This window comes from Cuculus canorus, chromosome 16, assembly GCF_017976375.1.
Source record: "Cuculus canorus isolate bCucCan1 chromosome 16, bCucCan1.pri, whole genome shotgun sequence".
NCBI lineage: Eukaryota > Metazoa > Chordata > Aves > Cuculiformes > Cuculidae > Cuculus > Cuculus canorus.
This window is the reverse complement of record NC_071416.1, coordinates 2,874,987-3,012,746: the sequence shown is the minus strand read 5'-3', so window position 1 is coordinate 3,012,746 and position 137,760 is coordinate 2,874,987. Positions and strand designations below refer to the sequence as shown.

The window sequence follows — 137,760 nt, the reverse complement described above, 5'->3', positions numbered from 1 at the left end:
CAGCAGTGGACTGGCTACTCCACTTAGTTTAGGCGTCCCTGCCACAGAGCTACAGGCTGCAGCACAAGCGCCAGTGCCCACGGCACACCCAACGGGTAGCAAAGGTCCCTGTGATCATCACTGGGCAGCAGGAAGGGTTTCTTCTCACATAGATGCTCTCCTCTGAATGACCAACTGCCACCAGGGTGATAGAACATTCACCTGGAAGACAAGCATCGATGGCTGAAATCCTTGCTCTAAGCCAAAGGGAAGGCTCTCCTGGGCTCTGTAACGAGGCTGTTCACCTTGCGGTTGGGTTCTCTGCTTTGGGTGCAAGAAATCCAAGTTTGAAATTCCCAGGCTTAGGCAGGCAAATGATGAGAGTTTGGGGGCTCTGCAAGATGCTCCAGCTGTGCTGCTTGCAGCCCAGTTCCCCTCTGGAAAAGTTTTAAGCAGCCTGACATCTGTTCCACTGCGAAACAGGACATTGGTTTCTACTCAGAAACATCTCTGGGATGAGAGAAGCATTTCAAGCCCGGACATAACATGAAGCAGTGAACATGAAACCCTCCAAGAGGTGGGGACTCCGTCAGCTCCCCCTTTGTCGGGAGGCAGCTGATCAGTAGGATCAGTTCCCTCCTCTCGCAGCTCCTCTGTGCAGCTCCAGGGCTGATGGGGGCACAGGTGAGTCCTTGCGTCATGGCAGAGTCCCCCAGGTGGAGGGTGGACCACAACGGCAGCACCAGGAGCCAGACGGTTCCTCACTGCCTGGTTTTCAGAGGAATCGGGAAGTAGACCTGGCATGCGGCAGGTGAGACTCAGTGGATGCACCAGAGGTGGAGCCTGGCAGGTCCTGCCGAGTGCAGGAGGAAAGCTGCAAATGAAGGGATGCAAGATGGACAGAGAGTCTGGTATCTCTGCAGCCCCAGGGTAGACCCCTCCTGCTCTCTTATTGCCAGGTATTCTCCTTCTCCTGCCCTCCAATGAACACGGCACCATGGGACCTGGATCCATAAGTCCCAGATCCTGCAGCCCCTATAGATAAGATCATTACTCTATTCTCTTCACGTGTTCAAGGGGACATTATTGGAAAAAGCCCCAGGCCTAACATTTCCAGGTCCTGCATGACAGCAAAGCTTGCTCTGGTGGTCCCACTCACAATGCAGTGCCACCATGTGGAGCATCAGGTCTTCCTGCTGTTTCACCACAAGCCGTCTCACACACAGGTGCAGGTTACAAGGATCTGGGATTGCTCTCTGGGTCACCACTGGGAAGAGGTGAGGAAGGTTATGGAACCCGTGCTTGCTGCACAGGAGTAATGAGCGTGGCAGAAGATGCTACATGCTCATGGGCGTGGTGCCCTGCTGATCCCCTCCTCATGGATGTCAGAGCCGACCTTGTCCAGATACTTGGCCAGGGACCGGTGTGGTGTCATGACCACTCTGGACCTCAGCTGTCATGGGATGCAGCAAATACACTGACTGGAGCTCTTCTCTTGAGCTGCACAGAAGATGTGTGAAGTTGAGACATCCTCAGTGAGATCTGGGAGGACTCAGATCCTTAAGGTCGTCTCCAGGCTTAACAATTTGGCCTATCTTTGAGTGACTAGGAGACCTTTCCTTTGTGACCTCAGGCTTTGAAAGGGTCTTGAAGATGTAATGGCCTGGTTTACCATCTCCAAGCATCCGTGTGGACGTGCGTTCTTCCCGCCCATCATGCCAACCCCTCGGCTCCTTGGGCACAGAGTCAGAAAAGTTGCTCCTATCATACAGTATCATGAGAGGCTGCTTCACACTGCAAAAGGGTGCTTATAGCAGGACGTGACGATCAGGAGAAGCAGTGCTGAAGGATGATTGGTTCACTGGCAAGGCCATGGCCGAGGATGTCTCCTCTCTCCACCTGCACAGTAGCAGCATGCAGCTCTGCCTTTAACACTCGTAAAATTAAAAGAGGCAGGATGTCAACTCAAGAGGACATCCAGAGGACCTACATAACGCTGTTATTTCCAGTTTAATTCCTTCCTGGACATGGCACTTGTGACATGGGCTCATAAGGACAGTGCGAGATATCCTTCTGAAAAAGACATGTGAAGAGCAGTCACATTTCCCTCATTTTGTCAAGGAGCACGCCGCAAGGATCACCTGTCAAAGGATGGAAACACAGCCGACGTGTCACACAATCCTTAGTTTGGGTTGGAAGAGACCTTAAAGCCCATCCAGTTCCACCCCCTGCCATGGGCAGGGAACACCTCCCACTGGATCTGGTTGCCCAAAACTTCATCCAACCTGGTGTTACAGTCAGCTCTGTCACACGCGGTGAGCTGCTGGCCTGGTCATCATTGGCTCATAAGTGCAAATAACATTTTAACCATTGACTTTACACCAACCAGCACGAAGCACAAATGAGTTCGCATCACCTGCTGTCTCTTCAGGTGAGTTTTGAAACAAATCCTGCAGAAAACAACTTAATAATTCGACAAATCAATACAGAATAGATTCAGGCATGTTTCTTTTCTAATCAATAAACATATATACAACACAAAAATACATTTGAAACGCATCATTCCCAAAAGGTGGCAACAAAATGGACTTAAGCTTTCATAGAATCCTAGAATGGTTTGGGTTGGAAGGGACTTTAAAGATCATCCAGTCCCACACCCTGCCATGGACAGGGACACCTCCCACTGGATCCGGTTGCTCCAAGCCCCATCCAACCTGGCCTGGAACCCCTCCAGGGATGGAGCAGCCACCACTGCTCTGGGAAACCTGGGCCAGGGCCTCCCCACCCTCACTGTGAAGAATTTCTTCCCCATGTCTAATCTAATTCTTCCCCCTTCAAATCTGAAACCATCCCTCCTCGTCCTATCCCTGCACTCCCTGATCCAGCTTTGCTGGAGCCCCCTTCAAATACTGGAAGCTGCTCTAAGGTCTCCCCGCAGCCTTCTCTTCTCCAGGCTGAACAACCCCAACTCTCTCAGCCTGTCCTCGTACAGGAGGTACTCCAGCCCTCAGATCATCTTTGTGGCCTCATCTGGACCCGTTCCAACCAACTAGAGCTTCTGCTCTTTGCTTTAATAACTTCAATGGAATGAAAAATTGGAAGTTTAAATTGAATTTATTTTTTAAAAAGGAAGCTGCAGGCAAGGCAGCTCTGGCTTCCCTCTGAGTTCTTCTGCACAGTAGGTTTCTAAGTAATACATATTGAGAACGCGGAGCTGCACAGCAGAAAATGTCCAGGCAGCAAGAAAGCAGGAGGTTCTGATTTTTGGGCAGCTGCTCTGGATGGGCTCCTGGCCCAGACACAACGAAGCCGACTGGCACCATGAAAATAAAACACATTGGCTGAACATTCCTGCTAAAGCTACAAGAAGAGTATTTCGGCAGTCCCCTCTCAGTGGGAAGAAGCTTAGATGAAAGGGTGTGTTCTCATATCTCCAGTTCCAAGAGAAACATAACCTGCATTTTCCATCTTTTCTTTGTGAACCGTAAGAGTAAAACCTAGTTGTAAACTAAACTTTAGGTTTTGGACCATATCTCTGAGCTAAGGGCCAAAATCTCTGCCTGAGGATCAAAGCTCCTCCTGCAGAAGCTGCTGCTTCTCCCCAAAGGACTGGCTGTCCCCGAATCCACCATCCCCACCCCACTCCAGTTCACAGAAGAGCCTTGTGTGACTCCACGACAGGTGACAAACTAATTCCCAGTCCCCCCTGCACCAGGTGGTGATTAACTCACACTGCTTTTTCCAAGCTGGATTAATTTTAACTGGTTAATTTTAAGCACGTATTGCATCCAGAGGATTTTCACATGGATTGTGGCTTAAATATGATGTCACTACTAAGTGAAAAATAGGTGGAAGGGCAGTGGTGGTGCAGGGAGGGCAGGACTGAGCTCTGCTCATAGCTTTGCTCAAGATCATAGAATCATAGAATCACCAGGTTGGAAAAGAGCTCTTGGATCATCGAGTCCAACCATTCCTATCTGCCACTAAACCATGTCCCTGAGCACCTCATCTACCCATCTTTTGAACCCCTCCAGGGATGGTACCTCCACCCCCTCCCTGGGCAGCCTCTGCCAGGGCCCCATGACCCTTGCTGTGAAAATGTTTTTTTCCTGCTATCCAGCCTGACCCTCCCCTGGCACAGCTTGAGGCCATTCCCCCTTGTCCTGTCCTCTGTTACTTGGGAGAAGATCCTGTACCCTCCTCTCCACACCCTCCTTTCAGGTAGTTGTAGAGAGCAATAAGGTCTCCCCTCAGCCTCTTCTTCTCCAGGTTAAACAACCCCAGTTCCCTCAGCCGCTCCTCATAAGACTTGTTCTCCAGCCCCTTCCTCAGCTTCATTGCTCTTCTCTGGACACTCTCCAGAGCCTCAACATCCTTCTTGTGATGAGGGGCCCAGAACTGAACACAGGATTCAAGGTGTGGCCTCACCAGTGCTGAGTACAGAGGGAGAATCACCTCCCTGGACCTGCTGGGCACACCATTTCTGATCCAAGCCAAGATGCCATTGGCCATCTTGGCCACCTGGGCCACTGCTGGCTCATGGTCAGTGCAGGGCTCTCACAAACTGCCAGGGCCCAGAGGACACCAATGGGTCTCACCAGCATCGCCCAATACATCCACCCCCACCCATTCCAACCCAGCCCGTGGTCTCTCCCCAAGCCGTGCTGGTCCCCAGCTCAGCTCCAGCTGAGGTTGGCTCCAACCACGAATATGAAGAACCATGGCTGTCAATTCCTTATTGGTTCCCTTTCCAAAGGGGTATCTGAAAGCAGAGAAACCAGAACGTGTTCTCGATTGCACTTTCACTGTCAGCAATAAATTAATTTTTTTTGCTTCTGATCAGTCCAAGCCCACAGGAGCGAAACCAACATTTCAAAGCAGAAACAGCGGAATGACATGTGAGCAGCTTTCCAAAATGAAACCTTAGGTTTATTATTCAATGAAAGTTTAATACTTGCAACCCCAGCACTGCATTTCAAAACCATCCAGAGTCTCCGTTATCCTGGGTAGCTGAATAAATCCTATGTTAAAGTACACGTAAGTAAATGATACCATATTTTAATTGCCATGCAACTTCACCCTAGTAATGATCAGAAATCTTCAGCTGCACTAATGGGAAGAGATAGCTCCCCCCGAGTGTCCTTCAAGCCATCTTATTTTAAATGTGGGACCTTACTTGGAAATCTGCTTACAGTCAGGATGAACAAATGTCTCTACAAAAGTCTGTTTTTTCCCATTGCTGAGACAGGAGCCAGGGAAACCATCCCAGAGAGAGATTTCTCTGATCCCAGCAGCAATCCTTTGGAAACAGCAGCTTTCCCACTTACGACCATCCTGAAAGAGGGCATTTTTGAGGTCTAATTCATAAAATATCTCCTGCACTGGTGCTGGGAGCTAATATTTGACTGCAGATCATAGAAAGTTAGAATGGTTTGGGTTGGAAGGGATCTCAAAGTCCATTCAGTTCTACCCCCTGCCATGGGCAGGGACACCTCCCACTGGATCCGGTTGCTCCAAGCCCCATCCAACCTGGTCTGGAACACCTCCAGGGATGGAGCAGCCACCACTGCTCTGGGCAACCTGGGCCAGGGCCTCCCCACCCTCACAGCAATCTCCCCTCTTGCAGCTGAAAAATGTTCCCCCTCATCCTATCCCTGCACTCCCTGATCCAGAGCCCCTCCCCCAGCTTTCCTGGAACCCCTTTCTGCGCTGGAATCTGCTCTTAGGTCCCCACAGCCTTCTCTTCTCCAGGCTGAACAACCCCAACTCTCTCAACCTGTCCTCACACAGGAGATGCTTCAGCCCTCGGATCATCTCCGTGGCCTCCTCTGCACTCTCTTCAACAGCCCCACGTCCTTTCTGTGCTCAGGACTCCAGAACTGTACACAGGGCTCCAGATGGGTCTCACAGAGCAGAGCAGAGGGGCAGAATCCCCTCCCTGGCCCTGCTGGTCCCACGGCTGTGGATGCAGCCCAGGACACAATTGGTTTCTGGGCTGTGAGTGCACATTGCCGGCTCATGTGGAGCTTCTCATTCCCCACACTCCGAGTCCTTCTCCTCGGGGCTGCTCTCCATCTCTGTCAAACTTGTTCCTTCCTCAAAGAATGAAATCAGGGGTGTTTGACAAAACCTCATTTCCTTGCACTGTCATGAACCACATTCTTTAGCATTGTCTAGCTCAGCCTCCCCCTGACTGCGGTTCCTAAACCTGCATTTCCTCCCAGAGCCTCCTTCAGCCAATAATTCTCTGAAAGTCTCTCAGCCATGATCCCATCACATTGTCCTAAATCATCTCCAGCCCCTTGTTTTTTTCCTATAATCCTTCTGCCTCCTTTTCTCTCTTTTCCTTGAGCGCATATCTTAGGTATGTGACGTACAACAACACTCAGCTGGAGCTTAAAAGAACTGAAGCGTTCCCTAAGCAGATCCAACCTTTTTTTTTTCCCTACATTCCATATGTGGAGAAAAAAAAGAGTGCATAAAACCCCTTTACCTTTCCTTGATGTTCCATGTTCTTCGCATTCTTCTCATCTATCTGCACTGGACAAATCTTGAGCAGAGCAACTGCCTGGTTTTCCCTTTCTAGATCTCTTTGATATCGGGGATACAGTGAGGGATGGAGCAGTGACACCACAGGGGTTTGGTTATCCTGACCCGTGCAAGGATATTGCCACCGGGATAGTTGTCGGATATCTGGCTGTGGATCAAGGTTCTTTACAAGCTCCCCATTGAGCTACTGCAAGAAATCCAGCCCACCATCCGCTGGCATTTTGGGAGCTACCTCTCCATGGCTGTAAAACGCTCACTGGACTCGAGCTCAGTGTAAATAAATGAACTGATAGTGTTGCTCACCATAGATCTTCTGAATTCCTTGGAGGTCATCTTGGGGCAGTTTGAAGTTGTGTGTTTCCATGTACTGGTAGAAGGGAGCCATGATAGCACTGGGATCGTTGGAGTGTTCCAGACCCAGCGCGTGTCCCAGCTCGTGGACTGCAACCAGAAAGAGATCGTTCCCTGTGGAAAGAAGGCAAAGCCAGGTTAGCCAACAGCAATGCCGCAATCCCAAGCCTCACTTCCTCATAAAGCATGAAGCAAATGCTTTGCTACCCGCTTGTCCAGCAGGTCCTGTTGCCAGGGACACCTCCTGGAGCAGGGGTTAATCCTGAAAGTCTATGCAGCTTCTACAGTCACTGTCACAGAATGAGCAGAAGCCCATGACCACCCACCACCACAAGCACCCCCAGACCGCGTACAACAGGCAGCTGCCTGGAGTGAAACGATGGAACGAAAGGAGCGAAGATTGAGATGAGATCTTAGGAAGAAATTGTTTACCGAGAGTGTGGCGAGGCCCTGGCCCAGGTTGCTCAGAGCCGTGGTGGCTGCCCCATCCCTGGAGGTGTTCCAGGGCAGGTTGGATGAGGCTTGGAACAACCAGATGCAGTGGGAGGTGTCCCTGCCCACCACTAAATCCTAGGGGAGATCTGGAGAGCACCTGACAAAGCAGAAGGAAGGACAGAGAAGGCCAGGGCTAACACCCACCGTAGCACGGGTAGTACCTGGGACAATCCCATCTCCTCTAGCACAGGTTCCCCAACATGCTTTTACTTTGCCGAGCTCCTGGCACTGCTCTGTCTGACAGAGGAGGTGAGTACAGGTAGCATTGTCCCACAGGAGGCAGAGCCACACAGGGAAAGGTTGGGTTGGATCCCAGTGGCAGGAGAAGGAAGGATGAAGGAGGAAAGAAGGGACAAGCTCTTGACAGGAAGAGAAAGGGCTGAGGAGCCCTGTCTAGTTCAGAAGCTGGTAGGAGTGTGAAGCAGGGGTACCTTCAACTCTACGTCACAGGCATACACTCCTCTTCAGTCCAATGGATCTGGGACCCTCGTCTCCTTGATCTAGGGTGGTCCCTGGATGTCCTACTCCGTGAGGGCACCTTGACATGGGAGGTGACACAGGCAATGCTGTGTGAGAAATGAAGACACAGCCAACAAGGACAGATGGAAGAGTCTCCCCATGTCAATAAAATGCCCAAGTCCTCAATTCTGCCCCAATCAGGCTTTTTTTTTTGGCAAGGCACAGACCAAGAGCACTTGCAGTCACGCACAGCAGAAGACAACTGGCAGTGGCAGCTCTGTGGCTGCTTTGCAGCACCTCCAAACAGTGGATCTCCATTCCCCACATCTCCAGACTGCGCCAATCTTAGAAGTAACAAAGCTCAGCTCTGGGTACACGGCTGAGCTCTCCTTGGGACAGGAGTTGCAACCATGATCCACATAGAACTCTCCACTTCCTAAAGACCTATTGCTTCACTGTTATCCATAAATACCTGACGACACAGGTCCAGAGCCCTGCAAGCCTTCAAGTGCTTTGCCAGCATCCCAAGATACCTAAAGTCAGTAACAAACAGTGCTCAACTGGTCACACACACCCCACCAAAATGGTTAAATTGTCTGAACGTTAAAGTTAGAGGGTCGAAACACTTCAATATGCAAGACATTAAAACAGACAAATGCATTTCAAGTGGATGTCCAAATATATTTGCTGAAATACAAATGTCAAAAAAATACATGGGCGAAAATTCAGCCATATATATACATACATAAAATTCCAGAATTTCTGTATTCAGGAAATCCAAATGGGGAATTACTTTATATCTTTTTCTCATCTGTTGCTGAAAATTCTGGTGTGTGCACAACAAGTCCAACATTACAGCAGTTTCAGAGCATTAAGCAGTTTCACGGTAAAGTTTGGAGGACTGATCACGCCTCATGGGTTTTCAAAGCTACCCAAGCCTAGAAGACGCACCCAGTTTGCAAAAGGGACTCAAAGACTCAAAGTCTTGTTGAAAATTCAATGGACTTACTCTCTTATATAACCTAAACGCTCATGAAAGCAGAATACTCATTGCTACCACAACTACTCACATGTGGAAGTCCATGGTAACAGCATTTTCACCATGGGCTGGGCCTGTGCAAAGTGCTTGGAGACCTTTTCCCTCAATTTGGAGGTATTTTCCTCCTTGCTGAAGTATCCAAAGACCACACAAGTCTACATATGAATTTTCACAATTGCCTCTACCTTTATCAGGAGCATAAGACCAGACGCTATCTTCATTTAAATTCATTTTAAAGAGCGTTCAATCCCTTGTTTCTGCCCAGAACAACCGCCAGCCCACTTTACAGCTGGCAAACAGCATCCCACAGACTCACAGAGTGGCTGAGGTTGGAAGGCACCTTTGGATGTTGTCTAGTCCAACCCCCAGCTCAAGCAAGGCAAAGTAAAGCAGGTTGTTCAGGACTATGTCCAGTCAGGTTTTGTATTTCAAGGTTCTTCTGTTGGGAAGCTCCCATACATTGCACTCCAGACGTGCTGAGCAGAAAGGATCATCTCCCTTGACCTGCTGGCAATACAGCCCTGGATGCTGTTGGCTTTCTGTACTGCAGGGACACTACTGACTCGTGTTCAACTTGGTGTCAACCAGGACCCCAGGTCCTTCTCTGCAGAACTGCTTTCCAGTCTGATGGCCACCAACAAAACCGAGGTTCAGGGCCTCCATTTCTCTTTGCTCAACGTCATGAGGTTCTCATAAGCCCATTTCTCCAGCTTTTCAAGGTCTCTATGAACAACGGCATCACTATTCAGTACACCAGCCAATCCTCCACATTTTGTATCATCTTCTGACTTGCTGAGGGTGCACTCCACTGCATCACTAAGGTCATTCACGAAGACGTTAAACAGTATTGACCTCTATAGTGACCCCTCTGACACATACTCTGAACTACAGCATCTTATGGTTACTGCAGCCAAGGACACTACTGATCTTCCCACTACCTACCAGCTCTTCCTTTTTAAGTGTCAGGTCCAGCAGATCACTTGTCTGTTGGTTCTTTGACCACCAGTGAGACAACTAGGAAGAGTTCGAGATGATCAGCATGCCCTGGAAGACGAAGACTCATAGCTGAAGAGGCATATCAACAACCACAGTGGTCAGGCCAACAAGCTCTTTCACTTTTGAAGAGAAAGGCACCTTTTCCTTACACCTGAAAATATGGACAACTGTGGAAAACAGCTGCTGTCTGGTTTTAAAACCCCGGTTTGACTGCCAGTGGTGTGCGAGCATGCAGAGAAAGTTTTGGCTAGGGAGCTCTGCTGCCTTGCTTCTGGAGATAAGAGACTTAGAAATGAACCTTCCGGTTCTAGCCAGCACAGAGGCCAATCACCACTGAGTGGAAAAGCTGTCCTCCTACAGGGGGATGCACTGTGAGGAGGCCAAGCTGGAGGAGCAATGTGCTGGGAGGTGGAGGCTGGAGCAGAGGAAGTGGACCTAAAGAGAGTTCCTAGGAAATTACTTCCACATAAGGTAGGACAAAAATCTTCTGCCTCTCAACAAATACGCTGGTTCTCAATCCTGTGGTTGTTTCTCATCTCAAAGCTTTTGCTGAAAGGCACTACAACAGTTCCCAGACGTAGTTCCCTCTCCTGCTCCCTGCCCTGGCCAAAGATTCCTCATCACTGTGTCCCCCTCATCCTTCTTTTCGTTCCAGCCTCCTCTCAGCCACATCCAGAGTTCTCTTCCTTCCAACACGCCCATGTCACCTGCCTTCTCCACCTGATGGATTCTACAAGAGGGTCCCAAGTCTGAAGGCAGCTACATCATTCTGAGGGCAAGTGGACAACATGCATTCCAGGGGAGCAGGACACAGGAGAAAAAAGCCTCGAGACCATTTTGTAAGCACACAGTACTCAAAACCCCAGCTCTGGATCCATTATCCAGGTCGGTTCATATCAATAATGGTGTTAAGCAAGAAGTTCCCTTTATTTTTATAAACGGAAGGGAGTTTCACAGCGTGGAAGAGAACACATCGTACGTTTTCTTTTCTGAGGGTGGGCTAGGATTTTCTCTGAAAAGAAAATATCAAGGTATAAAACTATTTCCTGACAGCATACTTCTCTCCTCCCACAGCCCCTCTCTTGGAGCTGACACAGCTCATGTGCTGTTACCCACCACGATCTGGAAACAGCCCACTCGGCTGACCCACAGGAGTCCTGAAAGGAGCCTTGGACCTCTCAAACCGTTTCTGTGGGATCTTGAACACAACGGTAAGGTCTCTGACCTCCACGTTCTCCACATTTCTTGTCCAAACAGCACTCATAACATCATCTGTCTTCTAGGAGCAAGATGCAGAAGGGAGAACTAATAGCCTAGCTCAACACTTAGCTACTCATACAGAAACAAGGTCAGACAATCAGATAAAGCTCCTTGATTTCACGTTCAACCTCCTCCTCCAAGACCATATAAAAAGAAAAACTTGTATTCCATGCATAGCAGCCACCTGGGTAAGACAGGAGGGTGAAGGAGGAAGAGAGCACCCCTGTTTGCATTTGCAGGGCAAGGTCCCAAGCACTGACTTTTGTACCATCAGTACAAAACAAACAGGTCTGGTCAGAGACCCACCTGAGCTTTCTCCTTCCTGATTCTCTGGAGGCACCCAAACACCCACCAATCAGCACCAGAAAGAAGATGAACCCTGTAAAACTGGGATTAATTTTTTAAGTAGGTTCATTGAGTGAAACAGTTTGACCTGTATGCTCGAACATAGAGGAACACAGTTAATTTAGCTTTAAAGTTGTGTTTTCTTTACCAAAACGATGTTATCACCGCAAAAAGTCAGAATTGAGTACACACCTATAACAATATAAATGCATCACCCACTACCATGATGCCAAACCAGGGGAATACACTCCTTATTTCACACCCGCTTAATAGCTCTGTGCTCCTCCTGCACACACCAGACAGAACACACAGCTTCAAACAGCCTTTTCAGCTGAACTCCCTTAATTCAAAGTAATCTAAGTGCTCAGAATAAACTTCCTGCTAGCTGATACATTCCCAGTCGGGCTAACTTACTTCGGATAAACTGCAATATAATATATATACACTATGATAGAGCATAACCTCATATATACTATAATATAATATACTACCTTTCCCTGCAAAGAAATGAATAGTTTTATTGCAACAACACAGAGAACATTGTAGTCACAAACTGATTTATGTACGATCTTCCTTCTAGTCATGTACTCCATCACTCATGCTTCTTGGATTTGCATCTTCAGCTGGACAAATGTCTGTTAAATCAGGTAACACATTTGGAGAAAGGTTTTCTTCGTGGAACTGCTAGGACACGCCTTCTGGCGCAATTTCCTTCATTTTAATTACAAAAATCCATATCAAAACCTTTTCTGCATTTAGCTATTAAGTACCCAGTTGCGGTAGGTCAGCAAAACAGCTCATTTCAAAGCCTGTCCATGTGAGGAACAGGTCCCAAGGTTACCGTTATGGCAATGGAGTGATGTTACCATCAGGATTTATCCCTGAGCACGACAGCTGGAGAGAGAGAGCTGTACGGAGTGTACGTGTCAAGCACCTTGCACAGTAGAGCGCAAATCCAGGACAGAGCTTCCAAGACAACAGAAATACAAACAATGTTGTGTATAACTAAGCATAGAAAAGCAACCGTGAGTCTCTGCTCTCTGTCACACCAGTTTTACACGTTACAAACTGTATCGCCGTGCTAACACGTCTATAGTTTGCACTTACTCAGACATCACTAAAAAGACGTATGAGGGTTAAATTCTGAAATTTTATTCAAGTAAGCTTGATTCAAGAATTCAGATCACTGGTTCTGACAATGGCATGCCTTGGATATTTACAGAAAAGATCGTGTGAACTGAACGTGCTTTAAATGCACTAAAATGATCCCTTCCACTCCAACAGCCATGCGAGGCAATTGTTTTCCAAGCACAACTTAAAGAAGCTTTAGGGCTACTCTAAGCTATGTCTTGGCTCTTGCACCTTCAGACCAGCAGGTGTGAACCATCAAACATAAGATATGATTTGTGTGTTCTCCTCTGTTCACCTCCACAACACGCTCGGCTCAAGCACAGCTTCTCAGTCTTCCGAGAGCCTGAAGAAGTGGCGATACTGCTCTTCCATTTGTTTGCATCAAATGAGATGTGGAAAACGGCTTTTCTATCTAAAAAGGAAGAAAACACATGTCAAAAAGAAATATAGGTTTCATTTCGTTCATAAGCTATTATCGCTGTAAAAATAGCCGTGAATATGATGCATCTTAAAGACTATAGAATGGTTTGGTTTGGAAAGGACCCTTAAAGCCCATCCAGTCCAAACCGAGCTCTTCAACCAGATCACATTGCTCAAGAGCCCCATCCAATCTGGCCTTGAATGCTTCCAGGGATGGGACATCAACCACCCCTCTGAGCAACCTGTGCTTCATGGAAATTCTTCACACTGTCTTCAAACGGTTTCACCAGAGAAGAAGAACAACTGATGGGCAGCCTTAACAGAAGATGTACCACAGCCACGTTACCAAAGAGATCAAGTGGCTGCGGAAGGACAAAGAACCGCATTGTGCTACCAACCCTCATGAAAGACAGGCAGTTTGCCTTATTGTCCTCAGAAGGCAGTGTGCCAACCAGGTCTGCTCGTTGGGTGACTGACCTGACCAGGGCTGCAAGCTGTGCTTTATCCAACACGGCACAGATGGCTCTACGAGGAGAGGCTCCTGTAGAAGGCCACGGAAAAAAGAGAAAATGTTTTTTTGGAACGGTGAGACCAGAACTGACCAAGTGACGTGGAGGGCAGAATGGGCAGCCCAAGAGAGGGGAAGTTGTGACTGCGTCAGGTGGCTCAGCAGCCCAACGCTCAATGCAACAAGAGTGTTCTGCTGACAAATCTTCCTCTATCTTTCACAAGTGTAGGCTGTAATTCAATAAGCAATTCAATACCAAAGAATTGCCAATGCCAAAATGGAAACCCATATTTGCCTCTATTAGCATATCATTCCCTAAACTGGGAGAACAGATGAAAAAGAAAATTACTCATGAAGACATGGAAAATGTAGATATGACTTTCATTCCATCAATCTTGAAAAGAATCAAGGAATCCTGGAATGGTTTGGGTTGGAAGGGACCTCGAAGCCCATCCAGTCCCACCTCCTGCCATGGGCAGGGATACCTCCCACTGGATCCGGTTACTCCAAGCCCCATCCAACCTGGCCTTGAACACCTCCAGGGATGGGGCAGCCACCACTGCTCTGGGCAACCTGGGCCAGGGCCTCCCCACCCTCACAGCAAAACATTTCTTCCTAAGATCTCATCTTAACCTCCCTTCTTTCAGCTGAAAACCCTTGCCCCTCATCCTATCTTTGCACTCCCTGATCCAGAGCCCCTCCCCAGCTTTCCTGGAGCCCTTTTCAGCAGCAGAAGCTGCTCTAAGGTCTCCCCGGAGCCTTCTCTTCTCGAGGCTGAACAGCCCCAACTCTCCCAGCCTGTCCTCGTACGGGCGGTGCTCCAGTCCTCTGTGGCCCTGAGAAGAAGCTATGCTGGTGCTGGTGGTTTTATTTTATAGAAGTATTTAAATATAGCAGGATCTACAGACAGAATTAAATACAGCTGTGGAACAATTGGAATGTAACTACCAATTTAAAAAAAAGGGGGGGATTTTGGAAGAGTTTGCAGCCTGGCCCAGTGTTTCAAACGGGCCCTGGCATGGGCAGAGTGCACACAAAGCTGTTTGTATTATTTGGAATTCTTTTTTGCCAGGCAGGTTGAAATCATATTTAGCTCCTGGTGCTGGCAAGAGAGAACGTGCTGTGCTGGAAGTGATGTGAGTGGCTCTTTGCCGCTAAGAGGGTGTTCTCCACCTCAGACAGGAGCCCTACTCTCTTTGTCCTTCCCGGACATAGAAAGTTCCTGATGGGGCTGGAAAGATTCAGCAGGACTGAGAAGCAAGAGATGTAAGAGACACTTCTCCTTCAAACTCGTATTCTTGGTGGACGTGGGGAAAGAAGGACATTCTAGTCAAACCATCTGCAAATCTTGTGTTCTTCTTCAGAAACAAGAAAGAATAAAAATGAGGTTTAAACGGCTCCCACATCTACCACTTGGTGGTGATGTCAAAATCCAAAATATCAGGTGCCATTCCACTGCTGATGCTGCAACTCAGTCACACGGAGCAGCACACTCTTTTCAAGAATCCCTCTATTTCTCATTTTCAATCTTCCTGAACACCTGTTATTTCACCCATCTCCCCTTCAGCAAGTGGGATGCAGTGAGTTTGTTAGAGATACTGCTGGGGTTTGGCTCACTTCATACCATTTCTTTCTGCTTTATAAAGGAAGGCAGCAAAAAGAGACTTCCTTGCTCACCTTGATTCTCACGACCTGCATTTTCTCTTCCTTTTAAATGAAAGGAGACTTCATTTTGATCCCTACTGGCTCCTTCCTATGAACCTCTGAGTATCTCATTCCCTGTGGGAAGGAGTAAAACATTTCACTTTGATTATACAGCAATCAACAGCATTCCAGATACCTACAGTTGGGTTCGTACTCCGTGTAGTGAAGAATTACTGACGAAAGCAATGGATAATAATTTTCTTTACGGAACACTGTGAACATCAGGTACATTTACAAATACATTGTCTTGAAAGTTAAATTTGCAGGTGATCCTTATTAATTAATTTCTGCTGGAATCATAGAATCACCAGGTTGGAAAAGACCTCTGAGATCACCGAGTCCAACTCGATGTCACTAAACCATATCCTTAAGTACCTCATCTACTTGTGTTTTAAACCCCTCCAGGGATGGTGCCTCCACCCCCTCCCTGGGCAGCCTCTGCCAGGGCCCCATGACCCTTGCTGCGAGTATTTTTTTCCTGACCCTCCCCTGGCGCAGCTTGAGGCCATTCCCCCTTGTCCTGTCCCCTGTCACTTGCGAGAAGAGCTCAGCACCCTCCTCTCTACACCCTCCTTTCAGGCCGCTGTAGGCAGCGATAAGGTCTCCCCTCAGCCTCCTCTTCTCCAGGCTAAATAATAAATTATAATAAACGCAATAACTTGCAGCATGAATACTGCAAAGCCTTCCAACCCCAACGGCACCAGCCCCACACTGCCCTGACACCACTTCTCTGTCTGTGTAATGACAGCATTATACAACAAAAGAAAGTGCTACTTACAGAGCTGCTGTCCAATAGCGAAGAAGACGACTCTGAAGACGGCATCTTCCAGGTGTGCTGGTGGGCATCCTCTCTTCACTCTCATCAAACATTTTAATGTGCAAGTTCTCTATTTATGGCCTTCTACGTTTGGACTGACATGACAGCGACGTAACCTCAAAGTGTTGCGGAGTTAAGCCGCCTGATTTGATTTTGCTTTGCCACGGCTGGCTCTGTCGAGACCACGTGTCTACGTGCTTGCTCCAATTTATTTTAACATCAGCAGATGATTTTCAGATGATTTTAGCAACTCTGGCTTGTGGAAACAAGCCTCTCTAAGCAGTGACAGGATGAAACCAGTGTTAGGTAGGTATGCTCTAGAGACTACATACTGATCATCTTGAGTTACAGAAGTACTGACCAACAGCACAATCAGCTGGAGGGAGGGATCACAAAAAGGGCTGATGGAATAAATGGACATTTTAATATAATTTATGCCCCACTTGACTTCCAACATCTCTATGAAAGTCTTGGATAACAGCTCTTCTGCGTCAAAGGACAAGTGAGTAACTTCAAAACAGCTCTGAAAAATATTGATGATCGTTTTCAACAATATCGTGTCAGAAGCCTGAAAAATAATAACGGATTCAAAATGCCATTTGTTAGAACAAAACTCTTTAGATGTGGAGATGTTTAGTACCTGAGAAATCAGAGAAAGAAAATTAAAAGGGTGTTTAACAGCCACACAGCACAAAGATTCTGTGTGTAATGCGTTGTGAGCACCCGCACCCTCTGTCAGGTCACTCACTGTATCGATACTCTGCACATGGTCTGTGCTGGCCTCAGCACTGCCACGGAAAAAAGAGGGAAAACAAGAGAGAAACGAGGCAGAAAGCAAGATAAAACTCAGAGGAAACTGGAATTAATCAAGGATAAAAGAGTACAAGTTCTGGCAATACACTGGGTGAAGGCACAGGGGTTAAGGGAAGCTGCGTTGAGTTTTTCAGCAAGCACGCGCTGCGCCTGACCGAGGCAGCTCAGGGGGTGCAGGAAGACAGGAGGGAGTCACCCTGGAAAAGCAGATACCAACACAAATCTTGCAGGGAAAAAAGCAACAACTGGATACTCTTCATTCCTCTTAGTCCCTCCCTCCACCCAAAATATCACCATTGTAGTCAAGCAAATCAAATAGGATAAAGAATGCTCAGCCAGCGATGTTTCCAAAGGGATTGGAAACGCTTGGAAGTCTTTCACAGTAAAAAGCTGCCTGACCACGTAAAAATAAAGCCAAACTCTCTTACACAGACGCCGCTTAATGCTGGCGGATCTGCTATAGAACGTATCCCAACATACACTCCATGTTTACAGGATTGATCGGGAATGCTTATAGGGACCTTGTACATACCTGCATTTAAAAAACAGTAACAACAAGAGACGGCACCTCAAAAGCATCAAATATCCAGCAAAAATACTGCCAGCTACTTTTTTATGCACCTCTCAGCATCACCAGTCCTCCCTCGTGAGGAATCTCAATAGGAAAAGATTCCTGGTTTTAAAAGGGAATTTGGTGATGGAAAAGAGAATTTATGAGCTGGACACCTTGTAACCGCCCAGAGCTGCGTGAGAAGTAACCGGTTCCAGTTGGGGTCTCACCAGAGCGGAGCAGAGGGGCTGAATCCCCTCCCTGGCCCTGCTGGTCCCACGGCTTTGGATGCAGCCCAGGACACGGTTGGTTTCTGGGCTGTGAGCGCATGTTGCCGGCTCATGTGGAGCTTCTCATCCCCAGCACCCCGAGTCCTTCTCCCGGCTGCTCGCAATCCAAGATCCTTGCTGAGCAGTCATGTTACTCAGCTTAGACAGTTTCTGCCTGTCCTGAAAAACCTGCTCAGGCTCCTGAACACACACGATGTCCAGGTGGTGGCTTAAGGAGTGCTTGCTCTGTCGTCCAGGTAGACACCCACTGAGACCATTCCTCATGCTGGAATCTCAAAACATGTCTGGCTCCTCTCCTTCGGCCAGCAGAACCCTTCCCAAAAGATGGTTCAGGCCCTTTTCCCCCCAGAACTTCTGCAGAAGCTCCTGCACTGATTTGACACTGAAAGCAACCCACAAGGTCTCACCTCCTGCACCAGCTCTGGCAGTGTCTTAAAGGCTGGAGCTCTTTCCAGTTGGCTTTTCTTCAGAAACCCTGAACAAGAAGCTTTCCAAAGCAGGCTCTTGAGGAACCCACTGGGGTCTACGGGGACACATTTGCTGTAATGGTTACAATATTGTTTTACTCGCTGTTAGCAAAGCATTTCTTGGCAACATCCAATGAGCAGTCACAGTGGTGATCCTACATCTCCAAAGAGAATCTGGTCCAGGTGTGAAGTTATACAGGGTAGGAGAGCACCAGGATACTGAGAAATGAACCCTCTGAACTGCAAAATGATCAAACTAACTTGATGTGAAGCCGAGTTACACCAGAGTTCCTACAGGAATAACTTGTCTGCTGGGGTTGTTTCCTGAAGAAGCTGCAATGCTTTCCCTCAGGCACTTTCCCACTTACAGTGGCACCAAACAAGCAGATGATGGTCTTGAAGCTCAACTCCGAACATGTTGAAAGCAAAAAATTGTGCTGATCCCTGACAGGGCATGGATACCTCAGTATCTACCTGGCTTTATCATTAAGAATGTTCTCTAAATGTCTTCCATAAACCAATCCTGCTCCACTTTTAGCCTTCTACTACTGCTGCTTCACTGCACTTCACCAGCATGGTGCCTGGCACACGTAAGCTTTGGAATGAAATCTGGATTGCACAGGAAGACCAACAGCAGACGTCACCGTTGGAGATGGAACAGCCCCAGCAGAGGCTGGAGACCCACCTACAGCAACAGCCACGGGTCGGTACTGCAGCGCGAGGGCTGTTGGCAGCAGCTCTAATAGACACAGGCACTGCTGTTGGCAGTGATGGGGACAGAACAAGTACTGTCCCTGCCGACAGAGGAATACAGCTATAGCTACACAGAGCTGCATCCACACAGCTGTAAAGCCAATATCTGCCCCAGGTCAGCAGACATCACGTATTTAGTGGTACGGTGTTGACAAAATGTGTAACAGCATCAGTCTTTTCCTTTTAAAAGGTCATGAAGATTTCCCTAGGATTATTAGCAACTCTATTTGCAATGTTAATCTGGATATTAGAATATATTTCCTGTAATTAACCTGGATTAAACATATTTAAGTTGCCAGAGGGGTGTAAGAGCAGCCATGTGTAATCATAGACTCCTAGAATAGTTCGGGATGGAAGGGATCTTAAAGCCCATCCAGTTCCAAGCCACTGCCATGGGCAGGGACACTCCCCTCTGGATCAGGGTGCTCAAAGCCTCATCCAAGCTGGCCTTGAACACCTCCAGCAGCCACAACTTCTCTGGTATTTAAATCGACTGAACTTACTTTCAGCCACTCAGGACTCCTTTTCAAACTGCTCTTGGAAATACACACACATGTCATTATTATTTTCATAAAAAGGCTAGGAAATGCTTGAGTTGACCAGTTAATAATGGATTTCATGCAGCACCCCTATGCTTGAGCCAAGCTTGTCAAGATACTGAGGCACCAAGGGAGAAAGATCAGAGCATGGCCAGGTCTGTTTGCCCTCCTTCAGGCACAAGCTTTGCTACCTGTGGTGAGCAACGTATGTCAGCAGCCATGAGTCTTGACATAAGTGGTTTAAAGCTTGCTTGGCTGTTTCTACAGCACATTTCAAGTACAAAAGGCCCAAGACTTGGAGAAAGTGGAGCAAAGTCCCCTTTGGTGTCCCTGCTGGTAATGCAAGCAACTGGGAGAACTGAGACTATCTGCATTGACTCATAACTCGGTGACCAAACGCCACCTCTGAGCGGACAAGAGCAGCCACGTGGCCTGTGAGCAGCTACACACGAGGTACTGCTAAAAGACAATGACTCCAAACAGTATCAGTTGCCTTCAAGTCCCCATACATTACAGTCTGACAAGCCAGAGCCCTTGCTGCTCAAAGCCTGGGATCAGCTAAAGGCCCAGAGCTTTCATTTCCACTAAGGAGTACGAGATAAGTCCCTGCAACCGTGGCCATGCCCGCTGCTCCTCACTGCGTGGCCACGTACATGACTTATCTCTACACGTAAAGCCACACTTCTCCTCTTTTCCAGTTGCATCCTGTTTGCCATAACACGTCTGATTTGCCTGGATCCTTCTCAATTCCAATACTCTGCTTCATCCTTAGAGTTCCTCCCATTCTCAGCTGAAAACTTCACAAGTGAATTCTGATTCAGGTTAATAAGGGCTCCTGCAGGAGTTCAGCCTCCAACATGGTTTTTCACATCCTCATCATAATATCACCTAAATTAGAATCATAGAATAGTTTGGATTGGAAGAACCTTAAAGCCTACCCGGTTCCACCCATGGAATCCAGTTTCCTGCCACAGGCAGGGACACGTCCCACTGGATCGGGCTGCTCAAAGCCCATCCAACCTGGCCTTAAAACACCTTTGGGGATGGGGCAGCCACAACTTCTCTGGGCAACCTGGGCCAGTGTCTCACCACTCTCGCATCGTGAAGAAATTCCTCCTTATGTCCAGTCTAAATCTGCCCCTCTCCAGTTCATCCCCATTGGACCTCATCCTATTACCACAAGCCTTGATGAACAGCCCCTCCCCAGCTTTCTTGTAGCCCCTTCAGGTACTGGAAGGTTGCTACAAGATCTCCTCGGAGCCTTCTCTTCTCCAGGCTGAACAACCCCAATTCTCTCAACTTGTCCTCGTGCAGGAGGCGCTCCAGCCCTCAGATCACCCTTGTAGCCTCCTCTGGACCCATTCCAACAGCTCCATATCCTTGAGGATTCCAGAACTGGACACAGTACTCCAGGTGAGGTCTCACAAGAGAGAAATAGAGGGGCAGAATCCCCTCCCTGGCCCTGCTGGCCACGCTGCTTTGGATGCAGCCCAGGACACGGTTTGGCCTTCTGGGCCAATTCATCTTCCTCAGTTTGCTTATGGGACTGTCAGAGAGGGGACACAATTCAGATGATAACTCAGCAATCATGAGTTGAAAATATCACTCAGCTAATGGAATTTTACGCATGAATGGAGTGGAATTGTAACTAATATCCAGGGGAAAGGAAACTTTGCATTCCCTTTGAAAGCCTGTGCAGGACCACTCTTCCCAGAAGAAGAAAACAGAAGTGTTGGTGCGCACGGCTCTCACCATGGCCTCAGACAACCAACAGCATCACAGCTACGGTGGCTATACAAGTAATTTTAAGGGACACACTAATGGTCATGCCATCCCCAAGGGGAAAAAGGTGTATAATAATAATCATGCAAAATAATGATGAGTATAAAACCCCCAACTAACTACCCACTAGCTGGGGTGATAAAATCCCCAACGAACCCCTGTGCGTTACCACAAGGTATCTTCACGAGACAGCAGCTTTGATCAACAAGGTATATCACGTTCTATGAGTACAAATCAGAGATGGCCGTTGTCATAGAAAGATTGATTCAAATCATCCTTCATGTTTTCTGACTGGAAAAGACTTCCTGTGGAACGTTTTGCTTTCACCCATACTATCTGAACCGCTACTGAAGACTCCGAAGCAGTTCGACTGGATCACCCAGTTGAATATTCTGAGGACGTGCGGTGCCAGTTTCAGCTCTGTCGACCAGGATTCACCTCTACAGTTGTTGCAAAGCTAAGAGAGCTTTGAGGCAGATTGCTCCAATTATCCCTTCTACTAATACACATTCTTGTCAGGAATGGTGCTGTTTTGTGGGTTGATGTAAAGATGCTGTGGTGACTTCATGGCTATTTTAAGTTTTCTATAACTATTGAATAGATGCTGAATGGACAAAACAGCTCCTTTTTTGCATATGAATAAATGAAAGCTTTGATACTGATCTACTCACAGGGTATTTTTATACTTCCACTGAAAGATTTCTTCAGTTCCAGCCTCAACACCCACATTGTCCCACAGTACATATCGTAAGGATAAGCAAGACCACGTCGGAAGAAATAATTCCTGTTGAAGAGGTAATACTGTCCTTTCTAATATGTTTTTTTTCCAATGAGAAAAGGCAGCGAGGTGATCACAGTACAGGAAACCTCTGACCAAGAATCATAAAATCATAGAGGTTGAAAAAGACCTCTAAGACTATTCCATCCAAACATGAGCCCAACAGCACCGTGCCAACTAAACCGTGCGCCCAAGTGTCACATCTGCACGTTTTTAGAACCCTTCCAAGTATGGGGACTCCACCACTGCCCTGGGCAGCTGGTTCCACTCCGTCAGTAAAGACATTTTCCTAATATCCAGTCTAAACCTCCCCTGGTGCAACTTCAGGCCGTTTCCTCTCATCCTACCCCTTATTACTTGGAAGAAGAGACCAGCACCAACCTTCTAACCGCAGAAAGAAACTTGCTAACAGCAGTTCAAGTAAAACACATCAGAGGTGAGAACCTGGAGCTAGTGAGAGTACAATGACAGGAAATAGTGAAACAGAAGGAAAAACCCTCCTAGAAAGGCCTGGATCACCCAGGATAGGATAGGACATAGGATCCCAGTGGATAGGATAGGACATTTTCACCTTTGCATACCAAGGCTAAGAACAGGCAAAACCAAACTCTTCACATTTAACACATCTTCAAGGCTCTCACTCCAGGCTTACCCCTTTCATCCTCAACACATGAAATTCCTTTCTATCATCAGTGTTCCCCTAGGTGGAGGGGACAGCTCTGACCCCACCATTCTCAACGCCCTCCCTGGACACTTATTTTTCTTAATGAGTTTTCAGGCAGCCCTGCCACCTTGTCTATGTGGAACGGTCATTTGAAAACAAACACACAATTGTCCTCCAGAATGGAAATCTCAACTCCTCCATCAGTTTGCACACTCGGAGTGCATCCCATTCCCTCAAATACCAATCACATGCACTTTGAGGACACTATTCGTGTTAGCCACTCAACGCACCAGAGCAGTACATGGTGTTTTGCGAAGAGATATATGGATACTGCATAAGAAATAGCCTTTATAAAAACAGAGACCCTCTACTCATTGTTTATGTTGCTCTTAACCACCACCTTAAAAACTACAGGAAAAAAATCTCCAAAAAGTGATAATCCATGTTAGAATGCCCTAACTAGTGGAAAATTTTCCCCAGAGCCATCCCTCCTGGTTTTTGAGCTGCTTCCCAACCTTGCTAAGCTTATCATCAGACGGAAATTTGTGTGGAAAAAAAGAGAAAAAATGAGTATTCTCAGAATCTCCCCTTCCACCTTCCTGAAGGACCTTCTGTCCCCGACACCTGCACCCCCAGGCCTCACACACGGGCTTACCTGGTGGCCGCTCCCAGCACATGAGCTACCCTAACAGCCCATAGCTGAGATCAAATAACTCCGAAGGCCAGGCTGAACTCACCCAGATCTCCGATAAAACCACAGAATCATAGAATCACCAGGTTGGAAAAGACCTTTGAGATTACTGAGTCCAACCGTACTTGTCCTCTACTAAGGCACATCCCTGATCACCTCATCTACCCGTCTTTCAAACACGCCCCAGGGATGGTGACTCCACCACCTCACTGGGCAGGCTCTGCCACAGCCTGAGAACCCTATTGGTGAAGAAATTTTTCCTGATGCCCAATCCAAACCTCCTGTAGCACAACTTGAGGCCATTCCCTCTCATCCTATCACCTCTCACTGAGGAAAAGAGACCAATATCCACCTCGCTCCAACCTCCTTTTAGACAGTTGACCATAGTGATGAGGTCTCCCCTCAGCCTCCTCTTCTCCAGGCTAAACAACCCCAGGTCCCTCAGCCGCTCCTCATAACCCTTTTTCTCCAGCCCCTTCCCCAGCTTTGTTGCTCTTCTCTGGACACACTCCAGGACTTTGATGTCTTTCTTGTAGTGAGGGGCCCAAACCAGCACCACACAACTGCTGCAAAAGCCGTCCTCACAAAGCAATCACTCAGTCTCCAGTTGTCAATCCTCATCCTCATGGGAAACCTATAAACCTTTTGCCAACCACAAACCCAGGAATAAAAATTCATCACATTTCAAGACAGCAAGAGCGCTCCCCCACCACACCATAACCTCCCACTCTCCCCACCCCATGCCTACAACCTCTCCCTGCCTACATCTGATCCAGTCATTTAAACGTGCCAGGAAACATCACTTCTCTTTCCCCGAGAAGACACGTATCTTCTCATTTCTGCCTTCCTACAAATTAGCCATCCCACACTGAACTTCCCAGCTCCGTTTCCTTTCATACATGATCTGATAGATGCCAGTTCAAAACTCTGAGGGATCTTCTCCACCTGCATTCCACTCCGAAAGCAAGCTGTTGCTTCTAGGTCAGGCTTGAAGCTGGCTTGCACACCCGAAAGCTGTTCTCCTTCTCAAACTACGCTGGTCTAATGAAAAACATTACCTCCACATGTCCTTAGCCATCATGCCCACAAAAATGCTGCTAAGGTTTCATACAGTGTAAAAGTCAATCCATATTTACATTTCCAGTGAATTTCCAAGACTCATAGAATGTTTCATAACGTGACTTTGAATCCCTCAGGGTTTAACCACATGTCCTTCCCAGCTCACCGAGAGTGTGGAAATTGGAGTTACATTTTATGAGGCCACTGTAAAATTCTGGTTTTCCAACTTAAAACTTTTTACAAGTCATCACTACCCTCAACGAAAGGTTTGAATATGATCAGAAAGTGCTCGTTGCTGTTAGTAAGGTAAAGCTTGAAAGACACAGGATCTCTTCATTGTTTAATACCACAAAACCACTTGTTCTCATCATCAGCCTCCTACACAAACCAACCAGCCCCAGCCTCTGACCAAAAGAATTATGACCACACTTGGACTGTGGGAGAACAAATATGGACCAAGATGACTTGAAAATGTTGTCACTCTCTCAGCTGTCTATTTGCCATTACAATTAACTCTAAGTGCCCTTGTTAAGTATTCCATGAGATACAGAGATCACATTTCAACACTCCCGTGTTCACCTTTTCCCTCCCAGAGCCATGGTCCAAATCTTGAGGGATGTAGAAAGCCAGCAGGCGCAAACCTTTGTTCACCCTCAACATTCATACGTGTGCACAGCAGCACACAGAGTCACAAACTTACTAATAAAATTATTTACCAATTTCAGATAGAATATAGGTTTTAAAAAACATGTGAACCATCATATGGGAGGCGGAAGCTCCACTAAACGAATACTTTCTAGTCGAAAGCCTGTCCGTGTATCTACAGTCAACTTGTCCTCGTTTTGATAAACAACCTGCGCTCTTACCATCGTGATTTGAGTTTCCCAGGGTCCATGGCTCATCTGAATCGAAGTGAGTATCTCCTCCTATTCCTGGTCCAGGAAAGTAAGCGTGAGCTAGGAATCCACCTTCTCCATCAAACGGAGAACTGTCTCCATGGAAACCAGAAGCAAAAAATATCATAATATCTGCCTCCTTTCTGTCATTTTTAATTTCATGGTAAGGGACTTCTTCAAAGGTAAGTGGTGTCACCCTCTGCCAAACATCGAACGCCTGACGAATGGCTCTCCTCGTATCGATCTCTCCAACCTTGGGGGTATAGTTGTGCACACTGCGTGGAAGAGAAAGAAGGGTTGTTCCAATGTGCTGAGTACATCCAAGGCTTCTTGTTATAATTCCAACACATAGACACATCTACACTCTCCACTTCCAAAGGGTCTTTATTTTTTGAGGGACACTGCTTTGTCCACACGAAGTTTGGCTGTTACAACTAAAGTTACCCACAAAACTACAGCCCTGACCTGAAGTCTACATTTATTAATAAGAGTCTTCCCAATACTTTGGTTAATCTTGCATCCCTTCCTAAAAACCTGACAACCTTCCAAATCCTAGCGTAGACAGCTAAGGAACTTAGTTTAAAAATGCAAATTACTTCAGATTTTGTCTGAAATCATCATTCCATAATGGAATCCAGTGTATGAAAAACCTGACTACTAGGATTCTTTATGAGAAACAAACCTTTTGGTCAACTATACAACCTTACCGACATGAGCAGCTTCACCCTTAACAGCACTCAGAATGCTTAAGAGCTCACAGGAGCAATGGATTTATCAGCTTTGTGCAACCCAGTCCATGACAGCAGCAGATGGTACAGAGTTTATGGCGGGAGGGTGGGAGTTTAACTGCATATAAGTTTCCTGTAATTGTAAACTTTACCTTAAAAAGTGCTGGGGTGGTTTTTTTTGTGAGCATACACAGACTCAAGACCTATTAAATTTGCCTTGGGGAATGTGAAATGTCTACATCATGGAAACAGCTTTCGGTCTTTACTGAATCTTGCTCAGAATATCAAGGCTGACAGATGAAAGACGCTGCATTCAGCGGCAAACCAAGATATCGAGTGCTAGAACAGCACACAACCAATAGCAGAACTGGAAAGCTAACAATGACAAGTTTGGCAATGGCTGAAGCCCTCTGCCAACCTGCTTCCCGTGGTTCCACACATCCATTGAAAGATGTTTTATTTCTATAATTACATTCCAGTTTTCCTTGAGGCCCAGAAAAGGTCAGAAGCAGAGTTGGTCTCTCAGATCTTCACAGACAGAAGGGGTCCCTTTACAATTTGAGTTCAAGGAATGATTACTGGTGGAAGCTCTGAACCAGTCCGCAGAGCTAGTCCCTCCTCTGAGTCTCTGCAGTCCCTCACTGTGACTTAAAGAACCCTCCTCCTTCCTTGGAGCTCTCAGCAGAAGCAACAAAGTGCCCTAGTCCTGATTCTCTCTCCCTTCACACCATCATATCTCCTCCAAGGCATTCTGGCACCTTCCCCATGCTGGTCACTCATAGTTCTACCTCTTCACAACAGATTTTCTTCCTGTCTTAGCCTTGCTCTCCCATATCTTCTCCTTAATGCCTCCATTCCTAATTTTCACTCCTCCGTAACCTCCTTTCCCTGTCCAAAAACATTTAAAAGGCTATACTTTCAAGCAGAGGGAGGTCATCTTATCTTGAAGTGACATTCTTGTCAGAACCTTCCATTAGCATCATTTGGGAATTACTTCTCAAAAGCTAAGGGCCCAAGTGACTCAAAACCCATCTCGGGGACACAATTATCACTTCACGACTCTCATCTGACACCCATAGTCCACTTCAGCACGTTGCCTCTGCAGCCCCAAGTCTGGACAAAAGCCAGGGTTCTACTAATAAGCAAAGGTAGAACTTCTGGAAAAATACTTACTCGGTCAAATGTTGCAAATCAATGGAGGGAGAAAACATCACGTCTCTAGAGAATGCTGCTCCTCTGCTTTAATGGTTTGTTAAAGACGATACATGATCTAAGGGCTACAGCCTTGGATTTCGAAGGGAACAAAGGAGCTTACTAGGATTTCCCTGTCAAAATTACAGGACTGATGGCTGGGATTTAGGTGTCTTCACTGATCCATTATTTCCTAAATGAGAATAGACTCTTCTGCTCCTCCAGTGCTCTGAAAGCACTCCCCTCCACCACATTCTAAGAACAAAAGCCTCAACCAGGCATTACAGGGAACATTTGGCTTTTAAAACTATTTACAGAATTTGCATACCAAACAGCACAGAACATTTTATTCCCCAAACAAAAAGGGGTTGGGAGGGGAGCGATACCTGTATGTGATGTGTTTCTGTCTCCACTTCTGCCCAGTTAGAGCATACCGCTTTTTCCTCCGGCTACGGCGTAGGTGGGGATGATCCGGGACTCCACATCGAGGCTTCTTCATCCACCTGGAAGGGAAGGAAGAAAAAGCAAGCTGACAAAGACTTTGGAAAAGAGATTCAAAAGAACTTGGGAGGTGACCGAAGGCCTCTGAGTGATGGCCAACGCAGACACCACAAAAGGCTCTGTCTTCCCTCTCTGGGGTTTACCCTCTCTGCGCAGAGCTGAACACCCCACCACTGCTGGCAATCCACACACAAAAAGAATCTAATTTTCCTTTTGGAAAACCAGACATCAGCTCAGGTAGCCTTTACACCTGACAAGAGCTTAATGATGATAATGATTATAATAATCACTAATAACATAATGATTATGATAATCATAATAATCATAATAACAAGAGAGACACAGATCAAAACTGTGGGGGCATTGGGATCAAACTGTCCTATCCCTTACTCTATCCCCTCTCCACCTGTTAAAGTGCGGTGCTGGTTAAAAGCCCTCCAATCCTCAACTCGCTAGATAAGATTGAACAAGTGCAAACACAACCCTTCCAGATAATGACTGAGGCTCTCACCTGTAACAACCAGAACAGGTCACTCCGATCTGTGGGTCACAGCCACCGAGTTCTCATAGGCTCTCCTATAACCCTTGACTCTTTTGATGTCACTCATGATGTAGGCAACTCTTGCCTTTATGGCCAAATGAATTGGAAGAGCAAAGGATGCTGGGAATCCATGCACTATTATTGCAGAAATCAGGTCTCCTCCCCTACTGCTTTTACCTCCAGCCTTAACAGACCTTTTGTTCATTTCTTGCACCACTTGGAGGGTGGTCAAACACTGGCGGAGGCTGCCCAGAGAAATGGTTGAGTCTCCATCCTCCAAGGTATCCAAAACCCAACTGGACATGGACCCAGGCAACCTGCTCTAGCTGTCCCTGTTTGAGCAGGCGGTTGGAGCCCATGACATTGGAATAGGTCCAGAGGAGGCCACGAAGATGATCTGAGGGCTGGAGCATCTCTGCTATGGGGACGAGGTGAGAAAGTTGGGGTTGTTCAGCCTGGAGAAGAGAAGGCTCCGGGGGGGGACCTTTGAGCAGCTTCCAGTCCTGAAAGGGACTACAGGAAAGCTGGGGAGGGACTTGTTACAAGGGCCTAGAACCATTCCATGATGACTGCACTGAAATGTCATGACTGCTCTGAAATTCACCAGCATCCGTGGTTTGTACATTTAGGAAGTGAACTACGTCACCTGCCTGGCTGCCTGGAGTGGGAGCAAAGTGTCTGCTTTTATTTAGAATCACAGAATGGTTTGGGTTGGAAGGGACCTCAAAGCCCATCCACTCTCACCCCCTGCCATGGGCAGGGACACCTCCCACTGGATCCAGTTACTCCAATTCCCATCCAACCTGGCCTGGAACACCTCCAGGGATGGGGCGGCCACCACTGCTCTGCCCAACCTGGGCCAGGGCCTCCACACCCTCATTGTGAAGAATTTCTTCCCAATGTCTAGGCTAAATCTTCCCCCTTCCAATTTAAAGCCATCCTCCCTCATCTTATCACTCCATCCTCTTGTAAGGACCCCCTCCCCAGCTTTCCTGGAGCCCCTTCAGGTACTGGAAGCCGCTAATCCAGCACGGCTCTTCCCCACTGACTCCATCTTACACCTCGCAGCACAGTAGCTCTTTCAGAAATCGGAAGCCAGATCTGTCTTGCCCACACAACTGCTGCCGCCTTCAAAGAAATGCGGTACATCTAAAGGTTTGCTTTCAGAAAAGCCACATTAATTCAATCTCAACACCTCAGGTGTTTCCGAGTGTCCTTTATTGTGTTCTTTTCCACTGCTTCTACCACTCTACTAGCGACGCCAGGCTGACTGTAGCCTGTATTCTCCCACGTATTTCCTGAGCATTTTTAATTCCAGTCGTGTGACCCAGCACAGAGTTTTTAGCATAACCTTACACAACCATAGTGAGAATTAGGTTTCCACCTCTTGAGTTTTATGAGGACCCCAGCGCTCTAAACAGCACCATCATCAGGCCCTGACTACGGTCTGAAAATGAACTTCTGTTTTATCTCATCCGCCCCGGGATCCGGATTAGTTTTGCAAAACAGACTTCCCTGCTGTGCTGAGAAATCTGAGCTAAGTATCAAGGGCCCCACTTCACACCAAGTTACTGTGTTCATATGAGGGTTGTTAAAATGCACAGACGTGGAGACCAAAAATCACCTACACCAGAAACTACTCACACTGGCAGATTAACAGACTACCGGCATAGCATCGTCATAATTCACACCGTGCACGTGGCTTGCTTCAGAACATGCTCATTTTAAGCATCAGAAGAAGCAGCCCTAAAGATAAAGAAGCACTTTTGTCCTCTAGAAGACAAACAGGTAAGAAGGAGGGCCACCAAAGCAACACCGATGCATAAGACATGTCCCCACGACTTTCCAGGGCTGCACTAGATGCACTGACACACCAGCAAGACATGGCCAAGCCCCTCACACCTCAAGGTGTTTCATGTAGGAACAGCAGCTGCTCCTTCCCAGCACCTGCCCTGTGCCGAGCCGGGGATCAGCCCCCACATGGATCAGTCTCATGCTATCAAAGCTCATTAGAACCCACCCAGACACTCAACCGAAAGTCAATTCCCTCAAAGACCGACAGATCCCCTGGCACTGTGCCAGCTGCATCACAACGGACACAGGGCAGGGCACGGGGCTGCTCCAGAGGCAAGCTGCAACACCGGCTCCCCAGGTGCTGAGAGCTTCTTGGAGCCAGAGCTTCCAAGGCATCAGCATTTTCCAAGACTAATGCTACTCACGCCTCCTTCAACCTCACCACACATCAGCCTCTCCGAACCCTCATATTCTACCCCCGTTTTTTCCAGAGCTGAGCTACACACTTTCTGAAACACAGCAAGTAGAACGCCCAACTACCTGGCTAGAGCCAGGCAGGATCCATGCTGTCAACAGCCCACGTTGATGTTCATCTGAATCGGTTCCTGACTCAGATGCTTCCCAGACACACGGGTCCTTGTCTACTCACATCAGCCAGGGTGCAACCCCAGCCATGGCTTCTTTTTCTCACGGGGCAGATCGATGGCAACATCATCACAGAGCTGTAGCTTGCTGCTGTTGAGCTTGAGCTGAGCTTTTCGCCAGCCACCCTCTATCCAAAGTTTGGATAACCCTTTCTGTGTTCCAGGGGATTTATAAACGCACACCATATCAGAAACAACCACAAAAGACAATTTGTTGAAGTTGGATTCAACAATTGTTGAAGTTGGATTCAGGTACTTTTACAGCAGATGCACCAGAAGGCTGTGCTGGATTGGTGGAGAGGAACCTCATGAAGTTCAATAAAGGCAAGTGAAGGGTTCTGTGCCAGGGGAGGAACAGCCCCCACACCAGCACAGGCTGGGGGCTGATCTGCTGGGAAGCAGCTCTGCGGAGAAGGACCTGGGCGTGCTGATAGACAAGAAGCTGACCATGACCGAGCTTTGGGCTCTCGTGGCCAAGGCCAAGGGTATCCTGGAGTGCATGGAGGAGACGGCGGGCAGCAGGGCAACGGGGGTTCTCCCCCTCCTCTACTCTCCCCTGTGGAGGCCCCATCTGGAGCTCAGCTGTGGGCTCCTCAGCTCAAGAAAGACAAGAAACAACTGGAGAGAGTCCAGTAGAGGCCATGGAGATGACAAGGGGACTGAAACATCTCTGTTATGGGGAACAGCTGAGAGACCTGGGTCTGTTCAGCCTGGAGAAAAGAAAGCTGAGAAGGGATCTTATCAGTACCTAACGGGTGGGGGTCAGGAGGATGGGGCCAAGCTCTTCTCAACGATGCCCAATGACAGGACAAGGGGCAACGGGCACAAATAAGAAGTTCCATCTGAACATGAGGCAAAGCCATCCTGTGAGGGTGCTGGAGCACTGGAACCGGCTGACCACGCAGGTGTGGAATCTCCTTCTCTGGAGAGATTCAACCATTCCTGGACGCATTCCTGTGCTGGAGGTGACCCTGTTTCAGCAGCGGGGTTGGACTGGATGAGCTCCAGAGGGCCTTTCCAACCCCTCCATGGATTCTGTGACTTATGGTTGCTTCCCCTCTCTCCTTATTTTTTTTTTTAAATGTGGACACCAATAACACCGGATCACAAACATTCGTCCTTGGCACTGTTTACACATAGACTATTGTGTTCGTCCAGCTGTTTGGCAAGCAGAAAACAGGTCATTTCCAAAAGCAGTGACATCCAGCACTTGTTCAGACGCAGCTGCCCTCCCCCCTCGGCTCCAAGCCCTCCCCAAGGCTCTCCTCCGCGGAGGAAGCCATCACTCCAGTCACCTACGCCTGAGCCAGTGGGAGCGCTGTCTTTAAACAGCTCTGTCGTGCATCCCACGGTGAGGGACCTACACAACGGCTCAAGACAAAGCAGAAGACACACTTCCAACACAAGTACAACTGTGTCTTGGCTCCCTCCAGGCCGTGTGACTGATGACAGCAAACACAACAGCTGCTGCTTTGTTAGGCACTAGTGTACCTTCTCTCCTGGCAACTCCCAGGACCGTGTCCTTGTGTAGCTGCTGAGCAAGGCTACAATTCATCCCACCAGCCGACACAAAGCTTCCTGCAGCACTGCCAACCGCAGGGTACAAGAAGGCCTTTGATGTCTTTTTTCCCCGCTCTCTGTCCAGGGAAGAACACATCCTCAACCTGCCACCTTCAGACACCCCTCTGCCCAACGGACCCATCCCACCTTCCTTTCAGGTACCAGTGAGCAACACCCCTAGTTGTTCCTTCCCATCTCCCACATGGCAGCTTTCACACACGTAGGTTCCATTCCTGAGGGAAACGACAAGCTGTGTGGGGAAGGAGCTGAAAATCTTTAGGTTTAGTGATGGAGTCACCATTCCCAGAGATATTTGATCCAAGGGCTGGAGCACCTCCTGTATGAGGGCAGGCTGAGAGAGTTGGGGTTGTTCAGCCTGGAGAAGAGAAGGCTGTGGGGAGACCTTAGAGCAGCTTCCAGGGCTGAAAGGGGCTCCAGGAAAGCTGGGGAGGGGCTCTGGATCAGGGAGTGCAGGGATAGGATGAGGGGGAATGGTTTTCAGCTGAAAGAGGGGAGATTGAGATGAGATTTTAGGAAGAAATGTTTTCCTGTAAGGGTGGGAAGGCCCTGGCCCAGGTTGCCCAGAGCAGTGGTGGCTGCCCCATCCCTGGAGGTGTTCCAGGCCAGGTTGGATGGGGTTGGAGCAACTGGATCCAGTGGGAGGGGTTGGGACTGGATGGGCTTTGAGGTCCATTCAATCCAAACCATTCTAGGATTCTGTGATTCTAACAGAGTTGAAATAACAGCTTAGCTGAAGCCTGAGTAACCTGGAGCTGTCGGAGCCAGCCTGCCTCGCCAGCTCTTCTCCTTTTGCTCAGCTTCCACAGCCAGGACTGAGGAAAGGACAACCCAACAAGGCCCAGCAGACGTGCCCCTCCAGCTCAAAACACAGGCTCACTGCTGACAGCAACTGGGACCTCTTTTTTCTTCCATGTAATTCCCAGGCAGGCACTCCTGGCCCACCCTGCCATACAAACTATGGACGTGCGGATTCAGGACAGAAGGAGGCGGGGGAACCAAACGTGCCAGCACAGAACACCCGTGTTTCACTGCAGCTGCGTGTTTGAGCCCTTAGAGACCAGAGTTTCAGAAGAGGGAACCACTGAGGTTTTTCACCCATCAGCTTTCAGGTGTTCATGCACCAATCAACCCCTGCCCACATATAAACCAAGTAAAACCTGGGCAACACCTTCCCTTCCTCCAGAAAAATCCTTTCAGTCACTCAAGCAGGGACTCCCACATGCAGTTTGCTCCCTTCCCGCCACCCACGGGGCAGCAGAAGCAGCTCCTGAACTTCCCCAACTAGCAGCTCGATATCAGAGTCTTTTCTACCCTAATTGCAACTCAGAAGCACGCGAGCTGCAAGCTGCTACACCCCATCGGCACCGACACCTCCTGGCTCTGCCACAGCGCTCGTACAAACTCTGGGATTAAAGACAAAGAGATCTCAGATGGAAAATCCCCACCTTTAAAAAGCATTTCATCTGCAACTCACTTGAAAGGCAAACAAACAGGATTTTCTCTGTCCCTCAACAGAGAACAAGAGGATTTTCCCGTGAGTGAAGGGAGAGAATGCTGCACTCACAGGAGAGGCCCTCCCAGTCCAGGATGATCCCCTCCTGCCTAATTCACTCATTTCTCCTCTTTCTCCCTTTTCGTGCAGTCTGCAAGGCTACACCCAAACCCCGTTGTTCTTCACACCATCCAGTCACTTCGTGCCCCCTTCTTTGGTGCTGTTGCGTCCCTTTTGGCAGCACAGTGCTGTAAGATCCAGGCAGAGCGCACCCCAAAAGGGGCTGCCAGGCAGTAAGGAAAGGCCCAGGACAATTCCCAGGCAGGGCGCAAGCAATACCTATAATTTGCGCTTTCTTTTTGCTCACCACGCGATGCCTCTTTCCCCAGAGAGCACTAGTAAGACCTCATCTTCTGCTGGAGCCACTGGGTGCTCCTCCAATCCGAACCACCAGCAGCCACGTTCGGCCAGGGCACAACATCCAGGCAACCTGACCGGAGGAGCGAGCCAGGCAGCAGCAACAAACACCGCTTCCACGCCACGACACTGCTTGCCGCGTCACCCTTCACGGTACACCCTGGAGAGCACAGCGAAGGCAACAGACTCAAAAAGGCAAAGTCCCTTCAGCCTAAGCGATTTAGACCAACGCTTCAGTGGTATCGAGGCACTGATAGCAAATAACACACGGTTTCTACGGCACAGAGCAGCTAACATCCAACAAATGATAACCACCAACAGCTAATAGTCGTGACTACTGTCATCAGATTACAACAACTCACTTTAACTCAGCACTATGGATCTCCACAAATAGCATCTATGGATATTCACAACTCCGAATAATGAAGAAATACATTAGAAGTCATTTCAGGAGTCATATTTTCACCTAAATCCAGACAGAGATGGAAATAAATGAAACCTTTGATGTTCTCCACTTTCAGAAGCTCACGGGATTCACGCTTTGCCTCTGCACCAGCAACGGGGATCCAGGTACAAAGCACGGCATTTAACAAGAGCTTCTCCTCACATTTGCAGGCAGAACTTTGGCGAAAAGAAAAGGTGGAGTTGTCCCCGTGTTTTCATTAGGGACACTTTGGCTGAGTCAAATTACCCCTTCTTCTTGTAGCTGGAATAATTACCCAGGTACCAGGACCATGCATTAAGAAAGGGAAAGACAAAATTAGCCTACATTAATCTTACTCAATAGTTGTCTGGTCCAAAACTCCTGTGACTGGGATCCCATAAAACTGTTGCATAGTGGCAACCGCGGACTGCACGGCTTTTCCCGACTGCAAGGCAGATGTTTGGCTGTCGGATGGAAGTAAGTAGCCGTAAGTTTTTAACCAACCCTGAAAAAGAAAGAAACAGGCGGTAAGATGCCATGGTGAAGTTTTCAACTTAAATCAGAACATTTCCTCCAAAGAAAAAGCGATGAACTAGCCCAAAACATTCAACCATCTCTTTTTTTTCATTAGGTTGGGCAATACATGACTCCTCGGATGGGGTGAAGACCCAACCTTGTATCACCTATTCTGACAAGACAATGCAGACCTGCCACCACCCTGACTGAGTAACTGGGGCAGACTTAGGTCTTCACCAGGAACGCCCAAGCTCTGTCCTTGTTCCAGAAACCTCCTGGGCAGCCTGTCACCTTGCACCATGAAATCTGTCAGCTCCCAGGGCAGCAGCACGCTGCCAATAACCCACCGTCCCCTCCTACTCCTGCCTCTGGAGGAGGATCACTCCAAGCACAGAGCCTCACAGGCCTGGGTTGTCCCTGCAAACACAGACCCAGGAGCACAGGAGCACTCCTTTGGAAAAAAGAAACCCAAATCAAACAAAAAAAAAACCACATTCGGTTTGCAGGGACTCTGGCGACAGACTTTTCCTCCCTCTACTAACAGCAGATACCTAACAAACTGTCAGACAAAGAAAAGAGCGACCTCTCCTCTAGGAGCTCTGTCCTTTTTCCCTGCCTCTCCTCAAACACATCCCTAGAAAAAAACACGGATCAATCTTGTAAAACACTAAGGACAGCATTTTCACCTGTTAATTCAGGGTTTCTTTTTCCTCCCCTCACTTCAACACCACTAGAAATAGGAATATTAAGCCAATGTTAACTGCAAATGCCAATAAAGGCTTGCTTTCATAAACCTTTCACCGTAACTGTTCCTGCCCACATCCCAGTGCTTCTTTCCTCTGGCCAATATCTGGATTCAATACTTAGACCGGGATTGCTATGAGCTCGATATATATCCCACAAGCTTTTCCCAGCCAGGACAATCCTTCTGCCCACAGGACATGGGAATCCTCTGCCTGCGCTGCTCTCACACAGAGGAGGGAGCAGGGGAAGAGAAGAGGCACATCTTCCCTTAACAGCAGTAGGAAAGGGGCTCAAGGCAGGAGGCAAAATCATCCCCTTTTCTCTGTGACAACAGAAAGATAGCGGAATCCACCAGGAAGAGAAAGGCCTCGCTTCCAAAGCAGGAGAGAAGGTGTAACGCAGCATCTGGGCCAGGCACACAGACCAACAAGGACCTGGCCAGTGGCTAAAGACAAAGCCAAACTGCGCTTAGCAAAGAGATCTCAGACAGAAAATCCCCACCTTTCAAAAGCATTTCATCTGCAACTCATTTAAAAAGCAAACAAACAGGATCTCCCCTTCAATGAAGAACAAATGGATCTGGGGAGTTGGAACTGGATGATCTTTAAGGCCCCTTCCAACCCAAATCACTCTATGATTCGATGAACGCTGCACTCACAGGAGAGGCCCTCCCAGTCCAGGACGATCCCCTCCTGCCTAATTCACTCATTTCACCTCTTTCTCCCTTTTCGTGCAGTCTGCAAGGCTACACCCAAACCCCGTTGTTCTTCACACCATCCATTCACTTAGTGCCCACTTCTTTGGTGCTGTTGCGTTCTTTTTGGCAGCACAGTGCCGTAACGGGAGAGATGAAGATCCAGGCAGAGCGCACCCCAAAAGGGGCTGCCAGGCAGTAAGGAAAGACCCAGGACAACTCCCAGACAGGGCGCAAGCAATACCTATTATTTGTGCTTTCTTTTTGCTCGCCACGTAATGCCTCTTTCCCCAGAGAGCACTAGTAAGACCTTATCTGCTTTCTGCTGGGCGATGCCCTCCTGCCTAGTTCACTCATTTCTTCTGTTTCTCCCTTTTCACAGAATCACAGAATCACAAGGTTGGAAAGGACCCATTGGATCATCGAGTCCATTCCTAACACTCCCTAAACCATGTCCCTAAGCACTTCATCCACCCGTTCCTTAAACACCTCCAGGGAAGGCGACTCGACCACCTCCCTGGGCAGCCTCTGCCAGTGCCCAATGACTCTTACTGTGAAGAATTTTTTTCTGATATCCAACCTGAACCTCCCCTGACGGAGCTTCAGGCCATTCCCTCTTGTCCTGTCCCCTGTCCCTTGGGAGAAGAGCCCAGCTCCCTCCTCTCCACAACCTCCTTTCAGGCAGTTGTAGAGAGCAATAAGGTCTCCTCTCAGCCTCCTCTTCTCCAGGCTAAACAACCCCAGCTCTCTCAGCCGCTCCTCGTAAGACTTGTTCTCCAGCCCCTTCACCAGCTTCGTTGCTCTTCTCTGGACACGCTCCAGAGCCTCAACATCCTTCTTGTGGTGAGGGCCCAGAACTGAACACAGTATTCAAGGTGCGGTCTCACCAGTGCTGAGTACAGAGGGAGAATCACCTCCCTGGCCCTGCTGGTGACCCCATTTCTGATACAAGCCAAGATGCCGTTGGCCTTCTTGGCCACCTGGGCACACTGCTGGCTCACGTTCAGTCGGCTGTCAACCAGCACCCCCAGGTCCTTCTCCTCCGTGCAGCTCTCCAGCCATTCTTCCCCCAGTCTGTAGCACTGCATAGGGTTGTTGTGCCCCAAGTGCAGGACCCGGCATTTGGCCTTGTTAAACCTCATCCCATTGGTCTCAGCCCATTTTCCAGCCTGTTCAGATCCCTTTGCAGAGCCTCCCTACCCTCCAGCAGATCGACACCTCCTCCCAGCTTGGTGTCATCTGCAAACTTGCTGAGGGTGCACTCAATGCCTTCATCCAGGTCATTGATAAAGACATTGAACAGAGCTGGACCCAGTACCGAGCCCTGAGGAACTCCACTTGTGACCGACCTCCAGCTGGAGTTAACTCCATTGACCCCACTCTCTGGGCCCGGCCATCCAACTTTTCTTGCAGTCTGGAGGGCTACAACCAAATCCCTGTGTTCCTGGCGCTGTCTGGTTATTCTGTGCCTCCTTCTTTAGTGCTGCTGTGATTTGGTTTGGTAACACCTGACCCCGGGTATGCGGCTGAGGACCCACATTAACATCACTCAGCAATGCAGCCCTGCCAGTTATGAACGGCCACCACCCCAACTGAGTAACCAGGGCAGACTCAGGTCTTTGGAGCACCAGGAATGCCCAAGGAGCCTTGTCCTTGTTCCAGAGACCTCCTGGGCACCCTGTCACCTTGCATCATGAGATCTGTCAGCCCCCAGGGCAAGAAGGTAGCACCAGGGGAAGAACCAGGCAGAGCACATCCCAAAAGGAACTGGTAATGCAATAAGGAGCCAAGACATTCCCTTCCCAACCAACGCTGGAGCCTGGACTCCACCATCCTTGAGCAGAAGGGGCCCCCTCCCAACCGATCCATCCCCAAGGCTGCCCTCCCTCTCGCTCCCCTGGGCACGGGTGATGCGGCTCCTCCCGGGAGCAGCAGGGGAGGGTAGAGCCCCCCAGTCCACCCTGCGCGGGCAGAGCTGCTGCGGGACTGGGGGTGCGAGGATGCGGGGAGGAGGGCTGCGGGGCTGGGGGACTGCGAGGCTGTGGGGTGCTGGGTTGGGGGGTGCAGGGCTGGGGTCTGCGGGCTGCAGGGGTGAAGGGCTTGGGGACTGTAGGGTGCAAGGATGCAGGGATGCTGGGCTGAGGGGTGCAGGGGTGAAGGGCTGGGGAGCTGGGGGGTGTGGGGCTGGGGAACAGTGGGGTGCGAGGATGCAGGGATGTGGGGCTGTGGCTGTGGGGGTGCAGGGATGCAGAGGGGCAGGGCTGGGGAACTGCGGGGTGCAGGGATGTGGGGATGAAGGGTGCAGGGCGGGGGGGGTGGGTGGAAGGAAGGAATATGAGGCTGGGGGTCCAAGGCTGGAGTGTGGGGGCAAAGAACTGGGGAGGTGTGGGGTGCAGGGCTGAGGGAGCGCAAGGATGTAGGAGTGTGGGGCTGGGGAACAGCGGGGTGTAAGGATGCAGGGTGCAGGATGTGGGACTAGAGGGCTGGGGGTGCAAGGATGCAGGGATGCGGGACTGGAGGTTCAACGATGTGGGGTTTGGGGCTGAGCGGGTGCAGGGCTGGGGTACAGGGATGTGAGGCCAGGGATGCGAGGAGGATGCGGGGTGCAGGGATGCAGGGCTGAGGGGGCGCGTGGCTGTGGGGCTGGGGATGCAGGGGTATGGGGCTTGGGATGCAGGGTGCAGGATGTGGGGGTGCAGGGATGCAGGGCTGGGGATGCGGGGATGTGGGGTGCAGGATGCGGGTCTAGGGTGATGCAAGGATGGGGTGCAGGATGCAGGGATGTGGGGTGCAGGATGCAGGGTGCAGGATGTGGGGGTGCAGGGATGCAGAACTGGGGGGGTGCAGGGGTGCGGGATGCATGGATGTAGAGTGCAGGATACAAGCTGGGGATGTGGGGTGCAGGGTGTGGGGCTGGGGGGATGCAGGGAATCAGGGATGTGGGGTGCAGGGTGAACGATGCAGGATGTGGGGGTGCAGGGATGCAGGGCTGGGGATACGGGGATGTGGGATGAAGGGTGCGGGGCTGGGGGGGATGCAGAGGTGCGGGATGCAGGGTGCAGGACATGGGGTGCAGGGATGGGGAACTGAGGGTATGCAGGAGTGTGGGATGCAGGGTGCAGGACGTGGGGTGCAGGATGTAGGGTGCAGGAATGGGGAACTGGGGGGTGCAGGGGCACGGGATGCAGGGTGCAGGATGTGGGGATGCAGGATGCAGAGATGTGGGGTGCAGGGTGCAGGGATGGGGAACTGGGGGGTACAGGGTGCAGGGATGTGGGGTGCAGGGATGGGGAACTGTGGGGGTACAGGGGTGCGGGATGCAGGGTGCAGGATGTGCGGTGCAGGATGCAGAGATGTGGGGTGCAGGATACAGGGATGGGGAACTGGGGGGGTGCAGGCATGTGGGATGCAGGGTGCAGGACGTGGGGTGCAGGGTGCAGGCATGTGGGATGCAGGGTGCAGGACGTGGGGTGCAGGGTGCAGGGATGTGGGGTGCAGGGTGCAGGGATGGGGAACTGGGGGGTACGGGATGCAGGGTGCACGGATGTGGGGTGCAGGATGCAGGGATGTGGGGTGCAGGGATAGGGAACTGTGGGGGTGCAGGGGTGCGGGATGCAGGGTGCAGGACGTGGCGTGCAGGGTGCAGGAATGTGGGGTGCAGGGATGGGGAACTGGGGGGGTGCAGGGGTGCGGGATGCAGGGTGCAGGGATGTGGGGTGCAGGGTGCAGGGATGGGAAACTGGGGGGGTACAGGATGCAGGGTGCAGGGACGTGGCGTGCAGGGTGCAGGAATGTGGGGTGCAGGGATGGGGAACTGTGGGGGTACAGGGGTGCGGGATGCAGGGTGCAGGACGTGGGGTGCAGGGTGCAGGGATGGGGAATTGGGGGGGTACAGGATGCAGGGTGCAGGGATGTGGGGTGCAGGGATGGGGAACTGTGGGGGTGCAGGGGTGCGGGATGCAGGGTGCAGGACGTGGGGTGCAGGATGCAGGGATGGGGAATTGGGGGGGTACAGGATGCAGGGTGCAGGGATGTGGGGTGCAGGATGCAGGGATGTGGGGTGCAGGGATGGGGAACTGTGGGGGTGCAGGGGTGCGGGATGCAGGGTGCAGGACGCGGGGTGCAGGATGTGGGGCTGCGGGGTGCAGGGTGTCCCCGTACCCGTCCCGGGGCGGCGGCGGCGGCGGCGCGGAGCAGCGCGCAGAGCAGCGGCAGCAGCGAGCGCGCGGCCATGGCAGCGGCGGCCCCGGAACGGGAACCGCGGGGTCGGGGGCGGCTCCGGCGGCGCCGGGAGGGGCGGGGGGGGGGTGAGGGGGGGGGGTTGGGGGGGAACGGGGCGGGACCGCAGCACCGCCCGCTGCCACCGGAGGCGTTTGAGCTGATCCCCGGCCTGAAGCTGCCCCGGGGCAGCCGCTTCCTCTCACCCCGTCCTGGAAGCACAGAACCCACCTCCCCACAAACCCCTTCCAGGAGCTTTTCCAACGCTACTGAAATTGTGATTGAACAGTGAGGGAGGAAAATGAGTCTTACGAGGAGCGGCTGAGAGAGCTGGGGTTGTTCAGCCTGGAGAAGAGGAGGCTGAGGGGAGACCTTATTGCTCTCTACAACTGCCTGAAAGGAGGTTGTGGAGAGGAGGGAGCTGGGCTCTTCTCCCCAGTGACAGGGGACAGGACAGGGGGGAATGGCCTCAAGCTGTGCCAGGGGAGGGTCAGACTGGATAGCAGGAAAAAAAATTCACGGAAAGGGTCATGGGGCCCTGGCAGAGGCTGCCCAGGGAGGGGGTGGAGGCACCATCCCTGGAGGGGTTTAAGGGGTGGGTGGATGAGGTGCTGAGGGGCATGGGTTAGGGAGTGTTGGGAATGGTTGGACTCGATGATCCAGTGGGTCCCTTCCAACCTGGTGACTCTATGATTCTATGAAAAGTGGTTCCCTGTCTGGAGTGGTGATGTAAATGCTCCGTCTGCCATCCAGCCGTGGCCCAGGAGGGGTTGTCCATTCCCTGGCCCTGGAGCTGTGGTGGGTTGGGAGCTCTGGTTTATGGTGTTTGAATGCCAGAGGTCCAGGGCTCATCCTGCGAGGGGGAACGTGGTGCTGTGCAACCAGAGAACAAGTGTCTTGACAGGAATTCGGACTTCACAGCTGCTGTGGCTCCACTTGGTCATGACTGAACCCTTATTTAGGATTTGCCAGCTACAAATACTCATCCCTCGAGCTGGGCTTAAAATCACCGTATTGTTAGGGTTGGAAAAGACCTCTCAGCTCACCCGGTGCAACCGTCAGCCCAACCCCACTGTGCCGGCTAAACCCTGTTCCCAGGTGCCATGGCCACATGGTTTTTGAACCCCTCCAGGGATGGGAACCCCACCCCTGCCCTGAGCAGCCTCTGCCAGAGCTTCACCACTCATTCAAGTAGAGATGTTTTTCCTGATATCCAATCTAAACCTTCCCTGGCACAACCTGACGCTGTTGCCTCTTATATCATCCCGCGTTCCTTGGGAGCAGAGCCCAGCACCCACCTCCCCACAACCTCCTTTCAGGAGCTGCAGAGAGCGATGTGGTCTCCCCTCAGCCTCCTCCAGGCTAAATAGCCCCAGGGCCCTCAGCTGCTCCCACAACCCCTGTTCTCCAGACCCTTCCCCAGCTCTGTTCCCTTCTCCGGACGTGCTGCAGCCCTTCAAGGTCTTTCCTGGAGTGAGGGGCCCAAACCTGAACCCAGGATTTGAGGTGCGGCCTCACCAGTGCCAAGTGGAGCGGGATGATCCCTTCCCTGCTCCTGCTGCCCACCCCATGGCTGATCCAAGCCATGCAGCTGGTGGCCTCCTAGCCCACCTGGGCCACTGCTGGCTTGTGTTCAGCTGCTGTCACACAGCACCTCCAGGCCCTTTTCCCCCAGTAGCTTTCCGGCCGCTCTTCCCCAAGGCTGGAGCTACTTGGCACTTGCCCTTGTTGAACCCCCTTACAACTGACCTCAGCACACGGATCCAGCCCATCCAGGTCCCTCCACAGAGCCTTTCTGCCATCAAGCAGATCAACAGTCTTTCCTGATTTGGTGTCATTGACAACGTGACCGAGGGAGCGCTTGATCCCCTGGTCCAGATCACAGATAAAGATGTCGAACAAGACTGGCCCCGACACTGAGCCCTGGAGAACATCAGTTGTGACCGGCCACTAATTGGAATTAACTCTGTTCGCCAAAATTCTCTTGGCTCAGCCATCCAGGAGTTTGTTCACCCAGCAAAGGGCCGTGGTGATGGTGTGCACCCATGGGAGGGCCCCAGCTGCCGTCCGTCAAGGCTGTTCCGCAGGGGAGAGTGGGTGGCAGCCCCGCCGCGCTGCTGAGCCGTCGGGAGAGATGGACCCCTTCTCTGCCATCCTCTTCCCTCACAGCAGGGTGGTTCCCTGCTCCCAAGGGTCCCACTCCCTGCCAGGGCAGCCTTGTGTGGTCATGGCTGCAGCCTGCAGGTCCTTTGGAGATGCCTATGGAAGCCCATGCATGAGGCCAGTCCTGGGCAGCTGCTGCGGGAAAGGGGAGACGTGGGGCTGGTGGTCTGGGGGCCAACAGCCCTGCCCCACAGCCATCCCTGTCTGAGAGGAGGTGGCGTGGCACGGTTCTGGGCTGGGTGCTGTTCCAGAGGGACCTGGTGCTTCGTCGCCACATTTCCCTCCTTCCTTTCACTGCCAACAAAAAATCATAGAATCACAGAATGGTTGGGGTTGGAAGGGACCTCAAAACCCATCCAGTTCCAACTCCCATCCAGTTCTAACTTCCCATTGGATCCGGTTGCTCCAAGCCCCATCCAAACTGGCCTGGAACACCTCCAGGGATGGGGCAGCCACCACTGCTCTGGGCAGGCTGCACCAAGGGTTCCCCACCCTCACAGCAAAACATTTCTTCCTAAGATCTCATCTCAATCTCCCCTCTTTCATCTTAAAACCATTATCCCTCATCCTCTCCCTGCACACCCTGATGGGGAGCCCCTCTCCAGCTTTCCTGGAGCCCCTTTCAGCCTTGGAAGTTGCTCTAAGGTCTCCCGGGAGCCTTCTCTTCTCCAGGCTGAACAACCCCAACTCTCTCAGCCTGTCCTCATACAGGAGGTGCTCCAGCCCTTGGATCATCTCCATGGCCTCACCTCCCCATGTTTGCTCCAAGCCCCATCCAACCTGGCCTGGAACACCTCCAGGGGTGGTGCAGCCATGACTCCTCTAGGCAAGCTGTTCCACCACTCTCAAAGTAAAGATTTTCTTCCAAATATTTCATCTCAATCTTCCCTCTTTCAGCTGAAAACCCTTCCCCCTCATCCTCTCCCTACACTCCCTCATCAAGAGCCCCTCCCCGCCTTTCCTGGAGGCTCCACGCCGTCCCTGTGTCCTTTCCTCGCTGCGTCCCAGGGAGGTGGTCAGTGCTGCTGAGCTGGGTGTTGTGGTGAGGAAAGGACTGCCCGTCTGGGAGCTGAGATCGCACAGGGTGCTGGGGAGGGAATGGGCAGGAAGACCAAGTGCAAGCACTCAGATTCCTGAGGGAAGCCCTTCTCGCCCACCCTCCTCATGTGGCTGAAGCCGAGCGGTGGCCTGAGCTCATGGGAAGCTTCAGCACGCAGGGGTGCGTGTGCTTGTCCCAGCAACAGCGAGCCACAACCTGGTGTCTCCTTTCAGGAGAGGCAACACTTGGCCAAATTAAAGGATCCCCCAAATTGCTGGGAGCAATTGACACTTCTTGCCCTGCAAAGCATCTTCTGCAGCCTCAAAGCCCATCTTGCCCACCTCTACCCATGGGCAGGAAGATCTCCCTGGAACTGGGGTGATGCAGAAGAGTGAACACAGCTTCCAAACCTCCTCCCAACCTGAGCTGGGACTGGAAGGTGCCAAGCTGCCCAGGAGGGTCAGCGGTGGCATTGACTCCAGGGAGAACCCAGACATCGCTGCGGACAGTGTAGGAAGAGAGGTGCAGAGCCGCCAGGCAGTGAACACAGCCTGCACACCCTCCTGATTGCAAGACTTTGCTCCCAAGTGCCTCTTTGTTCCTACCGTCATTTAAACCACATCTGGAAATTTTCCCTGCAGTAACCTTTTTCATCTTCTTCCCTCCTTCTGTTGTGCTAAGACCTGATTTTACAGGGAGGTGAGAAGTAGCCAGCAGTTTTGTCTCATGCAGCTCCTGCCGAGTCAGGTGAGGGACAGGACCAGTTCTAGGCAGCCTGGTTTTCACATTTAGTGAAGGACAGTGTTGGTCTTCACTTTTCGATCCTTTTTGCAGGGCCCTTTCTCCTCGAGGCGAGCACAACGCTGCGTGTAGCAGAGCTGTGGTGGTGAAGGGGACCAGCGTGTCTCCAGGTGACCACATTTGTGGTAGTGTGGGACATCTCAGCTCCACCACACCCCACCGAGGGCTCCAGCCCACTGCTGCTCCTTTATAGCTCCCACAAAGATAAGCTGTAGCTGGGCTGCTGCTGCTGCAGGGCCGCTGAAGCACAGCCCAGCCCCATCACCCACAGGAACCCAGCCCTCAGGGAGGTGGTGGGAGAGAACCTGGGCTCAGGACCAGAGTTGAAATACTGCAAGGCTGGTCCTTAGCGAGAAGCAACCACTTTGCTGCTCCAGCTGCCAGGAGCAGAGGGACAACTGCTCTCACCTCTTCCCTGCCCGGTGCTGGGCTTCCAGCTGGGTTCTCACCATCTTCCTTCAGCGCTTAACCAACCTGCGTGCGCTCTGCTGGATCTGTCCCTTACACCAGCTCCTTCCTTAGCGCTCTGCTGGATCTGTCCCTTACACCAGCTCCTTCCTTGGACAGAAGATTCCCCGCAGGCACAGGATGCAAACAAGAGAATCAGCTGCAATAGAGCATCCAAACCCTTCCCTGGGGGCAGTGCAGAGGAGGCAGAGCCAGCTGAGGGGCAGGGATGCTCCAAGGCCGTCAGCCCCTCCCTTGGCTGGAAAGCAGCTTCCACTGAGCGCTCACGCAGGTTCCTGCACTGCTCGAGGGTCCCTTTCAAAGCTCAGGCTTTGCAAATCCTTCCATCCCCATTTTTTTCTTCCTAGATGAGGAAACTTGGTCCCAGGACAAGAGACTTGACTCTGTCACAGGCAGGGCAAGGATAACCATGTGCCCTACGTCACCGTCCCGTGGTCGGTCTTCTAAACTGAGCTTCCACCTCTGCCTCGGCCCTTTCTGCTGCAGCTGGGAATGACCAGCTCCAAAGCCGGCTACAATGCACCAGTGAACACTGGGAGCACGCACCGCTCTTACTGGATACTAAGAACGTTAACAAATGAGATGGAAACAGAGCGTTCCTACAAGACACGACTTGAATTTACGTTTATTTTATATATATATATTTATATATATACCTTTGTATAGATTAAACTGGGCGGGAGTTTATCATATACATTTTTTGTTTTTTTGGTATAATACATGAGAAACAGGAACAGGAACATAGCAAATATAAATCAGTACATTCCTGGAGCGAACTCTGCCACACCGAGACGGAAAAACTGCATGCAATGGGGAGACAGAGAGAAGGGAAATCAATTGTATTTAAAAAAAAACCAAACCAGAAACAGACAATCTAGGTACAACCGTCGACAGAGGAGCAGCACTTCATATAGCAAACCATATAAATTAAAAGTAAATTCCACTCTGACATCTACTATGCTTTAAAGTGCAACAAAGCCTGATTTATTTACCTACAGAATACAGGAAAGATTACCCCCTCTCCCCATTCCAAACTATCCCTAAAAAAACAACCCAAACAAACCAACCAATAAAATAAATGTAAAGGATATACATTGTCCACAGACCTATAGAGACGCCTACATCTACTCAGTAGCACCAAGAATCTGATATGGGTGTAATTAAAATCAATTAAAACTCGGGAGCAACGGTAACATTTGTTTGCTGCTTTTGTGGATTTCCTGCCCTTACGAGTGTCTCGGAGGAGAGGCGGCTCTCCCTGCGCTGACGGTGAAGGCGACAGTGTCCTGTCCTCCCTCCGCCCCCGGCCGGGCTTTCGGCAGCACGCTGGGAACACGCACACGCGGCACAGCGGGAGCAGCTGGAGGTGACACCGGGGGACGGGACGGCGAGGCCCCGCATGGGCGCAGGGGGTTGTCTGTACGTGTGCACACACGTGGGTGTGGAGAGAGCGGGGCTGATCTACACAGAGGTGAAGGCATCATAGAATCACAAGATGGTTTGCGTCAGAGGGGACCTTTAGATTCATCCAGTTCCAGCCCCCTGCAACGGGCAGGGACACCTCCCACTGGGTCAGGTTGCTCAAAGCCTCATCCAACCTGGCCTTGAACATGGGTTCAAGGATGGATGGGAACCAATGCACGCCACGAGCCTCTTCAGTGATGGGGTGATGGGAAGGGGAGGGAAGGGGGAAGGGAGAGGAAGTCAGCGCAGTCCCCCTCTCCTGAGCCTTGGGTTGCGTTGTCTTCCACAGCCGGAGGCCCGTGCGCCACAGTTCATCCGTCTCCGCATGCCACCTCTCAGCAGGCCTCAGTAGCCAAAGGTCTCCTGGGAAGCGTAGACCATATAGAGGAAACCATCCTCATCCTTCTCCTGCTCGTAGATCTCCGAGATGGGGGTAGAGACGCTCACCATGCTGTGCTGGTTCACCAGCAAGAAGAACGCCTGGGTAGGATTCAGCTGCAAGCGACGCCTGTGGGGGAAAGGACAGGAGGGCCTGAGTCATCCCAGGCGGGCAGGACGGGGACAGCAGGTTTCACCTCCCCCTGCAGTGCTGCTCCACAGGGCCAGGCCCAGGGCACTGGGACCTCCTCCCTCATGCACAGGACACCGTGCCTACAGTCCACCTCGGGGCTACAAGGTCTCCCAAGTTGGACTCCGCAAAACCCCTTCCACCTTAGCTGAGGGATAAAAGAAGGGGATCGAGACCCTCTCACCAGCTCATGGAGTGTCCCCCTGAGGGGGAGGCCACTGCCTTTCATCAGATCCCACATCCCTCAACCTCTCAGTGCAAGGATGTTGTGATTGCCATGTCTCCCTCCCCTGGCAGCTGTCTCTGCCCTTCCTCACCCACTGCTCTGTGTCCAGGGCCTGTGGGTGCAGATGGGTTCCCAGCTGGGGCCACCCCACTCACCGGATTATTTTGACCAGTTCACTCATGTTGACGTGGTCTGGGACGAGGAACTTGGTCTTGTCCAGCACTGGCAGCTGTTTCTCCCCTTTATAGCGCTCAATGATGACCTGGGGATGAAGGCAAGGGCAGGGTTAGTCACGCCTACAGCACCCCGGGCGCCAAACACAAATCCAGCCAGCACATATGGAAAGGCTGAGGCAGAGCCCCACTCCACGTCACCATCAGAGCAGTGACCATCGGGTTGCCTGCAGACAGCTCTTCAGGGGAGTCCTCGTTCTGCCTGAGGCAGGCAGTGGACAGCATCCGACAGAAGGGAACTAGAGCATCGCCTGCTCCGGCTGCCCAAGGAGCGGTAGGCATTAGCAGAACAGGCCTCCTCCCCTGCCATGCCAGAGATCCGGAAAAGGAGTGAAGAGTATTTCAACATCACTTTCAGATTGACCAAACCCACAAGTTTTGCTGACCTGAGCTAAGCACTGAACTCATGGTGCACAGCAAGAGATATTTTCCTTCCCTTTTGTGCCACAACTCTGGGCTCCTGCTGTGTGTGGACCTTTTACCTGAAGGGAGGGCCCTGCACACTGGGGCTGTGCCCCATTTTTCACTGAAAATGAGCAGGAACGGAGGCAAACGCCTCTAATTACCAGCCAGCTCACAAAGAAAAGCCTCTCAATTAGTTCAGGATTGGGCTGAGAAGGACAGCCTGGCTGTTAAAGCAGCAGCTGCCCTGAGCAGACAGAGGGCTGTCACCTAGAGCAGCTCCAAGAGTTCCTGTCTCCAACTGTTATTTGGAGAACTCAGCCATGGGAGCAGGTGGCCAATGGACAAAATGTTCTTGTCTACCTTTGGAGGGAAACGCAGGATCAAATGCTAATATTACATCCCTGTGGCCACAGGACTTGTATACAAAGCCACGTCGCTCCCGTATCCTCTCCCAAGATGCTGCCTCAGGTCAGGGTATTCCTCAGTGTGGGATACCTGCTCCTGCAGCAGGAACCCACCCCAGGCGGATGGGCAGAGCCTGGGCTCCCAGCCCCACTGCAGAGGGGCCCTGGCACCATTCACAGACTCAACCCTTGGCCTGGGGCCAATCTGAAGAGGTGGGAAGGGGTTTTGGTAGCGAATGGGCCAGAGCTGGCAGCCCAGCACAGGCAAGGCTGCCACCACCCCATGCCTGCAGGTCCAACCAGAAGCAAGGCTGAGAATGTAATCCCAGTGGGTGCATGCACAAAAAGGGAAACCTTAGAGCTGCCTCCAGTGCTGAAAGAGGCTCCAGGAAAGCTGGAGAGGGGCTCTCCATCAGGGTGTGCAGGGAGAGGACGAGGGAGAATGGTTTTAAGATGAAAGAGGGGAGATTGAGATGAGATCTTAGGAAGAAATGTTTTGCTCTGGTCCAGGCTGCCCAGAGCAGTGGTGGCTGCCCCATCCCTGGAGGTGTTCCAGGCCAGGTTGGATGGGGCTTGGAGCAACCGGATCCAGTGGGAGGTGTCCCTGCACATGGCAGGGGGTGGGACTGGATGGGCTTTGAGGTCCCTTCCAACTCAAACCACTCTGTGATTCTATGCAATATGTTTGTGTAACACACACACACCTGCACACACGATCACCCACAGAGACCAGCACAGACACGCAGAGCACTCACATAAACACAGCACCAACAGCCTCATCTGCCCCCCTTGGCTGGGCTGGGCAGAGCTCCTTTAGTGGGAATACATACAGAACCCCCCCATGCAGTCCAAAAGGTGCTCTGGTGTCGATGCAGCTTGAGTCGTGTCTGCCCTTGACACTGGTCTGCAGCTCCCTGGCACAGCCCTCGCAGGGGCCCAGACAAGGCTGTCCCTTCCTCCAAGTCCATAATTCGTGTTTCTGTTCACCACTGCGCCAGGACAGGGTACTGCTTGGGCTCCCTCCCCCGCCACTGCCTCTCTGTGCTCCTCTGCGGGTGTGCCGCAAGCTCCAATCACATAACCCAATAAAGACCTCTCTGCATGGCCCAAACACCCCCCCAGCCTTCCCAAACCCATCCCCAGCCTTCCCAAACGCAGCCCCAGCCTTCCCAAACGCATCCCCAGCCTTCCCAAACGCCTCCCCCAGCCTTCCCAAACGCAGCCCCAGCCTTCCCAAACCCATCCCCAGCCTTCCCAAACGCAGCCCCAGCCTTCCCAAACGCATCCCCAGCCTTCCCAAACGCCTCCTCCAGCCTTCCCAAACGCCTCCTCCAGCCTTCCCAAACGCCTCCCCCAGCCTTCCCAAACGCATCCCCAGCCTTCCCAAACGCCTCCCCAGCCTTCCCAAACACCGCCCAGCCTTCCCAAACGCCGCCCCAGCCTTCCCAAACGCATCCCCAGCCTTCCCAAACACCCCCCCAGCCTTCCCCAAAGCATCCCCAGCCTTCCCAAACGCATCCCCAGCCTTTCCAAACGCCCCCCCCCAGCCTTCCCTATGGGCACAAGAGGAGGTCTCCCCAGCCCACTCTCGGCAGCACAGCCTGTGACCTCGCTGAATTCCCCATCCCAGTGCTCTGGGATATGATTTGCTCCTGTTGCAGCCCAGCACAAGCTGTTCCCCGCGTTCAGCCTCCCCAGGGCTCACCGGAGCTTGCTTCCAGCAGGCAGCTGCTCCCACCAGGGCCCGGCTCAACGGGTTCTGGAAGGAGAGCTGTGCGGCCGGTGCAGGGGAGGGCAACGGGCAGCCGTGAGCTTGGTCTCTCCTCTAACAGGAGCATTTCCAAAGCATCTGCTGATGCTGCAGGTGGAGGGCGCAGCAAGAAGGCCCACGTAGGAGCCAGCGGCAGCTGGAGGCGACTTCCCAGCAGAGCCAAGCGTGAGCAGCGCCTCGCTGCCAACACAATCCTGTCTTTCTTGACACAGCGCTGCTTCCCACGGAAGCGCAGCCAGCTTTGAGGGGTGCACAGACAGCGAAGGAGCCTCTGGCACGAGGTAGATAGGGAAGCCCTCGGCTCCTGCCCATCTCCCTGTTCCATGCTCCACTGAGGGGTTCTGGGATGGGATTGCCCTGACTCCCCCGCCACCTCTGGCAGTCCGGGTTATCTGGTGCTTTGCCTCTGCTGGGTTCAGGCAAACTCACCACCAGCTCCGTCCCCAGACAGCACCCCCATGTCTATATGGCACAGCCCCTTCCCTCAGCCCCTGCTGGAATTACTCTCATGGAAACAGGAGAGAAATGCCTTTCCCTGGGCACAAAGCCAAGCCATGCATTCTGCAAATCCTCCTGACCCTCTGTCAAAGCAAAACAGGAGTTGCCCAAGGGCTCTGAGTGGAAACCGGAGACACAAGAAGAGGGCAGCAGCTGCGGCACAGTTTGCTGTGACTCCTGCCAGCATCGGGGTGTGACTCAGGCTATCTTCTCCCTAACTTACCCCCCCGCCAGGCTGTGGGCTCAAATCCCCTTTGGCTCATTCCAAGAGCCTCTCCAGGGAAGCCAGTCACTTGGGAAACCCAGCTCCTGCGTTTTACAGAGGACCCAGACCTGCCTGCGCAGCTCAGACCCACAGCCACCCCACACCACACTGCGTTTCACAGCACGAGGCCTTGCAGGCAGCCCGAGCACTGAACGCTGCCTGCAGTGACTCGTAGGAACTCTGTTGGGTAACAGAGAAGAGACACCATCAAATGCGGTGTCAGTGTCTAACGGGGACCAAGCCTTGAGAGGTACCAATGACACAGACACAGCTGCACCCCCTGAGGTCTTCAGCATCCTTCTCCCCTCCTGGTTCTTCCCACTGTTCCAGCAAACCCTGAGTGAAGCGCACCCTCCCTTGCCACATCCGTCAGCCACGACAGCAAAGCGGCTGCGCGTTCAGCCGAGTCCTTCACCCTCCCACAACGCTGGCACTCAGGACACCGGCAAGGACAACAAAGAGGTCCTGGAGCAGGGCTGGGAGGTCAGCTCTCTGCCATGGCTGAACCTCCCCACACACAGCTCCCCAGACAACCACCCCAGCGGTCCTGATGACACAAAAGTCATGTCCTGCAGCGCATGATGTTTGACCCCAACACAAAGAGCATTCCAGCCATGGAAGCTCTCCCACCCCATTTTAGGAATGCTGGTAAAACTCTGCACACGGATGCAGAGCTGTGGCTCCTTCTGTTCATTTTCCAGGCACCATGCCCTCATGTACAGGGACCCGACAGACGCACGCAGGCGTACTTTAGGTACAACCTATTTCTAGCCTGTCGCTATGGCCAGAGCCTTAAGGCGTCGTAACGACAACTGCTCTGCCACAACCCTGGAGAAATGAAGAGCCAGTCAAATGCCATAAAAAACACATTACTAGCAGTGGTCAACATATGTGTGGATGGCACGGCACACCGGGATTCATCGTGCTGAGAGGGGCGAGTCCTGCTTGGCTGCGCTGACAACACGTGGACATCACAGTGGTGGTAGGAGAGAGGGAAGGGAAAGAATTCCTTCTGCTAGAAGATGCTGGGTTCAGTTTTGGGCCCCTCACTCCAGGAAAGACACTGAGGGACTGGAGTACGTCCAGAAAAGGGAACAGAGCTGGGGAAGGGTCTGGAGAACAGAGGTTGTTGGAGCAGCTGAGGGTCCTGAGGCTGTTTAGCCTGGAGAAGAGGAGGCTGAGGGGAGACCTCATTGCTCTCTGCAGCTCCTGAAAGGAGGTTGTGGGGAGGTGGGTGCTGGGCTCTGCTCCCAAGGAATGCAGGATGGTATAAGAGGCACGAGCGTCAGGTTGTGCCAGGGGAGGTTTAGATTGGATATTGGGAAAAACATCTCTACTTGAATGAGTGGTGAAGCCCTGGAACCACCCACCCAGAGCAGTGGTGGACTCCCCATCCCTGGAGGGGTTAAAAAAACCCATGTGGCAGTGGCACTTGGGGCCATGGTTTAGCCGGCACGGTGGTGTTGGGCTGACGGCTGCACTGGATGAGCTGAAAGGTCTTTTTGAGCCTCAATGATTCTGTGATTCCATGTTGTGCTAAAATCTAAAGAGCGAGGCAGGAATGCACCACTGTGTGCCCAGAGCAGTTTGAGACATTAAGCCCTGAAGGCTCAACACTTATTGGAGACCTTATTACTCTCTACAACTACCTGAAAGGAGGTTGTGGAGAGGAGGGAGCTGGCCTCTTCTCCCAAGTGACAGAGGACAGGACAAGAGGGAATGGCCTGAAGCTCCGTCAGGGGAGGTTCAGGTTGGATATCAGAAAAAAATTCTTCACAGTAAGAGTCATTGGCTACTGGAACAGCTGCCCAGGGAGGTGGTCGAGTCACCTTCCCTGCAGGTGTTTAAGGAACGGGTGGATGAAGTGCTTAGGGACATGGTTTAGGGAGTGTTAGGAATGGTTGGACTCGATGATCCAATGGGTCCTTTCCAACCTTGTGATTCTGTGATTCTGTGATTCTGTGAACACTGAGGGACTGTGCGCAATTTTCAGACAAGGCTGATGTTCGGCCAACGCCAAGAGCAAGCTGAGGTAGGAACACCTCCCATGCTTTGGTCACAAATGCCACGGCATTGCAAATACTAACCTGAGTAAGCCCTGAGTATGTCACTTCTCTGAGTTCTCCATCTTTTCAGGAAGAGAAGCAAATACTCAGCCAGGACAGCAGAAGCACATTCACAGCCAAAGAGCAAGAAAGTGCATTAGGGCAGGAAGAAATGGAGGTAATTCACAAAGCCTCACCTGCCAGTGCTGGGAAAGCACAGAATGGGTGTGACCGTTTGGTTGTGCTTGAATTATCTTAACAGACCCTCTTTGCTTTCAACACAGCTTTCTCTGGGCAGATGAAGAGAAATCCTTACTAAGTCATCCAGGAAAACTCAGGTAGCTATGTCAACAACAACAAAGGCCATTTCAGGTTTTTTTTCCTGCTGCAGATTTGGAAGTAGATTTGAGATCAAATCAGTTCCGTGCCTCTAGGGCAGGCAGGAAGCTTAGCAGAAAGGCTGTATTCCGCACTGCTGGGAATGTGATCCGCTACTGAGTAGCCGGCACAAGGCTCTGGAGGCTTACGGAGAGCATCCTTTGCTGATTCCACGGAGCAAAGCTCAGCAACCTCCAATGCCAGCAGGTGGAGGTGATCCAGCAGCACAGAGGAGTCCTGAGAACCAAGTCCAATGCAGAACAGCTGGAATGAGAACTTACCGGGATTTTGTTTGGATGCTGCTCCCGGATCTGCTGTACCTCTTTACAACGATCCGCTGGAAAGAAAGTAAAGAAGTGAAGTTAGAAACATCAGGCTGTGCTAGTTCAGACAAAAACAAGGTAACCACCCTGCAAGCCACAACCTAACAAAGAGGAGGGCTGAAGCACCTCCCGTACGAGGACAGGCTGAGAGAGGGGAGGCCCTGGCCCAGGTTCCCCAGAGCAGTGGTGGTTGCCCCACCCCTGGAGGTGTTCCAGACCAGGTTGGATGGGCCTTGGAACAACTGGATCCAGTGGGAGGTGTCCCTGCCTATGGCAGGGGATGGAACTGTATGGGCTTTAAGGTTCCTTCCAATACAAATCCTTCTAGGATTCTATGATTATTTGGATTTAATGGGAAATTCGGTTTGGGTTTTATGACTGAAGATGTGGTTCGTGTTTCCTTTTCATCCTGACCAGTGTTCCAGAGCATCCAGAGTTGTCCTTGTGACAATTCTCCCCTGAGGTCCCAATCAGCAAAGAGCTACGCCAGAATCAGCAACTGCACATGATGCTGGTACAGCAGTGCCTCCTCGGGAATGCTGACACCGTGACAAGGAGCACCCAACCGGGCACCCAACCAGGAGCATACGCCCACTCTTCTGCAGAGCTCTGCTCCCACATGTTCCCCATGGACACGCTTCAGCAGGATAGAGCAGCTGGAAGGTTGGAGATCCATTTGTGGACAACACTTATCGGCAAAAGGACTTTGGGCAGCTTGGCTCAGACTTACTGAGCATTAACCGAGTCTGCGGAAAGCTGTGTGTCCTCATGGCTGGTTGGTTCTTCCAGCTTCAGTGTCCACCCTATCCTGCATCTCTCTCCACACTCAATGTGGAGAGATCACATCAAATGGCCGTGTGGATGGACTTCCCAGACACCATGCCTTTCCATGCACGGTCATAGAATCATTGAGGTTAGAAAAGACTTCTAAGCTCATCCAGCCCCACCATGCTTACTAAACCATGTCCCCAGGTGCCATGGCCACAAGGTTCTTGAAGCCCTCCAGGGATGGGGACTCCACCACTGCCCTGGGCAGCCAGTTTCAGTGCTTCACCACTCTGTCAGTAGAGAAATTTTTCCTAATACCCAATCTAAACCTCCCCTGGCGCAACTTGAGGCCCTTTCCTCTCATCTTGTCCCTCGTTCCTCAGAAGAAGATGCTGGGTCAACAGAACTATTGGCAGAAGAAGCCCCAACAAAGCAGGTGATTACAAGAGGGATTTGAGAAGCAACTCACCGAAGGCAAATTTGCAGCCTTTGCAGGGGATCATGGCTAGGAACGCGGATAATCCCAGAGCATCCCACTAGTCTAGGCTGCGTGCATGGAAGGGCAGTCACATGCCTGACACCCCTTCCTGCTCCCAGGAAGCATCACCAGCTCCAGCACAAGGCTGGAGGTGATCACCACTGAGGAGCCACAGCAGGATGCCCTCTGCCCATCGCACTAAAAAACCCACCACACAGAGAATAAAGAGGTGCCCCACCTACCCAGGAACTCAGAGACCTGCCCTGAAACCACAGCCCTTCGTCCCCCGAGGTGGGGGGGACCCACTGCTCTGCCTTGGCCAGGCTCCTTCCTGGTTGGAACTGGATGGGCTCTGAGGTCCCTTCCAATCCAAACCATTCCATGATTCATTCTATCAAGTTTCCAGGACGTCTAAAGCTCTGCTAAGGACCACGCTCAGTCCCATCGTAGCCTGAAAATCCAACTGAGCAGGCTTGGAAACCAGGAGAAGCTATCCTGCATCGAACCCTGCAACGAGGGCAATTTCTGTGTGCGTGACAGTTGAGGTGCTAGAGAGCTCTCACAAGAAAGAGGTGATGGTCACCCACACCCTTCTTAGCCTGGGGCGGGAGCTGGAAGTTGATCCTCTGTCTCATAAAAGCATCTTCAACACCACACACCAAGGGATGGTTATAAACACCACCTGTAATTTATTGTATAGGTCACAGGACTGAGAATAAAGCTGTTGGGCACTTCAGAGAGACACAGACAGAGCTGCCAGCACCTGTGGTGCCAGGTCACAGCAGACAGGATGCTTCCTCTGCCCAGTGACTACCAAAGCCTGCATGCTCGCATTTCAAACACCACAGCTCAGATTTTATGAGCCTTGTTCTCCTGACGTTCCCCCAAACTATCCCTGCGCTGAGGCCGAGACATTCCCCTGCTCTGCTGCACCCGGCCATCACGAGTAATAGAAGCATGGAATGGTTTGGGTTGGAAGGGACCTCAAAGCCCATCCAGTCCCACCCCCTGCCATGGGCAGGGACACCTCCCACTGGATCCAGTTGCTTCAAGCCCCATCCAACCTGGCCCGGAACACCTCCAGGGATAGGGCAGCTACCACTGCTCTGGGCACCCTGGGCCAGGGCCTCCCCACCCTCACAGCAAAACATTTCTTCCTAAGATCTCATCTCAATCTCCCCTCTTTCAGCTCAAAACCATCCCCCCACCATCCCATCCCTGCACTCCCTGATCCAGAGCCCCTCCCCAGCTTTCCTGGAGCTCCTTTCAGTACTGGAAGTTGCACTAAGGTCTCCCCGCAGCATTCTCTTCTCCAGGCTGAACAACCCCAACTCTGTCAGCCTGTCCTCACACAGGAGGTGCTCCAGCCCTCAGATCACCCCCATGGCCTCTTCCCGACTTGCTCCAACAGCTCCACGTCCTTCCTGTGCTCAGGACTCCAGAACTGGACGCAGGGCTCCAGGTGGGGTCTCACCAGAGCGGAGCAGAGGGGCAGAATCCCCTCCCTGACCCTGCTGGCCCCACTGCTGTGGACACAGCCCAGATGGCTGCCCCGTACAGTCCTCAGCCTACACGTAGTGAACCAGAGCTGCTCACACATTCCAGTCCCTACCCGCATTTTTTCCTCTGCCCTCTCCTCGCTGCAGGAGAAGTCAGACACCAGACTGGATTTCAGCAGCCTGGAGACTCCAGGCAAGAGGGGATGAAAGGGCTGCAGCCACTGCTGCTTAGAGGGAGCTGAGCGAGGATTAACGAACTGCACGCGAAGAGCACGGCCTCTGCTCCCAGGGGTGAGCTCCACACGGCTCCCACGCGGGAAAGCCGGTCTTCTCCCCAGGCTGCCAGAGCTCAAGATAGCAGCGAGATAAAAACACACACTTTTTATTGGTTCGTCCTAGTAAAATTTCACCGCTAGGGCCTATCAAAAGGCAGAGGTATTTTTGTAGCATCGCATGTGCCAGGAAAATTCCTCCAACTGCTGTTCCAACTGTTAAGAACCAGCAGCAAAGCTTGCAAATTGCCCCAAACACCAGAATCTCAGCTGTTTTCTGGACTGAAGTCCTTCCCAAGCTGTTCTCCCAAAGATGCAGGCACACAACCTATCCCATGGCAATGCAGGAGGAGACCGTTACGCCGGTTAAGGAGAACAGCAGAAAACATTAAACCAGACCTTCCAAGCGTTATCCCTTTTGATCCGCCATGCCCGCGAGCCCTCGCTCCGGGTCTCTGCTGTGCTGGGCGCTGTGCAGGCACAGAACAAAAGGACAGCTTGGAATGCACAAGAGCTTCACCAGACAGAAGGTACAGATGGTGGAACAGAAGGAAAACACATGGCAAGGTCTCAACAACAGCGCAGTTGCATAAGGGGCAGCATTTTTCAGGAGACACTGGACAAACACTGGTCAGGCGCCTGTGCTACCCCGGGGCAGTGGATGGACTCTCCAACCAGCCCTGCTCCCACGCCCAAGGAATGCTGTTAAGAAAACACCAATAAGAAAAAACCCCACCTGGAAACGTCACCAACTGGGAACCAGGTCAACAGCTGAAGCTCAGCAAGAGCCACAGGCAAGAAGCAAAGCCGGGAGTAGAAATTCAGGCATGAGCTACCGTCTCTCCCTGCGGTCCCACACCCCAGGGCTCCAGGGGAAGCTGCCCATGGCATGAAGGGAGTATGCAGAAAGCCCTGCCTGCCAGAAGACGCTCTGCCGGGCAGCCTGTGGGTGGATCTGCCTTGGATCTGAAGCGGATGCAAAAATGAACACGTTTCTTCAAGAAGCTGCTGTGGGCAGGCCCAGGGCAGAGGGTGAAGCACTAGAACCAGCTGCCCAGGGCAGCAGTGGAGTCCCCATCCCTGGAGGGGATAAAAAACCTTGTGGCTGTGGCACCTGGGGCCATGCTTTAGCAGACACAGTGGGATTGGGCTGACGGTTGGACTGGATGAGCTGAGAGATCTTTTCAACCTTAATGATTCTATGAGTCTACGAACGACCTCTGCTCTCCATGACATGTTCTGCAAGGAGAGAAGGAATTGGATGGTTTGAAATCAGGATATGTCTGGGACGAGCTGGCAACTGCTGAAGACACCGGCAAGTTTTGCAGGTCATTCCAGAGGAACATCAAGTATTTTTGTAATATCACACCACCCCAAGGCCAGACACCTCGAACCACCAGGAAACACCTCCCACATACGTGTCATAGCTCCCACAACAGCTGACCTGGCCTGTCCTTGCCCAACACCAGAGAGCTCATTCTCAGGCCAGCGGCACCACAGGAGGAGCAAGAGGAGACTCTTGCATCCAGGAAAGGATGTTCTGAACTTACTGTCTGATGGGAAATGTCTCTGAAACAGGGTGGAGGTTGCGATGCTCTGCTCTCACAGGAAGGAGTTAGCAACAGGACCTGCCTGCACAATTATCTGTTCCATTTTTACAGCTTCCTTACCAGATGTGTTACCTCTGGGAGGCTTTTTGAATGCCGGGCTGCTGGGCCAGTGCCTGCAGCAGGATCTCAGCACTCTTGTTCATTTCCATAAGTTCCCAACGTTTCTGGCTCCAGAGTGGAGTTTGAGAATGGATTTGAAAAGATAAACAGGAACCACCTTCATTTTTTTCACAGTTTCACAATGTAACTGAGTGTGACTGGGAAATTGTAAGGGGTTCAACGAGGCCAAGTGCCGGGTCCTGCACTGGGTCACAACAACGCCGTGCAGCTCCAGCCTTGGGGAAGAGCAGCTGGAAAGCTGCCTGGGGGAAAAGGCCCTGGGGTTGTTGGTCGACAGCAGCTGAACACGAGCCAGCAGTGGCCCAGGTGGGCAAGGAGGCCACCAGCCGCCTGGCTTGGATCAGCCATGGCGTGGGCAGCAGGAGCAGGGAAGGGATCATCCCGCTCCACTTGGCACTGGTGAGGCCGCACCTCAAATCCTGGGTTCAGGTTTGGGCCCCTCACTCCAGGAAAGACCTTGAAGGGCTGCAGCACGTCCAGAGAAGGGAACAGAGCTGGGGAAGGGTCTGGAGAACAGGGGTTGTGGGAGCGGCTGAGGGCCCTGGGGCTGTTTAGCCTGGAGAAGAGGAGGCTGAGGGAAGACCACATCGCTCTCTGCAGCTCCTGAAAGGAGGTTGTGGGGAGGTGGGTGCTGGGCTCTGCTCCCAAGGAACGCAGAATGGTATAAGAGGCAACAGCGTCAGGTTGTGCCAGGGGAGGTTTAGATTGGATATCAGGAAAAACATCTCTACTTGAATGAGTGGTGAAGCTCTGGCAGAGGCTGCTCAGGGCAGGGGTGGGGTTCCCATCCCTGGAGGGGTTCAAAAACCATGTGGCCATGGCACCTGGGAACAGGGTTTAGCCGGCACAGTGGGGTTGGGCTGACGGTTGCACCGGGTGAGCTGAGAGGTCTTTTCCAACCCTAACAATACGGTGATTTTAAGCCCGGCTCCAGGGATGAGTATTTGTAGCTGGCAAATCCTAAATAAGGGTTCAGTCATGACCAAGTGGAGCCACAGCAGCTGTGAAGTCCGAATTCCTGTCAAGACACTTGTTCTCTGCTTGCACAGCACCACGTTCCCCCTCGCAGGATGAGCCCTGGACCCCTGACATTCAAACACCATAAACCAGAGCTCCCAACCCACCACAGCTCCAGGGCCAGGGAATGGACAACCCCTCCTGGGCCACGGCTGGATGGCAGACAGAGCATTTACATCACCACTCCAGACAGGGAACCACTTTTCCCCCCCTCAATGTTTAATTACATTTTCAGTAGCCTTGGGAAAAGAACAGCACATTCCCTCGGACAAGCCGTCGTGAGGCTGTCCCCTGCACGAGCTCCCCCCAAGCTTTTCCCTGACCTTCTCCTCCACACCCGTCACAATGACAAACTTCCAAGGCAGCAATAAAGCACTCAGATTTCTCAGAATTGCTCAGAACACTCCAAACGGCTCCGATAAAGACCTGGCACCCCTGCCAGAACTGCATTTTAGCAGAGAACACCATGCACGCGCAGGCACACAGAGACTTTGCACAGCCCGGACCACTGCTGTTTGTGCACAAACACGCCTGGGCACGTACAGATCCTCATGGTCCATTGAAGGAGACGTGCCAGACGCACGAGGCTTGGACTTACACCTTCGTTTTCTCTCACTGCCTATTCCCAAACTGCCTTCTGAAGACAACAGGCAGCAAGCAGCAGCATGACTGCTATCGGAGCTCTTTGCAGACCGCAGAACATCACACAAGTGGGGTGACACTCCAGGAGACCTCTGGAGGGACTGTCCTGACCACTGTCCCCACTGGGAGCGGCCAAGGAAGGAGCACAGCAGCCAAAGGAGATGACTTGGCTGTGGCTCAGGGCCACAGGATGACAGAGGCAGCAGAGCCCAGCAGTCCCACTGCTCCTGGCCCCATCAGCATCCTCCCTTCGGGCCCAAGGGGATATCATAGAATCATAGAATCACCAGGTTGGAAAAGACCTCCTGGATCATCAAGTCCAACCATTCCTATCTGCCACTAAACCATGTCCCTGAGCACCTCATCTACCCGTACCTTAAACCCTTCCAGGGATGGTGACTCCACCCCCTCCCTGGGCAGCCTCTGCCAGGGCCCCATGACCCTTGCTGTGAAAAATTTCTTCCTGCTATGCAGTCTGACCCTCCCCTGGCGCAGCTTGAGGCCATTCCCCCTTGTCCTGTCCCCTGACACTGGGGAGAAGAGCCCAGCACCCTCCTCTCTACACCCTCCTTCCAGGTAGTTTTAGAGAGCAATAAGGTCTCCCCTCAGCCTCCTCTTCTCCAGGCTAAACAACCCCGGGTCCCTCAGCTGCTCCTCATAAGTCTTGTTCTCCAGCCCCTCACCAGCTTCGTTGCTCTTCTCTGGACACACTCCAGAGCCTCAACATCTTTCTTGGAGCGAGGGGCCAGAACTGAACACAGGATTCGAGGTGTGGCCTCACCAGTGCCGAGTCCAGGGGCAGAATCACCTCCTGGACCTGCTGGCCACACCATTTCTGATCCAAGCCAAGATGCCATTGGCCTTCTTGGCCACCTGGGCCACTGCTGGCTCATGGTCAGTCACTGTCAATCAACACCCCCAGGTCCTTCTCCTCCAGACAGCTTTCCAGCCACTCTTCCCCTCGTCTGTAGCTGCACAGGGTTGTTCTGCCCCAAGGAGCCTCCATGAAGAAAGGACTGAGTAACAAGTAAAGGGCATACAAGCTTTATTATTCCTGGCTGCCAGTCTGGATTTTCTATTATATAAAAGAATAATAAAGAAATCAATATTTGTGGTCTGCGTGTCCAGCTGGCATTTGTTCTGGGTTTTTGTTCAGTCCTTCTGGCACCAGTGTTTTCTTCAACGCTGAGAATTAGCCACACATCAAATCATGTCCCAGAATGTCCTCAGTAATTAACACAGCCAGACACGTGCAGCTCAGCATCAACTGGCAACAGCGGCCACACCCCAAGGAATCCCAGCTCTCACAGCACCACTGCGGGAGCACGAGTACCCCAGCATGGCGCACGAGGACAAGCTGGCTCCAACCAACCTCAGATCAAGATCAAGATCAAGATCAAGATGCTTTTCTAAGCCACCAAGAAGCAAAACCGTTAGGAAAAGTCCAAGACAGTGCACCAAGCAATTTGCCCACTATTGGCCTTTCAACTGGCACAAGCACAGCTGGCTTACACGAGGTAAGCCCCCAGAGAAAGCAACACCTCGCTTCGAGAGCAGAGGGAATTCAGCTCCACACGCTGCCCTTATCTACCGCTGCCTCTCCTCTAAAGAGAAGTGGCTTTCCAAAACTCCCAGAGGAGTAAACCTGGGATGGGAATGTTCAGCCCGGAGAGGCTGAGATCACCCCTCTGCGTCTGTCACCCAGCCAAGGGGCTCCAGCTGACCAACAGGACACAGACCTATAAGTCCTACTGGGAATGCCTCATCCCGGCAGGATGCTGGGCACGAGGCCAGCTTAGGTCAGAGAGTCGGCCGGTCTACGTCTAAGGTCCATGTCCGTAACCACACCGCATTGGAAACAAAGCTTGAAGCCTGTTGGCAGCCACGCAGCAGCAGAGCAAACACTTGAAACCCACCACTTTGGGAGCAGTGGGAGGTGCAAGCGCTACCCAACACTCCGAAGGACTCTCGCGCTCTGTTTGGGAAGCGCAGTGGTGCCGTCAGGCTGCCGCACGCTTGCTGCAGCCAGGACAGCCTGTTCCTTCGACCACAGCTTTGTTCTGGGAATTGTTTTGGTCTCCTCCAAAGGAGGTGACTACGCAAAAGGCAGCTGCCTCTGCGTTGGCAGGCGGGTTCAGCAGAGAGCAGAGGGTTAGTCAGGCTGTATCCCAGGCACCCAAAGATGCTCTGCGGCGGATGTGCCGAGGACCAGCCGAGGCCACAAGATATCACCCTCTCACCACTAATGCACAGAGAAGCTGGCGCTTGGTGCCCTCAACACACCTTGGCTCAAAGCCCTGGCATTTCCCAGCCCGTTCCTTGTTCAAGTGCTCAATGATGAGCAGAAAAGCAAACGTTTTGTTCAGGATAGATCCAAGACAAACCCAAAGGAGTAGAAGAAACTCTCAGATAAAAAACTAATCTCAAAAATACAAGAAGGGGGAAAACATGCATTGAGGAAAGCAGAATCTTCAGACCAAGACCTCAACCAGCCACTTGCTGTGAAACTGGAGCCTGGGTGCCCTTTGTAAACAGCCAAGATTCCCGACTCTGCCTTTTCTCTGTTTTTTTGGAACCGTTCCACTTCTACAAAGTTTTGAAGCCTTAAAAATGAAGCCATTCTGAGGGTACAGTGTCACCCGTGATGTTTTCCACCAGCTCTTTCCAACTGCATTGTAAACAATCGCTTCCTGCTCCTGTTGTGTAATGATTCCAAGACAAAAACAAGCTGTATTTACTTTCTCCAACCCAGCAATTCCAGCCCTGACCGAAGCAACCGCATGAGCTGCCAGGCCTCCTCCTCCTCCTGGTTGAGGGCTGCAGCCCAGTCAGCTGAGAGAGCACAAGGGCAGAGGAAAACACTCCTAAACAAGGAGCACCCGCAGCTGCCAGCGCCAAACTCCCTCGCCACCTCCTTCCCCTCCTGGGCTATTTTAATCCTGCTTTCTTTCAACTACTCTGAGCCTCGGATTTTGTTTCCCTTCTGGCTCACACAAACTCTGACCAATCTGCAACAGCAAACTGGACTCCTCCTGACCATAAGAAGCTGTTTCTCACCAGCTGAACAGCAGGGTTCGATTTAGGATTTCCCCGCTTTTCACACGCAGCTCCGGGGGACGCGGCAGGGTCCCAAGCGAGCACCCCAGGGCACCCAGATTTCGCTTCACCCTTGTCTGTGCATGTTCGCTTGGCTCGGCCGCTAGGGCGGAGGAGGCTGGGTACACGTTCAAGGCCAGAAGAGTTGCACCAACAAATTACCAAATATTTACAGTTTCCAAGAGAGCAGTGAGGGCTTGGATTAGCAGAAAGCTCCAATTTTGAAACTCAGGTAGGAAACACGCCCTGACCTGTGTCTGGACAGCGACTGACACAAAGCGAGGCCGTGTTTGGCACAGATACACAGATTTCTATGCTCTTCAGGTGGTAAAACCCAACCAATCCCCGCCTCGGGATGACACCAGCCACACACACACACACCTTTCCCAGCACTAGCTGCAAAGGTCAGGAGAAGCAGCTGCTGCTACTTCACTTGATGTCACCACCAGGTCTGGGGACCAAAGCTGGTGCCTCCTACAGCCACTCCCGTGCATTCCCTGTCCCCCATGCCATTCCATGACCCCCCGTACACCTGACAGAGGGATTGGTGCGATGGTGGGGAAAGGTGTGACAGCAGAGACAGGAGGGACAGGTGTAACGGGAGGGATGGCAGGGACAATGGGGACGGTGTGACAGCGGGGACAGCAGGGCGGGTGCAATGGGGATGGGTGTGATGGGAGGGACGGGTGCAATGGTGGGGACAGGAGGGACTGTGGGGACGGGTGTGACAGTGGGGAAGATGGGTTGGGTGCAAAACGGGAGGGATGGCAGGGATGGGTACAATCGGAGGGATGGGTACAATGGTGGGGACAGGAGGGACGACGGGGATGGGAGTAACAGTAGAGATGGCAGGGATGGGGGCGAAGGGAAGGAAGGGATGGGGGCGATGAGGGCCATGGAAGAGCAGGGATGGGGGCGATGCGAGCGGTGGGAGGGCGAGGCCGGAGGGCAGGGCCGCAGGACGGAGCCGGGGCGAGGCGGGGCGGGGCGGCGCTCCGAGGCGCTGCAGCTCACCGAAGGTGCGGCGCTGCTTGAAGGGCCGGTCCGAGGGCATGGCGGCCGGGACGGGCCGGGACGGGACCGGCGGCTCCTCGGGCGGCGCGAGCTGCGGCGGCGGAGGCCGTGACGTCACGGGGGCGGGGGGCGATGGTCGATAGCGTGACGTCACCGGGGGCGGAGCGCGGAGGGGGCGGGTCTGCGGCGGGGCACGTGACGTCGGAGGGGCTCACAGGGGGAGGCGGGTTTTGAGTGAGGGGCGGGGCCTGAGAGCACGGCTGAGGCAGGGCGCGGGGCGTCTCGGGGGCGGGGCCTGGAGACGGGGTGGGGGGGCTGCTGCGGGCGCGCGTCACGTTACCGAAGGGCGGAGCCTATGAAGAGGCAGGGTCGGGGTCTGGAAATGCAGCGGGGTGTGAGTGACGTCCCAGAGGCGTGGCCTCAGCAAGGGGCGTGGCTTGGTCAGTGGGCGTGGTCTGTGTGTAGCTCCCCCCCCCTCGGCCCTGCCTCGGCCCAGCTGAAAACCATCCCCCCTCCCTGATGCAGAGCCCCTCCCCAGCTATCCTGGAGCTCCTTTCAGCACTGGAAGCTGCTCTAAGGTCTCCCCGCAGCTTTCTCTTCTCTCGGCTGAACAACTCCAACTCCCTCAGCCTGTCCTCGTACAGGTGCTCCAGTCCTCACATCATCTCCATATGGACTCCTCTGGCATCTCTCCAACAGCTCCATGTCCTTTCTGTGCTCAGGACTCCAGAACTGTACACAGGGCTCCAGGTGGGGTCTCACAGAGCGGAGTAGAGGGGCAGAGTCCCCTCCCTGGCCCTGCTGGTCCCACGGCTTTGGATGCAGCCCAGGACACGGTTGGTTTCTGGGCTGTGAGTGTATGTTTATGGCTCATGTGGAGCTTCTCATCCCCAGCACCCCAAGCCCTACTCCTCAGGGCAGCTCCCACTCCATTCTCCGCCCGGGCTGGGTTTGTGCTGGGATTGCCCCAATCCAGCTGCAGGACCTTGCCCTTCACCTGCTTGAACCCCAGGAGGTTCGCACAGCCCCAGCCTGCCCAGGTCCCCCTGGATCCATCCCTTCCCTCCAGCTCAGCGTTGGCCGCCCATGCACTGAGGGTGCAGGAAAATGCTCCAACATACCAGGCAAACACGAGAGCGCTGAACGTGGGCTCAGACAAAATCCTTGTGTAGAGAAAGCTACAGAGGAGTGAAAATAGTCTTAGGAAGCTTCATTTTTTTGAAGAAAAACCTCAATCATGAAAATGATTAAAATCTTCAGAAGGAAAACACGTAGGACAAACCCAGTCACTGCTGCCACTTTTTAATTCAACATTTGACTCTCCCAAAGAACTCCGTTAAACCAACAGAATGAGGCAGAACAAGAGGACAGGCAAGTGTCATATTTACAGCCATTCAAAAGCAACAGTGCAGAAGCGCATCTCAAACAGTGGTGAGAGAAGCATAGAAACACACAGAGAATAAACCTTCTAAGAATACTATTAGAGTTTTATTATATTATACTCTTAACTACTAAAAGAACCTGGTTTTTACTGCCAGATTCTAATTCACCAACTTTTCCTCAAAACAACTTGCGATACAAAAAAAAAAAAAGGTGACGCTTTTTCTGTTTGTAAACAACAAACCCACCCGCTTTTGGTTTTCCAGACGGTAGGGAAGTGGCACAGCAGAGTTAACGCTAACGCTCTATTCTTTACGGTTAAATTAAGAAAACAGTTGGTCAAAGGGGAAAAAAATCAGACCGCGTTAGTCAGTGTAGTCACTCAGTCGGGTTCTGGATGACGATCAGGAAATAGTCTTTATCTGGAGAAGGAAAAAAAAGAAATAATTTCCTCATTGATGATATTTGTTCACAGTGACACTGAATTCCAACCCTTTTTCCTATCTCGATGACACCCAGTGGGAACCAGAGTCCTGGTGTTCGTTCTCAATGAGCAAAATAGGCTTGGCAGGGCAGATCGCTGACTTTTATGAGTCTTACTGAGAAAGATGTCCCACTTTTAGGAACTGTGTGCTCCCAAGCAAGCTGAATTTAACTGAGAATGTGCATAGGAAATAACAGTAACCGGCACAGGCAATGATAGTCTCAATATAGGTGGTGCAGGTGGCGATTTCTCTCCTCTCGCAGGCAGACTGACGGGCTGCAGTTTTCCTGGAGCAAGGCCTACTCCTCTCTTGTCATCCTCCACATGGAAATTGCCGGCTGCCTTGGCACAAACCCTATGGCCTGCCTCGCAGCCAGGCCCTGCGGAGCAGCCCACTGCAACCACAGCCCCACTCTGCCTCTCCCTCAGCACAATCTCACCACGGAGCTGATGCAGCACAAAGGAAGAAAGCCAAGCTCCTGCCACAGGTGACCAGCACCCCATCTCACTGCTTCCTGTTTCATCATCTGATGAAACACGGGACATTCCCTGAAAAGAAGGCTGCTGCTGGATTCTGCGACTCCCAATTACAGCTACAATATGCTCTACTTCTTTTCTCTGGACAATCCATCAGATTGTTCTGCTTTCCCACATACATTTGCAGCGCTGAACTGAAATTCCTCTAAACATATTCCTTCTCAACTCCTGTGGGTTTATTCTGACAAACACAAAGCACACAAGGCTGCCACACACTCTCTAATGCTATTTAACACTTCCTACTTTGATCAGCATGAAATAAGGAAAGTGATTTCCCACATTCCAACACGAAAAAGCAAATTTAGGTCAACGATAAAAGCTTTCAACCCTGAAGAAAGCAAAACAGCTTCTTGGGAAAGAAGAAATTATGCAGCATGAATAAAAGCTGCTGGCAGAACTTTTCTCTCAGGCTGACAGCATCTATCGCATGAGAGAAGAATTCAGCTGGATCCGCTGCTGTCTGCTGTCAGCCCACTCACATTACCTGGTGCAACCATGATCTCATTCTTCTTGGAGCGGATCCGCAGGAAGGTGAGGTCATTCTGGGGATCGATGTCCCGCACGGTGCTCCGTGCCTTCATGATGAAGCTGTGCATGAGGCCCGCGTACTGAATGGTTGTGGAGTTGTCCATTGTGCTTTTGATTGGAATACCTGCAGGAATCAGGGAACAGCAAGCCTCGTTGACAAAGCTCCAGAACTAACTCCACCTTGGGCACCACCAGGTCCAGCCAGGGTGGATTTGTAAGCAGATGTGGTTGCGACACCAGGGATTAGCAGTGTTCTTTTCAAAGGCTTAAAAGGAGAACATGAACAGAAATAAGATGTGGAATGGCAAGATCTGGAAGCAGAGGTGTAGGCGAGAAGAACTGTTTACCTCTAGCAGCATCAGTGCTTTACTTTTTCTCATTTATATTGTTATTTATGAGATTTATAACTGGAAATAAATAATAATAATTATATTGGGGGGGAAGAGGAAATCATAGAATCACAGAATGGTTTGGGTTGGAAAGGAACTTAAAAGCCCAGCCAGTTCCAACCCCTGCCATGAGCAGGGACACCTCCCACTGGATCTGGTTGCTCCAAGCCCCATCCAACCTGGCCTGGAACACCTCCAGGGATGGGGCAGCCACCACTGCTCCGCCCAACCTGGGCCAGCGCCTCCGACTCTCACAGGAAAACATTTCTTCCTAAGATCTCCTCTCAATCTCCCCTCTTGCAGCCCAAAACCCTTGCCCCTCATCCTCTCCCTGCCCTCCCTGATCCAGAGCCCCTCCCCAGCTTCCCCGGAGCCCCTTTCTGCACTGGAAGCTGCTCTAAGGTCTCACAGCCTTCTCTCCTCCAGGCTGAACAGCTCCCACTCTCTCAGCCTGTCCTTGCATAGAGAATGTATGCTCATGTTTCAATCTTGTCCTCCTGACTGGAAACAGCTTTTTTGTTCAGAAATAACATCAGTTAGCTGCTCCTCCAGTATTCTAAGCTGGGATTGGTGTTGATACTGTGGGCCATCAGCCGCTGCATCACACAGGTATGAAGCTGAGGCGCCGGTGTTCAGCCACAAGATCTGAAGCAGCCCCGCGAGGTCCCTGGCTCGGTCCCTGTGCACCAGCCACGAGGACAGACACACCGACACTACCAGCAAGCGCTCTCCCCTCCCTCACATTCCTGCCACCCTTTAGATACATTATCCCACAAAGGGCCTGCCAAAATTCCACTCATGGATCAGAACAACTTGGCAGCTGAGTGCCAATACTAGTGTGGCAGAAACGCTGCTGCAGGTGCGTGTTCAAATAACCGCAGCTTCAGCCTGGAGAGCACAATCCAATATTCACTACTACAAGAAAGCCGTGAGCAGGAGCACAGCAGGGTCTGATGGTCAGAATATTCATGTAGAGCTACTATCCATCATCTCTCCCAAGGGTTATTCCTAGGAAATCCCCAGTTTAAATTGAGAATCACACAATTTTAAGAAGCAGAGCTGCTCACGGTGTATCTAGAGTTGGCTAAACAACCTGCTCTGCTGGGCCCTGCAGTGACTCCAAGAGGAGAGAACCACCTCAGGGGTCTCAGGAGAGCCGCTAAGGTGCTCAAGCCTGGGACATGCAGAGCAGTGAGATTTCAGGTGTTGTGAGAGCTTTCAGCGCTCCTAACAGAGGTTTGGAGAGAACACAGCCTCAAACGCTGGGTAACTCAAATAATTCTAAGCTTCTGCAATTTCTTTTATTTGATTTAATTCTTAAAACAAAGAATGTAAGCTTGCAGGAAACCAGAAATCGGAATCACAGAATCATGAGTGGTTTGGGATGGAAGGGACCTTAAAGACCATCTAGTTCCAACCCCCCCTGACATGGGTAGGGACACTTTCCACTGGATCAGGCTGCTCAAGGCCCATCCAACCTGGCCTTGAACACCTCCAGGGATGGGGCAGCCACAGCTTCTTCCCTGAGCAACCTGTGCCAGGGCCTCACCACCCTCAGCGTGAAGAATTTCTTCCTCATGTCTAAGTCTAAATCTTCTCCCTTCCAATTTATAGCCACTCCCTCCCATCCTATCACTCCAGGCCCTCATAAAAAGTCTCTCCCCAGCTTTCCCACAGCCCCATCAGGCACTGGAAGGCCGCTGTGCTCTCCTCTAGCCTAACTCGTAGCTCTGGCTACAGGAAAACCTTTGCCAAGGACCCACTGCAACCTAAACACAAGTGTTCCAGTGAGCAGCTCCGCAAGCACACGTTAGAATCGGTTACATCTCCACAAACCGCGATTGTCACAGCACCTTCAGAATTCACAACAATAATTCCTTGCACTCCTTTCTGGCTCTGAATTCGCTTCAGGGTTTCCTCCACCTCAGCCTGCAAACAGAGAGAGCACACATCAACAGAACATTCCAGCTGCCATTTGTTTTACTTGTGGGCCCCGGGTTTGGGTCCCTCCCTACAGGAAAGACATTGAGGGGCTGGAGCACATCCAGAGGAGGGAGCGGAGCTGGGAAGGGTCTGGAGAACAGGGGTTGTGGGAGCAGCTGAGGGTCCTGGGGCTGTTTAGCCTGGAGGAGGCTGAGGGGAGACCTCATCGCTCTCTGCAGCTCCTGAAAGGAGGTTGTGGGGAGGTGGGTGGTGGTCTTTCCTGAGTAACAAAGGATGGGACAAGACCACAACCTCTGTTCTCCAGCCTCTTTCCCAGCTCTGTTCCCTTCTCCGGATGTGCTCCAGCCCCTCGATGTCTTTCCTGGGGTGAGAGGCCCAAAACTGAACCCAGGATTCGAGGTGTGGCCTCACTAGCACCAAGTGCACTGGGGATTCCTTACAATTAGGTCATAGAATCATGGAACACGTTGGAAGGGACCTCAAAGCCCATCCAGTTCCAAACTCTGCCCTGGGCAGGCACACCTCCCACCGGGCAAACAAGTTTAGGTGGCACCGGCTCCACAGCCGCTGTCCTGAACCAGGTGAGTCCAGCCAGGAGCAGGCAGGGCTGGGGATAGGAGTGCAGGGAGGGGGAACAGGGGGCGCAGGGCAGGGGCCCATTGGGACTGAGGGGGTGTGGAATGGGGGTGCAGAGAATGGGGGTGCAGAGAATGGGGGCCCATTCAGACTGAGGTGTGGAATGGGGGTGCAGGAAATGGGGGTACAGGGGGGGAGCCCACCAGGACTGAGTTGGGGGTTGAATAGGGGTGCAGAGGGAAGGAATAGGAGTGCAGTGGGAGAATGGGTGTGGAGGGGGAGAGAATGGAGGTGCGGGGGGGAATGGGGGTGCAAGGAGGGGGAATGGGAGTTTAAGTGAGGGTGAAAGTGGATGCAAGGGAGAATGGGCGTGTGGGGGAAGAGGAATGGGGGTGTAGGGAAGGAAATGGGGTATGGGGGGAGAATGGGGGGCAAGGACGAGGAATGAAGGTGCAAGGGAAAGGAAATGGGAGTTTAAGTGGGGGTGAATGGAGGTGCATGGGGGAATAGGGGTGCAGGGTGGGAATGGGGTGCAAGGAGGAGAACAGGGGTGCAGGGGGGAGAACAGGGGTGCAAGGAGGAGAACAGGGGTGCAGGGGGGAGAACAGGGGTGCAAGGAGGGGGAATAGGGGTGGAAAAGGGGGGAGTGGGGGTGCAGGGGGAAAGAGCCCCCGGGACCAAGCAGAATGGGGGAATAGGAGTGCAAGGGGGGAATGGGAGTGCAAGGGGGGAAACCCCTGTGACTAAGGGTGAATGAGGGTGCAAGGGGGGATAAGGGGGTGCAGGCAGAGAACAGGGGTGCAGGCAGGGAGCCCTGCCGGAACCACGGGGAGGGAGGGAATGGGGGTGTAGGAGGGGGGACCCCTGGGAACCAAGGTGAGGAGTGAAGCGGGGTGGGGCGGAAAGCAGGTGTAAGAGGGGGGAAGAATGGGGTGCAGGGAGGGAGAATAGGAGTTTAAGGAGGGGGTGAATGTGGGTGTGAGGGGGAATGGGGGTGCGGGGAGGTGGAATGGGGGTGCAGGGAGGTGGAATGGGGGGAATGGGGGTGCAGGGCGGGAATGGGGGTGCAAGGAGGGGTAATAGGGGGAAATGGGAGTGCAGGGCGGGAATGGGTGTGCAGGGAGGGGTAATAGGGGGAATGGAGGTGCAGGGCGAGAATGGGGGTGCAAGGAGGGTGTGGGGGAGGGTGAACGGGGGTGCGAGGAGGAATGGGAGTTTAAGGCGGGGTGAACGTGGGTGCAAGGGGTTAATAGGGGTGCAAGGGGGGGTGATGGGTGTACAAGGAGGGAATGGGGGTGCAGGGGGGAGAATGAGGGGGTAAGGAGGGAGAATGGGGGTGCGAGGGGGGAATGGGGGTGCGAGGGGGGAATGGGGGTGCGAGGGGAGGAGGAACAGGGGTGCAAGGAGAGAACGGGAGTGGAAACGGGTGGAATGGGAGTGCGAGGAGGAGGAATGGGAGTGCGGGGGGGTGTGAGGGTACAGGGGGCGAATGAAAGTTTAAAGGGAGGAGGAGTGGGGGTGCAAGAGGGGTCCGGGGGGCGGACAGGGGGTGCAAGGAGGGAATGAGGGCCGCTGCCCCCGCCCCGCTCACCCACCATGGCTACGCCGCTCCCTGCGCAGGCGCCGCCCGAGGGAGGGACTGAGGGGAGGGATCTGAGGGGAGGGATCTGAGGGGAGGGACTGAGGGGAGGGATCTGAGGGGAGGGATCTGAGAGGGATCTGGGAGGGACTGAGGGGAGGGATCTGAGGGGAGGGATCTGGGGGGAGGGATCTGAGGGGAGGGATCTGAGGGGAGGGATCTGAGAGGGATCTGAGAGGGATCTGGGAGGGACTGAGGGGAGGGATCTGGGACCCGGTCAGGGTCACCGCGGATGGATCAGGGGCTTGAAATCCATGGCGCCCCGCCTGGAACCCCTGCAGGGATGGGGCAGGTAACTCCTGCCTGTGACAGCGGAGCTTCATGGAATCACCAGTTTAGAAAAGACCTTTGAGATCATCAAGTCCAACCGTACCTGCCCACTACTAAACCAGATCCCTGAGCACCTCATCTGCACATCTTTTAAACCCCTCCGGGGATGGGGACTGAACACCTCCCTGGGCAGCCTCGGACAGGGCCTGACAATCCTTTCAGTGAGGACATTTTTCCTATGTCCAGTCTACACCTGCCCTGGCGCAGCTCGAGGCCATTCCCTCTCGACCTGTCCCTTGGGATCAGAGCGTGGCACGGGCCTGGCTGCACCCCCCTCTCAGCAGATAGCTCAGCCCACACCCTGCGCGGGGACACAACCTCCCATCAGATAATAAGTTCACCACAGGACAGTTTTAGTTTTGAATCATTTCCCCTGTCTGGAAACCCCCAGGTTTGCAGAGAGAAGTAAAACACGACCAAAGATCAGCATCACTGTCAAGTTTCTGCAGCCACTTCCACAATCCTTGTTCACCAGACCCTTCCCAGTTCCGTTCCCTTCTCCGGATGTGATCCAGCCCCTCAAGGTCTTCCCTGGAGTGAGGGGCCCACAACTGAACCCAGGGGGACGATCTGCTCCCTGCAGGCCACCCCACGGCTGATCCAAGCCAGGGAGAAGCGCCCAAGGAACATGGGGAGCTCCTCTAAAGGAGGAATCCCAGCAGCTGTGTCCCAGCTGAGCCCTGGCCGAGCAGCCACTGCGCCCCGGCACGCTCTGGGGGAACCGCAGGACGAGGTGGAAGCCACCGAGAGCTCAGAATGTCCAATCTCTTCACTCTCCTTGAAGGGGTTTGGGTGAACGCCATGACCAGAGCACCGCAGGCTGTGCAGCAGTGACAGTCCAGGAAAGAAGGGTTGGGGCACTGCCCTCTGCGTGAGCACAGGGATTTATTGCCCAGAGCTGTGTCGCAAAAAAAGCAAACAACAAGTCAGGAGCTTCCGGGTAAAAACTCAGGGCCAAGAAAGCGAAGGAAAGCCATGGCTGGTGTCTACCAGCAGCCTGACGGAGGAGAAGCGGTCTTCAGGCTCTGATCCAGAGCATTCAAGCAGCACCTTCTTGACAGGCGCCGGGGGTGGGATCTGTCACCTGGGGATCCCCGATACCTGTGCCCCCCCATGCCTGTGCCCCACATCTGTCTCCCCCCGAGTGCCTGTGACCCCCCAATGCCTGTGCCTCCCCAGTGCCCCTCTGTAACCCCACTGCCTCCCAAATGTCTGTGTCCCATGTGCCTGTGTCCTCCCTTGTGCTCCCTCGCTGCCCGTGACCCCCAGTACCAGTATCCCCCATACCCCTCTGCCTGTGCCCCCCCACCTGTGCCCCCTCAGTGCCTGTGTGCCCAGTGCCCCTCCACTGCCTGTGACCCCCAGTGCCTGTACTCCCCCAGTGCCCCCAATACCAGTGTCCCCCGTACCCCTCTGCCTGTGCCCCTCCTAACCTGTGCCCCCCGGCTGCCTGTGACTCCCAGTGCCTGCCCCCCGTGCCCCCCCACTACCTGTGCCCACCCAGTGCCCCCCAGTACCTGCACCCTTCCCTGTGCCCCCCCAATACCAGTGCCCCCCTAGCGTCCCTCAGTGCCTGCACCCTTTCTCATCCCCCTCACTACCTGTGCACCCCCAGTGCCCACCAGTACCTGTGCACTTCCCGTGCCCCCCACTGCCTGTGACCCCCCCCACCGTCGCCCAGTGCCTGCCCCTCCACTGCCTGCGACCCCCCAGCGCCCCCCAGTATCTGTCACCCCCTTCACCCCCAGCGCCTGTGACCCCCCAGTGCCTGCCCCCTCCCTCGTCTCCCCCCATCCCTGCCCCCCCAGCTCAGCCCCGCCCGGTAACCGGAATCTTCAGCCCTGGGCGGGGCGAACGGGCCCTGTGGTTGGAATGGGGCGGAGGGGACAGCGGCTGCGGGGTCCGCTGCCCCACGGCGAGCCCCGCCCCACCGGGAAGTCCCTGTTGCCCCACGGCGAGGCGTCCTGCTGCCCCACGGTGAGGTCTGCGCCCCTGCAGCTCCCCCTGCAGCCCCACAGCCAGCGCTACAGCGACCCCCAGCCCCACAGCGACCCCCACAGCCATCCCCCCCAGCTCCACAGCGACCCCCACCAGCTCCACGGCGACCCCCCCAGCCCCACAGCAATCCCCCCCAGCCCCACAGCGACCCCCACCAGCTCCACAGCGACGCCCCCAGCCCCACAGCAATCCCCCCCCAGCCCCACAGCGACCCCCCACAGCAATCCCCCCCAGCCCCACAGCAGTCCCCCCCAGCCCCACAGCGACGCCCCACAGCAATCCCCACCCCTCTAGACCCACAGCAACCCCCCCAGACCAACTGCAACCAGAGCAATCCCCCCTTCCACCCCCACTGCAACCTCCCTCCAGCCCCACAGTAATAACCCCCCAGCCCTACAGCGACCTCCCTCCAGCCCCATAGCAATCCCCCCAGCCATGCAGCGAGCCCCCACTCCCAGCCCCACAGCAACCCTCCCAGCCCCACAGCAAACAGAGCCACACTCCCTGGCCCCACAGCAACCCTCTGATCCTGCCCCATAGTGAGCACTCCTGCCCCATGGTCACGTCTCCTTCCAGTCCTCCCAGCCCTACAGCAACTCCTCCAGCCCCACAGTGACCCCTGACCCCACCACGACCCCCCAGCCCCATGGTGATCCCTCAGCCCCACCATGACATCCCAGCCTCACAGCAAGCCCACGAGCTCTACAATGAGCTTTCCTACCCCACGGCAGGGTCCCAGGCATCCCCTGCTGTGGGGAGCTCCTCTGCCCCATGGCAAGGGCACCTGTCATCCCTCTGCCCCATGGCAAGGGCACCTGTCATCCCTCTGACCCACCCTAGGCTTTTCTTACCCGGTGCCAAGGTCTCCTACCCCACCATGAACCCCAGGGTGAGGTCTTCTGCCTGTCCTGCCCTGCTTATTCACCCCACAGCAATCTCTCCTGCCCCACAGCAATCTTGTCAGCCCCACAGGAAGCTATTCTTCCTTGTGGCAAAGTCTCCTGCCCCACGGTGAGCTGCCTCCGGCTGTTCTGCTCTACAGCTGAACTCCACCACGCCCTGGGAAGGTCTCCTGCCCCACAGCGAAGTCTTCTGCCCAATGGAGGACCCTGTGATCCGCATCCCCCCCTACCACTATGTCCATGTGCTGGACCTCAACAGCAATGTCACACGTGTGGAAGTTGGCCCCCACACCTACATCCGGCAAGACCACGAGAGGTGGGTGCCATGGGGCAGGATCTGTGCCCGTATAGTATATGGGACTCTATAGTTCAGGCAGGACTAAAGAAGTTGGGTGCTGTCGGGCAGGAGAGGATCGGTGGGGTGATGGGACCCAGCCCTGAGTGGGGCAGGACTGTGAAATGTGGCTGCCATGGGACAGGAGGGGAATTTATACAGTTATAGGGTGATGGGGGGGTGTTTGGGGGACTCTTTAGATCTGGGAGGGGATGGGGGTCTCTCTAGGGCTGGGGGGAAACTGGGGGCTTCTTCAGGTTTGTGGGGTTTTTAGGGGACTCTTTAGGGTTGGGGGGTCCTTAGAGTTGGGGGGTGCTGGGGGGCTCTTTAGAGTTGGAGGGTGGCCCTGGGGAACATTGGGGTTGTATGGGGCCAAGGTGGGTACTCAGGGGCTCTGGGGGGCCACTGGGGAGGTCGTGGGGATTCCTTAAGGCTGTCGAGGGCAAGAGTTGGCTGTGAGGATCTATGGGGTCCTGGGGAGTTCTATAGGGTGTGTGCTATAGGGCCCTGGGGGGCTCAATAGGGCTGGGGGGTCGGTCTGTAGAGCCCTGGGGGCTCTATGGTGTTTTATAGGTCTGGGAGGGCTCTGTAGAACCCAGGGGGCTCTATGGGGCTTTATAGGGCTGGGGGAGGGTGGGCTCTGCAGGGCCCTGGGGGCGCTATAGGGTGGTGGGGTAGACTCTATAGGTCTTGGGCTGGCACTGTGGGGTCCTGGGAGCTCTTTAGGGCTCTGTAGGGCTGGAGGGTGTTCTATGGGGCTAGGGGGCCTCTACAGGGCTGGGGTGGGGGGCTCTGTGGGGCTAGAGGAGCTCTATAGGGCTGGGGTGGCTCTGTAGAACCCTGGTGGCTCTTCGGGGCATTATAGGGCGGAGGGCTTTGTAGAATCCTGGGGGCTCTATGGGGCTTTATAGGGCTGGGGGGTTGCTCTGTAGGGCCCTGGGGGCGCTATGCGGGATGGGGCTCTATAGGTCTTGGGCCAGCACTGTGGGGCCTTGGGGGGCTGTGTAGGGCTAGAGGGCGCTCTATAGGGCTAGGGGGCTTCTACAGGGCTGCAGTGGGGGGCTCTATGGGGCCCTGGGGCTCTATAGGGCTAGAGGAGCTCTGTAGGGCTGGGGTGGCTCTGTGGGGCCCTAGGGGCTCTATAGGACTTTATAGGGCTAGGGGGTCTCTATAGGGCTGGGGGGCTGTGTGGGGCTTTGTAAGGCTAGGGGGGTTCTGTTGGGCCAGGGGAGCTCTACAGGGCTCTGTGGGGCTCTGTAGGGTTTTATAGGGCTAGGGATGCTCTATAGGGTCCAGAGGGCTCTATGGGACTCTGTAGGGCTTTATAGGGCTGGAGGGCAGACTCTATAGGGCTCTGTGGGGCCCAGGGGAGCTCTATAGGGCTAGGGGGGGCTCTACAGCGCCTAGGTGGGCTCTATAGGGCTGGTAGAGCTCTGTGGGGCTCTATAGAGCTGAGGTGGGCTCTATAGGTCTCTATAGGGCTAGGGTAGGCTCTATAGGGCTGGGGGGTCTCTGTGGGGCTCTATAGGGGTTGGGTGGGCTCTATAGGGCTAGGGTAGGCTCTGTGGGGCTTTATAGGCCTGGGAGGGTCTCTGTGGGGCTCTGTAGGGGTTGGGTGGGCTCTGTGGGGCTCTATAGGGCTGGAGGGGTCTCTGTGGGGCTCTGTAGGGGTTGGGTGTGCTCTGTGGGGCTCTATAGGTCTGGGGTGGGCTCTATAGGTCTCTATAGGGCTAGGGTAGGCTCTGTGGGGCTCTATAGGGCTCGGGTGGGCTCTGTGGGGCTGGGACATCTCTGAGGGTCTCTGTAGGGCTGGGGGGTCTCTGTGGGGCTCTGTAGGGGTTGGGTGGGCTCTGTGGGGCTGGGGTGGGCCCTATGGATCTCTATAGGGCTAGGGTAGGCACTGTGGGGCTCTATAGGGCTGGGGGGGTCTCTGTGGGGCTGGGGGTGTCTTTGGGCTGTGGGTCTGACGCGGGGCCACCCACAGGGTGGTGTTTGCGCCCCGGCGCATGGTGATGGTGCCGCCGCGGCACTACTGCGTGGTGTTGAACCCCGTGGTGCGGGGCCCCACGGGAGCCGTGCTGGTGGATGGAGCGGGGCAAGCGCGGCTGCGACACGCCGACCTTGAGATCCGCCTGGCACAGGAGCCCTTCCCGCTCTACCCCGGCGAGGAGATCCAGCAGGTGCTGAGCACCTTCCAGCAGCCCCCGGCCCCCCATGGCTCCCCCAGCCCCACCTCCGTGACCCCTCGCTGTCCCCACCGCCACGGCACCCATGGCCCCACGGTCCCCACAGCCACCGTCCCCCACTGTTCCCAGAGCCCCCAGAGCTCCCTGTGCCCAGCCGGCTGCTGCAGCCCCCAGTCCCTGCTCCCCACTGTGTCCCTGTCCCCAAGGTGCCCCTGCAGTGTCCCCTGTCCTGCCAGCCCCAGCCGCTACCCACACCCCCTGCTCCCAGCCTGGCTCAGGGGTTTCACCCCGTGTGTCCCCTGCTGTCCCCCTATGTCCCACTCACCCCCGCAGCGCTGTTGTGACCCTCATGACCCCACATGCCCTGTGGTGTCCCCCCACCACATCCTCCTCACCCCCACAGCCCTGTTGTGACCCCCATGTCCCCACATCCCTCATGTTGTCTTCCCATGTCTCCCTCACCCCCACAGCCCTGTTGTGACCCCCATGTCCCCACATCCCTCATGGTGTCTCCCCATGTCCCCCTCACCCCCACAGCCCTGTTGTGACCCCCATGTCCCCACATCCCTCATGGTGTCCCCCCATGTCCCCCTCACCCCCACAGGCCTGTTGTGACCTCCGTGTCCCCACGTCTGCCATGGTGACCCCCACATTCCCCTCACCCCTGTCGTGATCCTCATGTCCCCACATCCCCCATGGTGTCCCCCCACGTCCCCCTCACCCCCATAGCCCTGTTGTGACCCCCATGTCCCCACATCGCCCACTGTGGCCTTCTATGTTCCCCTCACCCCTACAGCCCTGTTGTGACCCCCATGTCCCTACATGCCCCGTGGTGTCCCCCACCCACGTCCCCCTCACCCCCATAGCCCTGTCGTGACCCCAATGTCCCCACATCCCCCATGGTGCCCCCCACATATCCCTCACCCCCACAACCCTGTTGTGACCCCCATGTCCCCACATCCGCCATGGTGACTTCCACGTTCCCCTCACCCCTGTTGTGACCCCCGTGTCCCCACATCCGCCACGGTGGGCCCCATGTCTCCCACAGTGACACCCTGTGGCCCCCACGTCTCCCCCCTGCATCCCCACAGTGTCCCCAGGGCATCTCCCAAAGTGCCCCTCATGCCCTCGTGCTGTGACACCTGTGTCCCCAGTGGCTCTCTCAGCCCCGTGTCTGTGTCCCTGCAGGGTGTCACCCCGCTGCAGGTGGTTCTGGCCGACACCGCCCTGCGCCTGCGCGCCCTGCTCGACTTCACCGATGAAGATGGGAATAAGTTTGTGGCAGGAGATGAGTGGCTCTTCGAGGGTCCCGGTGAGTGGGGGGAACCCTTGGGTACCCACAGGTGACACCGAAAATGCCAGGAAATCATCTCTCTCAGACCCAGTTTGGAGTTTTATAAGGCGAGTGCCCCTTATCAGCCCTGGGCAGCACCAGGAGTGATCCCCATCGATCGTGTGCAGCGAGACACGAGCTGGCACAGAATGGATTTCCCACTTCCATGCAGATGGATAGATTTTCCCAGAAATCTTATGCATATTCTATAACTTTCCAAGGTCTAATTTCAATGTCATTATGAAACTTCGCAACAGTCAAAACTCTTGTCATTTGGAGCTGGGGTCCAGCTCGGCCTGACCTTGCCTGTCGGATAGGGAGAAAACTCCCACCAGAGGGGATTCCAGAAGCAGCCCCCTCTGTTCAGCACAGATCCCCCTGAACACAAGGCGTTCTCATCCCCAAAGAGCAAACAGTGTCTGGAAAAAGCTTGGCTGAAGGAACCCCTGCTGTCAGAGGGATGTTCTGCCTGACTTTCAAAGGACACAATTACTTGGATGAAACTCTACTTTAGCTGAGATCGGGAGTCTTGCCCTCGCTGCAGCAGTAACTCCTCCTTGCACCGCAGGCACCTACATCCCACGCAAGGAGGTGGAGGTGGCCGAGACGCTGCAGGCTACGGTCATCGGGCACAACCAGGCCATCCGCCTGCGGGCACGCAAGGAGTGCCTGGACCGCAACGGCACCCGCCGTGTCACAGGTAGCACCCAGGACACTGGGGGCATGCTGGGCTCAGCTGGCTGGCACAGTGTCACCCTGTGCCTCCCACAGCACCTGTGGGACACCTGTGCTGCCTGAAGGCACCCCTGCTGCCACCCCAGAACCCTGAGACCCTGTCCTCACCCTGCAGCACCTCTGGGACCCCTGTGTACACCTCCAGCACCCATGGGAGCTCTGGGTCATCTGACAGCAGCCCTATCCCATCCATTGGGACTCCTGGGACACCCAGCACCCCCTTCATACCCACAGCATTCCCAGGACCTCTGTCCCATCCCTCAGTGCCCCTGGGGTCCCCAGCTCACCCATCCCATCCTCCATAAACCAATCCCACCTCACAGCACCCCCAGGATCCCTCTCTGCTCCCTCCATCACCCCAGGGATCCCCAACTCACCCCTCCCATTGTCCATAAACCCTATCCCACCCAAGACCAATGGGTGAGGGGTCCTAAGGTGGGATGGCACCCCTGGGGACCTCATCCACCAGCACGCACAGGACTCTCAGAACCGCTGGTACCTCCAAAACTTCCATCGCGGCACTGTTAGAAGCTCTGTGGAGTTCCCACAGGTCCTGAAGCTCCCTGAAATCCCCATAGCTCCCTGGTGGCCCTTCCAGCTCTCAGAGCTCCCTGGAGCCCCCAACACCCGCAGGGCTGCCATCCCACCCCTGAGACCCCTTGCCCCCAGCACCCCTAAGATGCTTGAGATCCACAGGGCCCTCAATACCCCAGGAGCTCCCAGCTCCCTCCTGCCCTACGTCCTGCCCCAACACACTGAGCCCCTGGTCCCTTCTCCCCACAAGCCCCCCAGCGTCCTCAGCCCCTGTTCCCCTGCTCCCAGGGGAGGAGTGGCTGGTGAAGCGGGTGGGCGCCTACCTGCCCGGTGTCTACGAGGAGGTGGTGGACATTGTGGATGCGTACATCCTCACTGACAAGGTACTGGGTGTCCTAGCCCTCACGTTCTTGGTGCCTGTGGGTGATGAGGTCCCTCTGGGCTGGGTTTGGGGTCCTGTATCCTTATTCCCCTGCACCCATGAGCAACTGGAACACTCTGGGATGGGTGAAGCATCCACCACAAGCCTGTCCCTTGTGCCCATGGGTGATGAGGACTCTCCAGGAGGTCCCACCCCCTTCACCCATGGTGTCCATGTTCCCCGTGCCTCAGTGGATGATGAAAACCCTCCTGTCCCCCCTGAAGCCCACTGTGACCCCTTTCCTGCTGCGCCCATGGGTGATGAAGACCCCCTAGGATAGGTTTGGGGGTCCTGTGTCCCCTGCACCTACGGGGGAGAAGGACACCCAGGATGGGCACGTCAGATCTCTTATTCTTATGGGTGACAAGGACCCTTTGGGATTGATTTGGGAGTCCCTTGTCCCCCTTCTCCTGCACCCATAGGTGATGAGGACCCTCCAGGATGGATGTGGGGTACCATCACCCCCAGCCCATCACATCCCTGTCCCACCTGCACCCAGAGATGAGGAGCCTTCAGAGTCCTGTCTTCCCTTCCACCCACCATGTCCCCATCCTCGCTGCCCCTATGGGTGACAAGGACCCATCAGAGGGTTGTGTCCCCTCCACCCACCCCATCCCTGTCCCCCTGCACCCACAGGCAGTGATGTCCCTCTGGGAGGTTTGAGGGTCCCATCACCCTATCTCCCTGCACCCATGGGTGACAAGGTCAGTTTGGGCCCGCTTTGCGTGTACCATCATCCACCGTGTGCCCACCCTTTGCAGAAAGCCCTGCACCTGCGGGCCACGCGGACCTTTGAGGACGAGCAGGGCTGTGTGCGGCGCACGGGTGAGGAATGGCTGGTGACCCAGGCACAGAGCGAGGCCTACATCCCCGACGTCTTCGAGGAGGTGGTGGCCGAGGTGGCGGTGACGACACTTGGCCCCCGGCAGTACTGTGTGGTGCTCGACCCCGTGGGGCCCAACGGGCAGCCCCAGCTGGGCCAGCAGCGCGTTGTCAGGGTGAGCACTCAAAGATGGCCCCTGAGGACCTGGTATAGCCTTAGCTTGTCCGTAGGTATCAAAGATGGTCCCTAGGGACACTAAGACATGTCGTGTACTGCTGTTATGTTACTGGGGGACTCAAAGGTGCCCCAAAAGACCCCAGTGTGGCTCTGGGGACCTGAAGGTGGCCCCAAGGGACACATGGGTGGCTCCAAAGAAGCTGTGTCTATGCATAGGTGTCTGTAAATGTCTCTAAGGTGGCCCCAGGAGATCCCAATGTACCCCTTGGGTGTCCCTGAAAGTCCCTAAGGCATCCCTGAGGGATTCTAACAGCCCCTTGTGGTGTCCGCTAGGGTGCCTAAGGTGACCTGAGAGCCCCAGGGACTACAGGTGGTCCTGACATACCCAAACGTGTGCCCCAAGGTTGCAAAGGTGGTCTCAGGGGGCCCCAGTACACCTTCATTAGCCCTGGTGTCTTACCGAGGGACCTGAGCTTCCATAGGAACCCAGGTGTGGCCCTGGTGTCCCTGTAGACACCCTTGAAGTTCCTGAAGGTGGCACACAGGGACCCTAAGACATCCCGGAGGGATCCCAATGTACCCATTTCCCTGCTCTGCATCCCACTATGTCTTGATGTCCTTCTTCCCTCTCTCACCATGTCCCCATGCCCCTGTCCCATGTCCTCACTGCTTTGCCGTGTCTCTATCTTGCTGGTGACACATCCCCTCGTCCCCAGGGGGAGAAGTCCTTCTTTCTGCAGCCGGGTGAGCGGCTCCAGGCTGGCATCCAGGATGTCTACGTGCTCTCCGAGGATGAGGGGCTGCTGCTCCAGGCACTCCAGACCATCAAGGACGTCAGTGAGGTGGTCCAAGGCACACCTGGGGTTTCAGGATCTGCCAGGGGCACCTGGGAAGAAACTGAGGGGGGTCCAGAGAGACTGGGATCACTGGGGCAACTAGGGACAGTTGGAGGGATGGGGGACAACTGGAGGGACCCAGGAGTGGTCAGAGGTCATGGAGGACAGCCGGGGCACCTGGGGACAGTTGGGATATGTGAGGGACTCCTAGAGGATTATGGAGGCCCCAGAGGACACCTGTGGGGCTTCTGTCCTCGTTCCTGTGTCCTCAAGCCAGGTGGGGAGCAGAGGAGCACGGAAGGAGTTCCCGAGCTGAGGGACTACGGGGAGGGTCTCTGGCTCCATGTCTTCAGTGTGACAGAGGGCCTTGAATGTCTGTGTCGCTGTGTCCCCATGCAGGGAGTGGGGTGGTCCCTGCATTCCCAGGCTGGTCGCTGATGCCATCCCCATGTTCCCAGAATGCGAAGGAGGTGATACGGTGTGCGGGTGACCGCTGGCTGGCCCGGGGACCTGCCGAGTATGTGCCACCAGCTGAGGTGGCTGTGCTGGAGCGACGCCAGGCTATAGCACTTGCTGACAATGAAGGCATCTACGTGCGTGACATCCGCACAGGCAAGGTACCAGTCATAGCTTCTACAACTCCTGGAGCTCCCTGGAGCCCGCACAGCTCACTGGTGGCCCTTCCAGCTCCTGGAGCCCCCACAGCTCCCTGGTGGCCCTTCCAGCTCCTGGAGATCCCTGGAGCCCCCACAGTTCCCTGGTGGCCCTTCCAGCTCCTGGAGATCCCTGGAACCCCCACAGCTCCCTGGTGGCCCTTCCAGCTCCTGGAGCTCACTGGAATCCCTATAGCTCCCTGTTGGGCCTTCTAGCTCCCTGGTGCCCTCATAGCTCCCTGATGGCCCTTCCAGCTCCTTGAGCTCCCAGTACCCTGTCAGCACATCCTCATGCTCCCAATATCCCTTATACTTCTCCCAGTGCCTCCATACACCTCCATAACACCCAGTGCTCCCAGTAACACCCACCTCTCTCTCAGTATGCCCCACACCCCTTCTCACTGCCCCCACACCCCATCCAAGTGCTCCCCTTGCCCCCCAAGCCACCACCTTCCTGCACTCTAGGGCCCGTAGTGGCCATCCCAGCCCAGCAGTGCCCTGAGGTGGCCCTGGTGCAGGTGCGGGTGGTGACGGGCCAGACCTACATGCTGACCGAGGCCGAGGAGCTGTGGGAGAAGGAGCTGCCCCCCAGCGTGGAGGCACTGCTGGCTGAAGCCCGTGGAGACATCCGTGATGGGGATGCTGGGTTCCGTTCCTCCTCCTGCCCGGATGCTGAGCTCCCCCAGCGTGACCGTACCCGTGCCGTCACGTACCAGGTGCCCCACAACGCTGCCGTGCAGGTCTATGACTACCGGGAGCGGCGGGCACGGTGAGGACCTCTGGGTCTGGGCATGGGGAGAAGAGATGTGGGAGATGGAGGATGTGGCGTTGGGGGAAGATGGGTTGGGGCAACTCCAAACCCATGCTGGGCAGAGAATGGATGGAGAGCAGCCTTGAGGCAAAGGTCTTGGGATGTTGGTGGAGGAGGAGCTCAACATGATGACACTAAGCCGAGTGGTGCAGTTGCCACACTGGAAGGCTGGGATGTCATCCAGAGGGACCTGGACAAGCTGGAGAAGTGGGGCTGTGAGAACCTTATGAGGTTCAACCAGGCCAAGTGCAAGGTCGGGGCAACCTGTGGTTTCAGTACATGCTGGAGGATGATATGATGGAGAAGCAGCCCAGAGCAGAAGGACTTGGGGTGCTGGTTGATGAGAAGCTTGACATGAGCCAGCAATTTGAGCTCACAGCCCAAAAAGCCAAACTGTATCCTGGGCTGCATCAAAAGAAGCGTGGCCAGCAGAGCGAGGGAAGTGATTCTGCCCCTCTGTTCCTCTCTTGTGAGACCTCATCTGGAGTGTTGCGTCCAGTTCTGGAATCCTCAGCATAAGAAGGAGGCTACAAGGATGATCTGAGAGCTGGAGCATCTCCCATACAAGAACAGGCCGGGAGACTTGGGGTGGTTCAGCCTGGAGAAGAGAAGGTTCCAAGGAGACTTTAGAGCAGCTCCCAGTACCTGAAAGGGGCTACAAGAAAGCTGGGGAAGGGCTGTTCACAAAGGCTTGTGGTGATAGGACGAGGGGCAATGGGTAGAAACTGGAAAGGGGCAGAGTTAGACTAGGAATAAGGAGGAATTTCTTCACTGTGAGGGTGGTGAGGCCCTGGCCCAGGTTGCCCAGGGAAGTTGTGGCTGCCCCATCCCTGGAGGTGTTCCAGGCCAGGTTGGATGGGCCTTGGGCAGCCTGATCCAGTGGGACGTGTCCCTGTCTGTCACAGGGGGCTTGGAACTAGAGGGGCTTTGAGGTCCCTTCCAACCCAAACCGCTCTGGGATTCTAGGATTTTATGAGCTGCAACCTTGCGCTCGCAGCCCAGAAACCAACCATGTCCTGGGCTGCATCCACGCTGTTGGGACCAGCAGGGCAGGAGGGGATTCTGCCCCTCTGCTCTGCTCTGGTGACCTCACGCAGGGACCCTGACACGTTCTCGCCCTTTGCAGGGTGGTGCTGGGCCCCGACCTGGTGGTGCTGGGCCCGGGGGAGCAGCTGACAGTCCTGTCCCTCTCGGCTGGGCGCCCCAAGCGTCCCCACGCGCGCCGCAGCCTCTGCCTGCGCCTCGGCCCTGACTTCTGCGCCGACATCGTCACCATTGAGACGGCCGACCACGCACGCCTGCAGCTCCAGCTGGCCTACAACTGGTGGGGCTGGGGGCTGCAGCTCCATCTGACCTACAAGTGGTGGGGCTGGGGGGCTGGAGCTTCATCTGACCTATAAGTGGTGGGGCTGGGGGGATGCAGCTCCAGCTGGTCTACAGCTGGTGGAGCTGGAGGGCTTGGGGAGGTCTGGAGCTCCATCTGACCTCCAGCTGGTGGGGAGTTGAGGGTTTGGAGTGGGGTCTGTAACTCCACCTGACCTACAGCTGGTGGGACTGGGTCTGCAGCTCCAGCCCCATGGCTATGGGGCAGAGGTGGCTGTGGGACAGGGGTCAGGGCAGTGGGGCTGGCAGGTGGTGCTGAGGGCAGTTTCCCCCCCAGGCACTTTGAGATTCCTGAGGACCCCAGCGCCCTGGGGCGTCTCTTCAGCGTCCCCGACTTCGTGGGTGACGCCTGCAAGGCCCTGGCCTCTCGCGTGCGTGGTGCTGTGGCCGCTGTCACCTTCGATGACTTCCATAAGGTCTGTCCCCACGTCCCCCACCCCCTCTACTGGGCAGAGTACCCACCATCACCTGCCTCAGCCACACCCCCGCTGGTGCCCAGGGTCACCTCCTGTCATCCTACCATGTCACGCTGGGTGTCCATGACTCCCTGATGTCCCTTTGAGTCCCTGATGTCCCCTTGTGTCCTTGGTTATCCCTTGATGCCCTTTTTGAGTCCTTGATGTCCCTGATGTCCCCTCCAGTCTACGATTTCCTTTTGAGTCCCTGATGTCCCCTTGAGTCCCTGACATGCCCAAATGTCTCACATACTCCTGACATCCCCAAAACTCCGAGAGGTTGCTCTGCTCAGGGACATTTGGCTTTGATGAAGCCCCGTGTGTTCCCCAATATCCCCCCATATGCCCAGTGCCCAATATCGTCGATGTCCCCACATGACCCCAATGTCCCCACGTTTGTCTCTGCTGTCCCCAGAACTCCAATCGTCTCATCTGCTCGGCTGTCTTTGGCTTCGACGAGGCTGGGCGGCTGCGGGAGCAGCTCCGCTTTGCCCCTAATGGGCTGGTGGTGACCAGCGTTGACATCCAGAGCGTGGAGCCCGTGGACCAGCGCACTCGTGATGCCCTGCAGCGCAGCGTCCAGCTGGCCATCGAGATTGCCACCAACTCCCAGGAGGCTGCTGCCAGGTCCTCAGCTGCCCTGTGTCCCCTCCTGTCCCACCAGGTTCCCCGATGTCCCTCCAGCACCTCTTCCAGCTGGAGATTGCTCCACATCCCCACACCATGTCCTTTATGTCCCCAAGCATCCCTCTCTGCCCCTCATATCTCCCAGTGGTTCCTGGTGGCTCCCCATGTTTCCATTTACCTGTGTCCCTGTGTGCCCCCCTCACATCTCTGATGTCCCCACACCCTGTGTCCCCCCCAATCTGTGATGTCCCCACACCTTGTGTGCCCCATCCATGGTGTCCCCACACACGATGTCCCTGATATCCCCACACCCCTGTGTCCCCCCCCATGTCCCCACACCTCCACGTCGCCCCACATCCCTGATGTCCCCATGTCCCCCTACCTGTCTCCTCTGTCCCTGCTGTCCCCTTGTCCCACCATGTGTCTGATGTCCCTGTGACCCCCTACTGTCCCCAATGTCCCCGTGTCCCTATATCCCTGGTGTCCCCTCCACATCCTTGATGTCCTCTTGTCCCCCCTGTGTCCCTGATGTCCCCACACCCCCATGTCCCCCCACATCCCCGTGTTCGCCCCATGTCCCTGATGCCAGAGCATTCCCCACATGTTCCTGCTGCCCCCCATGTCCCAGTGTTCCCCCGTGTTCCTGATGTCCCCACATCCTTGGTGTCCCTTCCACATCCCTGATGTCCTCATCCCATGTCCCCTGCATCCCTGATGTCCCCACACTTCCATGTCCCCCTACATCCTTGATGTCCCCCTGTCCCTGATGTCCCCGCGTTCCCCCGTGTCCCAGCTGTCCCCACACCCACGCATTTCCTGTGCCCCTGATGACCCCATGTCCCTGATGCCCCCATGTCCTTGATGTCCCACCACGTCCCCACACCCCAGTGTTCTCCCAGTGTCTCCATGTCCTCCGTGTCCCCCCATGTCCCCGCTGTCCCCATGTCCCCCATGTCTCCCACATCCCTGCTGTCCCTTTGTTCCCCCCACATCCCCCATGCCCCAGTGTCTCCCGTGTCCCTGATGACCCCATGTCCCTGATCTCCCCCATGTGTCCGCGTGCCCCCAATGTCCCCGTGTCGCCTGATGTCCCCACTTTCCCCCATGCCCCTGATGTCCCCACGTCCCCCGTGTCCCTCATATCCCCGTGTCTTCCGCGTTCCCGCACCCCCGCGTTCCCCCGTGTCCCCTCATGTCCCCATGTCCCGGTGTCCCCCCCCGTGTCCCCATATCCCCGTTCCCGCAGGCACGAGGCGGAGCGGCTGGCGCAGGAGGCGCGGGGGCGCCTGGAGCGGCAGCGGCTGCTGGACCAGGCGGAGGCGGAGCGCGCGCGGCGGGCGCTGCTGGAGCTGGAGGCGCAGAGGTGCGCGGGGCGGGGCGGGGCGGGGCGGGGCGGGGCCGGGCCGGCGGGGCTGGGCGGGGACTAATCCCATTGCTCCCGCAGCGCCATCGTGGAGAGCGCGGGCGCCGCCAAGGCCGAGGCGCAGGCCAGAGCCGAGGCGGCGCGCATCGAGGGCGAGGCCGCCATCCTGCAGGCCAAGCTGCGCGCCGAGGCGGCCGCCATCGACACCGTGAGAGGGGCGGGGGGGCGGGACGGGGCGGAGCGGGGGGCGGAAGAGGGGTAGGGCCTGGGATTGGCGGAGAAGGGGCGTGGCCTGTGGAGGAAGCATGGCCTGGGATTGGTGGGGCCGGGAAAGGGGGCGTGGCCTGTGGAGGGAGCATGGCCTGGGATTGGTGAGGCCGAGAAAGGGGGCGGGGCCTATGGAGGGAGCATGGCCTGGGATCGGTGGGGCGGGGGAGGGAGCGGGGCCTGGGATTGGCGGGGCGGGAAAGGAGGCGGGGCCTATGGGGGAGCATGGCCTGGGATTGGTGGGGCTGGGAAAGAAGGAGTGGCCTGGGATTGGTGGAGCTGGCAAAGGTGGCGTGGCCCGAACGGGAGTGTGGCCTGGGACTGGCAGGGCCAGAGCAGGGGGCGGGGCCTGGGATTGGCGGAGCCGGGACAGGGGGCGGGGAGGGGCCGAGCGGAGCATTGGAGGGGCGAGGCGGGTGCTTGGCGAGGGGGTGACGAGGGGGCGGGATCTGGGGCGGGCGAGGGCTGGGATTGTTGGGACGGGGCTCAGGCTCGGGGGTGGAGCAGGCGGGGGCGGGGATTGCCGGGGGGCGGGGCCTGAGTGAGGAGCATGGCCTGGGATTGGCGGGGCCTGGGCGCGATGGGGCCTGTGATTGGTGTGTTCTGGCGGTGGGCGGGGCTCTGCTGGGACGGGGTGAACGTTTGTCGAGGCCCGGGATTGGTGGGAGCAGGGCCGTGGGAGGGGCTTGGCTGGGGCTGGGGTTGGAGGGCTCGAGATGTGGGCGGGGCTAAGTTCGGCGGTGGGTGGTCTTGTGGGTGGGGCTTGGCGGCGGCGGGTCTTTGTGTGGGGCCGTATCTGGGATTGGCTGGCTCTGTGTGGGCGGGGCTAGTCTGTGGGCGGAGACTAACCGTCCCCCTTCCCCCCCCGCAGGAGGCGGAGGTGTCGCGGGCGGAGCGCACGCAGGCGCAGGAGGTGCGGGCGCAGCGCGCGCTGGCGGAGGTGGAGGCGGCGCGTGCGCAGGCGCTGGCGGACGTGGAGGCGTCGCGCGTGCAGAAGGTGGCGGCGGCGTTGGGACCTGAGGTGCTGGCGGACATCGCCCGGGCCGGGCCCGAGCTGCAGGTCAGCGGGGGGAACGGGGAATGGGACTGGGAACGAGGACTGGGACTGAGACTAGGGGCTGGGATTGAGAATGGGAGTTGGGGACGGGGGGCTCTGGGCTGGGAAGGGCAGTGGGAACGGGCACTGGGAATGGGGACTGGGATTGGGGAAATAGGACTGGGGGCTGGAGACTGAGGGTGTGCCTGGGGGCTGGGATTGGGAATGGGAATTGGGGCCTTGGGACTGGGGGCTGAGGGCTGGGAATGGGGGCTGGGACTGGGGAATAGGACTGCGGAATGGGACTGGGGCTGGGACTGGGGACTGCAGACTGGGAGCTGGAGACTAGAATTGGGAATGGGAGTTGGGGACTGGTGACTGAGAGTGGGGAGTGGGACTGGAAATGGGGGACGGGGACTGGGAGCTGGGAGTGGGAGCTTGGACTAGGACTAGGAATGGGAGCTGGCGCTGGGGGCCTGAGTATGGAAACAGGCTGGGAATGCGGCTGGGAAAAAGGAATGAAGCATAGAAATGGGGCTGGGAATAGGGTTTGGGACTAGGTAAAATGTTGGGAGTGGGGAACAGAAATGGGGGCTGGGAATGGCAGTGGTGTGGGAAAAGGGCTGGGAATAGGGGCTGCGAATAGGGGCTAGAAGCTGAAAGTGGGGCTGGAACTGTGAATTGGGCTGTGGCTGGGAGCCGGCAGAGCCGGGGGCTCCGTGGGGCTGAGCCGGGTCGGGGTCGCTGGGGCCGGGTTCACATCCAGCACCGCGCATCCCCAGGTGAAGCTGCTGCAGAGCCTGGGGCTGCACTCCACCCTCATCACGGACGGTGCTGCCCCCCTCAACCTCTTCACCACCGCCCGGGGGCTGCTGGGGCTGGCGCTGCCCTCTGAGACCTCTGCGCCCCCCAACCCCACACACTGAGCACCCTGGGGCCTGGGCCCTGGCTCCGGAGCAGCCGGAACCACTCCAATAAAGCGAGCAGATGGCAGCACTGGTGTCCGTGTTCCGTGATGTCAGAGCGATGCAGTGCGTCTGGCAATGACGTTAGAGGCGGCAGCACTGGGAGGTGCAGCTGCATGACTGGGAATTCCCCAGTGCTCACGTGGTGGGGTACTGGGGGCTGCGAGGCCATAGTAGTGAGGGCAGCTGGGTGTTGGGACCACAGGGCCATGGGTGGTGGGGCAGCGGCACGAATGCTGTCACCATGGTGGTGGGGGCTGCAGTGCTGGAGCCCAGAACACCGTGTGGGCAGGGCCACGGCGCACAGCGGCCCCGCATCAACTCCTTGGTGACCTCGCCATACCCAGCCTTGTACGCTCGCTGCTGTGGTGAGAGCTGCTAGGGGATCATCAGAGACTCCCACCCTCTCGCACCTGGGTTCCTTCAATCCGGTTGCTGCCCCATGGAGCCCTGACCCATGGACTGGCTGTGAGCGTGGGGCTCGCTGGGAAGGGCTCAGTGAGCGAGCAGGGCATGACCAGCCAGTGATCTGTCCTGTGGTGGACCCTTTCTGTCCCTCAGTTTTGCTCTACTCATTCCTCCCCAAATCCTCTGGATTGTTCCATTTGGTTCCTCCCTGAAACCTCTTGCTTGATGCCGAGATGCTCATCCTGTGGTCTGGGAGGTGTCCATGGGCAGTTTGCTCTTATCCTGTCCCTGCCCTCCCTCATCCAGAGCCTCTCCCCAGCTTTCCTGGAGCCCCTTTCAGCCCTGGAACCTGCTCTGAGGTCTCCCCACAGCCTTCTCTTCTCCAGGCTGAACAACCCCAACTCTCTCAGCCTGTCCTCACACAGGAGGTGCTCCAGCCTTCACATCACCCCCATGGCCTCTTCTGGACTTGCTCCAACAGCTCCACGTCCTCCCTGTGCTCAGGACTCCGGAACTGGAGGCAGGACTCCAGGTGGGGTCTCACCAGCACAGAGCAGAGGGGCAGAATCCCCTCCCTGGCCCTGCTGGCCACTATATCACAACATCCATCTCACCAGAACGGAAGGAATCATTGGGTATTTCTTGGTACCTCACATTAAATCCATCAGACCTCATCACAGCAAACAGGCTCGACCTATCAGAGACACTGGGCCAATCAGCAGATTAATGGTGTCCATATCAAATACATTGGTGCTGGTTTTAAACAGAGAAAATGCGAAAGACTTCACAATATCTTTACTTCTCGTAGCCATGACCCAGGGGCCTTCCAACTCTTACACTTCCTGAGTTTTGCAGCTCAGACTGTGCTCTGGCAGAGCACACAGAAATACGCTTTATTTTAAGATTGTGAATAATTGCTGTGCAATTGTACCTTGGGGTGTGCGAGTGCCCTTCTGAGTGGAGCCCCGAGTCTATAACTCCCAAATGAACCCAGTTTCCAGCATCAAGAGTTGGTGAATTCAGTTAATAAGGAGAACTTTTATCTTTCGAAGTCTTTTGTGATATTCCATGCAAGGCACTGAAGCACTGAGGACTTGACCATGGAAACCTTGGTGCTTGAGGCACAAATCCCTGCTGGGCCGGACCAGAACCCCAGTGCCATCCAGCACGCAGATCCGCCCCCTTCCCTTCCCGTGAAACCTGGCTGCTCCACAACACTGTTGGCTTTAGGAATGCTCCGACTTCAGGCAGGGACCAACTCCAGTGCTGATGACAGAAACATAAATACGTGGATTTGATGTCCCAGTGGTGAAGAAAGTCTCTTGCCCTGCGAGCAGTGTGCTGGCACAGAAGACAACACTGAACCTCCTTCAGATGAGCTTTTGTGACAGAAAACACCACTGAAGTTCCCATCTGCGTGGTGGCCACCCTGCTTTCCCCACGAGCATCAAAGCACGTCTGGCATCCTCAGCACAACGTGCAAGGCTTCCCGTAGGATGCTCCGAGATCCTCAGCTGGCAGGGATGATTACTCTGATTATCTGCTCCCAAATGATCCGCGTAATTCCCGCGGCAAACAGCACCGAGCAAAACAACCTGATGGGCGTGATGGGGTTCCTCGGGAGGGTGGTTAGGATGACCAGAGGGCTCATCGAATGAAAGACCAGGACAACCATGAGCAGACATAGACGTATAATATGTACAGTGGCCACAGATGCATTTGTACCACAAGAGAAGATATTAGACCGTGGAAAATGATCCAATTTCAGGATTTTTTTAGTGCCAGGTGTCCCTAACTTGCCAGCAAAAAGAGATGGAGATGCCCACAGGGGAGTGACCAAAGCGGTGCATCTGCCAGATGTGGTGGTGTTTCTTCTCTCTCCTTCAGACAAGAAATGCAGAAGGATTCTAAGATTTCATGTGCTACGGACAGAGAATTTTCTTGGGGTTTGGTTTGTACCTTTTCTCTCACTCCCTTCACCTTTTCCAGTATAGCCGCCGGTATCAAAATACAGAGCTGAAGCACAGGCAGGAATTCAGCAAGTGGAAAATCCCAAGCCTCTCTGTAGGCATTACAGGACTCAGGTTTTCTGAGCAGCCTGAGAGAAGGGAGTGGAAGGGAAGCCCCGAACGTGTGGTTTGCAGTCCGTGAGCTGTGGATTCCAGGAGTCTGTGGGGCACAGAGAGCTCCAAAGAGTATCCAAGGGAATGAAGCCCTCTACCACCAAGCTTAAACTCACCCTGGAGGAGACTGAACCTCTCTAAGGAAACTGGGGCGTCCACACGTTATTAGAACCATGGCCCTGGTTACAAAACCTGATGGGCAGTGAGTCTGTGCAGTGACTTGGTTCAAAGGGTTGATTCCCACACTTAAGGTATGCAGCGATGTGAGAAGAGGAACCAACAGAGGAGGCCGCACGCTGGGAAAATCAGCTGAGCATTCGGGGTTTAAAGGATGCTCCGATATCCCAGCTCCAGGCACCTACACATGTTCCATTAGGCTGCAGTAATGAGGCTTCACAGGGGGCAAAGAACGAACTTGGGAAAGACAGGGAGACGAAGATGACAGTAGTGTCATCAGCTGGTTTGTCCTTTGCTCCCTAAAATGAAGATGCTGGCTAGAGCCAGCACCTCGAATCCTGGGTTCAGGTTTGTGCCCTTCACTACAAGGACACTGAGGGGCTGGAGTGTGTCTGGAGAAGGGAATGGAGCTAGGGAAGGGTCTGGAGAACAGGGGTTGTGGGAGCAGCTGAGGGCTCTGGGGCTGTTTAACCTGGAGAAGAGGAGGCTGAGGGGAGACCTCATCGCTCTCTGCAGGTCCTGGAAAGGAGGTTGTGGGCAGGTGGGTGCTGGGCTCTGCTTCCAAGGGACAAACCGTAGGATGAGAGGAAACCACCTCAAGTTGTGCCAGGGAAGGTTTGGACTGGATATTAGGAGGAATTTCTTTACTGAAAGGGTTGTCAAGCATTGGAAGAGTCTGCCCAGGCCAGTGGTTGAGTCTCCATCTCTGGAGCAAGACAAGTAGATGTTGTGCTTGGGGACATGGTCTAGTGTCGGACTTAGCAGGGCTGGATCGACAGTTGGACTCAATGACCTTAAAGGTCTTTTCCAACTAAAAGCATTCTGTGAACTGGGCTTTTGAACAGACCCCATTACTAGCAAGGCTCTGCCAAAAGAAGAGTGTGCTCCCCGCACTCCTATGATGAGGAGTGGGCGGCTTGTGGTTCAAATAACTTAAAAATAAAAGAAAACCCCTCAGAGCGCTGTGTGTCGGTGCTGCTGCCTCCGCCCGTGTCGTCCTGGGTGGGGAGTGCAGAACACCTACTCAGCAGTGTGCACGCAGGGCTCCCGCCCTGGGGATGGAGAAGGGGCCATTTCGGAACATGCACGGCCCTCGGGGGGATTTCTCTACGCCTGGTCCTGCGAACACATCACCCAGGAGGTGCTACAATATCGTGGCTCCAGCAGCATCCGGGCTCCTGGGGTCCTTCAGGCCGAGGATGAAAGTGTTGGTTCTCCTGGCCCCGTGAACTAGGGAGACCACTTGGACTTTTTCCACTTGATGGCCCTTGGCTATGAGGAATTCAATCTCTTCTTCAGGAAACTCACCTGTAGGGATTTTAAAAGAGGACTTTGTATCAGAAACTGCTGTTGCCTTTGAGGCAAAGCCCTGTCCTCACCCTGCTGCACTCTCCAGTGTGAAAGGAGCCACTCCAGCCCCTTCGGAAGGCACCCAGTGGCTAAGAAGGAGCAGCGTTCCCCACACTGAGGGGCGGCCCAGCAGCTCTCGGCAGCAAAGGCTGCTCAGAGCAGGGCAGTGAGGATCCAGAAGAGCATTTAAAGATGTGGAAAATCCTCCTCTTTGGAAAGAGGGGGAAATGCATTACTGGCACCAGGCAGTCCCCGCTCTGAAGAGCTTGCTTACAAATAAAAGTATTGACAGCTATGAGCCAAAATGCAAGGAAGCTCCAAAGTAACGACAGTAAAACAAGTTGCCAGATGACAACCTTTGTGACAAGCCTCCCCACTTCCCTGTCCCATATTTTCAATCTTCCAACCATTGATCTGAGGCTGCTTGCTCTTCTGCTTTTATTTTGTTTATGTGGTGCTCTGTCATTTCTCTACGAGTAGAAATGCCCCCGGATGCGGAGCCGGGGATGCAGCTGCACAAACCGAGCAGGCACACAAACCCCCACAGTGATTGAAGCTATAAACATTGGGCATATATTTCATAGATCTCCTTGATGACAAATGTCCAAACCCCACAAATTATGACCTTCTGAAGGTATAGGGCTTTGTGAAAAAACCCAACTAGACCAAGACTTGCAACGCCAAGGAGAAGAGCTGGCAGCACATCTCCAGTGTCGGCATTGTCACTGCATTTCCAGCACTGGTCAAGCTACAAGCTTTGTCATGAGCTTTGTCATGTTTTCTGGCGGAGTCGAGGGACATGGACTGGAAAGTGAAAGAATATCCTTTATGCCAGTGGTAATAAAGCGTATGAAGACCTCTTGGCTTTCAGGACACAACTGGTTGAAGCTGTGGTTGCAATCTTGTTTATTTGGATTCCTCAATGGCATTAGAGCAGAGTGCCAGAAAGTTTTAAGGACAGGATAAGTCTGCTCCCAGGGGGAGGCTGAGGGGAGACGTTATCGCTCTCTACAACTGCCAGAAAGGAGGTTGCAGTAGGGTGGGTGCTGGGCTCCTCCCAAGGAACAAAGGACCGGAAGAGAGGAAACAGCCTCAAGTTGTGCTGGGGAGGTTTAGATTGGCTGTTAGGAAAAAGTTCTTTACAGACAGAGTGAGGAAGCCCTGGAACCGGCTACCCAGGGCAATGGGAGAGTCCCCATCCCCGAGGGGTGACTGTGGCACCTGGGGACAGTGTTTAGCCAGCACGGTGGGGCTGGGCTGATGATTGGGCTGGGTGAGCTGAGAGGCCTTTTCCAACCTCAGTGATTCCATGATTCTATGAGGTATACTGGGAGAGAGGGAGGGTTCAGGAGGAGCACCTGAAAGAGTTTGGAGAGGTGGTATTGGAGGGGCTGGAGACCATTCCCAAGACAAGAGGGAGAAGGGGCTCAGCAAGGGCTCCAAGCTTTGAAGAAGCTTACGTTGCTGGGTTTTGTCTTTCCCCAAACCCTCTGCACCCACTGGGGACCCTGGAGCACTGCCAGCTGTGTGCTGGGCTGGCTGCTCCTGTTCTAAACCCGCTGCATTTGTGTCCATACTCACTGTCAACCTGCAAGGTGTTGGACTGAAGCTGCGGGTGAAGCCGACCAAGTGCCAAACTTTCACTCAGATTCTTGTTGAGTGTCAAAACGTTCACCAAAACCTGCAAGAGAATAAAGATCCTTGATAATAAAGTAATGAGAATGGGAGAAGCCACCTTCCCAAGCATCCCTCTAGTAGGAGGCTCCAATATCTGCAGGTGCAATGGGAAAAGATTTTGAACTGTTTACCAAACTGCATGAACTGATGTGGGTTTTCGCACATACAAAGAGATCTTTGATACATAGCCTGTGTGTGGTTGGTGGGAAAGCGGTGCCTTTTCAGCACTGCACAGGCTTTTTGTCACACGGTTTTTGCTCTATTAGGTGGAGCAGTGAGTCCAGAACGCGATGTCATCTCTAAATATGTGTTTGTTCCAGCCAAAAGCTCAGCATGTGACTTCTCCAAGCAAAGCACTGGGAAGCAATGGTTGGCTTTAGTTTTGCTCTGAATAATGGCCTCCAAAAGGTAAGGAAAATGAGAGGCAACCTCAGTTGAGCCTTTATTTTTAGCGATCCGTTGCTGTGGTGCATGCAGGCGAGCTGTACACAGGTACTTCACCTCAGCACAAATCATAAATTAGGAGGAGCTGCCCAAGTTACAGCGAGCGCTGAGCAGGAATTCAGTCAGGAATGCACTAAAAGGAGCTTTTCATAATGAAAAGGGCTAGAGGGCTGCCAGTCTCCCACCATTCTCGGAATACAAAATGCTTCTTTTTGTTCCTAATGATCCTTAAGAGGAGCTTTGACCAGGTCTGAGAATGACACAAAACCTGTAGAGATTTTGCCAAGATGCTTTTCCTCTACAGTTTTGAGCGGTGCCACCAGGAAAGGGGCAAGTGCAGTAAATCAGTAGCTCTTAGAGAGTTGAAAATAAATCAGTAGCTCTTAGAGAGTTCCATTATGTGGAACTGGTGACATCTAAGACTGAACCGGTCATCCTAGGGCCAACAGTTCCCACATAGCCCAGGAGAGTGGGGAGGGAACACCTGTCCTGCAGGATGGGACCTGCTCAGCGCCGAGCTCAAACCCTGCTCTGAGAGCGCCCACACACAGCACTGACCTGAACGATGCTGCTCAAGGCTCTGTCCCCGTTGTTGGCTCCCAGACACAGGTACGTCCCGCACATCCCCTCGGACGGCCTCACGATGGTGGGCAGCAGGAAGGACAGGGGCCGTTTCCGAGGCTGGAGGAGATTTTGCTGCAGTTGAAGAGAAGACACGCTGAAAAAGTTCAACAAGGCAGCTCAGGCTTTGCCGGCGTTTGGGTTGCACAGGTTAACATCTCACTTATGCTTCAGCCAGCAGCTGCCCTTGGCTGGTTCTGCAAGGCTGACATCTATGCTGCTACGATAACGCTCTCTGAGAGGAACAGGACCAGGCCCGTTCCACGCCATGGCTGCCTTACAGGAGGCATATGGAGCTGCTCATCCCTTCCTTGTCCCTGTTGCCCAGAGCAGTGGTGGCTGCCCCATCCCTGGAGGTGTTCCAGGCCAGGCTGGATGGGGCTTGGAGCAACCGGATCCAGTGGGAGGTGTCCCTGCCCATGGCACTGGATGAGCTTTGAGGTCCCTTCCAATCCAAACCACTCTAGGATTCTACGATTCTACAGGACAGGTGGGACGGGTTTTACAGCACATGGCGAGGAGAGACAAGGCAGTGCTGGAAGCCACCGGTGCTGCTCTGTGATTACTTCTTTCCAAGACCTGAAGGACTTTTTTTTCTGCTGTTACCTTTAAACCTGCAGAGCAGCAATTCATCAAGAGTCCTTAATTCAAGTGAAAAGGATAGTTGCTTTAAAGCACATTTGGAATGCAGTTTCCTTGCACAGTTGAGATGGGCACTGTCCTTTGATAAAACTGCATTATGATAACCGATACACACAAAGCCTCTGTTTACACTGTTTCAGTGGCTCATATAAATGAAAAAATAGGAGCTCTCTACAGACTGTGCTCTCTCAGTTATTAATAAGGAATTAAGTAGCCCCCCTATGGTGGAGATGGGAATAAAACTGAAAAAGATGGTACAGAGAACTCAAATAAAGGATTTGTCACGTCCTTCATTACCGGCCTGGGAATGGAGTGGTTCATTGTTCTATTTTGCCAGGAGAAGTCCAACATCTGGCTGTTGAGGAGCACTCCAGAGGGTGTTATTATTCCACTGCCAAAGGGACGATTCAAAGAGCTGAAAAGAAATGTGAAGAAATCTCATAAAAATCCTCCTAGAGATTTATGGACACCTCAAGGCTTCATGGCTCAAATTTCTCCATCCTACCTTGGTTTGATAGAGACTCTTCAGCACTTCTTTAGGGCAGGTTAGATGTGACGAGTGAAAAGTCTCCATGTACTGAGGAGCACGAGCCACACGGCGGATAGCACCTCTGCCCCTCCCTGTATGTTAAGGATTCCCCTCTTGGGATCTGCACAGGGTGGATTCATGGGCTGAGGCCAACGGGATGAGGTTCCACCAGGCCAATTGCCAGGACCTGCACTTGGGTCACAACAACCCCATGCAGCTCCAGCCTTGGGGAAGAGCGGCTGGAAAGCTGCCCTACGGAAAAGGCCTTGGGGGTGCTGGGCGACAGCGGCTGGACACGAACCAGCAGTGGCCACCAGCCGCCTAGCTTGGATCAGCCATGGGATGGGCAGCAGGAGCAGGGAAAGGATCGTCCTCCTGTGCTCGGTCTTGAATCCTGCCTTCAGTTTTGGGCCCCTCACTCCAGGAAAGACAACAAGGGGCTGGAGTGTGTCCGGAGAATGGAATGGAGCTGCGGAAGGGTCTGGAGAACAAAGGTTGTGGGAGCAGCTGAGGGCCCTGGGGCTGTTCAGCCTGGAGAAGAGGAGGCTGAGGAGAGACCTCATCACTCTCTGCAGCTCCTGGAAAGGAGGTTGTGGGCAGGTCGGTGCTGGGCTCTGCTCCCAAGGGACACGGGACTGGATGAGAGGAAACGGCCTCAAGTTGTGCCAGGAGAGGTTTAGATTGGATATCACAAAAAATTTCTTCTGTAAAAGGGCTGTCAAGTGCTGCCCAGGGCAGTGGTGGAGTCCCCATCCCTGGAGGGATTTAAAATGTGGATGTGGTGCTTAAGGACAGGGTTTACAGACAGTGTCGGCGGTGTGAAGTTCACAGTTGGTGGACTGGATGATTTTAAAAGTTTTTTCCAACCGAACTGATTCTGTGGTGGATCTGTCTCCATACCCCCATTGGTCCTCAAATCTGGCCAGCACCTCTTCTCCAGGGAGCAGGTTCAGGCCAACCCAGCCACGTTTCCCTGGGCGGTAGGACTGCACCAGGTAGAGCAACACCAGCTCACACATCTCCATCTTATCTCCCCCATTTTTCCTGTTGCAGGACTAACAGAGAGAGCAGCCCAGCAGCTCCAGGTCTGACCTGCTTCAATAAGTCTAAGTCTTTCCTGTACTGAGGACTCCAGAGCTGGATGCAGTACTCTAGATCGGATCACGCGAGAGGGTCAGAACAGCCTCTCTTGACCTGCTGCCCAAATCACAGAATCACCAGGTTGGAAAGGACCCACTGGATCATCGAGTCCAACCATTCCTAACACTCCCTAAACCATCTGCTCCCATCCCAACGAACCTGCGTTCTTTGCCCTGCTCCACCCTCAGGACATTACGGAAAGTAGTAAACCCTTTACCTCACAACGGCAACAATGAAGTCGTCGGGTCCCATGACCAGGACCTGGCTAGCAGCAGGGCCGCTCTCCACGGAGAAGTGAGGCATGTGGAGATCAGATGAGAAGGACTGGGAGTCATTAATCAGCTGGCGCAGGGAATTTGCTTCGGATTTACTTCAGTAACAGGGAAGGGAAAGAGGAAAGCGACTCATGAGCGTAAGAAGCTGCACATCTCTTGGTCTCTGTTGGGGAACATCTACACAGCTACTGGTGGTGTGTCCCTGAGGGGCTGAAACTGAGGACAGGGACCTCCCTCAGTTCACCCGATGGAAGAACACAAGATGGCACAGATGCCAGGGACCTCCCAGGCTCTGCCTACAGTGGTAAACTCACTCCTGATGGACCAGGGCTGAATGCCAGTCCTCCAGGAGGAGGGTAAGTCAGGTCCGGCTCTGGCCAAACCTGGCTCTGAGGTGGGACATTGAGCTAACACCCCAGGCCTGGCCTCTGCTGCTCTGGGTGTACTGGAAAGGCACTGAGGCCCACGGTGGGGAATGGAGAGCCAGAAACCATGTGTGGTCATCACCACATGGAGAGCCATTTGTCCAGCCTGCTGAGAAGGAATATTTAGAAGGGTAAGAAAGGGGCAGGAACCCTCAAGATCAAGCTGGCTCTGGGAAACCTCTGTGTGAGGGCATCCCACCATGCACTCCCAGAGCCTCGTGGCACCAGGTGTGATCCTTCTGGAAGAGGGAGCCCTAGGAGGACACTCAGGGACTGAATTTCCCTCACTAAAACAGAGGTAGAAAAACGTCAGCTTTCTCTGCAAGCTAAGAAGAGCAAATCCAGGATTGATATCCAAACCAGACATCTTGCGACTGCCACCATGCCCGTCAGGCTCACACCTACCTCACCATGTCTGCTGCAGCGTGAGTGACAGACACATCATCAGATGGGTCCCCCAGGTTGCTAGCGAGACTCAGGGCTATTCTTAATGTCTAGAAAGAGAGAGAGGGAAAAAAACATTTAAGTGGCCCTGAAAATCACAGAATCACAGAGTGGTTTGGGTCAGAAGGGACCTTAAAGCCTATCCAGTTCCACCCCCTGCCATGGGCAGGGACACCTCCCACTGGATCTGGTTGCTGGTCCTGGTCAGGAACCTGGCCTGGAACACCTCCAGGGAAGGGGCAGCCACCACCTCCCCTCTGACAGAGCCTCACCACCCTCAGCGAATTTCTTCCTGAGGTCTAATCTGAATCTTCCCCCTCCCAATTTAAAGCCATTCCCCCTTGTCCTATCACTCCATGATCTTGTAAAAAGCCCCTCCCCAGCTTTCCGGAGCCCTTTTCAGCGCTGGAAGCTGCTCTAAGGTCTCCTCGCAGCCTTCTCTTCTCCAGGCTGAACAACCCCAACTCTCTCAGCCTGTCCTCAGAGCAGAGGGGCTCCAGCCCTCGGATCATCTCCGTGGCCTCCTCTGGATGTGCTCTAACAGCTCTATGTCCTTTTTCTCTTGGGGACTCCAGAACTGCCGCAGGGCTCCAGGTGGGGTCTCACCAGAGGGAGCAGAGGGGCAGAATCCCCTCCTTGGCCCTGCTGGCCACGCTGCTTTGGACGCAGCTTCAGGACCAGCTCATCCAGGTCCCTCTGGATGACAACTTTTGATACTCCAAACAGGAAGGGGTACCAGGGCTCCGGGCATGTTGGCTAAAGGCTATGAAGAAAGGTGTCTAAAAGCCTGGTCCTGGGAATCCCTCAGTGCAAGAGGCGGCCACACGCAGGCACAGGACCGAAGGGCATCCGTTTGGCAAACTTTGGTGGGGAAGCTGAATGTATCCAGCAGTGTTAGTAGACGGTGGAACCTGCCTGGCAGGAGCTGGCTCAGCCCAGCTCGGTGGTCCAGCTGCATCGCCAGCTGCCACACAGGGTCACCAGGATGGCACTTACTTTCTGTTTCCATTCCTGAATCCTAGAATGGTTTGGGTTGGAAGGGACCTTAAAGTCCATCCAGTTCCAACCCCCTGCCATGGGCAGGGACACCTCCCACTGGATCAGAGTGCTTAAAGCCCCACCCAACCTGGTCTGGAACACCTCCAGGTGTCTTTTCCAACCAAGTGATTCTATGATTTGCTCCCTCTCCTCTCAGAATTACCTACAAACATTTCTGTACAATCAAGGAAGAGATGATTCTCTAGCAGCACACAATACCCAGCCAAACGTTGAATCTCCTCTTACCTCGGCCACCCAGTGCAAGATGTTCCCTCTGGACGCTTGACTTGTGATGTTAAAGCCCTCAAGAATGTTCAGTGCTGTGATCAGCGCCGGACCCGCATGAGGCGGCGGGGGACTGAAAACAAGATGCCCTGCGAAGGGAAGGAGAGAGGCATGAAGCTGCTTTTCTCAGATACTTTCCAGTTGTTATACTGTCCCATAAGCTATTGTCCTTGAGGCCAGGGAAACCTTTCCAGATTCGAGGGGAAATAATCAAAGCATTATGAACAACCAGATACAGTGGGAGGTGTCCCTGCCCCTGGCAGGGGGTGGAACTGGATGGGCTTTGAAGTCCCTTCTAACCCAAACCATTCTGTTTGATTCTATGATTTGAAAAGCATTTCCCAAAACATTGCCATTGTATCTTTCTGTTTCTTTATGACGGAAGAAGGAAGCCCAAATGCTTTTTTACATCTGAAATTCAGTTCTTGCTGGATGGTATCTGAACTGCGGTATAAAAGAATGGAGATAAAATGGGTTTGCAACTTTATAGCTGTAAGGAGAGTAAATACAGGGATTTCTAGAAAAAAATAACATTTCAGAAACTCTTTTCATAAACAAAGTTTTTCTCCCTTGTAGATCAATTTTTGGCAACTGTCTTCAGATGTAGGCACTAACCTATGTGCCAGCTTCTAGCTAGGCACTGCGTCAATCATAGAATCATGGAATGGTTTAGGCTAGAAGGGGCTTTAAAGCCCATCCAGTTCCACCCCCTGACATGGTCAGGGACACCTCCCACTGGATCCGGTTGCTCCAAGCCCCATCCAACCCGGCCTTGAACCCCTCCAGGGATGGGGCAGCCACCACTGCTCTGGGCAACCTGGGCCAGGGCCTCCCCACCCTCACAGCAAAACATTTCTCCTTAAGATCTTATCTCAATCTCCTCTCTTGCAGCTGAAAACTGTTCCCCCTCATCCTCTCCCTGCACTCCCTGATCCAGAGCCCCTCCCCAGCTTTCCTGGAGCCCCTTTCAGCACTGGAAGCTGCTCCAAGGTCTCCCCAGAGCCTTCTCTTCTCCAGGCTGAACAGCTCCAACTCTCTCAGCCTGTCCTCGTATGGGAGGTGCTCCAGCCCTCAGATCATCTCTGTGGCCTCCTCTGGACTCACTCCAACAGCTCTATGTCCTTCCTGTGCTCAGGACTCCAGAACTGGATGCAGGAATCCAGGTGGGGTCTCACAGAGCGGAGCAGAGGGGCAGAATCCCCTCCCCGGCCCTGCTGGTCCCACGGCTTTGGATGCAGCCCAGGACACGATCAGATCAAAGCATGGTCACGTTGCATCTTTACTCTCTGACACTACTGAAACGCCATCAGTCAGTGTGAAGGAACAAACAGGCTCAATTCAAAGTGCTGAAAACCTCCTGAGCTGCCTGTGAAGCATCAGTGTCCGGAGGCAACAGCAGGAAACTCTGTGGAGGGCATTTCTGCTTTGACTTTGCCTCTTTTTAATGCTGTCGCCACCTCTTCCCAGTGAAGCAAACCGTTAACTGGAATTGGACGGCAAAGTGACTGGCGTTCACCTCGATAGACTGTGTGGACGGGATCCTCCACTGTGGCACTGTAATTGCTGAAGTCCTCCTCCACCAAGACGCCTCCGTAGCTGTGGACCTGCGTGGGAGAGCAAAGCAGCGCCCACCGAGCAAGCTGGGTCAAGGCTGGCTGCGTTCCCTGGCCCAGGGCAACACACCCCACGGGCAAACAGTCGCCATTGAGACTGCCAAGCCAAGCACCAGGCTCCCCAGTGACATACACTCAGGACACCCTGAAAATCCAGGCTTTCATGGTCTGGTCCAGCATTCATCACGGCTGGGAGGATCTGCAGGTCACCTCCAAAAGCTCCCCACCCGCTGCGTGTGCTGAGGATTCTGCCCAACCGTGAGGATGGGACTGGCGCTGCCTCGCAGCCTGCTCGCCTCTGGTGGCAAGCGTGCTATCTTAAAGGGTAGGAAGCATTCAAATGGAATCACTCAACCAGAGAATTGTTCTGGTTGGAAAAGACCTTTAAGATCACTGAGTCCAACCCTTAAGCCAACACTGCCAACTCCACCACTAAACCATGTCCCTAAGCACCACACCCACACGACACCTCGAAGGATGGGGACCCCACCACTGCCCCGGGCAGCCACTTCCAGGGCTTCATCACTCATTCAAGTAGAGAAATTTTTCCCAATATCCAACCTAAGCCTCCCCAGGCACAACCTGAGACCTTTGCCTCTCGTACTGTCCCGTGTTCCTTGGGAGCAGAGCCCAGCACCCACCTACCCACAACCTCCTTTCAGGAGCTGCAGAGAGCAATGAGGTCTCCCCTCAGCCTCCTCTTCTCCAGGTTAAACAGCCCCAGGGCCCTCAGCCACTCCCACAACCCCTGTTCTCCAGCCCCTTCCCCAGCTCCGTTCCCTTCCTCAGACGCACTCCAGCCCCTCAACGTCAACATCCAATGTCCACCCTGTTGTTAGTTATTCCAGGTGATGGTGGGTCAGCTGTACCCTTGGTCTTTCTGTAAGACACTCACGGAGGTATAATTTACTGGGCTTGGTAACTGTCATGACGGGTAACTCCCTCCTCTGCACAACTGCTGTGGTTGAGTCATAAAGAAGATGAGGGAGGACCTTCAGAAGTGCACTCTACTCATCCTAAAATCCCCTGCAGGAGGTAACAGTCGGAGAACAGCTGCTGCTGTGCTCATGGCCCAACTCTCGTTCCACCCAGGAGAAGCCACACAAGCAATTATGAGACATTCAACAAGGCCAAGTGCCAGATCCTGCCCTTGGGTCATGACACCCCCATGCTGCGCTCCAGGCTTGGGAAGAGTGGCTGGAAAGCCTCCGGCTCACCTCAGAGATGATCTCCTGGGTCAAGTTTCCGCTGTAGAAAGCTGACACCCCTTCCGCCCCCAGCAGCTCCAGCACGGCCATGAGGTCCGGGCGCCTGATGAACATGCCGGGCAGCAGGGGCTGTCCGTCCGGCAGGAAGACCTCCCGGAATTTGTCAGAGTAGTTCAGGTCCTTCAGTTCGCTTATGGCTTTGGCTGCGGGCGAGAAGGGGGAGGACATGCAGAAAGGCCTGAGTGCACGAATGCACAGGAGACCCGGGGTCACCGTGCGCCCCATGGGGATGTTGGAGACTTGCTGCAGCCCCTTGTCCTGTTTCAAAACAGGATGGATTGTGCACCCAGCGGAGCTGGGAAGGAAACTCAAACCATCCTGGCGCCCTTCCCCGGCTGGCCCAGCGCAGGCTGCTCCAATCTGCCCCTGACCAGGGCTCCAGTTTTCCTGCCACCACGCTCTCCCCGTGCAGCCTGCAGCTCACGCCTTGCTCAGCGCCCCAAACCAGCAATCTCCAGATCCAAAGAGCCATAATTTCCCAGGAATAACCCTCTACATCCCCTGACACCTCGCACCCAAGCGCAAGGGCCAGCGTGCTCCTCCGTGCTGAGCAGCCACCCATGGGACCCCATCAGCTACTCACCCAAGTCATGTGTGACGTTAAACCCATCCCGGGCGACACCTGCCACAAGGCCCAGCAGCTGGGACCACGGGAGTCTGCCAAGGGAGAAAGGACAAGGAGAAACGTGACTTTGAGCAGTGCAGCAGGGCAGGGCAGTGGGGACCAAGTGTGGGGCTCAGCTTGGTGGTCAGGGGGCTCCTGAAAGATCAGGCTCTGGGGACAGTGGTGGCCAAAAGCAGCACTGAGCTTTCACTGGGTTGTTTCTTTTCACAGGATCATCTCAGTGCTCCATGAGGTGTACCAGAGAGGAACATCAGAGCAAGGGGGCATCTCTGGAGGAAAATCTCAAGCCAGGCCTTGGCCCTGAGCAAGTCAAGGAATCATAGAATCACGGAATGGTTTGAGTTGGAAGGGATCTTAAAGCCCATCCCCTTCCAACTCCCCTGCCATGGGCAGGAACATCTCCCACTGGATCCAGCTGCTCCAAGCCCCATCCAACCTGGCCTGGAACACCTCCAGGGATGGAGCAGCAACCACTGCTCTGGGCAACCTGGGCCAGGGCCTCCCCACCCTCACAGGCAAACTTCTCTTCCTGAGATCTCATCTCATCTCAATCTCCCCTTTTTCCACTTGAAGTCACTCAGATCCCTCTCCCCCGTCCCACCAGGGCATCAGACAGCCTCGCTTCTTAGGGCCCAGCTAAAGAAAATGAAAATACAGACATGCAGGTCATCGTTCTGCGCCTGCTTCTAAGAGAACATTTATCCTGGGAGCCAAAACTTTGCTTTGCAGAAAACCTGACCAAGTTGAATTCTTTCTTTTGTTAAATGACGTACCAAAACATGAACATATTTTACGACACAAGCCACCAAGTGCCCCTTAGCAGATGGTTTTGCCTGGTGGCTGAGGATGTGGTCCTGATGGCAAGGGCTCGCGTGCTCCCTGCTCCCTCCACAGCCGGAGGAGAGCCTGCCTGGGCCAGCCTCGCGTCTTACCTCCCGTGCAACTGGTGCGCCTGGTGCATTCCTTGTATCGTGCCTGGCACCCCCACGAGCAGACCTGGCTGAAAAACAAGACGGACAGAAACGAGGAGTCATCTCCTTCCCATGAGGACATGGTCCCCAGTGGCAAGTCATGCTCACACAGGAAGCATCTGCATGGGCTTTAGGAGAGGGAAGGGGTCTGCAGCAACAGACTCAAGGAGGGAATAGGAAGTTTTGGAAGGAAAGAGGCAAATTCAATCCTTGTCTCAACCCAGTTTGATCAGGACAAATAATTCAGCAGAGCAACATGGGATTGTGCTCTCCACTGGAACTGTGGTTCTCCCGGCTCCCCACTGCTGGAAGGACATGCCTCTTTACTCCCCACGCCCTGCAGGCTCCAGGTGTTTTGGGACAGCCAAAAAAGTATTTTCCCCGAGTCTCCATGTCTGTAGGGCCCCGGTCCTCCCACGGTGAGAGATCATAGAATCACCAGGTTGGAAAGGACCCACTGGATCATCGAGTCCAACCATTCCTAACACTCCCTTAAACCATGTCCCTAAGCACTTCATCCACCCGTCCCTTAAACACCTCCAGGGAAGGCGACTCAACCACCTCCATGGGCAGCCTCTGCCAGTGCCCGAGGACTCTGTGTAGAATTTTTTTCTGATATCCAACCTGACCCTCCCCTGGCACAGCTTGAGGCCATTCCCCCTTGTCCTGTCCCCTGTCACTGGGGAGAAGAGCCCAGCTCCCTCCTCTCCACAACCTCCTTTCAGGTAGTTGTAGAGAGCAATAAGGTCTCCCCTCAGCCTCCTCTTCTCCAGGCTAAACAACCCCAGCTCTCTCAGCCGCTCCTTGTAAGACTTGTTCTCCAGCCCCTTCCTCAGCTTCGTTGCTCTTCTCTGGACACACTCCAGAGCCTCAACATCCTTCTTGTCGTGAGGGGCCAGAACTAAACACAGTATTTGAGGTGCAGTCTCACCAGTGCCGAGTACAGAGGGAGAATAACCTCCCTGGACCTGCTGGTCACACTGCTTTTGATCCAAGCCAAGATTCCATTGGCCTTCTTGGCCACCTGGGCACACTGCTGGCTCATGTTCAGTCGGCTGTCAACCAGCACCCCCAGGTCCTTCTCTTCCGTGCAGCTCTCCAGCCACTCTTCCCCTGGTCTGTAGCACTGCATAGGGTTGTTGTGCCCCAAATGCAGGACCCAACATTTGGCCTTGTTAAACCTCACGCCATTGGTCTCAGCCCAGCAGTCCAGCCTGTTCAGATCCCTTTGCAGAGCCTCCCTACCCTCCGGCAGATCCACACTTCCACTCAGCTTAGTGTCATCCGCAAACTTGCTGGGGATGCCTCCTGTTGCTCCCCCAGGCATCTCCTCCTCAGCCTGAGAGTTGTGGGGAGAGGAGAGCTGGAGCAAGCAGCCAGCTACAGCCCTGCAGGCACCGGGTGTGGGACATGGGTCCTCACCTTGGTGTCCTTCTGCAGGTCCCCCTCCAGCGGAATGCCCAGGGGAGCCACCTCACGGAAGTCAATCACCCAGCTCTTGTTCTTCCGGATGTCGTGGACCAGCATCACACCACCCCTGCGGAGAGATGGGGGTCACAGCACGGCAGCAGCTGTCCCTGAAACAGCTGCTGCTGCGGAGCTTTAATGAAGAGCAGGGGTGTTGCTGGGGCCGAGGCCAGCCCTGGCGCAATGGGGCCATCGGAGCAGGTCACCAGGCTCAGCAGTGATCAGGACCGGCCAGTGGGGCAGGGGGACACTGCTGCCCTTCCCTAGGGAATGGAGCAGGACAACCCAGCCAGGGGTGGTGCAGGATACAGGCAGCCCTATGTTAAGCCTGCAGCGAGGCTGGATCAGAGAATCATAGAATGGTTTGGGTTGGAAGGGACCTCAAAGTCTGTCCAGTCCCACACCCTGACACGGGCAGGGACACCTCCCACTGGATCCGGTTGCTCCAAGTCCCATCCAACCCGGCCTGGAACCCCTCCAGGGATGGGGCAGCCACCACTGCTCTGGGCACCCTGGGCCAGGGCCTCCCCACCTCACAGCAAAACATTTCTCCCTAAGATCTCATCTCAATCTCCCCTCTTTCAGCTGAAAACTGTTCCCCCTCATCCTCTCCCTGCACTCCCTGATCCAGAGCCCCTCCCCAGCTTTCCTGGAGCCCCTTTCAGGACTGGAAGCTGCTCTAAGGTCTCCCCACAGCCTTCTCTTCCCCAGGCTGAACAACTCAAACTCTCTCAGTCCCTCCCAGCCTGGCCACAGCGTCAATGGTTCTGTTCCACTGCCAGGCTGGGACTACATGGGATTTTGTCTCTAATCGGAGCAGTTTTGCAATAAAGCAGGGTTTTTCCTTACAACAGCAACCCGTGGCGCAGCCTGGAGAAGCTATCAGGTGGCGGTGATTTATGCAACACTCCCAAGCCCTCCTGCAGAGACGAGCACCCCAGGCTCACGCGGATGCTGGCCTGGCGATGACGGTTGGGAGGAGGCTCCCGTGCCCCAATGTCTCCCTGTCTGCTGCCCGGAGTCAGGATCAGACCTTGGCCCCCTGTGGCAGCAGGAGTAGAGCTTATGGAGGGAAGCGCCCAGTCTCTAACAGCACTGGGACTGAGCCCAGGGTGTTGCAAGCTCCTGGCACGCTCACAGAGGTCACATTTTCAACCCCCTCAGGCCTCAGGCTTAGATTTCCCTGGCAGCCGCTATGGAAGAGGCAGCTTTTCCCTTCCTGGGGGTCTCTATCCCACGCTGCCAACTCGGTGCACAGGAAGGGTCTCTGTCTCTGCGCAGACATGGACAAGTCCACCGTGTGATGTTAGAGGCTGCCACGTCTCAGCTGGCAGGGAAAGCGCAGCTGACAGCACGACAGTGTGATCACACTTACCCGCCGAGCCCTGACGTGTGGGGGTTGACGATTCCCGCGCAGAGGGCCGAGGCGATGGCCGCGTCAACCGAGGAGCCCTGCTTGTTCAGCACCTCTATGCCCAGCGCTGTGCAGCGGGCAGCATCCGTGACCACAGCGCCGCGGTGGAAGATCTGCCAGAAGAGAAGAGCGGTTGTGACCAGGCTGGGTACTGGGGTCACCAAGATCTTCACCCAGCTCTGAGGGCAGTGCCAAGGCTGTGGCTGGTCTGGCTTTTCAAGTGCCTCCAAATGCTGGTGGGATTAATACATGCCTTGCATGTCCTTGCACACCCTGCATGCAGCCGCAGCCACCAGCTCAGATGGCCTTCAACAGCAGACACGCTAAGCTGGTTGCCCATGCCTCGCCCTGTCCTCCACAACCCTGGAGCAGAGCTGACCACAGAATGATTCTGACCACAGAATCACAGAATGGTTTGAGTTGGAAGGGACCTCAAAGCCCATCCAGTTCCACCCCCTGCCATGGGCAGGGACACCTTCCACTGGATCCGGTTGCTCCAAGCCCCATCCAACCTGGCCTGGAGCACCTCCAGGGATAAGGCAGCCACCACTGACTGCTCTGGGCACCCTGGGCCAGGGCCTCAACACCCTCAGTGTGAAGAATTTCTTCCTAATGTCTAATCTGAATCTTCCCTCTTCTGATTTAAAGCCACCTCTCCTCATCCTATCACCACATGATCTTGTAAAAAGTCCCTCCCCACCCACACAGGAAAACGTTTCTTGCTAAGATCTCATCTCAATCTTCCCTCTTTCAGCTTCAAACTGTTGCCCTTTGTCCTATCCCAGCATTCCCTGAGCAATGAGGTCACTGGAAATGGGAATAAACCCCCACAACAGCACAGCATGTTCTTACCCTTCCCTGGTGCCAGTGCCAGTGCTAATGCAGTCACAGGAAGCTTTTAAAAGTGTGTTTTAACCCTACAAACTGCAGCAGCTCAGCATGAGACAGTGATCTTGGGAAGCACAAAGACTCTTCCACTCCTGTGGAAGGGGCTGCGTTGCACAGCCTCCCCCTGGAGCTGCATCCCAGCCAGCCGTGGGGCCAGGCTCCCCCATTCCAACCAGCGCTGCTGGGCATGCCAGGGAGAGAGCAACACACGGAAAAAAAAGGCAATCTCTCTCACGTGGCCTTAAAGGCAGCTCTGCCGGGCTGGGCGGCACTTGGAGAAGGCGATGGTGGCTACTGGGTGCCCCTCAGCCCTGCTCAGGCTGCAGCGCTGGCAGGAGATGTTGCTTAGCAGTGAGGCTGCACCTCGAATCCTGGGTTCAGTTTTGAGCCCCTCACTCCAAGGAAGACATTGAGGGGCTGGAGTGTGTCCGGAGAAGGGAACGGAGCTGGGGAAGGTTCTGGAGAACAGGGGTTGTGGGAGTGGCTGAGAGCCCTGGGGCTGTTTAACCTGGAGAAGAGGAGGCTGAGGGGAGACCTCATCGTTCTCTGCAGCTCCTGAAAGGAGGTTGTGGGGAGGTGGGTGCTGGGCTCTGCTCCCAAGGAACAAGGGATAGGATGAATGGAAATGGCCTCAAGTTGTGCCAGGGGAGGTTTAGATTGGATATCGGGAAAAATTTCTTCACTGACAGAGTGGTGAAGCACTGGCAGAGGCTGCCCAGGGCAGTGGTGGGGTCTCCATCCCTGGAGGGGTTAAAAACCATGTGGCTGTGGCACTTGGGGCCATGGTTTAGCCGGCACGGTGAGGTTGGGCTGACGGTTGGACTGGATGAGCTGAGAGATCTTCTCCAACCTTAATGATTCTGTGATTCCATAATTCTATGCTCTGCAGAAAGGAATGACCCCATGGCCACAGTGCCTCTGCTCTCCATTTTATCACTGCTCTATGGGACAGATTAGCAGGAGGTTCAGCTCTGTTTTCAGCTATTGCCCTGCTTGGTACTGTTCGGATCCTTCCAGGTGTAGCCTGGACACACAAATCCACAAAAGTCTCTCCAAGGGGAGAAGTATGAAAGATGCCTATGGCTTAACCAAGGATTGCCTTCTGAAAGCATTCACATCTGGCTCCAAGCACAGCTGGAGAAACACGGGACTGCCCATTTACCCCCTGGCAGCACTCCCAAACCTGCTCAAATCCATGCCCTAGATGTGGGGCAGGCACCCAGAGCCCAGCTCGCCTCTCCGAGCCCAACCCCTGCAGGACAAAGCTTTTGAGACAATTTGAGGTGGGATCACAGAGAAAGACTCAGCAGCCAGGGTCTCACTGGCACTGGCCAGGGCTCACCAGCACTGACAGTGCTGACCTGTGGCCAAGGAGGAAAATTAAGGAGCTTCTCCTGTTTTCAGAGAATGCTCTGCAAAACCAGTGTTCCATCTCACCTGAGGGTCCCCAAAGTAGATCTGCATGATGAGGGCCACCGTGACACCCATGGCGAAGGTCAGGCAGGCGGTGATGATAACGGTCAGCCCATCTTGCCGGCAGCTGCAGTCTCCAGAAAAGGGGTCCTTGCTGGTCTCCCGAAGAGGGGACACATCCTGGCTTCCCATCTCCGATGAGGACGAGGGCAGGCGCTGGAGACGCGCAGACTTCAGGAAGGAGTCTGGATCTTTGTGGGCAGCAGGGAGAAAACAAGTGTTAGTTATTGAGCAACACAGGGCTTTTGTTGCTGTGTTTACCCAGCGCTAACATTACACTGTGCCTCTTCCAGCAAGGCTATTACCTTCCCTATTGATTCCAGCTCTCAAGAGACTTCCTGGCTCAGATGCTGCTTTAGATCAGTTTACTGATCCCTTCCTTTAGCTCTAGTTATTCCAAAATTACTTCCCTGGTGACTAAGAGGGGTAAAAACCCCCGAATGTTGCTCCATTTCAGTCCATTCATCGGTCTTCAGGGATGGGCCCGCAGTTCCTGCTGTGTTTGGAAGGGTTCTGAACGCAGCACTGACTTGCAAGCAGGTCTGAAATGTGGTAGGACTGAAGAAGAGGAAATTAAGATATAAAAATGAAACCCTAGCAGCTTTATTTGGAGCTACGCTTGAGCTAACGCGCCTGAGCAAGGCAGAGGTGAAGCGAAACACATGGCCTGAGCACAAGAAAACCCTCTGCAGGAGCACAGCAAAGTGAGGGCAGAGAGCAGCAAGCCTGCAAACCTTGGGGTGTCCACCCGCTCCGACGGCAGGAAAGGCTCCGCTTTCATTTCTGGCTTCCTCTGGCTCACTGGGAAATCAAACCGCTCGCCAAACACCCGGCTCTCAGATGGCAAACGCAATGGGTTAATGGTTTGCTGGGCATCCACCCACCAGTAAATGGTACTCAGCAGGATGAAAAAGTCTCCCTTTTGCTTGGAAAGATCCCTGGAAGCTCTGCTCATTCCAGCTGCTGCCTTTGCTGCGAGAGGGATGTCGGCTGAGCATGGGCACTGCCGGGCACACGGAGCTGCTGGCACAGCCGTGGGGACATGCCCGTCTCATCTGGGCATCAAATGGGACCAAGTGGCTCAGGGCATCATCCAGGGATCCTGAGTGAAATTTCTGGGGCCTGCAGTGCCCCCCAAATCCACAGTGGGAAGAAGAGGAACATCAAGTGGAAAAGACAAGATCACAGAATCACGGAATGGTTTGGGTTGGAAGGGACCTTAAAGCCCATTCATCAGCAGGGACACCTCCCACTGGATCCGGTTACTCCAAACCCCCTCCAACCTGGCCTGGAACACCTCCAGGGATGGGGCAGCCACCACTGCTCTGGGTAACCCCGGCCAGGGCCTCCCCACCCTCATCATGAAGCATTTCTTCCTAATGTCTAATCCAAATCTTCCCCGTCAATTTAAAGCCATTCCCCCTCGTCCTGTCACTGCAGGCCCTTGGAAAAAGCCCCTCCCCAGCTTTCCTGGAGCCTTTTTCAGGGCTGGAAGATTTTCTAAGGTCTCCCCACAGCCTTCTCTCCTCCAAGCTGACCAACCCCAACTCTCTCAGCCTGTCCTCATGGCAGAGGTGCTCCAGCCTTTGGATCATCTCCATGGCCTCCTGGCCATTCCAACAAATCCATGTTCTTTATATTTTGGGGATCCCAGAACTGGACACAGAACTCCACGTGGGGTCTCACAAGAGTGGAGTAGAGGGGCAGAATCCCCTCCCTGGCCCTGCTGGCCATGCTGTTTTGAATGCAACCCAGCACACAGTTCGGCTTTTTGGGCTGTGAGCGCACGCTGCCGGCTCATGTCGAGCTCCCTCCATAGAGGGGACCTTTCCTGAGTTTGGGATAAGAGAGGAGGGAGCGAGCAGGAAACTCTGTGCCGCTCTGTCTGATCTGGCAGCAGCATCTCCCCGGGGACAGCCAGCCCTGTCCTTGCTGCAACATTAAGACCTCCCGGGTGCAGCTCTCCCGGGGCCAGGCAGGGAGTGAGTTTTCATTTCAGTGATGCTGCAGACAGGAGCGATCCCCCCTGCAGCCAGGGGATCTCCCCAGGGTGATATTAATGGCATTCCTGCTGTGTCTGGAAGGTTGTTACTTGTTGTAAGTAGATGAGATTTAAGGTCCCTTCCAGCCCAAATCATGCTAGGATTTAGGAGTGTGGCTGGGAAGGGCTCAGCTTTCCCAGCCCACACCTCTTGAGCACACACAGAGCCCCTCTCCAGCGCATCTGGTCTGTGCAGGAGCACAGTGGGAGCAATGGGCTCCGGTGGGAGCCATGGCTGGCCTGGAGGTGGATGCCAGCGGGAAGGGATGTCAGGCACAGCCCCAGCATGAGGGGACACGAACATCTGCAGGAGGAAACAGGTCCCAGCCTCTCCACCCACACAGAAGCCCCTTCCTTCTCCACCACAGCCATCCCACACAGCTTTGGACAAGTCACTGAGTCTCTGTGACCGCTGGTGCTGCACGGAGTCAGCAGGGCTGCTGCACGGGGTCAGTTGGGAGCACAGAGGACACGGAGCAGCCTGCGAGCCTGCCTGCCCCACCACCGATGTCCACACCTGGAAGAGGAGTCGCCAAACCCTACCTGGCTTCTGCGGGGGCCATGAAGGAGATGCAGCTTTTGAGCGGAACCATGGCTTTGGGGAACCTCAGCTCTGGAGCTGCTACAGGGGGGACAGCGGAAATCAGAGCCACTCACAGGCTCTGTGGAACCTTCAGGGGCTCCGTCCCCAGCACCGACAGCACAACAGGATCTTCCTCCCCTTAATGAGATCTTCTGGGTAGTAGAAACCAAAGGCTTGGGTTCCCTCTCCGTGGTCTGGCAAATAACGTGATATGGCAGGCTTCTGCAACATGCATGCGGTGAGTGGGAGTTTCCATAGACAGGAGAGCAGTAGCAGGCGCCTGGAGAGACCAAGGCCCCATGCCCAGGAGGGCACTGGCACAGCCAAAACCGCTCCAATCTCTGCTCGTGCTCCGTGTGCCTGACAAGAGCCCTTGCGCTTTCCGAAGAGCTGTTCCCGCATACCTGCACATGGCAGCTTTGTCCTGACAGCAGAGGATGGCGCAGGATGAGAGGCTTTGAGCCCCTGATCCAGCAGGAGATGTCCCGGTCCGTGGCAGAGGAGTGATACTGGATGGGCTCTGAGGTCCCTTCCAACCCAAACCATTCCATGAGAATGGGCAATGGGAATGTCATCCGTTGGTCAGCGCAAATCGAGGCCAAACCAAGGGGCATGCAGGACCAGTTCAACCACGGGCCTCAGGCTTCTGAGGTCCACAGGCAGAGATCGGCCTGCAAGCGAGGGAGCAGCGCCGGGTGTGATTCTCCAAGAACCACGCCCTCGGGGAGAACACACGGGTCTCTGAGCTGCCAAGCAGGATGTGATCCATCAAAAACAAGCAAAAGGATTTCTCCTGGACCAAAGGAGCATCTGCGTTTATTACAGCCATGCATTGGGGATGCCACAGGGTCGATGGGGCTGGGGAACGTGGGAGCCTAGAAGCTCCTGCTGCCTGTGCGGTGGCTGGGAGAGGGAGCCCTGCAGGGCTGTGGTGTGAGGGGAGCCCCGGGGAAGGGTAGTGATGTGGGGGGAGCCCCGGGGGGGAAGGGTAGTGATGTGGGGGGAGCCCCGGGGGGGAAGGGTAGTGATGTGGGGGGAGCCCCGGGGGGGAAGGGTAGTGATGTGGGGGGAGCCCGGGGGGGAAGGGTAGTGATGTGGGGGAGCCCCGGGGGGATGGGTAGTGATATGGGGGGAGCCCCGGGGGGGAAGGGTAGTGATGTGGGGGAGCCCCGGGGGGAAGGGTAGTGATGTGGGGGAGCACCGGGGGGGAAGGGTAGTGATGTGGGGGGAGCCCCGGGGGGAAGGGTAGTGATGTGGGGGAGCACCGGGGGGAAGGGTAGTGATGTGGGGGAGTTCCGGGGGAAGGGTAGTGATGTGGGGGAGCCCCGGGGGGAAGGGCAGTGATGTGGGGGAGTTCCGGGGGAAGGGTAATGATGTGGGGGAGCCCCGGGGGGGGAAGGGTAGTGATATGGGGGAGCCCCGGGGGGAAGGGCAGTGATGTGGGGGAGTTCCGGGGGAAGGGTAATGATGTGGGGGAGCCCCGGGGGGGGAAGGGTAGTGATGTGGGGGGAGCCTCGGTGGGAAGGGTAATGATGTGGGGGGAGCCTCGAGGGGAAGGGTAATGATGTGGGGGAGTTCCGGGGGAAGAGGGGGAGCCTGGGGGGGGGGGGCGGGAGGGAGCGGGGGGAGCCCCGGTCGCCGCCGCCCTCACCGGTGTCCTGGTCGCCCAGGAACGCGTCCTCCTCCTTCCGCGCGCGGAGGCCGCCCTCGGCCGCGCCGCCCGCCGCCTCCTCCTCGGGCAGCCGCGGGAAGCTCGTGATGCTCATGTAATCCACGGGCGAACCGGCGGCTAAAGACCGCGGCCGCACCGCCCCTGCCTCCGCCGGGACCGGCACCGCCATCGCCTCCTGCGCCGGAAACGGCAGGACCGGCCGGAAAGAACCGAACCCAGACGGAAACAGTCGAACTAGGCCGGAAATAGCCGAACATGGACGGAAACAGCCGAACCAGGACGGAAACAGCCGAGCGTAGCCGAATCTGGCCGGAAGAGGCCGAACTCTGCCGGAAAGGGCCGACCTGACCGGAAACAGCCGAGCGGGGTCCAGGGTGCCCTGAGCGGTGGTGGCTGCCCCATCCCTGGAGGTGTTCCAGGCCAGGTTGGATGGGGCTTTGAGCCGCCTGATCCAGTGGGAGGTGTCCCTGCCTATGGCAGGGGGTGGAACTGGATGGGCTCTAAGGTCCCTTCCAACCCACCACATTCCAGGTTTCCATGGTGTTGCCAGTCCCACACCAGAACACAGCGGCTCCCCTCCTCACAACCACCAGGGAACAGCGCGCTCTCCCTCCCACCAGCACTGGCTGCCTTTTGCCGAAAGCCATCGTGCTGTTCAGAATCCCAGAATGTCCTGAGTGGAAAGGGACCCACAGGGATCATCGGGTCAAACTACTGTCCCAGCACAGCAGAACCCCAACATTCCCACTGTGGGGCTGAGGGCCTTGGCTTCTGGAATATTGCCAGCTTTGGTGCCATGACTGCTTCCCTGGGAGCTGTTCCAGCGCTCCACCACCCACTGGGTGAAGAACGTTTTCCTCATGGCCTGGACAGGCACACCCTCTCCTGGGTGGAAAACTGGTTGGATGGCCAGGTCCTGCACTTGGGGCAGAACAACCCTGTGCAGCTAGAGACGAGGCGAAGAGTGGCTGGAAAGCTGCCTGGAGGAGAAGGACCTGGGGGTGTTGATTGACAGTGACTGACCATGAGCCAGCAGTGGCCCAGGTGGCCAAGAAGGCCAATGGCATCTTGGCTTGGATCAGAAACAGTGTGGCCAGGAGGAGCCGCACCTCGAATCCTGTGTTCAGTTCTGGGCCCCTTGTGACAAGAAGGATGTTGAGGCTCTGGAGTGTGTCCAGAGAAGAGCAATGAAGCTGGGGAAGGGGATGGAGAACAAGTCTTATGAGGAGCGGCTGAGGGACCTGCGGTTGTTTAGCCTGGAGAAGAGGAGGCTGAGGGGAGACCTTATTGCTCTCTACAACTACCTGACAGGAGGGTGTAGAGAGAAGGGTGCTGGGCTCTTCTCCCCAGTGACAGGGGACAGGACAAGGGGAATGGCCTCAAGCTGCACCAGGGGAGAGTCAGACTGGATGTCAGGGAAAATATATCACAGCAAGGGTCATGGGGCCCTGGCAGAGGCTGCCCAGGGAGGGGGTGGAGTCACCATCCCTGGAAGGATTTCAAAGACTAGTAGATGAGGTGCTCAGGGACATGGTTTAGTGGTTGATAGGAATGGTTGGACTCAATCATCTAAGAGGTCTTTTCCAACCTGGTGATTCTACGATTCTATGTCCAAACTAACCCTCCGTCTTCCTGCTGTCACTTTGGGTCTTGTTCTTGGTCACCAGAGTGAAGAGCTCAGTGCCTGCTCATCCTTCTCCCCTTGTGAGGAAGCTGCACACTGCAATGAGGTCTCCTCTCAGTCTCCTTCTCTCCAGCCTGAACAGACCAAGTGACTTCAGCCACTCCTCATGACTTCCCATCTAGACCCTTCACCAGCTCCGTGCCCCTCCAGGCCCACAGCTCCAGCACCTGTAGGCACACAGCCTCCTCTCTGCACCATCATGGAGATCTCACCAGGCTGCAGCCTCGAATCCCAGCAGCTGTGGCTCCTGCTGCTCGGTTCTCCTGTGCAGGGAAGGTTTTACTCCCCAAGTTGCAGCTCCTCCAGCAGCCACTGTTCAGCCCCTGCCCTCCAAGGAGAGCAGAGCTCAGAGCAAGCAGGATCATCATGTCAGCACCGAACCCACAGAGAACAGAGGTGGTACCCGAACCCCTGTCCCGGCTCTGCAGCCCCTGCTCCTCTCTCCTCCCAGCACTCAACTCCATGCTCTCCGTTAGACCATCCCTGTGCCAGCCTCTCAAGTCTTCAGCTCCCCTGGTTTTCACAGCGCTCACCATTGTGAGACACTCAGCTGTGTTCTACAGGCTGCCACATCCCTGACGTTCTCAAAATTAACCTCATTTCTTCGGGGGCAGATCCCACAGCTTTTGTTCTGGTGATCAGCTTCGAGCCTCTTAAAACAGAAACCTGAAGAGATTAAAATGTGGCAGCTGAGCAGTTGCAATCACTGACTCATTTACCAGGAGCCATGAGGAGATCCAGAGACCAATGTCTCCTCTGCATGGCCATGGTCCTCCTCAGATCAGGACCTGTCTAATCCTGCAACCACCAGATCTGCAAACACCAAGGAACTCAGCTGGTGGGACTGCAGGCAAGCGAGAAATGAAGCCAAGGGGAGGTAAGCAGCTCACCAGCTCTGCACTCTCTCACTCTGCACTTTGAACAGCAGTGCTGGAGGACACAGAATCATTACAGTTGGAAAACACCTCTCAGCTCATCCAGTCCAACCCTCAGCCCAACCCCACTGTGCCGGCTAAACCATGGCCCCATCTGCCACAGCCACATGGGTTTTGAACGCCTCCAGGGATGGGGACTCCACCACTGCTTTGGGCAGCCGGTTCCAAGGCTTCACCACTCTGTCAGCAAATATGTTTTTCCAAATATCCAGTCTAAACCTCCCCTTGTGCCACTTGAGGCCGTTTCCTCTCATCCCATCCGTTGTTACTTGGGAGCAGAGCCCAGCACCCACTTCCCCACAACCTCCTCTCTGGGAGCTGCAGAGAGCCATGAGGTCTCCCCTCAGCCTCCTCTTCTCCAGGTTAAACAGCCCCAGGGCTCTCAGCTGCTTGTTGTAGGACTTTTGCTCCCGGAAATGATCCTTCCGAAGGTCTGCTCTGGAATGCAGCCATGGCTCTGCCATCATCACATGTCCCAGGGCAGGGACGGTTGCTGACAGAGCAGAACAGCTTACAGAGAGGCAACACTCGGCTTAACCTGGTTAATCACTCATTAAGGCATTTGCTGCTGCTTACACCACAAATGCTTCTGGCCTCTTTGAAAAAGGCACGACTCAAGCCTGCATCTCAAAGAGATCCAAGAACCCCAAAGAGGTGCTGGCTTGGATATTTACCAAAAAATCAAACTCTTAAAGGAACCCCACACTCCCACCATCCTACAGAACTCCAAAGACCAGAGGATACAGAAGCTGCACAGTGGATTATCCAGGCAACATTTATTAGAGCATTTCAAGTATACAATGGTTTTCCTGATGGCTGTGAGCAGCTAAGACGCAAACAGACAAGACAGTAGGAAAGGGTGACCTAGAACTAGCAGGCTATGGAATCCTTGTGGGAAATGAATGCTTTCAGCTGAAAGAGAAGGAAAAGGAAGTATTGGACTAAAAGACTGAAGAGGTTTGAGGATGGGGAGCAGAAAATACAGACGTTTTTATTTGAGACCGCTTACTTAAACTGGCAACTCACAAGTAGCAGAACCTGTCTGCTATTGCACTCTTCCCTTGGCATCCCAAGGACCTAAAATAGCCAGGGATGGTTTTCCCACCAAGAACAGACAGTGTTGTCTCTGGGAAGAATGGAGGCTGGCACCCGAGGGCAATTCTGAAGCCCTAGCTCAGCACTTAGAGATTCACATTCCTGGCTTTGCATGTGAGAACCAGGCTGCAGGATGGACCTCCAGCAGCGAGGAAGCAATGCAGGCTTTCAGCAAGAGCAAACGGAAACTACCGACTCCTCACTATAAGGCAGCTTTAGGTCAGGACTCTTTCCAGGTGCCTGAGCTGTGGGTTAGAAAAGCAAGGACTGCATGGCAACAAGACTACAAGGTCCCCTGACAACAGCAAGGACTGTGCGTGTTTCCCGAGAATTACTGAAAGATACGTCCTTAAAAAATACCTTAAAGCAGAGTCTCCCCTCCCGGTGCACAAGAAGGGCATGGCTGTGGAGGAACTGGGCTGTGAAGTGATCGAGCACCTCACAAAACAGAGGCTTTGTGCTCTGCCTGATTTGCAAGTTAGTAATTCTGCACGTAAAGTAATAGCTGCCTCAGTTGTTTCTTAGACTCCTACATTTATCAACAAGGAGCAGTTGAATTCAAGAGCATAAAAATAAAAGAATGTAAATGTTTAACACTTGACAGAGTTTCTCCAGAGTCCTTCGAGACCACTAAGCTCTGAGGCATGCGATGGCAACTCAGCAGTCCAGCCAGCAGAGCAGAGCGTCATTTCCGAGCCTCCTGAATGCACCGTCGTTAACGAAATGAACCACAATTCTTTCCTTGCATATTGCTTAAAAATCCATCTTCGGCAAAGGCCTTTTCACAATTCTGGTCAACAACCGATTCGCAAGTAGAATAAAAAGTATTTGGAATGGTTACAACTCGGGCTGTTTAATCAACTCTGATTTCTTCCTACAAAGCGGGTGAAGGACAGCCCCGCAGCTCCGTTCCTGGTGCTGCGGTGCCTCCACCCACCCTACCAGTGCTGTTAAAAACCGTTTGTCTGAAGGACAACAATGGAAGACGAGTCAGGGTTTAATGACAGATTTCAAACGGGAGGGCATTCAGACATTAAATTAACAGACTCAACCCCCAGCACACAGGAGTTTGACGGAGTTCCTGGCTAGAGTCACAGGAAGTTCCAAATTTGAACAGTCTTGAACCACTTCCAAAAATTCCAATGGCTTTTTAATAGTTCCAACAATTAACGGGAATATAAAACAGAGATGGATTTCTCCAGCAGAACAGGTGGGGCTCTTCCAGGCTAATCACACCACTGGTACCAAAGGGATTCGATTTGACATCCCCCACCTTCCCACCAGTCCACTAAAGACTACGATTTATTAAAACCTTCTGGATTTACTGATGACTGATTTAAGAGGCAAGAGCTGCAGGCTGCGTCAATCATAGTGGATGGCAGTATAGAAGATTATCCAAACAACCTGTGGAGAGGAGAGGAAGAAAAGGTTATTCTGATGCTTCTGGAGAGGGTTCAGACTGAAAACACGCCTCATGCCTTGCTCCTGGTAGAGGACTCGGGACGGAATTCTGGCTTTGAGAGGGTCTTGGAGAGATGCTGGGATCATCACAAGCCACAGGCTGTGGCATTCACCTTGCTTGCCTCTGGGAGTCACCCTGTCACAGCCTTTCCACATCAAAACCCCACCATGTCTCTCCAGTGGTTTAGAACCAAACCAAGCGCTGAGTGGGTTCAGAGACTTGGAGAGCGGAGTAAGGACAAAAACAGCCACCCAGAGCAGCTGTGTGGGTGTAACCAGCTGAGGAGGAAACTCCACCAGGATATCTGGGATAGAAGATGGGAAGACACACAAGTTAAGCGGTAGATGCAGAAGTAGACCTGCCTGTTCCTACATCCTTCCCTGCAGAGACATCCCAGGCATTTGTACAGTATTTCATAGCAAGATTTTGGGATTCCCTTTCCCAATCAACTCCACTTATTAGGTGATGTTTACACATCTCTTTTCTACCAGCTCACTTGCTTTTCCTCCAGGTCTTTTTCCTCAGCACGTGTACCAACACAAGTCACTGAAATCAACTTAAAGAGAGCAAAAGGATTACCAGAAACAGTGCAAAAGATGTCATGAATCCTTCCTTTGTCAGCTCCCACGTCCCGCCGTACTCCTCCTCATCTATCTGCTGGAAGCTGCTGAAGTAGAGGTATAGCACACCGGCATTGATCAGGCAGAACCTGGAGGAGATGAGGAACCATCACTTTGGTGCCAGGGATGTGGGTGCCAACGCAGTGAAACATCTTTCACCTGCAGCACAGGAAGCAAAGAGGAATGCTGCTCCTTCAGCGCTTCCCAGGCAGCCTCATCACTGCTTCAAAGAGCGTCCACTGGACACAACACGGTGGGCTTGGGCAAAGGTCACCTCACAGGACACCACTTGCTCCTAGTAAGGCCCAGCACACGGCGGTCACAAGCTGGAACCATGAGCAGATCCGCAAACCCCACAAGTGTTCCTGTCCTGCAGATCAGCGCAAACCTGTCCCACGCAGAATCCAGATTCCTTGTGCGTGCTACTGGGTTTTGAGGCTGCTAAGAAGGATCAGTGTTAGACCCCTGTTGGTGTCCTGTGACCAAAGGCAGTGACTTGAGGAGAAGTGACAGCAAAGCCTTGACAGTGCCTGCAGAGCCGCAGTCCTGGGCTCACCAGGAGACAACTGGCACTCCCTGGTCTGTGCCAACAGTCATGGTGCAACAAAAAGAAAAAATGCTTTTCCTCCTGGTTGTCCTTAGACAACTTGGGCTTTGCAGTACCTCAGCTCAGGGCTGGAGCATCCTGGGAAGTGACAGGTACAGTTCATAGAATCATAGAATCACTTGGGTGGAAAAGACCTTTGAGATCATCGAGTCCAACCGTACCTGTCCACTACTAAACCAGATCCCTGAGCACCTCATCCATCTGTCTTTTAAACCCCTCCAGGGATGGGGACTCCACCATCTCCCTGGGCAGCCCTCGGACAGTGCCTAAGAAATCTTTCAGGGAAATTTTTCCTAACTCCAAGTGCTCACTGCAGCCTTCCAACACCTGCTGGAAGGTGACTGGAATCCCAGGTCTTGGTGGGGATTCAGGCACTGCCATCACATGCGGCTGGAAGAACAACCTCAGCCAGCTAGCAGTGCTGCTTGAAGCAGTGCCAGCAGAGCCATACTACCGGTTCCTTCCCTACAGCCTCTGGGGTTGGAAGAATCATAGAATCAAAGAATGGTTTGGGTTGTAAGGGACCTTAAAGCTCTTCCAGTTCCAATCCCCCAGCCAGGGACACCTCCCACTGGATCAGGCTGCTCCAAGCCCCATCCAGCCTGGCCTGGAACACCTCCAGGGATGGGGCAGCCACCACTGTTCTGGGCAACCTGGGCCAGTGAAGAAACCTTCTCCTTTCCAAAGAGAAGCTGCCCCTCTTGTCTGCTAACAGCTCCTCCTCTTGGTGGGCTCCCGGCTGAGGGAAGGCCACCACACCTTCCCCTCTGCCAGTCTGACTCCTTAGGAGACCATGCTGGGCACCGTGCTCACATGTGCAGGAGCAGATCTCTTCCCAAGACAACCAAACCCCATGTTCCCTTTCTCTGCCCCCTTTAATAAAAATGAAATTTTAAAATTAAATAACAACTTAAAAAAGTATTAATCAGGCTGAGGAGAGAGAGGCTAATGAAGACATTCTGATTTATAGAATCACAGAATGGTTTGGGTTGGAGGGGATCTTAAAGCCCACCCAGATCCACCCCCTGCCACAGGCAGGGACACCTCCCACTGGATCCAGTTGCTCCAAGCCTCATCCAACCTGGCCTGGAACCCCTCCAGGGATGGGGCAGCCACCACTGCTCTGGGCAACCTGGGCCAGGGCCCCCCCACCCTCAATATGAAAAGTTTCTTCCTGATTTGTATGAACGTAATGACAAATAACAGTCTGGAAGGCAGCATGGGCCGCACAGCATGAGGCACAGAGGCTGTTTGGCCGGCTCGTGGTTCACAGCAGAGCTTTAAACCAGACACCACGCCAAGCTCAAACGTGGGAAAGTGCATGAGACAGAAAAGGAAATAAAACTTACACTGCTATTCCCACGAATCCCTTCAGCGGAACTACTCCCCAGATGATTCCCAAAATAACTGCGATGATCTGCCGGAACCAGTAGATTACATCTAAAAACTCGTCCTGAGGAGAGAACACACAAGAAAGACTTCAGCATCTCCCACGCTTCCTTTTTTAAGCATCAAACAAGAAACAGGTTAAATTTTAACACATGGAATACATTGTTTTCCATTCAAAGTGGTGCACCCAGAGTGGATGGAAGCAGCTCACAGCATGGTGCTCCCTGGACTCTTCTGTGTCCAGATTATCATAGAATCATGGAATAGTTCAGGTTGGAACATTAAGCCCATCCAGTCCCACCCCCTGCCATGGGCAGGGACACCTCCCACTGGATCCGGTTGCTCCAAGCCCCATCCAACCTGGCCTGGAACACCTCCAGGGATGGGGCAGCCACCACTGCTCTCGGCAGACTGGGCCAGGGCCTCCCCACCCTCACAGCAAAACATTTCTTCGTAAGATTTCATCTCAATCTCCCCTCTTTAAGCTGAAAAACGTTCTCCTCATCCTGTTCCTGCACTCCCTGATCAAGAGCCCCTCCCCAGCTTTCCTGGAGCCCCTTTCAGTCCTGGAAGGTGCTCTGAGATCTCAGAGCCTTCTCTTCTCCAGGCTGAACCCCAACTCTCTCAGCCTGTCCCTGTACAGGAGCTGCTTCAGCCCTCAAATCATCTCCGTGGCCTCCTCTGGTCTTGCTCCAACAGCTCCATGTCTTTCAGGTTAAATACAGGGCTTTGTCCCAGGGACAAACTGCAGAGGTGAATAAGCCTCCAGCCCTGTCGATTAGTAAAGGTTCAATTCTGTTAAAATCATATGGATAAAAGTCTCAGGAACTGTTTATGCTTTCACTGGCACAGCCACTTGCAGTGCATTCCTAAAGAGCAGCAGTATTCGTTCCCATCATTCCCCTTTGTCCACAGGGCGATACAGCTCCAAGTGTTGCAGCTGGGTGATGCCAACTCACATTTTAGATAACATTAACTTCTGCTCGCCTCTTCTCCCAGGCCTCCCCAAGGACAGGATTGCCCCCACACGCCCCAAAACCCACTGGCCTGTGATTTTAGTGTAGGATGTGCAGCTTGGCTCCGTGCAGAAGCCCGGAATCCAGGCCAGACACGGCCTTTTCTCTCTGTCACTACATCTCTCAGCCTGCAGCTCACGTCCTACTGCATCCTTGGCACATCCCATCACCCTCACCAACTCTGGCATTCCTGCTCTGTTTGTCAGCACAACCGAGCCTCACCAGTTCTGTGAGTTCCAAGGCCTCATCCAACCTGGCTTTGAACACCTCCAGGGATGGGGCAGCCACAACTTCCCTGGGCAACCTGTTCCAGTGTCTGACCATTCTCATCATGAAGAAATTCCTCCTTCTGTCCAGTCTAAATCTGCCCCTCTCCAGTCTATACCCATTCCCCCTCGTCCTATCACTACAAGCCATTGGTAACAATCCCTCCCCAGCTTTCTCACAGCCCCATTCAGGTACTGGAATGTCGCTATAAGATCTTCTCGGAGCCTTCTCTTCTCCAGGCTAAACAAGCCCAACTCTCTCAGCCTGTCCTTGGAGGTGCTCCAGCCATCGGATCACCTTTGTAGCCTCCTCTGAACCCAACAGTTCCATCTCCTTCTTATGTTGAGGATTCCAGAACTGGACACAACACTCCAGATGAGGTCTCATGAGAGAGGAACAGAGGGGCAGAATCCCCTCCCTCCCTCTGCTGGCCACACTGCTTTTGAAGCAGCCCAGGACACGGCTGGTTTCTGGGCTGCGAGTGCACGTTGCAGGCTCATGTCGAGCTTCTCATCAACCAGCACCTCAAGTCCTTCTCCTCAGGGCTGCTTCTCTGTCACATCATCCCCCAGTGTGTACTGAAACCACAAGTTGCCCTGACCTTGCACTTGCCCTTGTTGAACCTCATGAGGTCCTTCTCCGCAGGGCTGTGCTCACAGCAGAGCCTGCACCGTCCCGGGCTGAAAGCCAGCAGCCATCCCGCTCTGGCCACGTGTTGGGGACATGGCAGGACCTGAGATGCTCCAGGAACTTGGAGTACAGTGTTGAGGGCAGGAGCTGGAGCAGGCAGTGCCGTGGCACATCCTGAGATGGATGCATGGGGCAAAAAGAGCCTCGGGAAGCCTGCGGCTGATGTGTTTTTGCACACGCCTGCGAGGTTTGCTGACAGTCACGAGCAAAACGTGCGACCTAAGCGCACACACGGGATTTTGAAGAAACCAAATCTCTTGTTGCACGTGAGACAGTGAGGCTTGGCAGGGCAAAGCAGCGGACAGAGCTGCTGTGACTTTGCCGGGAGAAGAACCAGAGAAAAGCATCTGTACTGCAATACCAGAACGGAGGAGCCCCCACGAGCTGCTGCCCTCGCCCTTCACACCTGGATCTGCAAATACACTTTTCCCCCAGCTTCCCGAAGCTCTTTCTATTCCAAGCTTACTTTGAACTACACAAAGTGCATTTTTATTTACTCCTGGACGAGTTTAACCCCAAAGCAAGTTAAAGAGCGGTCTCTGAGCACAAACGCAGCCGGTGTTCCCCATCTCCAGGGGTGCAGCCCAGCGGGCAGCGGCCAAGCCATCACTGTCCTCAGAGGGGCTGCCGGCAAAGGGGGTTCAGGGCTCCTGGCAAAAGGGGGGGGCTTGGGGCTCCCGGCAAAGGGGGTTCAGGGCTCCTGGCAAAAGGGGGGGGGGATTGGGGCTCCTGGCAAAGCGGGGGGATCGGGGCTACCGGCAAAAGGGGTGGATCGGGGATCTGAGCAAAAGGAGGGGATTGGGGGCTCCCTGCAAAGGGGGGGATCGGGGATCCGGGCAAAGGGGGTTCAGAGCTCCTAGCAAAACCGAGGGATCGAGGATCCGGGCAAAAGGAGGGGATCGGGGATCCCGGCAAAGGGGGTTCAGCGCTCCTAGTAAAACGGTGGAATCGGGGCTACTGTCAAAGCAGGGATCGGGGGCTCCCGGCGAAGCGGGGACCGGCCGGGCCGCAGCCGGCGGTGCCGTTCCCGTTCCCGTTCCCGCACCTTGTCGTGCCAGGCAGAGTCGCTGCGCAGCGCCTTCCCCCACACGGAGCCGCGCCCGGCCGCGCCGCCGTTGGCCACCGCGTGCTGCTGCCCGTGCGGCGGCTCCTCCCTGCGCCGGGCGCCGCTCATCCTCTGTCCGTGTGTCCGCCCGCCCGCGCCGGCCCGGAAGCGGCGCCCGCGCAGCGTCAGCGCCCCCGCCCCCCTCGGGCCACGTGACTCGCGGCACGATGGGGGCGGGACCTGAGGGCGTGGTCAGCGTGATGTGGGCGTGGCCTGAGAGTGACATAGCGTGGCCTGAGAGCAAGGAATGGGCTGAGCGGTGGGGGCGTGGTCTGATCGATGATTGGCGTGGCCTGAGCGACGGGGGCGTGACCTGAACAATAGGGGCGTTAATGGAGCGAAGGGGGAGTGGTCTGAGAGAGGGGCACAGCCTGCAAGGCCTGGGCGTGGCCTGGCCGATGGGGGCGTGGCCTGACCGATGGAGGCGTGGCCTGCTCACCCCTGGGTGCCTGAGGGGTGCCCGAAGGAGTCGCCTGGCCGGTGTCACCCGTGGGTGCCCGGGGAACCTAGAGCCTGGTGTCACACATGGGTGCTGGGGGTACTGCCAGCCTGCTGTCACCCGTGGGTGCCCAAACCGCCAGCCTGGTGTCACCTCTGTGGGCCTGGGGTAGCGTCTGGCCCGTGGGTGCCGGGGGAACCCCCTATCTGGAGTCACCCATGGATGTCTGAGGGAACCTCCAGTCTGGTATCACCCGTGGGTGCCCAAGGGAACCGCCAGCCTGGTGTCACCCATGAGTGCCTGGGGGAACACACCAGCCAGTGTCACCCATGGGTGCCCAAGCAAAACCCCATCTCGGTGTCACCCGTGGGTGCCCGGGGGATAGGGGGATCTGGAGTCACCCATGGGTGTCTGAGGGAACCTCCAGTCTGATATCACCCGTGGATGCCCAAGGTAACCACGAGCGTGGTGTCACCCATGGGTGCCTGGGGGAAACCACCTGGGCAGTGCCACCCGTGAGTGCTGGGTGTCACCTGTGGGTGCCCAAACCACCAGCCTGGTGTCACCTATGGGTGCCCAAACTGCCTGGCCAGTGTTCCTGTGGGTGCCCGGGGGAACCTCCAGCCTGGTGTCACCCGTGGGTGCCCAAACCACCAGCCTGGTGTCACCCGTGGGTGCCCAAGGGTCCCCCCCTGTCTGGAGTCACCCGTGGGTGCCCGGGGGAACCTCCAGCCTGGTGTCACCCGTGGGTGCCCAAGGGACCCCCCTGTCTGGTGTCACCCGTGGGTGCCCGGGGGGACCCCCTAGCCAGTGTCACCCTTGGGTGCTCCAGAGAACCCCGTGGCCGGTGTCCCCGCGGGTGCCCCGTGTGCCGGGCAGTGTCCCCGTGCCGGGTCCCCGCGGGCGCAGACACGCGTGGGCGCTGCCGCCGCCCTTTCGTCTATATAAGGGCGGGAGCCCCGGCCCGGCCCCGCCGCATTCTTCTGCCTTGTATGGGCCGGGACGGGCGGGCGGGACCGGCCACGGCACCGGGACGCGAGCAGCCCCGGGACACAGCCCCGCCAGCAGCCCCGGGACACAGCCCCGCCAGCAGCCCCGCAGGTGAGGCGGCCCGGGGACCGGCACCGGGGAACCGGCAGCCCCGAGGGACCGGGGGGGATGGAACCCGGGCAGTCGCGGTGAGGAGGGATGGATGGAGCCGGGACAGCCCCGAGGGATCGGATGATACGAAGCCGGGGCTGGAGGACCGGGCAGGATGGAGCAGAAGCAGCCCCGGTGGGGTGGGATGGAGCTGGAGCAGCCCCGATGGGATGGAATGGAGCTGGAGCAGCCCCGATGGGATGGAATGGAGCTGGAGCAGCCCCGATGGGATGGGATGGAGCTGTAGTAGCCTCGATGGGATGAGATGGAGCTGGAGCAGCCCCCATGGGGTGGGATGTAGCTGGAGCAGCTCCGATGGGGTGGGATGGAGCTGGAGCAGCTCCGATGGGGTGGGATGGAGCCTGGTGGGATGGAGCTGGAGCAGCTCCGATGGGATGAGATGGAGCTGGAGCAGCCCCGATGGGGTGGGATGGAGCTGGAGCAGCTCCGATGGGGTGGGATGGAGCTGGAGCAGCTCCGATGGAGTGGGATGGATGGAGCCAGGGCAGCCCCAAGGAATCAGGTGGGATGGGGCTGGAGCAGCCCCAATGTGGTGGGGTGGAACAGAGGCAACACCGATGGACTGACGGGATGGCATTGGGGCAGTCGCTGTGGAAAGGGATGGGATGGACTGTGCAGGATGGAGCTGGAGCAGCCCTGTTGACGTGGAATGAAGCAGAACCAACACCAGTGGACTGGGCAGGATGGAGCTGGGGTCAGCTCGGAGGGGAAGCGGCAAGACAGAGGAGGCGGCTGCCCCCGGGAGGGCAGGAGGGAGCAGTCCCTGGCCGCCCCCGATGCTGCGGTGCCGGAGCTGGGGCTCAGCCATGGGGAAGGGGTGACAGTGGGGTCTGAGAGGCTCGGGCATCCCTGGCAGGGACCCCTCTGCCCAGGCAGGTGGAGAGAGTGAGGGGAGGCAAGGACTGGTCTTGAGCAAAGCTCTCTGTAAGTGCCTGCAATGGCTTGGAGCTGGGATATTCCGGCTTCCCTGGGATGGCAGTGCTACAAAAGCTGATCCTGACGCTCATGGCTTCACCCACCTCATGGTTTGTGAGAGCTATTCCTGTCTGGAACATCTGCTTTTCCCCAAAGTCTTTGTGATGGCCAGTGCCAAGACCCAGATGCATGTGTGATGGTCTAGAGATCTCCCCAGTGACCTGTGAGCAACTTGGGGCAGTGAACTTCTGCAAAGCAGGGAAGCTTTATTTAGCTCATTTCCCTTGGTCTTAAACACAGAGGAGTGCTGTGTTTTGTTTAGCCTTGCCCATGAAAACTTGAAGTCCTCTTGGCTTCCCTCTCTGCGTGCCCTTTTGGTACAAAATAGGACTATGATAAAAGCCAGGGAGGTTCTAAAATATGGATGTGTAGGAGAAGGCAGCAGCTGAAGCAGCATTCTTTGGAGCGGAACATCCCCAAGTGTCAACAACCACCGCCGCTGACCAAAGATGGTTGGGTTTCTTCAGTCACTGGAATTTTTTTCCTCTCCACTGGCAGGCTCTGAGCAGCTGTAGGAGGAGTTTGCGGTCACCTCCCCCTCTGAGGCGCTGCGGCCAGATTCCCCTGCCGAGGTGAGCCCCTTAATTCTCCTGGGAAAACAGCAAACCCAGACCTTCTGCGCCACGGTCCTGTTTCCCAGCCTCCCCGGCCATTAGAAGGGTGCTGGGTCTTCTTCTGGTGGCCCCAGCAGCTGCACTTTGGAAGGGTTTCTGTGCACCGCACAGGCAGGTGAGGTCCTTGTTCCCTAAATTTGGTGGGAAGGATCGAGCCTAGAAATCATCTGCTGAACTTGCAACCAAGACCCGCAGCTGCGTGTAGGTCTGGCTGAGTCCCTGGTGTGCGGTGGGAGCTGAGGGATGGCTGGGAAGACCTCTCCCTCCTGGCAGTCGCTATACACTTGGCTCTGGCTCCCCGCTGTCGCCTGCTTTGGAGCTGAAAGAGAAGAGGTTTCAATGAGATCTTAGGAAGAAATTGTTTCCTGTGAGGGTGGGGAGGCCCTGGCCCAGGTTGCCCAAAGCAGTGGTGGCTGCCCCATCCCTGGAGGTGTTCCAGCCCAGGTTGGATGGCGCTTGGAGCAACCGGATCCAGTGGGAGGTGTCCCTGCCTGTGGCAGAGGATGGGACTGGATGGGCTTTGAGGTCCCTTCCAACCCAAATCATTCTGTGATTCTATGACAGGTCAGGGCTCACCTGTGCCGGCACCACAGCGATGTCCCTCTGCCTTATCCCACCCTCCCCAGCACGGTTGGGAAGCAGCACCGGGATGGAGTTGCTCGTTAAGGAGGAAACAGATGGTGGTTTATTTTCCTGATAACTGTGGGTCTTCGCTCTTTTTAAAACTAAACTATTTTCTTCACCAATTTATGAACCATTTAAGCCCAGCCACGTGGCCCCTTGGGTGGGGAAGGCTAAGGTGCAGGAGGCACAGAGATCATCTTGGTGGCAGAGGGTCGAGGGAATACAGGCAGCGGTGACGGAGTGAGTGTGGTGATCGGATCGGTGCATGGCTTTTGTGCCAGGCTGGCTGAGATCTCACGCCAGCACCAACCTCCTCAGCTCTTCTGCCATTCCATGATTCTGTGATTCTATGTCTCATGCAAGGGACACCTTTCCCAGAAAAGTCTCTTCCTAAGTGCCTGCCCACCCAAGGCCGGCTGACAGCAGAAAGAGAACGATTAGGAGATGACCATGCTGAGACGGACCAAGCATCTTTCCAGGACATATTTTGGATCAAACAGCAAAACCACGTGCTGTTAAAATTGCAGTTAATCCCCCTAACGAGAACCGTCTCTCTGGAGAGGGAGCCAAGCCGCGTGTCTGCTGCCGGTCAGAGCTGGGACAGGGCAAATATCTGGATAATATTAATTCATGGGAGGAGAGCAAACCTCCTGCTTGTTCCTCTAGTCTGCTGCTAATTGTTCTGCTAATAATACGGCGTGTTTGGTGAGATGAGCCTTGCCATGGGCAAGATTTTATTGCCATCTCTGGCCCAGAACAGTGAAGCAGAGCTTCCCTGCGCCGCTGCCTGGGGATGGTTCTGGACCGGCAGCGTGTGCTGGGGTCTGGCTGGGCAGGAGGAGGCTGTGCTGCTGCGAAGACCGGCGCTGGAGGAAGCAGTGGACAAGAGATGGGCTGCAAGGGTGAGATCTGCCCTGGGCATGGCTGACATCTCCAGTCCCGCTGCTCTCCTCAGGTGGCTGATGGCGAACATCTCATTCGTGGTGGGCACTGGGGAAGGACCAAGCGTGTGGGGTGATTTGATGACTGCTGTTAGGTGCTGGGCACCAGCCGGGGCAGTGCAAGGGACGGGGCTGAGGGCAGTGTGGTTTGCATAGCAGGACCTGCAGCCACTGGGGGACGTGGAACAAGTCCCGTGCAGATGAAGGGCTCACCTTGAGCTCGGAGGGTGCTGCCACGCTCTCTGGCGTGGTGCGCTGCTCCCACAGTGGGTGGAAGCCAGTGTGGGAATGAGGCAGTGTCTCCATCCTTGGTGCCAGGCAGCCCCGCTGGTGCTGGCACCGTAGCTGGGATTGGGCGCCTCCCGCAGCCCCCGGGATGTCATGGAATCATAGAATCACCAGGTTGGAAAAGACCTCCTGGATCATCAAGTGCAACCATTCCTATCTGCCACTAAACCATGTCCCTGAGCACCTCATCCACCCGTCTTTTAAATACTTCCAGGGAAGGTGCCTCCACCCCCTCCCTGGGCAGCCTCTGCCAGGGCCCCATGACCCTTGGTGTGACAAATTTTTTCCTGATATCCACCCTGACCCTCCCCTGGCGCAGCTTGAGGCCATTCCCTCTTGTCCTGTCCCCTGACACTGGGGAGAAGAGCCCAGCACCCTCCTCTCCACACCCTCCTTTCAGGTAGTTGTAGAGAGCAACGAGGTCTCCCCTCAGTGTCCTCTTCTCATGGCTCTGCAACCCCTTGAAAGAAGGGTAGCAGGAGGGGAGGGAAAGAGCTGGAAAGCAGGTAGAAGCTGAGGAGCCAAGCTGTGCAAGTGCAGGAGAAGGCTGTTTGCTCTGCCAACACTGGGGTCCCATGAAGGGATGCTCCTCAAGGCCCAGTGGTCCCTCGGGGTGTGTCAGAGTGAAGGACCCAGATGGGAAGCAGATCCCGGAGCAGCACGGTCACGGTGTCCAGACGAGTCGGGCACGGTTGCTGGCTCGCAGTTCACTGGTGGTGTTGCTTTGTGCTGCTTCATGTAATGTAATGTGGCTCTGTAACTGCTCCATGTCCCCAGGCAGCCCTGCTGCCCCCCTGGCACGGGGCACACAGCAGAACAGTCATACTCTGCTCTTCTCCCCTGGAATTAATTCATAATCCACTAATTTAACCTTGCCTCTGCAGCTGCTCCCTAGCTGGACACTGACCCAGATGGGGAAACTGAGGCACAGGGCTGTGTGTAAGGGAGAAATGGCTGCGGAAGGAACACGAGGGCTCTGAGCAGCATCTCTCCATTGGGCTGACGTCGCCCCGGAGTCCCTTGCAGGGCCGTGCGGAGCTGGCAGCCGGCAGTGTCCCTCAGCCAGGCTGGTGCCTGCTGGCCTCTTGCTGGGTGATGCTTGGCAGGAGTCGACTGGGAGAGGTCTGAGCATCCTCCTCGCGGGCAACATCAGTGGTCACTGGGGGTGCCGAGCACCCTGTACCCATCGGGTCCCCAGCACCCACACTGCAGGGTGTCTTAAATCCTGACTGCACTCCTCAGCCTGTCAGCGTGGGAATATCACCAGAGCCCTGTTTGGAGGCTGCAAAGGGGCTTGGGCACCATCTCGGGGTGGGAATGGGCTCTCTGCTCCAGCCCGGCTCTGCTGGGTGTTTGCCAGCATGGTCTGGGGACAGGACCCCTCTTTGAAAGACCAGGATTTCCTGCTGTGGTCCTACCTGGGTGGTGTTTGGGGTCCACAGGTTCCCTTTGCCATTCCCCATGGGACACGCATTGCCCCAGCTGTGTCCCCAAAGGTCTCTCCACCCCATGGCCCCTCCAGGCTGTTCCCGTCTCTACATTCATTAGGCTGCCCAGAGCAGTGGTGGCTGCCCCATCCCTGGAGGGGTTCCAGGCCAGGTTGGATGGGGCTTGGAGCAACCGGATCCAGTGGGAGGTGTCCCTGCCCATGGCAGGGGGTGGAACTGGATGGGCTTTGAGGTCCCTTCCAACCCAAACCATTCTGTGATTCTATGACTCTATGATTACCTGTAACAACACCACCAGTCCTCAGCGTCCTGCGGTCCCAGCGTTGCTCAATCACTCTCCCTCTGCCCTGCAGGGGCTCTGCAGCCCCCAGAGATCCATGAACCCCATCTCTCTCCACTCTGGGGCCTCTCCTGTGGGCACAACATGGGGTGCACCGGGCACTGCGGCAGGGGGAGAGGCAGCAAGCGGCCTTTGGCCTGGCCGGACCCTATGGTGGCAGGAATTGGGATGGATGGAGCAGGGTGGAGGGGGAAGGGAGGCGGTGGTATGTAAGGAATGTGCCCAGAGCAGATAACCCCTTTCCCGCTGGGTGCTGGGTGCTGGGCGCCGAGCGAGCCCACCTCTCTGGGGACACCGCTGCTTTAGCGCAGCGAAACGGAGATGCTGGGAGAGCCACGGCCACGATGTCCACACAGCCTGGGGAGCAAGAGGCTGGAGAGCAGCCCCGTGGGAAGGGATCTGGGGGTGCTGGGTGACAGCAAGGTGACCACGAGCCGACAGTGTGCCCTGGCAGCCAGGAGGGCAACCGTGTCCTGGATGCATCCAGCACAGCAGCGAGGAAAGGGATTGTCCTGCTCTGCTCCGCACTGGGGAGGGCTCACTTCAAGCACTGGGGGCAGGTTTGGGTGCCACAGGATAAAATGGATCTAAACCTTCTGGAGAGTGTGCGGAGGAGGGCGCGGAGCTGGGGAAGAATCATAGAATCACCAGGTTGGAAAGGACCCACTGGATCATTGAGTCCAACCATTCCTAACACTCTCTTAAACCATGTCCCTCAGCACTTCATCCACCCGTTCCTTAAACACCTCCAGGGAAGGCGACTCGACCCCCTCCCTGGGCAGCCTCTGCCAGGGCCCAATGACTCTTTCCGTGAAAAATTTGTTTCTGATAAAGGAAGGGTGTGGAGAGGAAGAGTGTGGGGAGTGGCTGAAGTCACTTGGTCTGTTCAGCCTGGAGAAGAGGAGACTGAGGGGAGACCTCATCACGGGCTGCAGCTTCCTCACCAGGAGAGGAGGAGGAGGCGCTGAGCTCTTCTCTCTGGTGACCAAGGACAGGACGCGAGGGAATGGCAGGAAGCTGTGCCAGGAGAGGGTTAGGTTGGACATGAGGAAAAGGTTCTTCACTCAGGGGGTGGTGGAGCACTGGAACAGCTCCCAGAGAGGCAATTGTGGCACTGAGCCTGACAATATTCCAGAGGTGTTTGGCCAAGGCCCTCAGCCCCACGGCTGTGGATGTTGGGGTGTCCTGTGCAGGGACAGGAGCTGGACTCAGTGATCCCTGTGGGTCCCTTCCCACTCAGGACCTTCCGGGATTCTGTGGGCGAGCCATTGCCAGGAGAGCCGGCGCCCCAGGAGCTGGGCTGGGCTACGCTCTGCCCAAAACACCGAGGCAACAACCCCATGGCCCCACAGTGAGGGACACTGGGTGCTGGCCCTGGCATCAGCCCCCACGCCTGGGATGCAAAGGGCACAGGCGGAGAGCAGGTTTGGGGTTTTGGGGCTGAGGGTGCGGGCAGGGAGCCCTGGGGAAGGGGTGCCAGTGGGCGCTGACAGCTTTTGTGACTTCCTGGGAGCCTCCTTAGAGCCCAAGTCCTGCTTGTCCCGATGTCCAACCCTGCAACTGCCTTGTCTCACTGTTGCCAAACTGTGACAGCCAGGGAAACTGAGGCACGGGCCTGGAGGTGCCAAGAATTGTGTGTCCCTGCCTCTGCTCTGGCTCCCCGGGCTCTGCCAGTCTCACATCTCCTGCTCTGCCTGTCCCAGCCCTCCTGACGCTCCTGCCTTCTGCCCTGTCCCTAGGTACCACCCCAGCCGCCAAGATGTCCAGCAAACGTGCCAAAGCCAAGACCACCAAGAAGCGCCCTCAGCGCGCCACCTCCAATGTCTTTGCCATGTTCGACCAGTCACAGATCCAGGAGTTCAAGGAAGCCTTCAACATGATCGACCAGAACCGCGACGGCTTCATTGACAAGGAGGATCTACACGACATGCTGGCTTCCCTCGGTGAGGAGACCCTTCCCTCATGCCTCTGCTTGTCCCTCAGCCCTTCTGCCCTCAATGCCTCCTCAGGAAGTGGGGAGAGGTGCTGGGTGACCTAATGCCTCGCACCCACCATTGAAGATCAGCTTTGGTAGGATGCCGTTGAGGGACAGCCCTCCTGCTTCGGGCCACCCTGATGATGGCTGCTAAATCTAGGGGGGAAGAACTTCTCTGCTGGCACAAATTGACCTTAGAAGGTGCATTTGTGGTGGCACCCAAGGGCAGCAGTTTGAAGTGTTGCTCTTCCAACCATGCTCGCTAGAATGGAAGAGACCCTCAGGGCTGGAGAAGCTCTTCCCTTGGAGCAACCACCATCCACTCAGTATTTGAGTAGTCTCACCCCAGAATATCACCCAGGGTTGTCCCTGTCGGACAAAGCCCTCCCATTGCTCTTGGCCTGGATACAGAAGAGTCCAGTCCCTGTGTCTGCACCATACCTCTGCCAGTTGAGACTTGCAGCTCCAGTTTTCCTTCGCTGCAGGCCACAGCTCCCTGTGGTACCTCCACGGCACTTTGGGAGGTCTGTAAATGATTGACCTGGCAGCCAAACCTGTTCTGGAGGTCCTGCCCAGCAATGGGAGGCACCTACCTCCTCCTTGGAGCCGTAGCTCTGGGAGCAGAGTGGGGCCAGGCATTGGGGGCACCTGGACCTCAGCAGAGGAGGTTAAACCATCCCTGGTGCATCCATGGTTGGAGCACTGCTAGGGACATCAGCAGCATGAGGCTCGTGTGGGGACATTGCTGTTCCTCTGGTCGGGTGGTACTGGGTGGCAGCTGCCAGGGGAATGGGAAAAACCATGGGTTTGGTTCCCTGTAACCTCTAGATGAATCCCTGCATCTCCCTCAAGGCTAGAACTTGCTTCCAAGTGGCCTTCAGCATGGATTAAATCATGACGAGATTTAGAGTCATTGAATCATTAAGGTTGGAAAAGATCTCTAAGATCATCCAGTCCAACCGACAGCCCAGAAGTCCAGTTGCTGAGGGGGGGAGCACTGGGCACGGTGGAAACCCGCTTCCCTTGTTTGTGGAGTGGCTGGACGTGTGCCTGCAAATTCATTTGTGATGGAAAAGACCACGCCAGCCAGCTGGGTGCACGGGGTGGCCCTGGGGAGGGGTGCTGGGGCTCTGCAGCCACCCCCACCTGTGTCTGGCAGGGAAGAACCCCACCGACGAGTACTTGGAGGGCATGATGAGCGAGGCGCCAGGGCCCATCAACTTCACCATGTTCCTCACCATGTTCGGGGAGAAGCTGAATGGCACCGACCCAGAGGATGTCATCCGCAACGCCTTCGCCTGCTTTGATGAGGAGGCATCAGGTACGGGCGCTTTGCCCCTTGGGTGTGGAGCCAGGATGAGGGCTGGGGCCAAATCCTTGGGACAGTCCCCAAGCAGCTCCCGTGTGGGAGAGCTGGGCAGGGGTGTCCTTGGGAGAGGCGGAGAAGGTCCTGCTGCTCAGGTCTCTGGTGGTGTCCCCTGTTAACACCACCTTCTGCCATCCTCACAGGCTTCATTCATGAGGACCATCTGCGTGAGCTGCTGACCACCATGGGAGACAGGTTCACCGACGAGGAGGTGGATGAGATGTACCGGGAGGCGCCCATCGACAAGAAGGGCAACTTCAACTACGTGGAGTTCACCCGCATCCTGAAGCACGGGGCCAAGGACAAGGACGATTAGAGCGCAGGGCTGCTCACCCCTTCTGCCTCCTCTTGCGCACCCCCCACCCCTCGGCCCCCTTGCTGCCCCACAGCAGGCTCCCCCATGGGAAACACCTCCCAGGACTGGCACCCCACGTCGGATCACGCTTGGAGGGGAGGCGCTCCTGTCACTTTGCTGCTGTGTGCCCATCCATCAGCCCCAGAACTCCCCTTCCACCGCCTCTCCCACCCACAGGCTCACCCTGCTGGGACCCCCAGCCTGGCTGGGACCCCCCACGAGCAGCCATCGACCCCCTGAAGCCACCACACCACTGGTCCCTGAGGCTGGGGTGAGCATCCCAGGTGAGCGCTGGTTTGAGCCTGAGCCACCCCCATCTCGGGGCCGTAACACGCAGAGAAAGTGCCTTTCCTCTTTCCTCCCGCACTGCTTTCTTTCGTGAAAATGTCACTTTGTGTCCTCGTCGTCTGTTTTATGGCTTTCAAGCCTGTTGATCTGAAGGATTTGGGAAAGTGAAGTAGCATATAAAACCTGATGGATGTGATACGGATATAAAACCATGCTGTGTATGACTCCCGTGCCGAGCCGTGCCGTGCCATGCCAAGTTTGGGCACCTCGCTGCTGCCCTTTCCAGCAGGGCAGCCTGGTTTTGAAGCCAAATCACTCCCAACCTGTGGAAAAATCAGCTTGAGCATCCTTTTCCGCTTTTGCTGATGGGATGAGGGTCGCTCCGCTCTGTTCCCGTGTTGTGGTGGGTGGGCTGAGATGTGCTTGGCAAGGTACGGCTGCTCTGCTCCC

General features: G+C 54.8%; 7 protein-coding genes and 1 long non-coding RNA gene across 19 annotated transcripts in view; 2 read left to right on the top strand and 6 right to left on the bottom strand.

The window, feature by feature from the left end:
* MMP24 (matrix metallopeptidase 24) overlaps window positions 1-40,878 on the bottom strand; it is a 51,377-nt gene extending 10,499 nt beyond the window's left edge. The window contains exons 1-5 of one of the 3 annotated variants that reach the window (XM_054081472.1): window positions 40,764-40,878; window positions 35,005-35,153; window positions 27,641-27,757; window positions 25,306-25,610; window positions 6,832-6,993 (exon numbers count right to left, since the gene is read on the bottom strand). In XM_054081472.1, coding sequence (XP_053937447.1) covers window positions 6,832-6,993; window positions 25,306-25,610; window positions 27,641-27,757; window positions 35,005-35,153; window positions 40,764-40,835 — 805 coding nt within the window. In that variant the 5' untranslated portion in view covers window positions 40,836-40,878. Of the gene's footprint in view, window positions 1-6,831; window positions 6,994-25,305; window positions 25,611-27,640; window positions 27,758-34,174; window positions 34,385-35,004; window positions 35,154-40,763 lie in introns of those variants that run through there. The other 2 variants (XM_054081473.1, XM_054081474.1) reach the window with 2 other exon arrangements.
* Window positions 7,964-16,574, bottom strand: LOC128853807 (uncharacterized). The gene is made up of 3 exons (XR_008452585.1): window positions 16,015-16,574; window positions 15,210-15,311; window positions 7,964-13,016 (listed from the first exon to the last, which is right to left on the bottom strand). It is a non-coding gene; the product is annotated as an uncharacterized LOC128853807 (long non-coding RNA).
* A 5,026-nt stretch (window positions 40,879-45,904) lies between the features above and the next one.
* On the bottom strand, window positions 45,905-65,092 carry MAP1LC3A (microtubule associated protein 1 light chain 3 alpha). Its single transcript, XM_054081840.1, has 5 exons — window positions 65,048-65,092; window positions 64,388-64,568; window positions 53,830-53,885; window positions 47,705-47,811; window positions 45,905-47,263 (listed from the first exon to the last, which is right to left on the bottom strand). The coding sequence occupies exons 1-5, from the start codon at window positions 65,090-65,092 to the stop codon at window positions 47,101-47,103; spliced, it is 552 nt and encodes a 183-aa protein (XP_053937815.1). The 3' UTR covers window positions 45,905-47,100.
* A 581-nt stretch (window positions 65,093-65,673) lies between these two features.
* DYNLRB1 (dynein light chain roadblock-type 1) lies at window positions 65,674-71,904 on the bottom strand. Its single transcript, XM_054081917.1, has 4 exons — window positions 71,821-71,904; window positions 69,559-69,634; window positions 67,273-67,440; window positions 65,674-66,189 (listed from the first exon to the last, which is right to left on the bottom strand). Exons 1-4 carry the CDS (start codon window positions 71,821-71,823, stop codon window positions 66,146-66,148), a joined length of 291 nt encoding a protein of 96 aa, XP_053937892.1. The 5' UTR covers window positions 71,824-71,904; the 3' UTR covers window positions 65,674-66,145.
* A 2,140-nt stretch (window positions 71,905-74,044) lies between these two features.
* Window positions 74,045-90,076, top strand: MVP (major vault protein). Its single transcript, XM_054081895.1, has 17 exons — window positions 74,045-74,171; window positions 75,235-75,410; window positions 77,413-77,608; window positions 78,803-78,926; window positions 79,516-79,647; window positions 80,505-80,599; window positions 81,399-81,635; window positions 82,354-82,479; window positions 82,932-83,090; window positions 83,645-83,895; window positions 85,064-85,261; window positions 85,598-85,736; window positions 86,191-86,402; window positions 87,649-87,765; window positions 87,847-87,973; window positions 88,904-89,092; window positions 89,851-90,076. Exons 1-17 carry the CDS (start codon window positions 74,067-74,069, stop codon window positions 89,992-89,994), a joined length of 2,727 nt encoding a protein of 908 aa, XP_053937870.1. The 5' UTR covers window positions 74,045-74,066; the 3' UTR covers window positions 89,995-90,076.
* Window positions 90,077-93,687: 3,611 nt separating this feature from the next.
* Window positions 93,688-115,874, bottom strand: GGT7 (gamma-glutamyltransferase 7). 9 transcript variants are annotated; one of them, XM_054081603.1, is made up of 17 exons: window positions 115,606-115,746; window positions 113,915-114,625; window positions 111,636-111,888; window positions 111,295-111,521; window positions 108,931-109,082; window positions 107,511-107,625; window positions 106,050-106,117; window positions 105,076-105,149; window positions 104,442-104,635; window positions 103,128-103,215; window positions 101,573-101,700; window positions 100,250-100,338; window positions 99,362-99,514; window positions 97,773-97,890; window positions 96,771-96,908; window positions 95,673-95,772; window positions 93,688-94,049 (listed from the first exon to the last, which is right to left on the bottom strand). In XM_054081603.1, the coding sequence occupies exons 4-17, from the start codon at window positions 111,460-111,462 to the stop codon at window positions 93,886-93,888; spliced, it is 1,749 nt and encodes a 582-aa protein (XP_053937578.1). In that variant the 5' UTR covers window positions 111,463-111,521; window positions 111,636-111,888; window positions 113,915-114,625; window positions 115,606-115,746; the 3' UTR covers window positions 93,688-93,885. The 9 variants fall into 9 exon arrangements, 8 of the variants coding, with proteins under 8 accessions (XP_053937578.1, XP_053937579.1, XP_053937577.1 ...); XM_054081604.1 differs by having other exon boundaries at window positions 111,295-111,888; window positions 113,915-114,234; window positions 114,359-114,625; XM_054081602.1 differs by having other exon boundaries at window positions 111,295-111,888.
* A 3,125-nt stretch (window positions 115,875-118,999) lies between these two features.
* RAB5IF (RAB5 interacting factor) lies at window positions 119,000-126,631 on the bottom strand. Its single transcript, XM_054081877.1, has 4 exons — window positions 126,437-126,631; window positions 123,379-123,482; window positions 121,382-121,511; window positions 119,000-120,744 (listed from the first exon to the last, which is right to left on the bottom strand). Exons 1-4 carry the CDS (start codon window positions 126,563-126,565, stop codon window positions 120,703-120,705), a joined length of 405 nt encoding a protein of 134 aa, XP_053937852.1. The 5' UTR covers window positions 126,566-126,631; the 3' UTR covers window positions 119,000-120,702.
* Window positions 126,632-127,907: 1,276 nt separating this feature from the next.
* MYL9 (myosin light chain 9) lies at window positions 127,908-137,506 on the top strand. 2 transcript variants are annotated; one of them, XM_054081870.1, is made up of 5 exons: window positions 127,908-128,036; window positions 129,570-129,643; window positions 135,066-135,269; window positions 136,461-136,622; window positions 136,811-137,506. In XM_054081870.1, exons 3-5 carry the CDS (start codon window positions 135,086-135,088, stop codon window positions 136,981-136,983), a joined length of 519 nt encoding a protein of 172 aa, XP_053937845.1. In that variant the 5' UTR covers window positions 127,908-128,036; window positions 129,570-129,643; window positions 135,066-135,085; the 3' UTR covers window positions 136,984-137,506. The 2 variants fall into 2 exon arrangements, with proteins under 2 accessions (XP_053937845.1, XP_053937844.1); XM_054081869.1 differs by lacking the exon at window positions 129,570-129,643 and having other exon boundaries at window positions 127,922-128,036.
* The last annotated feature ends 254 nt before the right edge of the window (window positions 137,507-137,760 follow it).

What these genes read in the sequence shown, in the direction of transcription:
- DYNLRB1 (XM_054081917.1), bottom strand. An exon ending in TATTGTTGTGAATTCTGAAG is followed by an intron (nt 67,441 to 69,558) that starts GTGCTGTGACAA and finishes TGATTCCTGCAG; the next exon opens with GTATTCCAATCAAAAGCACA. An exon ending in TGAGATCATGGTTGCACCAG is followed by an intron (nt 66,190 to 67,272) that starts GTAATGTGAGTG and finishes TTCCTTCTCCAG; the next exon opens with ATAAAGACTATTTCCTGATC.
- MYL9 (XM_054081869.1), top strand. Translation starts at nt 127,928, where the DNA reads ATGGGCCGGGACGGGCGGGCGGGACCGGCCACGGCACCGGGACGCGAG. An exon ending in CCCCGCCAGCAGCCCCGCAG is followed by an intron (nt 128,037 to 135,065) that starts GTGAGGCGGCCC and finishes CCCTGTCCCTAG; the next exon opens with GTACCACCCCAGCCGCCAAG. An exon ending in CGACATGCTGGCTTCCCTCG is followed by an intron (nt 135,270 to 136,460) that starts GTGAGGAGACCC and finishes TGTGTCTGGCAG; the next exon opens with GGAAGAACCCCACCGACGAG.
- GGT7 (XM_054081599.1), bottom strand. Translation starts at nt 115,795, where the DNA reads ATGGCGGTGCCGGTCCCGGCGGAGGCAGGGGCGGTGCGGCCGCGGTCT. An exon ending in ACCTGCAGAAGGACACCAAG is followed by an intron (nt 106,118 to 107,510) that starts GTGAGGACCCAT and finishes CTTGTTTTTCAG; the next exon opens with CCAGGTCTGCTCGTGGGGGT. An exon ending in ACCACTCCATTCCCAGGCCG is followed by an intron (nt 96,909 to 97,772) that starts GTAATGAAGGAC and finishes CTTCAACTGCAG; the next exon opens with CAAAATCTCCTCCAGCCTCG.
- RAB5IF (XM_054081877.1), bottom strand. Translation starts at nt 126,565, where the DNA reads ATGAGCGGCGCCCGGCGCAGGGAGGAGCCGCCGCACGGGCAGCAGCAC. An exon ending in ACTCTGCCTGGCACGACAAG is followed by an intron (nt 123,483 to 126,436) that starts GTGCGGGAACGG and finishes TTCTCTCCTCAG; the next exon opens with GACGAGTTTTTAGATGTAAT. An exon ending in CATCTTTTGCACTGTTTCTG is followed by an intron (nt 120,745 to 121,381) that starts GTAATCCTTTTG and finishes TCCTCTCCACAG; the next exon opens with GTTGTTTGGATAATCTTCTA.
- MAP1LC3A (XM_054081840.1), bottom strand. Translation starts at nt 65,092, where the DNA reads ATGGAGCTGTTGGAGAGATGCCAGAGGAGTCCATATGGAGATGAT. An exon ending in GGAGTCCATATGGAGATGAT is followed by an intron (nt 64,569 to 65,047) that starts GTGAGGACTGGA and finishes GCCCCGCCGCAG; the next exon opens with ACCCGCCCCCTCCGCGCTCC. An exon ending in AGCATCCAAACAAAATCCCG is followed by an intron (nt 47,812 to 53,829) that starts GTAAGTTCTCAT and finishes CTTCATCCCCAG; the next exon opens with GTCATCATTGAGCGCTATAA.
- MVP (XM_054081895.1), top strand. Translation starts at nt 74,067, where the DNA reads ATGGGGCGGAGGGGACAGCGGCTGCGGGGTCCGCTGCCCCACGGCGAG. An exon ending in TACCGGGAGCGGCGGGCACG is followed by an intron (nt 83,896 to 85,063) that starts GTGAGGACCTCT and finishes CGCCCTTTGCAG; the next exon opens with GGTGGTGCTGGGCCCCGACC. An exon ending in TCCCAGGAGGCTGCTGCCAG is followed by an intron (nt 86,403 to 87,648) that starts GTCCTCAGCTGC and finishes CCGTTCCCGCAG; the next exon opens with GCACGAGGCGGAGCGGCTGG.